A 144,179-nucleotide genomic window follows, 5' to 3' on the forward strand; every position below is an offset into this window, starting at 1 on the left:
TCTCCCCTCCCAGATCAAGCCTCAGAAGCCATGCAGAGAAGAGACTCAAGACTTGACTGTGGCAGAAGCAAGATTAATGGGGAGCAACTGGGCAGCTCTTCCTTCCAGGACCCTGACTCTGGTTAATCTGAAGATGGCACATCTGCTAACTATGCTGCCACGGATGTCTGTGCTGTCTCTGTTAGCAGATTTCATCAGCTAATAAAAATGTCATGAATGTAGACAGTGAAATGAGTTCACAAACTACATGGGGGATTATTTAGGCCATAAGGACAACAATCCAAAAAATAAATAAATAAATAAACACATGTAAAACAAAGTGACAAGAAAACCAAGCCAAAACAAGAAACAGAAAAAAAAAAAAAAAAAAAAAAAAAAAAAAAACCTAAAAGAAACACAGCAATGTGGTAACGCCCGGAAGTCCTAAGAGCACAGGGGGCAATCATCCCGTGTCCACGGCTTGTGAATGGACACACAATCTAGTGAGACACTGGGAGATGTGTTCGAGGAAAGGCAAGAGTTCACACTTCTGCTGGAATGGTGTGGCCTGAAACTGCTGCAGTCATTTTGTTACCACAGAGTAAAATCACGAAACATGACTCAGGCAACCACAGAGTAGAAACCGAGGCTCCAGCCATACTGTCAAGGCTGAATGGACAGCTAGAGGAAAGTCTGGTCCTGTTTTGCAATGTGGATCAAAGCTTACCTGACGCCTGTGGACTTCTCAGAAACATTAAGGAGCCCTCGAGGATACATAACTCTCTGTGAAGATGAATTCTAAATTGTAAAGCGAACTGTCTAGTCTGTCATTGTGAATATTTCCACAGTGTTTGAGAGCACAAGAGTCCAAATCCCAGTGTCTGTAAAAACTGTGTTCCTCCTCTGAGAGCCACTACTTTGTCAGTCTCCAAGGAAGCTATTCCATTATTGGAAGAGTTACTTTCCAATACTGCACAGAAGTGAACATTGTTATTGACATCCTGATGGCCTTTTAACGTTTTATTTTATTCCTTATGATTACATGTGTGTCCATGTTATGTGTGTTTATGGTGTGTGTGTTTGTGTGTGTGTATGGGTGTGTATGGTGTGTGGGTGTACATGCCCTTGTACACTCGTACAGAAGCCAGAGCTGTCCTACTCCACCACCTTCTACTTTATTCCTTTGAGACAAGTTCTCACTCACTGAACTTGGAGCTAGGCTGGCACCCAGCCAGTCCCAGTGATCATCCTGTGTCTGTGTCACCCGCACTGGGGTTACAGGTGAGTAGGCAGCATGCCAGGCTGGATCTTCATGCTTACAGACAAGCTCCACTGAGCCATCTCCCTGGTCCTGAGTCTGAAGATTTGGTATCTCAGGACACAGGGGATCTTTAGTGTTAACCAGTTAGTTGATAGATTTGACAGTCTTCAATACTTAGAATACTTCATATAAATAGGTAATGAAAAATGGCAGAAGTATGTATAGGCTTATTTAATAAAGCCAAAATGTATTCATCAAATTTTAAAATGAAACTCAAGTTAGTAACTCCAACCAACATCAGACATTCTAACCCAATCCAAAGATAAAGTTACTTAACTCATGCTGAGAAATGACAGTGGGAAAATCTTAAGTCTTTATTTTCCTAATGAAGCCATTGCTTTTGTAAGAGCAGAAAAGTCTGTGTGTGTTCAGTAAGAGCAATGCCTTGCTCCTGGGCTTGGTCCAAAGCAGGGACAGCAGCATTTCATTTTCCAGATAGTCTCAGCTCTCTCCGCATGGTCCACTGAGCTAGTTGGACTTTGTAAATGGTATCTCAGCACCCTCAGAGGCCACAGTGGAAGCCCGCAGTTCACCCAGGGGCATTTTTCTGTACTCTGACCAGTACAGTCTCAAGATCAAATTCAAGAAGGGAACTGGATCTAATTTTAGCACAGAGAATTTTGTAGCTGTCTGTAATTCACCCAGGAGAGCACGAGCATATGACTGAGGCGGAGAAAACCTGAACTATACAAGCAAGAGTGCTCCCAAAATGTTGCTTTTGCTTTCTTTGCTGTGGTGTGACATCAATATCGTCATTATTCGCTTATTTATATATTGTGTATGTGTAATACACTTTTACTCCCTTGAGGAAAATACAGATGTTTTCGTTACACCTCTATCAGTGCTGGTACATAATTGATGGTAAACGTTTACTGAGGAAATGAGCAGACAAATTGAAATAATTAGCTACTCCCTAATTCCTGGAATTCATGTTCCCCGAATAGCCTATTGCTTGATGTTATGTCATTCTCCAGATGCAGATCTGAAGAAAAGTTTGATTGAATGTGAAATATTATTCCTTATGAACTTTTTATTTTTTTTGTGACAGACCTTCCTTTTATCATAAGGATAAAGTGGAAATTTATACTTATCTATAGTAGTTGAATCCTAAATGAAAAAAAAAAAGTCAAGGATGTTCACAAATAATAGTCATAAATTTATATACTAAGAATAAACATTGGGTACAGTCCAAGGAAAGGGAAAATTGTTAGGAACTAGGCTGATAAGGCAAATATGGCCGAAGATCAAGGGAACTGAAGATCCTAATGAGAGTATTGTTAAAATGACTGATTAAAAGTTTCTTATTACTTAAGAACAGGTAGGAAATAACTGTTAAGCTCGAGAACAAAGTCTCAACCTCATCCTGAAGACAAAGTGCAGATTCCGTGGGAGTGAGCACATAAGCTTACAGATGTAGGTGGCTAAAGGTACTGAGAAGGAAACACACCCCCAAGCTTAGGAGATAGAGTCATTTCTTTAGATGACTGGGCTGAAGGCGTGACTTTACCTGTGGGCTGCTTGCATATAAAATGAAGCTAAATGATCACTGGGAAGGGATGAGAAATGGTGAGCTCAGAGCACCCACTGAATTATCAACAGGGATGCTGAACTCAGTGGATGAAATGTAGGTACCTGACCCACTACAAGACTGACACAGAGTTTCAGGAACCTTATAGGACACAGACAGGGAATTGTGTATGTATCCTGATCGGGAACAGATTTAGGCAGACAGAGTAGGTAAAGTTTGTCTTCAACATTTGTCACCTTCATCCTATAGCATGTGTCACTGGGCTTGTTCACTTGTCCCACACACAGATGGAAGGCAGGGCATGTGATACTCCTCTGCCCAGTCTTCTTCCTGTCTGCCCTTCCACAAACCGATACTTACTATCTACCGTGTTTAGAACCAATAAGATGTTACAACTGGAAAAAAAAAGTGTACTTGCAATGTTAGAGGAGATTTCTAGTGATAAATTCTTATCCAGAAAGTGGTTTTTTCCAGACTAATATTCTACAGAGGGGTCTGGAAAATCAAGCAACTCCCACAGAGTGGGTACTTCCTTCCTAATGTCTTCTAGTTCCGGAAGTTCTTCATCCAACATTGATTGTCAAAGTAGGTTTTTTTTTTTTTCATGTTTGTGTGTGCCTTTGTGAGTTTATGTGCATCAAGAAAATGCCGGTGTCTTTGGAGGTCAGAAGTGGATTCTTAGATTCCCTGGAATTGAACCTTTGTTGGCTGTGAGCCACCTGGTACAGGTGCTAGGAATTGAACCTGGGTCCTCCATAAAAGCATCAAATGTTCTAATTGCTGAGCCACCTCTCCAGCCCCTTTGCTTAGGATTTTAATCACTCTCACAAAATGTGAGTTGCTTAGTGCCAAGGTCTGAGCTGAGCAGATACAGACAAATAAAGTAGTCATGTATGTGAGACAGGCAGCATTTGACCTCTGAATTCTCCAGCCATGGGCCAAGGCAGGTGAACGTATTGTAAGACACTGACCCCCTTCTACATACAACCACCTCAGATAAACAGAATTTTAAATAAATGCTGTAATGCAGAAAGGTCTGGGGAGGAATGGCAACAGGGGACATTCAAGAGACCCTGATATCTAATATATCTAATGACTACGTACCAAGTGCCAAACCCTCTCCGTGTTTTAAATAATTTCATTCTTGTAACTTAGTAGATCAGAACCTTTCTCTTCATTTTGCAGATGAAGAAACTCAAGACTTTTCCAAGGTCACGGAAGTGGGAAGTAACGACACTAGAATTTGCATTTATACAGTGGGCGGCAGCCATTCTAGAGACCCACTATGCATCGCCACAAAGCACTTTGGTAAGATCTTCAATTGAACAAAGGCCCCTAGAAGTCTTTTCACTCTGGTCTATCTGGTCACGCCCTGAAGGTTAGCAGGCCGCAGGGCGAGAGCTGAGCGCATCCTTAGTTGAAGCAAATCAATCTTAAGTGTGTCGAGACTCTAGGCCAGGTCCTTTGTAAGGATCTTCTCAAACTATCAGATTCAGAGTTGGGGGTATTAGCAGCAGAGGGAAGGAGGGGGGCAGAGAGCAAGACTGCAGTTTGATCTATTTTATCGCATCCGAATTGTCAACATAACAAAGAACTTTAAAATTACTAATGTATGGGTATGTTTTGCTCCAAATAGCATTATGGCAGCCTATTTTCTTCCAAAAGTCCCTCGCCTTCTCCCTTTTCAGTCATTTCTTCATTTTTTTAACCTTTTAAAAAGTTTTCGAGAATTTTATACAATATATTTTTACCACATTCTTTTGCTTCCCCCAACTTCTCCCACACACCCCTCCAGTCTTCCAGCTTCCTGTTCTTTCTCTCCTTTAGAGCAAATCAAAACAAAAGGTAGATGCTGGGAATGAGATAATCAGTTTTCTTCAATGGAGTTACCCCATTACAGCAATCACACTCCGGGACTGGCTCCATGCTCAGTAAAAGTTAACAAATGCAAAGTGGAGTGTTTCTTTACAGATACACACCCCCTTTAAGCTTCTCATTTTGCTTGGGGGAGGAGGTGACTGTACACAACACACACACACACACACACACACACACACACACACACGCACACGCATTGCAGCCTTAAGGTCATTTTCCAACCAAGGGAAGGGTGGTAGATTACAATGAAATAGGTTTTTCCTTGGTATTTCTAATCACAGATCAGGAGGCGCAAACCGCAAAAAGACACGTTTCTTGGCAGCTCACCAGCTCACAGATCAACCAATCACACCCAAACTCATTTACTAACAACAAAAAAATTGCAGAGGCTTAAGCCCAGGACTGAAGCAGTCACTATGGGCGAGTGCAGTCAGGGCCACTAAGCCCTGCCCCGTCCCCAGGGAGCTCCCTTGCCTCCAGTGTCCCAAGAGCCTCCTGGCGGTCTCCGGAGGCTTGCAGGCCCTCGGGGAAGATGGGGAGGCAGCCGAGGTCCAGGGAGAGGAATCGCCGGAATCACCGGAGGCACCTGGGTTCCTGTCTACCACCCATTACCCTAGGGAAAATGGAACCTTCCGTTCCGGCCACCCACCCAGGAGTGGGGAAGCCTTCGATCTAGTCTAGGAGAGGCAACCAAGCTCAGCCTCCGGAATCCCGGACGCCGGGAGCCGCGTTACGGGAATCGCAGAGGCCTGCAGTCCCGCCCCTTCGTCTCCAGCAACCGTGAGCCAATGGCCGCACGCTCCGAGACTGACCAGAGCCAATGAACTCCCGGTCTCCCGCTCCTGGGGGCGGGGCCATAGGGCGGAGCTAGGAGAGCCCGGGTCAGCGGCGGACGAAGGGTGGCGTGTGCGGTCAGGAGGCCAGAGCTGTGAGCGATCCAGGCGGAGGGGCCAGCGGTGTGAGCCGAGATCCGCGGAGCTGAGGGACGCTCAAGAGCGGCGAGGCTCACGGCCCGAAGGTGAGGAGAACAGGGCCGGGGCGCGGGAGGGCGCGGGCTGCCTGGCACGGCCGCCACCTGGCACCCGGGGCCCAGCGGGCCGAGCTGGACCGGCGCCGAGCGCACGCCCCGTGCTGGTTGGGCCGGCCTGGGAATCCCCGCATTCCTTCCCTCCCCGTTCCCGGCTCCGACTTCCCTGACGTTGTCACCCGCCTTCTCCAGCCGCGTTCCTGACGCACAGTTCCGGAGCCCCCGCCCCAGAGTCCCCTCGGGATCGCGCGTCCTGGGTGACCGTGTCCCGCGTTCTTTCCGTTCCCGTGCCGTGTCCACTGAACCAACTCTGGACATGTCCCCATAAAGTGTGGTCTTCAGCGTCCTCTGAAATACCACCGTCCCTGCTCTTGGTATTTCTTAATCCAGAGCTAAATTTTCGCCCAGACATCGTAACGTTTCGGCGTTCATGAAAGTTCAGTGTTTATAATTATTAACGTTCCCTTTGGTCCGTACCCTTCCTAATAAATCCCGCATGTGTGCCTTTACATCCGGAGAGCAAGCCCATCTGTCTTTAAATTTTCACCTCCTCTCCTAAGCGTAAACGCGACACCTCACCCCCAGCTAGCTCTTTCTTGGATGAACAACGTTTAAGTTCAGAACTCCAAACAAAAATAATATCAAAGGCTTGGCCCACTTCTGTTCTTGTCATTTTTCCATTAAGAGAAAACTCATTTGGGCTTAATTTGTATAGTTATTGGACATTCCAGCAGCTGTACTGCTTCAAAGTCGTCAGTTAATGCTGGAATGTCAGGGCGAATCTTGTGAAAGATTAAGCTGTTTGGTCTGGTCTGTGGTGTAAACAAACTGTTTTAGACCCTGTGAGTGATTGCCAGCTTCCAGTTGGAACGCTCTTAATTTGAAATTACTGACTCATTATCAGGGGATGGTCGCCATCGTCTTAATTTTCCAAGTTTGTGTTTATATTTATCATTGAGAATTATTTTTGAACTATAATCTGGAATGCTATATTTAGAGAACTAATCTGATAGTTGGTTAAATTCTTTTTTTCACGGGTTTCTTTTGGGGTGAAAATTGTGTCCATTTGCTTCTAGTCCCAAGTGAAAGAGGAAAAGGAAAAAAAAAAAAAAACAAGGGAAAATGTTGGATAAGAGTAAACTTTATAGCAGAATTTTGTCTTATTGGCCTAGGTAGGTGGTTTAGAATATTAGAAATACTGCTACCAGCTAATTTAATGCAACATTCTTATGTAACTGGACATTTTGTTTTATTTTATTTATGACTTTGTGTTTTCATTTTAAAATAATTTTTCCTAAGAGAATGGGACATTTCCGTTCAGTACTAGGATGAATACTGATTATTATATAACTATGAAGCAGATGTCACAATTCTACCTTTTAGTAAAGGAACCAGGCTCAAAACGCATATGACTCCAAAGTGCTCACAAACGGTTGTGCTGATGGATTTCTTACAGAAAATTCATTACCATAATTCGGTCTGGGGTGTATTGCCCACAGCCCTGCAGTAGCAGCAGGGAGGGGTTTTCCCTAGAAGTGACCTCAGCCCTCATGTGGGTGCACATCACCTGGCCCTGCCTGGCACATTTGTACCTTGTCTGCTAAGGAAACAGGAAGTTCTTAAAGCTGTCTCCTTGGCTTTGCTTGCAAAGGTGGCTTGATCACAGGTGAGGTTTCTGTTGAGATTCTTTTAGCAAACACCCAGCCTGCTCTGGAATTCATAAAAGATCCCTGAGGTAGCATCTAGGTTTTTCAAAGTTTACAAAATGGGGCAAACAAACTGTTGTGTGAGGCATTACTGGGATCCAGAATAGTTTCAATTAAAACAACGAGTGATGCAGAAAGTGCCGTGGGCGTTTAAGGATTGGAATTGAAATGTTCAGTGGGGTCCCAGAGGTCAGCCTTGAGACCTGGATATGGTTTGGATAGAGGGGAGACTAGCAAGCTTGCCCTCCGAGATGTAGATTAGAGAGGCTAGAATGGAGAACTTGGAACAGAGTAAAGGACTGCCGTGTGCTGTTCCCACAATATATTCAGTTTACTAACTACTACTTAGGCAACTTTGTCGGTCACTGTTGGAACATTCGGTTTATGTTTACGTGCTCTTCAGAGCCTTATTACAGTAGGTTTTATTAGCTTTTTTTATACATAAGGAAACAAGTTATCATCGAATTCTGTATTCATACATAGATTCCTGAGTTCAGTCTGAACCCCTAACCGTAGCATGTTGCTTTTTCATACTGTCTATATGAGCGGCAGAGTAAAGTGATTATACCAGATCTTTTAAAACTCATGTTTAAGCTGAGAATGTAGCCAGTAGTAGAGTGCTTGCCTGGCGCGTGCCAGGCCCTGGGTTCAACCTTCAGCACTGCATACATGCACATATTCTGTCAGTAGCACTTACCTACGTGCCTATAAGTACATACCAACTGTTCTTTCGGTTGTGTCCTAAATGCGTCAAGATCCTCAGCATGTGAAGTTGGGTAACTACTGTGCTACGTTTTGAATCCTTTTAGGGAACGCTGGAAGTGCAAGCAAACTATGGTGCTTGTACAAGCACACGCTCGAGGTGTGCTAGAGGAGGTCTGCACGTTTGCTGTAACTTGAGCTTATGTCTAAGTGTGGCCGGCACAGAAAGGACGAGAGTTAAGACCAAATGCTGAGGCCGTGCAAAGTGAGCAGCCTAAATATTTGCTTTGCAGTTAGAAAACTAAAAGAACAATTTTAGCATACTTAGAATAAAAAGCCAGATTGCTTGTAATTCTCTCCCAGAGTATAGCATGATCGTTTGAGAGAAAGACACCTTTTATTTATGTTGTGTGCTGGGGGTCGAACCTTGGGAGGGGGGCCTTTCCACATGGTAAGCAAGTGCTCTATACCCCAGTCTATTATTGATATTTTAAAATAAAACTCAATATCAGGGAGCAGTTGGAGAGGGCATGTGGATGAAACCAGTTCTTAGATTCTCTGATAGCTGAAATATTTGGCATCATCGTTCAGCCTTTGAAAAGCTTTTGAGGAAGAGTGACAACTTTTAAACCATGCTTCTGAACGCTGCTCTGGGAGGAAGGGAGCAGGGAGCGCAGCCCTGTGCTAGCATTTGGTCCAGGAGTCCCGGAGGAGGTTGTGGTAGAGGAGGGGCTGAGAGCTATTGTAAGTGCTGGGGTGAGGTTCAGTCCATAGAGACAGATGAGAAGCCTGGATAAGATTTGTAACAGAAAAGTCAAGTTATAAGGTAAGAGAACAGACTTTACTGACTCAGGCAACTGATAATGATGAGTTGTTTATAGATGTGTGTGGGGAATAGATTTCTGTGATTTAAAAAAATTGATGTGTTAATACAGTGTGCCTGTATGTATATCTGAGCGTGTGCATAGGTGTTTTTTGGGGGAGATTTATTAAATTGATTTGCGTAAGAGGCAGAATGTCTAAGATGATACATAACTAGAATTGAAGATTCAAGCCAGAATCCTAGAAATATGGTTTAAAGGTAAGGTAATAGTTGAAGTTACATGTCTTCACAGTAAGTATTTGAAAAGAAAAGTAGATCCTGAGTACTTTATCTTTGGGGAAATTAATGGCTAGGAGATAAAAGCTATTGGAGAATAAAGAAAAGTATACAGAAGGAGAAAGAAGAGAACCACCTACATTGTATACATTTAAACCAGAAGGTCTGAGACTTTGGCAAGTAGTGATGGTGGTGGAAGACTTCAGAACCACTCGGGATGTGTCACCCAGCCTTGCGCTGTATCTGTTAGTGTCCAGTGAAACTCTAGACGGCTGCTTTAAAGTGGCCTGTACTCAGTCCGGAGCAAGACCTTACATTCCCTTTGGTAAAACAAATGAGTTGCCTCCCAACTTTCAGATTCTCTTTAGTAGTCACGCTCACTCTGTTTGAAGGAAGAGTAGATTAATCATTTCTTGTGAAAGGTGGCTTGTGGACTGGCGTCTTCTGCACTATTCTTGTTTGGATGTTCTGCCTTATTTTACACACATCCTCTGCAGCTGCAACCTCTAGTGCTAGCTGAGCTCATGCGAGCTTTGTTTCAAATGGCACAGTGGTGGCTTTCCCATTGGTGGTCTTCAGCCATACCCACACTGTTTCCTCATTCTCAGAACACTTACTTTGACTTATGGCTAAGAGCTCTTGAGCCCTGACTTGGAAATTCTCTGTTCCCAAAGCATTCTGCATGTATTTTACCTGTTAGCTTTGGGCTCCCTGTAAGCAAGAACTGTTAGCTTCAATTGCACTTGCAACATTTTATTTCTGAAGTGTGGTGAGAATGTGGATCTTTATCAGAGTACTCATAAAGCTCTCATTTGACTAAAAATAAGCAAGATATTTGTAAAAGACATTTGCCCTCCAAGGTCATAACCGTTTCATGTTTTTGGGTATGTATATGATCTGACTTTTGCACTTACTTATTAACTCTAGACTATATTTGTATAAAAATGTCTTTTTACATTTTTGCTCATAGGACCTGTTGTCCCAAAACATATCTTTGAATAATGATAAATTTTTTATCAGATTTTGTTCTGTATGTTCTCTTCATGTTGCCAAAGCCAGCCGCCAAGTCTTTCCCTTTACAACTTTATTTTAAAAATAGAGATACATGTACAGGTTATTAAAAGCATTTTAACATAAAACTATATGAATGTATTTTTGTCAGTACTTGAGTTTTTTAAAGGTTTGATAGTAGTAGGCATTGAAATCTTACTATTTACAATGAACATAAAGTACATGTAAAACAAAACGTAACATAGAAATAGTCAAAGTTTTCTTGGTGTGTAAAGATTAAACATAATGATCTTTGAATACCAAAAGTTGCCACAAGGCTATCTTCTTAGCTCTTGAGTTATTAATGATTTAAGGTCTAGGCGTGCCCCATTCTGAGAGGGTGCTATACACTTATTGTTTTGTTTGTTTTTTATTCTAAGAAGGACCGAGGCTTCCACTTTTTGCTCTCTCTCTTTCTCTCTCTCTCTTGAGTTTCATATGGTCTGTGAGTTGTTTCTGGGGCTAGTGTCCAATTATCAGTCACTGCATATCATGTCTGTTCTTTTGTGTTTGGGTTACCTCATTAGCTGCCAAGTCTTAAGAACTGATTTTTCTTTCTGAGCCACCAGCTTAGGGGTGTGCATGACTAGCTTATAAATTCTTTATTATTTATCCAGTTTATGTTTGTTTGTTTGTTTGTGGTACTGGGGATAAAAACAGAGTTATACACGTGAGGGTTGCTGTATCCATTAAACTACATCCATTCCTATTAGCAATTATGTATACTTGAGTTTATTTTATTTCATGTTGTTGACATGTCTATTCTTCTGTGCCCATGCATGTTTTAATTATGTTTATAGTATGTTTGAATGCTGGTACACTAAATCCTTTTTGTTGTTGAAAATTGGCTCTTAGTCTCTAATTTTTAATGTGTAGAGTTCAGTAATAAACTACTTTGCTCTTTGGTTAAAGCTATGTTGTGTTTCTGTATTATGAAATTCTTGTGTAGTTCAGACTAGATTGTTCCTACTCTGCTTTGATGCTATTATGAGCAATATTTTTTCTGTTACATTTCTTAGTTGGTTATTACTGATGTGCTCTGGAGTGCTGGTTTGTAAATAATCATTTGTTTAAATATTACATTGAATGTTTAGGAGTCCTGATAGTTTGACATGTTATTTGACATTGTAGCAGGTACATATTTCAAAATTGTTGAAAACTATTTATTGCAACAGTGAGAAAGCCATATAAAAATAAGCAGATAAATGGGAACAGGTAAACTACAGCCCACTCATTTTTTTTAAGTAAAGTATGTTCAAAACTGTCAAACTTAATAATAATGAAACAAGTATAATTAAAAATTAGAATAGTCAAATGTCATATCACTCAGGAAGCTCTGTAGCTAAACATGACACCTACCACAGAGCCCAGCCATTTTATCCCAAGAATTCACTTCTCAGAATTACAGCATATGTCCACACAGACTCTGCATTAGTTAATTTGCAGTATTATAGTTATGCACACATGTGAATCATGTTTCTTTATCTTATGAGCATATCATATGCTAAGTATGGATCTGAATTCTAGAGACAGGTCAAGAGCACAGAAAACTGCCTCCTTTGCTTACAGTCTGTTTGGGTAGTACTTAGGACTAATGTAACAAAGTACCATAGATTAGGTGGTTTAAATTACAGAAATGATCCTGTTTGTTGGTGGCCTATGCTTTTGTACTAGGGCAGGGGCAATCTACTGCTTGCCATGAAAAAGATAGGATAGGAAGATAGATAGATAGATAGATAGATAGATAGATAGATAGATAGATAGATAGATAGATAGGAAGATAGATAGATAGATAGATAGGAAGATAGATAGATGATTGATAGATAGATAGATAGATAGATGATAGATAGATAGGAAGATAGATGATAGATAGATAGATAGATAGATGATAGATAGATAGATAGATAGGAAGATAGATAGATAGATAGGAAGATAGATAGATGATAGATAGATAGATAGATAGGAAGATAGATGATAGATAGATAGATAGATAGATAGATAGATGATATAGATAGATAGATAGATAGGTGATATAGATAGATAGATAGATAGATGATAGATGATAGATAGATAGATGATATAGATAGATAGATAGATAGATAATATAGATAGATAGATAGATAGATGATAGATAGATAGATGATATAGATAGATAGATAGATGATAGATAGATAGATAGATGATAGATAGATAGATAGATAGACAGATAGATATAAATAAATCCTTTTGCTCCAGAAGTCCTTCTGGTAAGAATCCTTTGGCACTTCCTAGCCTCTAATAGTAGCCACATGTTGCCTTTTCTTTTTCTTTAGCTTGTAACTGCAATCACTCCGGTCTCTGCCTTCAATCATAGGGCATTTTTCTGTGTCTCACTTATAAAAGTCATACTGTTCTGTTGTACCCTGCTCCTCTAGTGTATCGTTGCTAATTACATCAGCAATGGTCCTGTTTCCAAAGAGGGTCATAGGACTTGAGTGAATCTTTTGCAGGGGACACAGTTCAACTTTGAACAAACAGTGAGCAAAATAAGAAAATTATAATGGCATTTTAGAATGGGAGTTGGCAAACAATGGCCTGCAGACCAAATCTGGCTTGCAGACTGACTAGTTTTGTAAAGAAAGAAGTTTAAACGTTTATTTGGTCCATTACGTAAACTATTTGCCAATCTTTTATAGATGTCTCAATGTTATGAAGGAGAAAATAAAAAACAGGAGGGTAGGGTAGTAGAGGCAGTTTAGAGAGGCCATGAAAGACTACTGTGGGAAAGAGCTTAGAGAGTTCAAGTCTGGACTATTCCATGAAGAACACAACTGGCAGCACTCATCACTGTGGGCTTTGGAAAGTAAGGAACGTATACGCTCTTACACATGCAGCTATAAAGTTGTAGGTGTAGAATTTTGTAGACTACCAACACTTTCACCAACCATTTTCCTTGGCAATATAGAGACTTTACATGCCACCCCCTCCCTGTTTATCACTTGAAATTTAAGGTTAAGAATTCAATTCCTTGTTACTAGTTCATGTTAATGATCTAACATGTAGAAAGCGGCAATACAGGATTCAACACTTTGCCTAAATTTTGAGTGATTTCAAAAAAAAACAGCTGTCACTGCTTGTGCTAGAATGCAGCTTGGTGCTGCGCATAGTGGAGCAGTGGGGTCAGCAATTTTAACTCCTGCCAGTAGATCAGCCTGCTCAGGACCTGTTACCATTTCCTTCAGCGCTACATAGACGTCTAGAGGATTGAACTGGGAGCAGGGACCTTAATGTTTCCAAGTAAGTCAGCGGTTCTCAACCTTCTAATGCTTTAATACTGTTCCCCATGTACTGGCGACCCCCAACCATAAAATTCTTTTCATGTTACTTCATAACTGTAATTTTGCTTCTGTTTGAATTGTCATGTAAACATCTGTGTTTTCTGATGGTGTTAGGTTGACCCCTGTGAAAGGGTCATTAAACCCCCAAAACAGTCATAACCCACAGGTTGAGAACCACTGTATTAAACATAACTCTCGGCACTAAATGGTCCCTAAGGCTTGAGGCAGAAAGATTACTTGAATTTAGTAGTTAATGGCCAGCCAGGACAATATAGCAAAAGCTTGTGTCAAGCAAGGCATAGCAATAAACACTGCTGGGTTATTGAATACCTTCCCCCAAGCATTTGGGATTATTTTATTCTGAACTTTGTATCTCTAACATGTGCTACTTGGTGTGAAGGATCTCAAGAGCACATGTCCAGGTGAACCCAGGAGTTCAGGAAGGACTAGGAATGAATATGACCAAAATACATTGTATACACGCGTGAAGTTCTCAGAGACTAGTAAAGAAGACATGTATGGCACTGTTATCAAAGTCAGCTTCTGAACAAGGCTCTTCTGTCTTCACAGGAAGAACCGGTAGAAGGATCATGCCATCTAGAGGCAGCAGACTTGTTTCAGATTCATGCCTTATCATTCCTTAATTTTGTGTGTTGGGTAAGTAGTTTGTATTCTCTGAAGTTTTATTTTCCTTTTGTAAAAGTCCAGTAGATAATTCTTGCCCTACCTGTCTGCTTCCCAAGGATACTGGGAGTCATATCTCATGTGACAGCAGTCTAACATAAAACAGCCCAGTGTCTGTTAGCATGAACCGGGAAAGAACAGAGGGCAGATAATTGTAAAGTAAATTAACATAGCTGAGGACAGTACTTTGCAAATGCATTCAGAGTAACACGTTCTGTAAAAGATCACACGGATTCCTACCCAGCTCCCCGGTGAACATGATTTTGCTTTATTTCTGAGATAAAAGGCATATTTTGCTTTATTTCTACAGTTATAATAGTCACCTTGCCATAGTAACAGTTTATACTAGTATCTTCCTATAATAATAACAGTATTATACTAATACTGCAATCCTCATTCATTCATTCATTCTACCCATGGGTTAAATTTTAAGAATGGAAATAAATGTCATAGTATAGGCAATAAAAATATTTAAAGTGGCACCGTTATTAAGTATTAATCAGGAACAATTAGGCTGCTTTCCCCCTCCACTTAGAACAGCCATGGACTGAAGAAACAAACAGATGCAGTAACTGCACGTTTGTTCCGAGTTTTCAAGCAAGTCATTCAGTCTGTGTGATGAGCATAACTCAAGGAAACTTGTGACACACCATTCAGCAGAAACTTGTTTCTACTGTTGGCTCACCATATCTGAGGACTTACCAATAGAGAAGAGCCACTCGGTTCTGAAATAAGCCTTTCTTGCATCTTCAGTTGCTAGGCATGCTTTAGCTTTTTAAAAGCTTCCTAGAAAGCCAAGTTCAAGGAAGTCACTGTGTGCAGTGCTTTTGCAATATATGCATATTCTGCAAGAGGCGTGCAGTGAGAGCCACTTAATACACCTTTAATTGGAATGTTTACTCTCAACAGAGTCAAATGGAAAATGTAACAGAATCCTGCTCTTTTAAAAACCAAGTCACAAATAAGTCATTTGTATAGAATGGGACATAGATGTTTTTGTACTTTGATGTCTGATGTCAGACACTTTAGTAGATGTTCCTTCCTCATATCTCAGTGACAGTTTTTAAAACTAGGAAGTAATACTTTCTAGTCATTACAGGGAAAGGCATTTCCGGTTCCCATGGCACTGCTCAGTCACAAGCCCAGCTGCCCTAATTCCGTATGGCATGTGAGAGTTAACCATGCCCTGCATGCTTGTACATTCTTCTTGGTAATTGCTATAGCCCAGTTCCTCTGGTTGCTTCTCATCAACTTCTTGTCAGTTTAGCATCTAAGCTGTGGAGCTGTCTTGCGCATCCATGAAACATTCCTATGTGTCTACCCTTTGGAAGACATTAGCACATGTTTCTTTCAGCATATGCACACTGCTGTATCTGTATAATGTTGTTTGGTTATAATTAAGATTTAATGTATAAACACCAAAAAAAATCTGTGGGTCATGGTTTTTGCAAGAATGTCTTATTTGCAAGAATGCTGACTGCCACACCCTTACTGACATTTCAAGGATGTTGAAATACTGTTTCACTTAGGAAGGCTTGCTCATGGTTTTGAAAGATAGCTGGAATGGCCCCCTCCAGAGTAAAAGGCAGGCATGCTTCCTGCACACTTTAAGGTGTGGGTTCCGAGGTCTGATCTTTGTGTCCTGTAAGATAACTCGCTGCCTGCAGATATCCCCTGACTTCACTGCAAGCTGTGGGATGAGCTGGTAGTTAGCAAAAAAAAGCTGTTGCTACTTTGTTGCTGCTGTTCAGAGTCCTGTCTTGTTTCTAACTCAAGTCTCACAATGCTTTGCTGGTATTCATGAAACTTCTGCATATTAGACAAACTAAGTCATAGCAATTAGCAAGAAGAATGTGTAATTAGATAACAGTAGTCCTGGGACTACTTAAAGGCCAATCTTGTTTTTTCTTTTTGTTTTATGTAAAATTATATATACAAGTAACTGTGGGATGGAGGACTTCAGACATTGGTGCAGCTGTAACTTTAGTAAACATAGAAAAATATTCCTTTTCTGTATTCATATAGGTATTTTACCACCTTCCAGAAAATAGCTACACAATAGAAATAAGCCTGTGTTTTAGCCTGTGGAAGAGAATAGGTTTTTACATTGTGTCTGTTACAGGAGCAATCCCTGCAAGATGTCTGCACTAAGGATCTGGCTAATGCAAGCTTTGCTTGTTTTCCTCATCACTGAATCTAGAGGTAAGGTTCACCAAACGTTTCAACTCTACAAATTAGACTTTCATATTTATGTATTATAGAATTAGGTTTATGTTTAGTAATTATATAACTATGTATATGCATTCTTTCTGCAGTCATTGAAAGACATGTCTTTAGTACAAATATGCCTGCTAATTCATTTTACATTATTTGAGTTTCATCAATACTAAATGCTAATTAGCTATATTTCAATAATGTTGAGGTTGGGGGACATGCAAAATGTGCTTTTGAATAAAGGAATGAGAGAAAAATCTGTTAATTCATAGTCCTTTTTTCTCGATTACCTGAAAGTCACCAAGCAGTGTGATTGCTTACCAGAATGATGTGGTGGGAGCTTGAGACCTGCTGGTCTACAGTGAAGTGAATGAAGACATTTAAGATTTACATTTAGAGAGGTTAACAAAATTATGTGTATGTGGGTTTTCTTCTCTACATGTATACCTATTCGTACACTGCCTGCATGCCTGGTGCCTGGGGAGGCCGGATGAGTATATGGAATCCCCTGGGACTGGAGGTACAGATTGTGAGTTGCTGTGGGGAAGCTGGGAATCGAACTCCAGTCCTCTGCAAGATCACCAAGTGCTCGTAACCACTGAGCCATCTCTCCAGCCCTTAGAAAACTTGTAACAGTTTGACATAGTCATGGCAACCGAGCATATGCCAATGAAGTCAGCAAACAAAAGCACAGATCTGTGGCAGGTCGGAAGAACACACCTGACCTCTGTAGTTTGAAAAGCACCTCTTTTGATCGGCTCCCTTCACACGAGTGACAGAAGGTTTTATGTTAAACTGAAGCCCAAATAGAATGAATAAGAGCCTAGAAACTCTCTAGTAAGCATTGACCAGAAAGCAAATCATCCTTAAACTGGAGCTTGAGGGGGGGAGGTGGAAGGACTACAAGGATTTGGCCCAGATAAGTGGACGGGGAGGTAGAGAAATAAGAGTAAGAAGTAGTAAGTTTGAGCAAAGCATGCTGACTTGTATATGTAGTCTTAGCACTTGGAAAACTAAGACAGGAGGATTATAAATTCAAGGTCAGTATGGGTTACATACCAAGACCTTATATCATTACTTTGAAAATACATACCAGACCAACATCGTTTGGTACCGAGACCAGACAATACTAACATGCAAGCAATGTGCTGATATTGTGATAGACATAGCTGCAGAAATTCTTGATAAAATGCTAGGAATGACATTAACAGCACATTAAGGGCTGGAGAGATGGCTCAGTGGTTAAGAGCACTGACTGCTCTTCCAGAGGTCCTGAGTTCAAATCCCAGAAACCACATGGTAGCTCACAACCATCTGTTTTGGGATCTGATGCCCTCTTCTGGTGTGTCTGAAGACAGCTACAGTATATTCAAATAAATAAAATAAACAAATCTTCTTTTAAAAAGCACATTAAAAAGATTATTTAATGTGATTAAATGCATTCATTACAGAGGTGCAAGGACTGTTCACTATATACAGAGAGTAAAAGAGATTGACAGCACTAACAGATAGATAGCAGATAGACAGATAAAAACCCTGTGGTCACCTTAGTAGATACACTTGATAATGTCATGTATCATTCATAACCAAGTATATGTTCATAACCAAAAATAATAAGTTAGGTATAGGAAGAATGTTTCTGTCCAATAAAAGTTTTACACACACACACACACACACACACACACACACACACATACATGTCCATAGCTAATGTGCTAAATAGAAACTGGAAGCATTTTCTCTAAGATCTTGTTCAAGGTAGAGGTGCTATTTTCACTGCCTTTATTTCTAACCACCTCTGTTAAAAATGATACTTGAAGACTAGCCAGAGCAGCCAGTCAGACAAAAGAAGGAATACAAATGGCATCTAGGTTAGAGAAGAAGATATCAGGTTTTCTCACTGTGGATTACATGATCTTATTTATCAGAAACTCCAAAGAGTCTACAAAAGAACCAGAACTAATCAATGAATTCAGAAAAGTTGCTGAATGCAGAATTAACATGTATACGTCAGTGGCATTTTCATATGGTAATAGTAAATTATCTGAAAAAGCAATCGTATTTATAGTAGCTCCAAAAATAAATATAAGTAAATTTAGTCAGAGTTGTAATATCTGTAAAATATAAACTTAAAATCAAATGAAAAAAAATCATTGAAAGGACACAAAACATGGACAGACAATCCATGTATGTGAATTAAAAGAAATGGTTATCGTTAAATTTTCTGTACTTTTCAAAGTAGTTACAGGATTAGGAAAAAACTTCCTCAAATTTATATGGAACTATAAACACCCAAATACCCCCAAAGAATCTTGAGCAAAATAAATAAAAATGGAAACATTATACTATGTAACTTTAATTAAAACAGCACAGTGTGCCCTGCCCCTCGCCTGGCCAGCGTGGGAAAAGCTGGCTCTGAGGGGTGAGTGCTTCTCCTGGGCAGCACAGTTTAGCAGATGTGCAGAGCCAGCTGCCCAGGACATGAGCACTAGAGAGCTGTCTTCATTCCTTGCCAGCTACACACTGAAGAAATCTGGCTCTGCTCCTCTCTAGGCCACCACAGCTGGCCCTGCCCCTTACCTGGGCATCACAGTTGAGCTGACCCTGGTGTCATGGGTGCAGGAGAGCTCAGATTCTACCCAGGCCCAGATACAGGGCATTGTATTGGCCCACCCCAACATCTACCCCATCTATGAAGTGTGTAAAGGGGTCAGCCCTTGTAGATCCAAAGCTACAGGATCTCCGTGACCCAGAACAACAGTAGAATATCTGAGAGAAGTCCAGGTTGAGGACCCAGGATTGATAAAGTAGCAGAAGCCAGAGGCCTCAAACCAGACCGATGAGTCATAGCAAAGAACTTATGCAAGTATAGGTGTGTGGGCAAAGGGGTGTACTGTGGGACACCCCAACATTCATGGTGAGAGGTTTGGTTTTCTTAATGTTTTCTTTGGTTGTGGAGGTTGCAAGGGCAGATATGAGGGATGAGGAGGTGAATAAGACTGAGGTACTGTATAATGGGGAATTCACAGTGAATCAATGAAAAGGTTAAAGAAAATACCCAGCATGGTGTGGGCATAAAATCAGAGCAGTGAAAAAGACTAGAGCATAGAAGTAAATGTATAGTCACCAATCTTTGCCAGGGGCGCTAAGATACCAGAGGAAATGCAGTCTCTTCAGATCGAGATGTGGGGTAATCCAGTTCTTCCTCTTTCTACAGTTTGAAAAACCAACCCACAACAGATAAAGGCTTATTTTTTATTTAAATATCTATCTATCTATCTTATCTATCTATCTATCTATCTCTATCTATCTATCTATCTATCTATCTATCTATCTATCTATCTATCTATCTATCTATCTATCTATCTATGAGACACGGTTTCACTGTGTAGCTCTCCCTGCCTGGGAACCTGCTATATAGACCAGATTGGCCTTGAATTCAGAGATCTGCCAGCCTATGCTTCTCAAGTGCTGGGGGTAAAGGCTTGTGTAAAAGCATGTGCACTGTGCCTGACTAGATTAAAGACTTTAAATATAAATCACTGGGATTAATTATAGGGGAAATGCTTTAGGATACTGGATGGAACAGGTGGGCGTTTCTCACTAGGATCCGAGAGCATTAGTAGGAATGAGACACAGGCAGACAAACTAGAGTGCAGGACACTTTTAGGTTCTGTTGAGAAAGAAAATCAACCAAGTAGTAAAATTTCAAATCCTACACCTGATAAGGAATTAATATTGATTTTGTGAGGAATTCTGTAGATTGTTGTCTTTATGCAGATGAAGGCAGGTACAAAATAAAACGAGGCCTGTCATTGGATGAGAACAAAGGGTAGGCAGGAGTTGTAAATATTAAATGAAGGGGCACAACCTGTTCCCGCTTCTTACTGCTCAGCACTGCCCTCTCTGACCCAGTGGTCACTTCCGTGCTAGTTCCAGCACTGTGGGGCCATAGGGAACTTGCACTCATTTATCTCAGTGGCTCTACGCTGGCCCCAGGGTACTCTCTGTCCCGAGAGCTGTTCCAAACTGGCACCCCACCACATCCCACCACTGCACTGTCTCTTAAACTCAATTAAGTTACTACATGAAATAAAACATCACACAATAACCTCTGATCCAATTGATATGATATAATTTTCTCATCTAGACAGCACAGAATCCTGTACACACCCATCCCTTAAAAATATCTATAACAACCCATATCCATGCGCAAAGAATGTTCACGTCTGCCTCCGTGTTGCTCCCAGCTCCTCCTCCCAGCTCTCGAGCCTCCCTCTCTTTCTAAAACTTTGTTCCTGCCCATCTTTCCTTCTTGTCCAATGACAGACCTCGTTTTATCTTATACGTGCCTTTCTGCACAAAGACATCTTACAGGTGGGAACAGAGTTTTAGAAAGGGAAGAGAAGACAGAGGAGAGAGACAAGGTGGAGGATAAAGATGAACCATCTTTGCATGGCTCTGCAGAGTCACAGGTAGTTATGAATATCTTATGAGGGATGGATTATTATAGGACAGTTTGTCTTAACTAGGTAGGTGGATTATATTATATCAATTGGATCAGAGTTTATTGTGTGGTGTTTTCCTTCATGTGGTGACTTAGCTGAGTTCAAGAGAAAGGTGTGGTGGCAGGATGCACCAAGCCCACATGGAATTGGGATGTGTGGGGCTGGTGTGTCAGTGACTCGCCAAGGGAACTACAAGAGGGTAGGCGCCACTGGGACGAGGGGCAGTTACAGAGAATGTGAGCAGAGTTCCCAACTAACAGAGACAGCCAGGAGAGGACGGTTAATGGGGAGGAGAGACCGCTGGGGTCAGAGAGTACCTGGGGGCAGTGTGGCATGGTGCCATGCTGAAACCCGTCACTGCCCAATTAAATATTTACCACAACAGAATTAACTCAGTAGCAAAATACAAATAATGTTTAAAGAATAGTAGACCTAGGTAAACATTTCTCAAGAGAAGTCATGCAAACGGCTAAGAAGTCCATGGAAACAGAGTCAGCACTAATCATCAGGGAAGTGCCAACCAGAATCACAGTAAGGAATGACTCAGTTCAACTTCAGGAAGGTAGGATCTGGGTCACACTGTGCAAGCCTTTGGGAAACAGATGAGCGTTGGTGTCCAGTCAGGAGCCCAGCCCATGCAAAGGTGCCGCCTGAATTTAGAATGGGTCTTCCTGCTTAATTAGCCCAATCTAAACCCACCCTGGGGGCATGCCTGCAAGTTTATCTCCTAGGTGAGTCTGAATCCTGTTATATTGACAAATTGGTATAAACTGTTTACACATGATTCTGCATTCTCTATTTTCTATTATTTGGTAAATAATAGAAAAGAAATTAAATCAGTGTGTCAGAATGAGACCTGCTTTCCCATTACAGCACTATTTACAATAGCCAAGAAATACATAAGTGGATAAGGGAAATGAGCGTGTGTTCAAAATACTATTCCCTCTTAAGAAATGGTGAAATCCTGTCACTTGGGACAATGTAAATACAATTGAAGACATGTCAAATGAAATTAGCCAGACATTAAAAGACAAATATCATATAATCTCACTGGTGAAATCTAAAAGACAAAATTGATTTCATAAAAAGTTGAGACTAGAAGTAGCTCTCAGAAGCTTGGGATGCCGACTGAGGGAACAGGGAAAGGATGCTCACTGATACTCAGTTGTACTAAGATAGAAGAAAACAGGCTCTGGTGTTCCTCTACACAGCAAACCTACTAAGTGATGAACGTCTTTCCAAAAAAGCAAACAAAAGCAATCGAAACTGCACTGTACGCGTATCTTACAGGATATTCAAAGCAGCCAAAGTTAGAGCTGAGGTTGCCATCAGCAGTGGAGTCTGTACAGTTCAACTGAATATTTGTTTTTGTTCCTGTCTTATTCTTGTTTTCCCTTTGTCTTTAAATAGAAAGTTTTATTCCATATATTGATGGATAAAATTAATACATGTATTGCTAAAACCAGTCTAATTGTTTTCCCAGAAAAGTATACCCCCTACACTGTTAAAGCAACTTATTTGCACATACTGTCTTTCTGGTTTGAGTTACTGTCTTGTGGAGTCTGAATTTTGATATATGGGCAGTATGTCCATTCTCTGTTCTGTCATCCTAGCCCCCAACGGCTCTCAGGGCTGGAGAGCAAGGCAGCCTGCCTGTTCTGTGGGGTTTAGGTGGGCCATCTGAGCGAAGGGGCAGATGGGTGATAGGCAGGGCTGTGTTGTGCTGGAAGCAGTCTTTTCTGAGGAAAATCAGAATATTTGACCATCTTGTACAGTATTCAGACCACAATTTTTTCAGGCTTAAATTTTCTTCAGAGAGTTACTGTAGTGAATTTGCATAGTCTACACTGAGTGTTTCTATCCAGATACCATTTTGTACTGGAAATACTGTCTTTGGGATGTTTGTCTTGTTCCTGTCATGGTGGCAGGGATTGAAGACACAGCACCACACAGCTAGGCAAGCTCAGCAAGGTCCGCTGTTCTTTTTCAGGTCAACTTGTGGAACCATGTGGTTATATCTACCCTGAATTTCCAGTTGTCCAGCGAGGCTCTAACTTCACCGCCGTTTGTGTGCTAAAGGAAAAGTGTCTGCAACATTACTACGTGAATGCCAGTTACATTGTGTGGAAGATAAACCGTGATGCTGTTCCCAAGGAGCAGGTCACTGTCATCAACAGAACGACATCCAGTGTCACCTTCACAAACATGGTCCTCCAGAACGTCCAACTCACCTGCAATATCCTGTCATTTGGGCAGCTTGAGCAGAATGTGTATGGAATCACCATACTTTCAGGCTGTAAGATTTGTGTCTTTTTCTCAATTTTGTCAGACTCTTTGAACTATATACATTTTTTAATTTGTTTGTTTTTTTAAAAGATTGTTTTTATTTATTTTATGCATGTGAGTATACTGTCGCTGTCATCAGACAAACAGAAGAGGGCTTGGATCCCATTACAGATGGTTGTGAGCCACCATGTGGTGCTGGGAATTGAACTCAGGACCTCTGGAAGAACAGTCAGTGCTCTTAACTACTGAGCCATCTCTCCAGCCTTTGAACTACATTTGTGATGGTTTCTTCTGTCCTTCCCAAGGACAGTCACTGGTTCAGTAGTTTTTGGATGTACTTATTTTATAAAAAAATTATATTTAGAAGCAGTGTGTATGTTTTTATCATTATACACAAACCCAAAAGAGCAACAGAGGTGTCATTTCTATGTTAAAAGACAAACATTTATCAGATTCTCAAAAAATGCTTTGACCTGAGACTTTCTGTGCCTTCAAGGGTGTTACTGTTCTGCAGTGTGTGTCTGTTGATAGCAACTTTTTCTGTCTCCCCATTACTGAGAAAAGGCTTAAGTCAAACAGGCTCCTGAGTGAAGAAAATGGAGAAATACTAAAAAGAAGTTTTGGATTTGAAGTGAGCAAGGAGACATATATGGGAGAGTGTGGGGCAGGAGGAAAGGAAGGAAAAATGATGTAATCATAATATTTAAAAAATTATTCTTTAAAAAGTACAAACGGTGGAGCCAGTGATCCAGACCTCTGGTGGTCAGCTAGGAGTCACACAGGGTCAGCATTTGCTTTTCTGCCAATCCTACAGAGAGTGGGGACCACCATTCACAGCCAGGTAGGTGGGAAGTGCCCGTCATTCCAGCGTCTGGGATGTGGAGCAGAAGGCCCAGAGTTTGAGGCCAGCTTAGGCTACACAGGAAAACACGTTTCGAAATACAAAAGTACAGTAAAGTGTATGTGAATCATTTTTGCTCCTTTAACTACCGTTTAGTACTAATTACTAATTTTAGAACACTTAATGGAGACATTACTGAAAATGTATCTGGTTATAAGTTAAAATATATTTTTATATAGGAAATTAAAATGAAAGCAATTAAAGACAGTTACACTAAAAATATTCATAATGACCTAAAAATTATTTAAGAGTTGGAAGAAAAATTAACATCCAATTCTCACTCTGCTTATCTCTTTATTTTGGGTTCATTTATCTAATTGAAGTGGGTCTTAGGTATTATATAAATTAGATAACACTTGTCTGTATAAGGTTTTTTATTTAACTTATATGTTTGTTTCCTTATAGTTCCTCCAGATATACCTACAAATTTGAGTTGCATCGTGAACGAGGGGAAGACTATGCAGTGTCAGTGGGACCCAGGAAGGGAGACATACCTTGAAACAAACTACACTCTGAAGTCGGAGTGGTAAGTCACACACATGCCCTCTGCTGGCTTGTCGGACACTGTGGCGGGGACTCTCATTGCGTTGGTAACAATGTAACGATACTGACAGTAGAATTATATATTCTTCATGGGTGTGCTCAGCAGTGTTAGCAGAGAGCAGTGTGCACACTTACCCCATGCTGCCTTCAGGAGAAGCAGCCACGCTCTGTCCGTAGGAATTCTGTACCAAGCTCTAAGTGATGACTTCCAAGCACATCCACATGCTGTTTGCCTTAGTCGGTGTTCCCTTACTGTGAAGACACACCATACCACGCCAGCTCACGTAAAGGAAAGCAGTTCTTCAGGCCTGGTTTACAGCTTCAGTCCGCTGTTGGCAAGGTGGGAGCAGGGCAGCACACAGACAGACATCACAGACAGACATGGTGCTGGAGGAGCTGAGAGTTCTACATCCGGATCAGCAGGCAGCAGGAAGAGGGAGAAAGACACTGGGCATGGCTCGAGCGTTTGAAACCCCAGACACTTTCAGCTAGTATTAGTTTCCTCATTTCTCTCATAAAATGCATTCTTACTAAGATGTTTTTGAACTGAAATTTAAAAAATATTTTAAACCATCCCTATCTTTTCAATTGATAAATTCTTCTCTTTCTTAAATGACAGATTCTACTTGCTTCTGTTTCCCTTCCATGCAGTTCAGTTACTTCTTGGATATTGTGTAACATCCTCTCATTCCTTTATTTCCTGAAAATTGTTAGGTTTATATATTTGGTCAAATTTGGGTTGGATTTCTTTTTCTGAAAATTTTACTCAGGGATGGCGCGTGGGATGGCGTGTGGGATGGCATGCGGGATGGCGTGCTCCTCCACCAACAGTGTTATCCTCCCCCCAAGGATTAAGTTCAGGTTGGGGAGATGGTTGTCAATAGAGTGCTCTCTGCATAAGCATCAGGCTCTTAGCTCGGATCAATAAACCCACACAAACCTTTCCTCATTCAATTGACTAGTACATCTACAATTATATTTAATAGTAGTGCTTTCTTTAAAAACAGAAATGGGAGGCTGGAGAGATGGCTCAGCGGTTAAGAGCACTGACTGCTCTTCCAGAGGGCCCGAGTTCAAATCCCAGCAACCACATGGTGGCTCGCAACCATCTATAATGGGATCCGATTTCCTCTTCTGGTGTGTCTGAAGACAGCCACAGTGTACTTACATACATAAAATAAATATATCTTAAAAATATGGAAATAATATTGTAGGTATAAATCAAATACAGTTTTTATATGGGATCTGTCTTTGGTTAGCAACATTTCATTGCAGTTGTTACTGCATCAGTCTGGGTCATAGCCAACTCTTTCCCGGTAACTTTCTTCACCTTTCTATTTTCAAATCTATTTTTAATGGCTGGTTCTTCCAATTTTATGTTTAGGGCAACGGAGAAGTTTCCTGACTGTCAAAGTAAACATGGCACCTCATGCACAGTCAGCTACACTCCCATCTATTTTGTCAACATCGAAGTCTGGGTGGAGGCAGAGAATGCCCTGGGGAAGGTCGTCTCAGAGTCAATCAACTTTGACCCCGTGGATAAAGGTACTTAGATGCTTGAATATGAGACTTTATCAAACCACTCTATGGTTTGTATATTATTTTTCAGACTTTGATTAACGTAAAAATTAGTACAGTGATTTTTATAAAGGTTTTAATAATATTAAATGTAATTTGGAAATAGAAAAATAGCTGTCATTTAACCCTACTCATGCTGTTTGTATTGTTTTATTTTTGAGACTGGTCTTATGTTGCCCAGGCTGGCTTTACATTGGCCTAGTGTCTGAGGCCAGCACTGAACTCCTGATCCTCCTGCCTTCCCACTTAGAATGCTACCGTTTCATTATTTATCTAATTTCCAGGATCACATACCACTGCCGTTACAGTGACTGCCTTGTTTTATTTTTATTTTCTTTTTAAAATGTAATTTGTTAAAAATTTTAGTATGTTTCAATGTCAGCATCTGAAAATTAACAAATACTGAACAGACTGGGGAAAGTTTCTATAGAATCTTTCTATTACATAGGAGACATCATTTCCAGAGAGATTTCATTTGGTAAGAATAGTCTTATAAAGCAGATCATCATGTTTTTGACTTGTAGCATATGAAATTATAAAAGTTAAAGCATGACTAACTTTAGGACTTCTTTTATTCTTCAGTGAAACCCAGTCCACCACATAATTTATCAGTGACCAACTCAGAAGAATTATCCAGCATATTAAAGCTAACATGGGTCAATTCAGGTTTGGACGGTATTTTAAGGCTGAAGTCGGACATCCAATATAGGACCAAAGATGCCTCAACTTGGATTCAGGTAAATCAAAAGTTGCTGTTTATTTGTTTGCTTGCCTACTTTGTTTGTTTTGAACACTAATAGGAAAACTCGCTGTTGCAGTAAATATTAGTGATAAAATAGCTTGTCTCTTTATCGGCCCCTGCAGTCTTACTCCGTGGATGCTGCTTTTAGTATGGAGCCTTGGGCAGGGACTCTGTCACTCGGTCCATGACGCCCCCTTCCCTTCCCAGGCGGTTCACTCCGCCTGCCCTACTGCCACACCATTGTCTTCTTTCCTCCGCCGCCCATCACAAACATCACTTTAAAGCCTGGTAACTTCTCAAATAGGTTTATGTAATAGATTCTCAATCCACAAACCCTCTACACAATACAATTATATCCAATAGACAAAGATACAAACTGCCCTTCCATATGAGATAAAGACCTATAGAATCCCTTTAAATACTTCTGTCTACCTATGTCCGATTATAGCCATCAGGATCTAAGTCTGCTTTCCCCAGCTCCATCTTGATTTCTCTTTTTCTCAATCTCCATTCCTCTTCCATTTTCCACGTATCACCTTAACATAAATCTACAACTCACCTGTTTTCTCAATGTTTCTGATAATGGGAAACATTTCATTTGACAGACAGACATAGAGATAGAAAAACAGTGCTTTTAAGGACACCAAACGGGGTGATAGGAGGAGCATGCAGGAAAAGCATGGACGTGGATAAGGGGATTTTAAGCATGAAATAGAACATGTATTGGCATACATAGTTCAGACAGCTTTGCTGCAGTGGGATAAAACCTGCTAGCTGCTTTCAGAAATGGAATCTTGCTGGAACATGCTTGTTGTCTTTACTTAGGGGCTGGAGTAACAGATTTTCTAGTCCCCAGCTCAAGGTTCTTACTCCCTAGCCCTTCACAGAGGCTTTGCCAGCTTTAAAGTCCAGGAAGCTGTAGTGAGGACTGCAAGGCTGGAAGGGCAGGTGGTGGCCCACGCTCTCAGCAGAGGAGACAGGCTCTCAGCTTCACACAGTGCAGTCGGGCTTAGTTAGAACGTGCTACCTGCTCTGTCTTCGATGGGCTAGTCCTCCTGCCTGATACTACAAGCATGAGTCATCCCTTTCACGTTCCAGTCCTGTGTACGGCAGGTCTCATAGCAAAAGGAAAGAGTAGGTGGGTGGAGCCTATAGATTGCCATATTTTTACCTTTGTCTTTTTCTCCAGTGGTTGAATTCATTAATCTTGCATTAAGTTGATTTCTAAAACTGTTCCCACTTTAGGGACCTTCTATATCAGAGGTGTTGATGGTATCGTTCAATTTGCTTTATTCTCAGGTCCCGCTTGAAGATACAGTGTCTCCCCGAACTTCGTTCACTGTTCAGGACCTTAAGCCTTTTACAGAGTACGTGTTTAGGATCCGATCCATTAAGGAGAACGGGAAGGGCTACTGGAGTGACTGGAGCGAGGAGGCAAGTGGGACCACGTACGAAGACAGTAAGTAAACGTTCGGAGAGGACAGTATTGCCAGACTTTAAAGATACGGCCCTCACTGCTGTACATGTGGTTATGTTCGTCAAGCTGTGCTGTTTTATTATTTTAAGGGCATCACAAAAAACTTAATGTGTATTATGATAGTATATGTGTATTTGATACCTAATTAGGTTATATTATATTACTATGAAAGGGTATTTTAAATGTTATTTAAAAATCACTTGATTAGCTTTGTTCAAGGAAACATAGTCCCAAGATGCCCCTAACTAGAGAATTGTACCCTAACTCATTAAATTCACTGTCAGCAGGCTGTGGGAGTACATGCTTTAGTCCTAGCATTGGGAAGGCAGGGGCCAGAGGGTCTCTGTGAGTTTGAGTTCTAACCTAACCAGGACTACAGAGTGAGACCTGTCTCAAAACTGAAATAAAACACTGTCAAAATGTTAGTTTTTTTTTTTTTTTTCTACCAGGATTTAATAAGCCCTTGGCAAGGGGCAGATTAGAGTTAGGGTTGGTTTGCTGTAAGTCACTTTTTTCATCACTGACTAAATTATAATTACACACACAACGCGGAGTATAAATGCTCAGAATGCTGTGGAGTCTAAGGACGGGTCCTGGGTCTGGAGACGCAGTGGTGAGTGAGAGCGCTCTTGCTCTTCGGAGTTCAATCCCATTTCAGAGGCTCTGACTCTCTCCTGGCTTCCATGGTACTGCGTACATACGGTGCATAGACATTCAGGTAAAACACTCACACACATAACAGTAAACATCTGGAAAAGGACCCTCCTTGCAAAGCGCTGGCGTGTCTGATCTGTGTAGCTACCAGCAGTCATCCTGTGGTGTAGAGTCTTCTCTTCTACCAGTCTTGTGCAGCAGCTTCAGCTTTACAAACAAACCGCCTGCGTTCAACCATCTTGCCAGAGGTTTAGGTCACTGTGAACTAAGAATGTCAAAGGCAGCGATGTCCCTCCTATAAGACTTTTCTCGCTCTCATGAGCACTGTACAAAGCAGCCTTACTGTGGCCAGCTTGAGAATGCTCAGTTCAATAACTGGGCTCCTTTGGCTCAACTAGGGATAGTTTGTTTTTGTGGGGGAGGGGAAGGATGGGAAATTTGTGCTTTGTAATACAAGCTGGCCTCAGACTCTCCGCAGTCCTCCTGTCTCAGCAGGTCAAGTGTTAGGATGATACGTGAGTCACTATGCCCAGCTGTTGATTGGGAATTCTTAAAGAGGGTCTTTAGAGGTTTACGGGTCCACTTGTACAAGTTCATGAAACACCTCAGAATGTAGGCCAAATGTGGTTAGGTGTGCATTCAGCACTCTCTAGAGCCATCTTAAAAGCCATTAGATTAAATTTTTCTTTAGTCTACACTGTGAAGCTTCTAGATGCTGTTTGAGTAAAGAGGTGTCTCTGGTTTACTTCTGTGTACTTCCGTGTTCTTTCTTCCGTTTGAGTGCAGAACCACAGTAGTGTGGTGTGTGAGATCTCAGAGTCCAGCACCAGCAGCTTCTCAAACGGCTTCCTGCCAGCCTGCCCTCCCTCTCTCTTCCCTGTGTTCTGTCTCTTTCTCACAACCAGCACATCACCGACTTTCATTCAAATACTGTTTGCTTTACGAACTACAGTATTTGCAGGTATTCTTAGCAAAGCTCTGGAAATCAGAACTTACAGGAGTTTTGTTTTGTTGTTTGAAATGGGTTCTCCTGTAGCCCACACTCAGACACATGTCATGATCTTCTACCTCCACATCTCCAGTGCTAAGGTGATGAGGCCCATGCTTACCTACCTCCTAGAAGAATGTGTTAATATAGTTACTCACTCCTCAGCTTCAGTTCTGCTGACCCTGTTTGTATTTACTCACAGTCTAAAAAAAGTAAATGATAATTTTCAGAAATAGACAACCTATAAATTTTAACTTTGATAAATTTTTATTATTATCCATTATTTAGTATCATCCATTGTTGTTAATTTACTACTGTACCTAATTTATAAGTTAAACTTTAGCATGAGTAATGTTTACAGGAAAAGCAATGATATAAAATGTTCATTACTCTTCAGAGTTCCCTCTGTTCACGTGGACTCATAGAACACATGCATACAGATGGGGTGCTGGGGTCAGGGGAGGGGGCTGCATTAGTGTGTGTGACTGGGTTCTAGTGATCGGAGCTGTCTTTATATTATGGCCATATAGCCAGAGACCAAACGTACACCAACATATATGTTTCCAATTTCATCTTTAACAAAAAGTAATACAAAATTCAGGTTCATATTTTAATCATTGTTGGAAGAAAATCTTTTAAGATTTTATTCTTTCTTGTCAATTGTACTACATGAATGCATACATGCACACACTCACAAACCTCACCTTTTAAAAATCAGTATTATTAACTGATTGTTTAAACTTATGGCATCTTCTTGAAATAACAGTTATTTGAGAAATTGAGATTGGAGCATCACAACTTCAGCCTGGCCAATCACAGAATCCCATTTATGTTCTTTTCTTTTTAAGATTTATTTACTTTATTTATATGAGTACACTGTAGCTGTCTGCAGACACACCTGAAGAGTGCAGATGGTTGTGAGTCACCATGTGGTTGTTGGGATTTGAACTCAGGACCTCTGGAAGAGCAGTCAGTGCTCTTAACCGCTGAGCCATCTCTCCAGCCTCCCATTTCTGTTTTTAAAGAAAGCACTACTATTAAAAATAATTGTAGATATTACTAGTCAATAGAATGAGGAAAGATTTGCATAAATATAAGTAGTGGGTTTGTTGACCATGAAGAAGCAATTAGAGCAAACAGGAGGACTGGAGAGAAGGTTGCTGTCCTGGATGAGTACAGTGAAGAACCCAACCAGAAGCATGCAAACACAAGAAACACATAGTGGTGCCTTCTTGTCCACTTGTGCATGGCTTACATCTCTGCAGATTTAATTATAATCTACAGCAAGCTCCGGGCACAGGCCTGTGATCCCAGCTGTTCAGAAAGCCCAGGCATGAGAATCATTTGAGCCTAGAAGTTCCGTCCTGCTCTGGGTACATAGCAAAATCCCTGTTTTGCTTTATTTATAGGTGTGTGTGTGTGTGTGTGTGTGTGTGTGTGTGTGTGTGTGTGTGTGTGTGTGTGTGTGTGGTGATTTAAATTCTCAGCTGTCACCCTGACTAAAGACAGACCCGAGTATGTTGTACTGCAGTGGGCCTGCTGTTGTAAAGAGGAATGCTGTGTGTCTGAAGGGCAAGACCATTAAGAACAGAAAGAATTACTTCAGAATTTTACTGTATTGTTTAGATAAAAAGCATTTTATTTTATGAAGTTTGTTTTTTTTTTTTAGGACCCTCCAAATCACCAAGTTTCTGGTATAAGATAAATCCATCCCATATGCAGGAATATAGATCTGCACGGCTCATATGGAAGGTAAAAAAAAAAAAAAATGAAAAGATTTATACTCTTATATGAACTTGAATGTTATTTTAAGTTTAACTTTTTAACATTTAGAATTTCATTCTATTCATCTGTATTTTCTCCAGACATTTAATAATGTTACTGTATAGAAACACAAAGCCTTATAAAGCTACTAAAAAAGCCACCCTAGTTTGTAAACTCAGCTGATCCCTCATTTTGGCTTTAGCACAGTTCATAGAAGGGAAATCTCTGTAAGACAAGACCGTGTTCTAAACGTCTCTGAAGTCACTGGGGAACCTCCTAGGGAACTGAGCAGCTGGAGCGAGCAGAACTCGGGCCAGTGAGGCCACACCTTACCCGGACACATCACACTGCAAAGGCAGAGAGAGAGAGATGCCAAAGCACAAACCGTACAGACCAACATCTGAGAGCCTTGCAGAGACAGAGCTAGACCACACTGCAGGCCTGGTTCGGTGGATGGCTTTATCTTCCTATTTATTTGTTTGTTTGTCTTTATTCTTCCTTAGTGAGTGGTACTAAATTTGAAATGAGCTCAGGCCAAAGAGGCAGCTCAGCTGTTATGAGCACGGGCCACTCTCCCACAGTATCGGAGTTTGGTTTTTAGCACCCACATGGTGGCCTGCAGCTGTCTGTAGCTCAGTTCCCAGGATCTAGCTCTTCTGACCTCCAGGCTTGCACGCAGTACACTGATAGACATGTAGGCAAAACACTAATAGACATAAAAATACATCCTTTTTAAAAAAGAAGTTTGCCTTTTCCTTCCAATTAAATATTTATAGATTTGCCATACTGGCAGAATTTGTAGACATGAAAAGCTGATCATTCAAGATTCATGAAATAATTTTTGGTAAACTTTTATTATAGGCATTACCTCTTTCTGAAGCCAATGGGAAAATCTTGGATTATGAAGTGATTCTTACACAGTCAAAGTCAATTTCACAAACCTACACAGTTAATGGTACAGAGCTGATTGTAAACCTCACCAATAATCGCTATGTGGCATCTGTAGCAGCAAGAAATATGGTTGGCAAATCAGCTGCAGCCATCCTCACCATCCCCAGCTCCCACTTCAAAGGTGCGTATTTAAATACTTCAAACCTTTGGACACAACTAAAATATTGAAATATCAGACTTGTCGATGTTGACTGATTCCCCCCCCCCCCCCCCCCGCATTAAATCCTTTTTGTTAAAGCTTCTCATCCTGTAGAGGATCTTAAAGCATTTCCAAAAGATAATCTGCTCTGGGTAGAATGGACACCTCCGTCTAAACCTGTGAACAAGTACATCCTGGAGTGGTGTGTGCTGTCCGAGAACTCACCCTGCATCCCAGACTGGCAGCAAGAAGATGCCACTGTGAATCGGACCTACTTAAGAGGTACACCTACCTCAGCACTTAGTAGATGTGTCCCTCCGACCCCAGGGGACAGTGTCCTTGCCATGCGTCCTGTCTTTGTTGTCTGTTGTCTAGGCATTGGGAGCCGCTGGCAGCCTCACCTGTGACTAGATGTGTGACTTAGCAAGTTATGCTTTACCTCTTAGCTTCTCTGAACCACAGGGTCTCCGAATGGAGAGAAGGGCCAGCACTCTCCTAAAAAATACTAAAATACAAATTAAAAGCCTTGTATCACTCTATTAACAAAGGCCACTTACAGAACTGGACTGAGAATCTCGTCCAGCCCTTACTGCCACTTGTTTATTACGTGTACTCAACTCATTTTACTCTTATCATCCGACGTGACACAGCTCCTGAGGTGAACTCCGTAGGGCCGTTGAGTTTACTCTTACCATCCGACGTGACACAGCTCCTGAGGTGAACTCCGTAGGGCCGTTGAGTTTACTCTTATCATCCCGATGTGACACAGCTCCTGAGGTGAACTCCGTAGGGCCGTTGAGTTTACTCTTATCATCCCGACGTGACACAGCTCCTGAGGTGAACTCCGTAGGGCTGTTGAGTTCAGGTTCTAACACAGAGTGGCGATGCAGATGCCGCTTACCACTGCATGGTTGTAAAGTCATCAAGAGTGTTAAAGAAAACAAAACTGTTCCGTGTGTGTTTAATCCATAAAGAAGGTAATCATTAGGGTTTGACTGTCGCTAGAGAGCCTGCCCTACGCTAAGCAGGGGTGGGTCTTACCAAGCTGCTGTTCAATCTTGTTAAACCTAGATGTCTCCTTTATTGGCCTTACCAGATAAGATCTTGGGGCTGGGGAGCAGGCAGCCTAGGAGATTAAGGAGTATATGGACAGCTATTAAGACAAAGATCTCAAGGCCCAGTGTCCTGAAAGCGTCATTATTAGAGCAGAATTTAGAAATGGCTTACTTTTTAAAATCACAGATATCAAGAAAAAGTAAAATGGCTCTTCTTAGGAAGACAAAAGCACATATAAGTTTATGAATGTTAGTGAAGGAAGTAAAGACCCATAGTGAAGGTATAAACAATCTTAAGAACCACCTTGTTTGCTGGTACATCCAATACATATTTTATAAAAGACCACTTTAACAAATTCCTAAATCATACTTCAGTTGTCTGATAAAACTTCCTTGATAATTTGGGAGGATTAGAAATAAACAAAGAACCGTATTTAAGATATTTTCTTTTAAAACCGAGCAGGAAGCAGGCTTTGACTCTCCTTTTTCCACCTGCTCTCACTTCCCACAGCTCTGCGTTATGCTCTGCCCTTGATCTCAGCGTTGCATCTTGACAGGTCCTAAAAACACTAGTTAAAATCCTGGGAAACATTTAACTGGGGCTGGCGTCTGTCATCCTGGTGGCACACAGGTCACATGGTGCTGGAGGAGCTGAGAGTTCTACATCCGGATCAGCAGGCAGCGGGAAGAGACCAAGTCCCACACTCAGCATGGCTCGAACATATAAGACCTCAAAGCCTGCTCCCACAGTGACATACCCACTTCAACAAGGTCACTCCTCCTAATAGTGCTTCTCTCTGTGGGCCTATGGGCACCATTTTCTTTCAAACCACCCAAATACCAAAGTTGTCCTGAATAATCTGAAGGGTTTTACTAATCCTGAACATAAAGGCATTTACTATTCCTATTATAAATATAAATGTAAACACTTTATACTTCCCAGTTCACTGTCCTGACACTGAAAGCAGCCTTGTGGTTTTTATTACCTAGATAGCTCACTGTAGCCTCGAACTCACAGTGTAGCCCAGGCTAGCTTCCAGGTCAGTATGTTCCTTCCACCTCCGCTCTCTGAACAGTAGGGTTACACAGCCCACATTTTAATGTATTAAGTTTATGTTTGCTATTCAAAAGATTATTTTATGTGTAAAACCACAGTTTTTCAAAAAAACTAAAACGAAGTGGTGACATAATAATGAGGTAAAAGTCTCATTTGGGGAATTGCTTTCTCTGCTCTTCTTGTAGGGAGTCTACTGGAGAGCAAGTGCTATCTAATCACTGTAACCCCAGTCTTCACAGCTGGGCCTGGAAGCCCCGAGTCCATGAAGGCTTACCTCAAACAGGCAGGTAGGTCCACCTTTGCTTACTTTGAAAAATGCTGTTTTGTTTTTTAGAGATTTATTTACTTAATGTATATGAGTACACTGTAGCTGTCTTCAGACACACCAGAAGAGGGCACTAAGATCCCACTGCAGATGGTTGTAAGCCACCATGTGGTTGCTGGGAATTGAACTCAGGACCTCTGGAAGAGCAGTCAGTGCTCTTAACCACTGAGCCATCTCTTTAGCTGAAAAATGCTTTTAACATTTTCCAAACATTCATCACTTTTAAATAATCCTATATGGACGGTGGTGGCGAATGCCTTTAATCCCAGTGCTGGGGACGCAGGGGCAGGTGGATCTCTGTGAGGTCTACAGTGTGTATTCCAGAATAGCCAGGGCTACACTGAGAAACCTTATCTTGAGAAACAAACAAAAAAGCATCCTCATTATGTTCGATAATTGTATCATTAAGGACCCTTTACTGACTAGTGTTAATTCCTAAACTCAGGATTCTCAGTTCGCAAATATGTTTATTTTCTTACAGCTCCTTCTAAAGGACCGACTGTTCGGACAAAGAAAGTGGGGAAAAATGAAGCTGTCTTAGAGTGGGACCAACTTCCTGTCGATGTCCAGAATGGATTTATTAGAAACTACTCCATATCTTATAGAACCAGTGTTGGAAAAGAAATGGGTAATAAAATTGTACTAACTACTAAGAATGTATTACTAAAGCTTTTTCTTAAGTTTTTAAATACTTGTTTCTCACATAATGTGTTTGATAGTGTATAGACAGCATCCTTAGCAGACATCTGCAAATGCCTCATGTGTTTATGATGATACTTTTAAAGTATTGCATTATAGGTGTCTTACTCAGGGTTTTACTGCTGTGAACAGACACCATGACCAAGGCAGCTCTTATAAAGACGACATTTGATTGGGTTGGCTCACAGGTTCAGAGGTTTAGTCCATTATCATCAAAGCAGGAACATGGCAGCATCCAGGAAGGCATGGTGCAGGAGGAGCTGAGAGTTCTACATCTTCATCTGAAGGCTGCTGGTGGAAGACTGACCCCCAGGCAGTTAGGATGAGGGTCTTAAAGCCCACACCCACAGTGACACACCTACTCCAACAAGGCCATACCTCCTAATAGTGCCACTCCCTGGGCCAAGCATGTCCCAACCATCACTAGTAGTATTGTGGCTCAGCAGGGAAAGGCTTGGCCGTTAACCTTATGACCTCAGTTCAAGCCCTGGGTCTCACATGGTGTAGGAGGAAGCAAGTTATGAATTGATTCCCAAAAGTTCTCCTCTGACCTTCATACACACACACACACACACACACACACACACACGCACACGCGCACACACACACACACACGCACACACACACACACACACACACACACGCCCATGAGAGAGAGAATCATATACAGAGTAAATAAATGTGACTTTACAAAGATTTTAAACTTTGAATATATATTGTTTTGTCCTTAAAGAATTTTAATTTCAGTTATAAATGCTTGCTGGAAAAGTGTTTTTAATACTTCACAATGGCAATTATAGGACGGATAAGTCAAAAACACTGGTTAAAGGAACTGTTGTTTCTCTTCCAGTTGTGCATGTGGATTCTTCACACACAGAATACACACTGTCCTCTTTGAGTAGTGATACGTTGTACATGGTCAGAATGGCAGCGTACACGGATGAAGGTGGGAAAGATGGGCCGGAATTCACTTTTACAACACCAAAGTTTGGTAAGAAATCGTGAAGCTTTATGTTTGAAGTTTAATTTGACTAGCAATGGATTTACTGTGCTAAAATTGTTGTTTTAAAGTGCACTGGGGATGGAGGCAGCTCAGAGGCAGAGCACATACCAGCATCCCCAGCTTGGCTAGGGCTGGGTAGCTGTCACAGATGGGGTGTGTACTTTAAGATGGTAACGCTAGCTTATGTGGTATAGGTTGCTGATGTATATGAACTCCTGTCCTTTTGGCTCCTGCTAAACTGGTGGCTGAATTCACCTGCGCAGTAGATCTCTGCTAACTGACCTCCCTTCATAGGTTCCTTTTTCAGAGTGGTTTATGGAGTTCTCCATCTTTCCTTCAGATGCCCTTCTTCAGACAGGTTTCGTGAGAAACTAGTCTAGCTCATTCACTTTCCTGCTGAAATCAGTTTCCAGCCCTTCCACTCCTGGGGAAGCTGCCCAGTGTTGGATGTAAATGATGACTATTCACTGAGAAAGACAGGGCAAAGTAGAAGGAGTGATGTCCTGTCCAGGGCTGGATTTGAGCTTCACCTTTCTTTCCTTCTTTCTTTCTTTCTTTCTTTCTTTCTTTCTTTCTTTTTTTTTCTTTCTTCCTTCCTTCCTTCTTTCCTTCCTTCCTTCCTTTCTTTCTTTTTCATTTTTTATTGAATATTCTCTGTATCATTCCCTTTCCCTCCACTCCCATCCCCCCTCCCTTGCTTTCATGAAGACGCTCCCTCTCCCATCCACCCTCTTCCATCTCAGCACCTTGACATTCCCCTACACTGGAAAAACGAGCCTCCACTGAACCAAAAGCCTCTCCTCCCATTAATGCCAGATAATGCTGTCCTCTGCTACATATGCAACTGGAGCCATGGGTCTCTCCATGTGTTGGTGTTTTAAGCCCTGGGAGTTTTGGACGGTTTGCTTGGTTGATAATGATGTTCTTCCCCTGGGATTGCAAACCCTTTCAGCTCCTTCAGACCTTTCTCTAGCTCTTACATTAGGGTTCCCATGTTCAGTCTGATGGTTAGCTGCAAGCATCCTCATCGGTATCAGTATGGCTCTGGCAGAGCCTCTGAGGAGGCATCCATATCAGGCTCCTGCCAGTAAGCATTTCTTGGCATTTGGGGTGGATCCCCAGGTGAGGCAGTCAGTGGAGAACCCAGATGTCCTTCAACAGAGGAAGGAATACAGAAAATGTGGTACATTTACACAATGGAGTACTACTCAGCTATTAAAAACAATGACTTCATGAAATTCTTAGGCAAATGGATGGAACTTGAAGCTATCATCTTGAGTGAGGAAACCCAGTCACAAAAGAACACACATAGTATGTACTCACTGCTAAACTGATACTAGCCCCAAAACCTTGAAATACCCAAGAAACAATTCATAGACTTTATGAAGCTCAAAAAGAAGAAAGACCAGAATACTTCAGTCCTTCTTAGGAAGGAGAACAAAACATTCACCTTTCTTTCTAATCTTCAGCATAAAGTGTGCTGGCTCACTGGGGTCCCTGGTTCCTACAGTCCTGCTTTTGTTCTGCTTGGATTATACTTTCACATGTCTGTGTCCCATTTCTTTATGTGCCTTATGTGTTAGACTTCTTACACGGCTTCACTATCCCCTCTTTCCTTTTAAAACCCTCCAACTATTTCCAAAACCCAGAAATGTAGGTGTAATTGCAGTGAGTGTCTTTACATTCTTCTTTACATAGTGGAGGAGGCTGGGCTTGCATGCACCTCTTTCCCCTTTGGAATAAGCCTGCCTTTGGCCTCAGGCTCATCACTCCCTCTGCCCTGAACAGTCATCCTTTACATCATCCTTTACATCATCCTTTACATCATCCTCTATGTCATCCTTTACATCATCCTTTACATCATCCTCTATGTCATCCTTTACTTCATCCTCTACATCTTCCTCTACATTATCCTTTACATCATCCTTTACATCATCCTCTACATCATCCTCTACATCATCCTCTATGTCATCCTTTACTTCATCCTCTACATCATCCTCTACATTATCCTTTACATCATCCTCTATATCATCCTCTATATCATCCTCTACATCATCCTTTACATCATCTTCTATTCATCCTTTATGTCATCCTTTACACCATCCTTTACGTCATCATCTACGTCATTCTTTATATCATCCTTTACATCATCCTCTATGTCATCCTTTACGTCATCCTTTACGACATCCTTTACATCATTCTCTACGTCATCCTTTACGCCATCCTTTACATCATCCTCTACATCATCCTCTACATCATCCTTTTTGTCTTCCTTTACATCATCCTCTACGTCATCCTCTATGTCATCCTTTACATCATCCTCTTTGTCATCCTCTACATCATCCTTTACATCAACCTCTATGTCATCCTTTAAGTCATCCTTTATGCCATCCTTTACATCATCCTCTTTGTCATCCTCTACATCATCCTCTACATCATCCTTTACATCATCCTCTATGTCATCCTTTAAGTCATCCTTTACATCATCCTCTATGTCATTCTTTACATCATCCTCTATGTCATCCTTTACATCATCCTCTACGTCATCCTTTAAGTCATCCTTTATGCCATCCTTTACATCATCCTCTTTGTCATCCTCTACATCATCCTTTACATCATCCTCTACGTCATCCTTTAAGTCATCCTCTATGCCATCCTTTACATCATCCTCTACGTCATCCTTTACATCATCCTTTATATCATCCTCTATGTCATCCTTTACATCATCCTTTACATCATCCTCTATGTCATCCTTTACATCATCCTCTATGTCATCCTCTACATCATCTTTTACGTCATCCTCTACGTCATCCTTTAAGTCATCCTTTATGCCATCCTTTACATCATCCTCTACATCATCCTTTACATCATCCTCTATGTCATCCTTTATATCATCCTCTACATCATCCTTTACATCATCCTCTATGTCATCCTTTAAGTCATCCTTTATGCCATCCTTTATATCATCCTCTACATCATCCTTTACATCATCCTCTATGTCATCCTTTACATCATCCTACATCATCCTTTACATCATCCTTTTCGTCATCCTCTACCTTTTTGCCTGGCTATTTGTTCTGTAGCTTCTGTGACAACTTATAGTACAATCTTTTTTGAATCATTGTAGGTTTTTTTTTTAATTCCATTGAAACTATATTTGTAATTCCATAATGGCCCAGGGTTATATTGGTTAGTAAAGTCCATGTTCATTGATGAATGTAAAGATAATGTAGAAATGTGATTACATAAAATCCTGATCTTTCCTACAAGGGAAAATCAATGTAGTTTCTAGAATGAGCCCACATGATGACATGCTAGGAGAGCTGTAACAGTTAATACCTAGAACAAACACTAAAAACTATAGTAAAACTTCAAAAGTATTTTCCTAGTTACAAAAGTCATATTTACTATAGGATCATAAAGAGGAATGTAAATTTTTTCAAATTCCATTCTCAAATATAATCTAGCAATACCTCTTTCTCTAGTTGTCACCTATATGAGTTTCCATTAGAGCATCCCCAAATGGCATGCGAGTCTTGCACCAAAGACTTTAGCTCAGTTGAAGAAATACTACCAAAAGCAAATAAACTAATTGAATCGGTAAACAATACAAGTTTGAAGCCATGGCGGAGGCCATTTTTCCTTTAAAGAAGGCTTTGGTAGAGACAGACCTGCAGTTAGGTGCAGGAAATAAGGCACAGAAGGCGTCTTAGAGAGCAGCACGCACAGGGACTAGGACAGGCACAGGAGAGACACAGGACTTGGCTCGGCAGCAGTTTTGAGAGCTGCTGTACCTCAGTCTGTCAGCCTCGGCATGCAAGCACTGACACTTGAGGGAGGACAATGGTACATGTCTAACATACTGGAGCAGGGGGATCACAAGTTAAAGCTAGCCTGGGCTGCCTGTGGAGTCTCCATCAATGGTTTATTCCCAAGCATCGGTCTGATTTCCACTGGCCTTCATGGGTAGAGTGATAGGGGATATGTGTGATAGAAATAGAAAGCTAAGCAAACACTGTATTTCTTAAGGCTTCCTCTCATATTTTTCCTATAAAAGAGTAATGAAAAGGAGTTGTCTCCGTGATTGGGTGTAAGGTTAGCATAGACCAGACCCAGTTCAGTCCTTGGCACCAGAGGCAAAGAGCAGGTAGGAGTGGGAGGAGTTAACTAGAAACAGCCACGGGGGATCATTTTCACACATTTCTGACAGTTCTCTCAGTGACGCGTTTGTGTACATCCTGTTTTAAAAGCATGTAGAGGTTCGTATGGTATTTGGAATTTCAGATTTATTTGCATCTTGAAATATCTTATTTGTGTTTGAGACAGTGTCTCTAGGGAAACAGCCCAGGCTAAGTCTGTCCTCAAATCCCCACATCTGCTTCCCTCCTGCATACTTGAGAATGTTGGGGAGCAACTGTGTCCAGCCTGCTGCTCATTAGGTGAATTGCCACCTCCGGCCTCGCCAGCATCTCCTTGAACTCTTGGCCTACAGCAGACGCTTCATTACTTGACGACTACGTCCAGTCACGTTTTTTTTTTTTTTTCAAGCTGAACATGTTTTTATTTTTCCCTGCCAATGTGTGTTTTTATGTTTATTATACACCGAGGTATGCAGTGCAAGGACAAATGCCTGAGATTAACCCAAGGACAGAGAGAGGAAGAAAAGCTACCTCAAGACCTGAAAACCACAAGGGTGGGCAATAGGAATGTATATTTTGTCAGCAATCTGCCACTCGGGCACTTGGAAGGCAGACAGGGAAGCTAACAGGCTCCACAGTGACTCCAGGCCATCTGGGTGCACACAGGGCACTGTCTACACAAACAAGGAAAAAATCAAGTGGTATCATTGAAGACGATAATGCTTTGTCCTCTTTTTCTCTGTATTAACAGTTATTTCTTATTGTGCCCTTTGGTTTTTTTTAGCTCAAGGAGAAATAGAAGCCATAGTTGTACCCGTGTGCTTAGCTTTCCTGCTGACAACGCTGCTGGGAGTCTTGTTCTGCTTTAATAAACGAGACCTGTAAGTAGCCCTTTCCCGGGTAGTGTTTAAGTGTTTCGTTTACAGCTGAGCTCTGGTTGTGCACAATGCTTACACCACTCCACACTCATCCCCACTCCTACACAGCACCCTTGTTGGTCTTTAGTTCGCCGTTTCTTTCTGCCCCACATGAAGCAGCCTGTTCTCAGGTGTAGCTTTGTCTGTTCTAGAAGTTCACGTGCCTGGAATCAAGCGGCTTGCAGACCTCTCACATTTAGCCATGTAGGAGCTCATTTCTGCCATTGCTTATGTTAATTTTTTTCCCTTTGTGCTACTGAGTCATGATCTGTGGTGTGGGTATATAAGAGAGTCCACGGGTTTCTAATTCTTGCCTGCTGTTTTATAAAACATCTATGAATATTCCACATTCCAAGCTCTGTTGGTACGTGTTTTCATGTAACTTTATCAGAAGCCACTAGAAAGAAACATGCATGCAGCTCCGTGTCAGAGCACTCACATGACAGGTGCAAGGCTGGAGGTTCCATTTCCAGCCCCATAAGAAAAGAAGAAACAGTCCTAGGCCTCCCACGGTCTCAACCATTTGCAAGTGTCCCACCTTCATTAGCACTTGGTGCTGAGGCGTTCCTTAAGTTGTTCTTTGTTCCCAAGACTGAGCAGGAGTGTAACTTACGTTTTCACTTCTGTCCCGACTCCATGGTCCTATTCATGAATCACCTGGTTTGTTCGGTTATCTATTAAAGCTGTTCATCCAGTTTTAAATTGATGAGGTTTGGGGTTTTGTTGTTTTTGTTTTTTTGTTTGTTTTGTTTTGCTATATTGAGTTGTAAATATTCTTTTTGTTGGGAAACAAATGTTTTTCTCAAATACATGTTTTGTAAATTTTGTCCCAGTTTCTGTATTTTGTTTCCTTAATTATGACTTTGGGGAAGCAGAAGTTTTTAATTTTGAAGTTCCTTTTCCCAGGCTTCTCCTCTGGTCCTTGCATTTTGAAGCCTCTTTAAGAAATCTGTTTAACCCAGGGTCACATGTTTTCTTCTAGACGTTTAGTAGTTTTAGCTCTAACATCTGTAATCCATTGTGAGTTAATTTGACATGATACCCACCAGAGTCTAGTTTCTGCCTCCCACCAATCTAGTTCTGTTGACGTTGAAAACAGCTTCTTTTCAGCTCTCATTTTTGTTTTCCTGAACTGTGTGTGTTCTTTTTCAGTTTTTGATATTTTGAGATTAGGTTTTACTTAGCCATATTGGTCCTGAGCACCTGTTGTTGCTGCTTCTGCCTCCCAAGTATTGAGTTTGCAACATGAGTGTGCAACTGCTCTCTCCTGGAGCACCAGTCAGCTCCGTGATGTCCTGTGTTTGGGAAATCACAAGTTTATCATATTTTTTGGTGTTAGATACCACTTTTATCCAGTTTTACACTGGGCACTTTTAGCTGAAAATTAAATGTCTTTGTATTGTTACATGTGTTCTACATGTACCTTGCTTCTTTTCTTTTCAGAATTAAAAAGCACATCTGGCCTAATGTTCCAGATCCTTCAAAGAGTCATATTGCCCAGTGGTCACCCCACACCCCACCAAGGGTAAGATACCGTCTTCTTACTGTTTCTAACGCACAGGCTCATGTATTAGGATTCATTGATAGAGTTTAGCCAAAAGCTATTTAGACCGAGTGAAAGGAAAATAGGATGTGAATGGCAGTTGTCAAAGTCAGAAGTAATTCTCTTCATCCTTGCACTGCTGTTGTAGTGTGTTTGTGCACACAGACCTCACACTGCGCAGTGCACACACAAATACTGTTCGAAATGGAAACTGAGGATCTGTAACTGGATATTAAGCCCTGGCTCTTATCTGCCATCCTCGGGCAGATGAGTTCTGAGAACTGTCCTAGACACTTCACACTTAACAGACCCTAGAGGGGACAGTCTCCCTATTACCCTAATAATCCTGAACTGAACACATTTTACCTGTAACTTTGTATAGTTTATAAAACCTCGGTTATGCAAGTTTGAGTTCTTAATGTTTCCAAGGCCTTTTCTTATCTGTTTAGTTCTGTGCTGCCTACTGTAGATATGAAATGTTCAGTACGATTCATAGCCTACCGTGTTATTCATTTGGAAACTGGGAATACAGCCTGACCCAGACGCCTTGGTTTATCTGTTTTCTCTGCGTTCAGCTGGCTACTAAAACTCCTTGGGATGTATGGCTCTCACCCTGAGAGTCACTAAGACGTTTCGAAGATGCACAAGCCCTTAGATTTCTCTATTTAACAAGCCTGTAATATAGGGCTCAGGGTGATGGCTCCGTGGTTTGAAAAGCTGAAATGTGCCCAGAGTAATCGTTCATTTTTCTCTTTCCAGCACAACTTTAACTCCAAAGATCAAATGTACTCAGATGGCAATTTCACTGACGTAAGCGTTGTGGAAATAGAAGCAAACAACAAAAAGCCATGTCCAGATGACCTGAAATCCTTGGACCTGTTCAGGAAGGAGAAAATCAGTACTGAAGGACACAGCAGTGGCATCGGGGGGTCCTCCTGCATGTCCTCTTCCCGGCCCAGCATCTCCAGCACCGAGGAAAACGAGTCTGCGCAGAGCACCGCGAGCACTGTGCAGTACTCCACCGTGGTGCACAGCGGATACAGGCACCAGGTCCCGTCCGTGCAGGTGTTCTCCAGGTCTGAGTCCACCCAGCCCCTGCTGGACTCCGAGGAGCGGCCGGAAGACCTGCAGCTGGTGGACGGCGTGGACAGCGGTGATGAGATCTTGCCTAGGCAACAGTACTTCAAGCAAAACTGCAGTCAGCCTGAAGCCAGTCCAGAGATCGCACATTTTGAAAGGTCAAACCAGGTGTGTTCGGGCAGCGAGGAGGATTTCGTCAGACGGAAACAGCAGCAGGCCTCAGATCACATTTCACAGCCCTGTGGATCCGAGCAGCGGAGGCTGTTCCAGGAAGGCTCTGCAGCCGATGCTCTTGGCACAGGGACTCCCTCGGGTGAACAGATGGAGAGATTTGACTCTGTTGGAATGGAGACAGCCATCGATGAAGACATTTCCAAAAGTTACTTGCCACAGACTGTAAGACAAGGTGGCTACGTGCCACAGTGAAGGACTGGCTCCTGTAGATCTTGGGCAGAACCTGCAAAGTAAAGCTGGGACACTCGTGACTTCAGACGGAGGCAATCTTCACTCCCTGAAGACAGCATCACCTTTAAGGACAGAGTTCCAGCTGGGCCGTCTCCACTCCAGAGCATCTGGGATTCTCCTTCAAGCACTACATGAACTGACTTTGCCCTCCGAGTCTGAGGACTCTCCTGTCTCAGGATGTTTGCACTGTTGAAAACAAAGTGTCTGAGTCTGGAAAGCTTTTGTTTTGAATGAGCCACGGCATTGGTCAGCTGCTGTGCTGGTTTTGAAGAGGCTGATCATCCAGATGCCGGGAGCACAGATCTAACCCCTCCTCAGCCAACAGCATCGTTTGAAGGTGCCATGGGCAGACTGTCCAGAGCGGAAGGTGGTGCTTCATTTCTGGGTCTGTTATTAGACAATATTGGCTGCTCCTTGCCAGTTATTACTGAAGAAAAGGATGAACTTTAAAGATGAATAACACAGAAGCATCCATTTTCTTATGTCACCTAAAACCTCACAAATATCTGCTTATTCTTGATAACATTTTTCAAAGTCAATTTCACCAGGTTGGCCCCTAACTCACAGAGAGCTGTCTGCCTCGGCCTTCGGAGTCCTGGGGTCAAAGGCGTGCACCACACCGCTAGACTTAAAAACTTGCTGTTTGTAAAGGCTTACATTGTTGACATTTTTCTGAACACAGATAAACACACCAGGGACAGATGATTCCGGAGGTTGGTTGAGGAAGCACTTTATCCAGAATGCCTTCAACTTTAAATTACTCTAATTGACTCCACAGTGTTTTTATTTTCAAGAATGGCAAGGTGTTTACTGAAGGGTGGCATTTCCCAGAGCCTCAGGCAGTCCCAGAACACGGCAGCCACCACCACAGTGGCAGAAGTCCTCCTGCAGAGCTGGTGAAGCTGTATGGGTTTCGTTAGTTCGAACCCACAGCCTTGTTCATGCTAGACACGCTCTACCACTGAGCTCCTAGTCTACACATCTCACGTTATTTAGGCTCAAGTGATCCTCCTGGCCCAGCTTCCTGGGTGTCTGGGACTTTGGGTGTGTGCTGCCACACACCCCACCAGGTGGTTTTAATATCTGCCATTTATGAGGTGGAACTTTACACATGATTTAGGACTATCTAAAACCTATTCCTTCTAGTTGCTTTATTAAGGAATAGCCCAGGCATCCAGTGTTTAGCCCTAAAGCCATTAATGTATTTGTGCCTAACTTGTCTGTGTGACATGGAAGGGGGGGGTTAAGGTAGCCACTGGGTAGACAGGGGTTGGCTGAGCGCCTTTAGTGGCTCACAGGACAAGGATGAAAGTTTGAGAACATGTCACTTAGATCATTTCTAGCGGTCACCACACAGCAGCTGAGGAGGAGCTTATTTGGATGCGGTTTTACCTTTGGCTTTCAGAAGGTTGTGTCTATTCTACTTGCTGATGTGTTATCATTTATATTTTTATACTGGGTAATCCTTTTCTGAGTTCTTTCACATGTATAATCCCGGTGAGACAGTACATGCTTTGCTCCAAGAGATTCAGTTGCCTTCTTGGCAAAGCCAGCCTGGGATTGCTAAAACGCCAGACTTGAAGGTTGGTGGTGAAAGTCGGGACAGGCAGGTCAGGTCAGGGTCAGAGAGACAGAAGTCACACTACAAGCTTGCACCATCACCATTCAAGTTGGATATCAAAGCCTGGTCCTGTCAGGACTGAGCTTTCTATGTTTATATCTGCCAGAAATTAACACCTGCTAAATTTCTCACTTTCTCACTGTAAGCAGTCTACTTACATGACTGTATTCATGGTTAGCTATAAGCTTCCTCATATCTAATAGTGGTGCTGTGACCATCGTAGTGTGAAGTCTTTCCTGGGGTAGGACAGTTGCTCAGTGTGAGTTCAGGAATGAACATAGAGGTCATTAAGGGGAGGACCTCATGGAAGCAAGTCTGCATGTTAAATCCCCATACGGGAAGTTCTGCAGAGGGCCAGCAGAGCGCGCGCACTGTATGCACATCCATTCAGATGGGGAATGGATCACCGCTCTTTGTTTAAGAGAGAAACAGTCTTAAACTCATCCTAAGTACAGACTCTGCCGCAGCATGGCTAAGGATGATCTGGATGCACGTAACCTGTACCTTAGGTAGGCAGAGAAGCTAAGCTTCTTTATGTAAAACCAGTCAAATAAAGCTACTTCTGCACGTGTTCTTTTATTCTTTTGTGTGTAAAATGTAGTTTAAGGCACATCAGAAAACAGCCTGTCTTCTGGCTAACACTAGTTCACTGTTTCTAATGCAGTTGCCTCTTTAGGTAGGATTCGTAGAAAAAGGAAGGTTTAATGCTGAATCGATCTTACAAAACAGAGTGTCCATCTTTTACTCGATCAAACACAAAATCTTAGTCCTTTGAAAAGCATTAGTCAGTCCTCAGGGTCATAGAGAAGCAGAACTAGGAAAAGTGCAGCTCGCCCCCTGCACCCACCCCTCCTGTCTACATTTTATTCAGTCTGTGTACGGTTCCTATCTACTGTTCCTGTCTATAGTTCATTCAGTCTGTGTACGGTTCCTGTCTACTGTTCCTGTCTACAGTTTATTCAGTCTGTGCACGGTTCCTGTCCACTGTTCATGTCTATGGTTCATTCAGTCTCTGCACAGTCCCTGAACTGTGTCCATCAGCTCATCCAGGATGTAAGGTTTTTGATTTTCTGGTATTTTGGTTTTTTAAGACAGGGTTTCTCTGTGTGGCTGTGGCTGTCCTGGATCTGCCTGCCTGGTGAGCCACCACTGTCTGCTGAGATCAGAGTTCTTATTGTGAACTTAAAGGGTTAAAGAGGTAGAAGGGCTTATGGGACTGCAGCTTTTGATTTTTTTTTTCCTCAACCCTAATTTTAATAACGGTTCCTAAATGCTTTAACCTTCCTTCTAGCCCACCAGCCACCAGAGGGAGTAGGAAAGAGGTTATTAAGATACAGGAGAAGTGGACCTGTTTAGAAATGGTTCTTTGGAGCAAATCCTGTCTGCATTGTCAGGAAATGAGTTCAGTTCACAGGTCAGCAATGGCCTGCGAGTCAATCCACTTGCAGACACTTCTAGGACACCAGCAGTCCAGTTGAGTAGTGACAGGATAGCAGCAGCGGTGGTACAACCTAGCAGGAACGGCCAGACCTCAGCCTCTGCACAAGTCAGCAGGAAGAAGCAGGAGAGGTTCTCAGCTGTGCCTCTCTCAGTGAAACGAAGATATGCAAGCAAGCCAAGCCCATCGCTGTCTGTTGAGTCCCATATATCATGTGTCCGTGGGTCTGGTCTCACCTCAAGTCTTGCCTCAGTGTGTGAGTCTGTGTCAGCTGACATCACTCTGCCAATCCAGCCCAGCCCAAGTCCGAGGAAGCTGCAAGAACCTGACAGGTTTTTGGTGTGTTTCTCTCTATGGAGTCCTGACCAATAGAGCTCAACAACACATGTGAAGCAAACCAGTACATTCACATGCTTGCTTTAGCAAAACACCAATTCAACACAACTGACTTTCCAAAGAGCCCTTAGGTTTCCACATCGTGGGACACTATCAAAGCTGTTAAAAGTAGAACTTCTAATGTGCCATTAGACATCACATACCATTTCTAAAGCTGTCCTTTTTCTTGTCTACCCACATCTTTAGTAAACTATGGCATAAACTTAGACCTACCTAACAATCATAGGATTCCTCAGTGTTTGCTATAGACCTATGTTAACCAAATAGAACAAGCCAGGAGACTTTAGCCTATTGAGTTCATTCTTCCGTTTCAGGTTACTGAGTTTCTTTTAAAAGCAAGTTTAAAACACAACTTCTGTTTAGTAAAGTTTTTAATGAGATGAGTAGAATCAATAAGCTGCAAAAAAAAAAAAAAAAAAATAGTAAAGGCCAGTTACTAAGAACAACCTCTTGGGCCAGCTTTCGGCTGTAGGTACTTATTGCTGGATCACTTTGCCCAGGTAAGATCACATTATTTTAAATGTGCCTTTCTATGAGTTAGAAAACACACAGCCATCCAATGGCAAACTATAAATAATTCAGACACAAAGTTTTTCTCAAGCCAGATGTATTATCTCTCAGGTTCCTGGTTTCTCTTCCTGTCACGTGCAGGCTAGCATATGCTCACTCCGTGAACGATACAGAGGTGGCGGCTCCGGGTGTTACTCGTTCTGACTTTCTCAGGCCTTTTTGCCGCCTGTAAGCTCCCACAGAGAGTTTTTGTTTTTGATTAACCGGTTGCCAACACCGATGAGGGGTCGGGATGAAAAACGCACCAGGTTGTTTCTTAGTCCTGGGATCGCCAGCTTAGTCTGGTAACTACAGACTGCAAATGCTGTTACATAAATAGAAAAATATGATGCGTCAGACATAAAGGGATAAGACAGGTGTTTGGAAACTCTGTGGCCTTAATGTTTGTGTAATATACTCTAAAGCAAGTGCACCTTGCTGCCCAGGGTGGCAGTGGGCATTGGGCATCGAGTATGGCTCCTCCTCATGCCTTTGCTCTTAGCTGTGCTCTGAGCTCTGTACCGTTCTCTCAACTTTGCCTACTGTGTTAGCGCCCCCCAGTGCCCATTCAGCTTCATGTGGGAAGCGTGTGCGTGCGTTACGTCTAGTCTGTTGCATGTGCTGAGTGTAACCAAAGCTATCGTTTTTTCTGTTGACCCTGTCATAAATGTCTTACTATATCAGCTCTGATCCTTTTAAATAAATTTGAGAAAGAAACTGTTGTCTTTTCTGTCTGAGGTCACCACCGTCCAGGTGTCATCAAATATGGTGTTTTAACATGTACTGGTGTTGGCTAACACAGGTCTTGGTATAGATGATATTTTATCAGGGTTTAATGACTTGTTAAATGCTCTTTTAACATGGAATAGGAGTTAGAACAAACTTGTACACGGTGTTGGCCCCGATAACAGAAGACATGACAATAGCCTACAGTTTGCAGATTTACTATATAAATTCTGGAATTCCAGTATCTTCCCTCCCAGTTCATGGTCCCCTTATGTATTTGCTCAGGGACCAAATATAGAGGCGCTGCGCCACCTTGTGGCCAGTCTGGGTCTGTGCTGTCCATGTTTGTCTTGCCAATGAAGCTAAGTCTGCTAGGGTAGATAAAGGCACCAGCTACCAAGGTCCTGTCTAAACATGATGGATTATACCTACAAACTAGTTAAGGATTGAATCTCACCCCTTCGAATCTATAGTGAGGTTTATACAAAACATTCACTTTGAAATATTTAAGTCGCATATCCACTACAGGTTGTAGAAGCCCAGCTTGCCTTCTAATGTACCAGCTGATTGCACTGTGTGCACGGATAAAAGTCCTTCCTGCTTTCAAAAACATGATCATCCTGTTTCCCTAGAGGGAAATGGCTATCTTACTGGGGATTGTACAGCTTCCTACTGCTTGTTTTTTCTTAAAGGGATATACACAAATTCTTCCATAAGCTACACGTGCTCTTCCATACACCGGGCTCAGTGTGGGCGTTTGGGTTGGGTCGTCACCACAGGAGAGTGGAAGGTGTTCTAGGTTCTCCAATGTATTTACTCTGAGAGGAACCTTTCATCCTCTGAAGGATAAATAGACCCAAGGAGCTGAGGAACCATTTGGGAATGTTTCTTTGGTCTGGACAACGGTTGAAGGGGGCTGAGAGCAATAGAAAAATGGGACAGCAAAGACGTTAGGCATGACTGACCAGTCAGACCAAGACTCCTGAGAAAGAAAGGCAACCAGCTTGGGGGTGGGGGCTGTAAACACTGAAACAGCTTACACCGCTAGCCCTGTGTCTGGGTCCAGGAAACCCAGCCTCCGCCCTAGGGCAGCACCCAGGAATGTCTTAGTGTCAGGGCCTATGTCAAAGCCAACAAGGCCATCTATAAGGGATGAAGGGGGTGGAGCTAGCTGCAGGGACCCGTATGTACCCCAGCCTGGGTGTCTTTACTCACCCTTGATGGCAAGGATCTGAGAATAGTCCACTTCCTCTCAGGGAAATTATAGTCACATAGACACACATCCCCCAGTGACAGTTACACACCACGCAAGCCTCACCTCTCTCCCAATTAGTCATCCAAACACCACATGCACACCTCTCCCAAGGCTGTAGGTCTCCTCCAAGGTTCTTCTGGGTCCCTCTAACCTGAACAATCCTGTCTCCACTCTGGATGCTGTCAGGGAAAGTGACACCGAGGAGTGTGAGGGAGCAGGAAAAATGTGTTCCCAGTAACAACTGCTCCACGCTTTCCCGAGTTCAACCCTTTTTAGTCAGAGACCCACCCCGAAGCTAAAAACAGTGCAAAGCCATACTTAGAAAGCGTTGGGGCGTTGGAAGGTCAGCAGGCTTGGTACAACCTTTTAGACGCTCACCCCACTTGAGATGGCTAAATAAATAAAGCTGCTGTTGTTCACAGAGCACTTGCTGTGTGCTGAGCCAGCCTGCACTGTCAACACTGCTTTGCAGCTCAGTCACAGGGGTGATGCTGTCTCCCGGCTCTACAGGTTAAAATAAACAAGGCTTAAGAAGTCATCAAGCCCTGAGTGAGCGGGCAGCACGTCTGAGGCTCATAAATGCATTATCTCAACACCCTTGCTCCAAGTTACTATGTTCGGCCTTCAAAACTGCAGAATGGGCCACTCCAGAGCCGAGGACAAGGATTGGTGAGCTCATGTGAAAAAGCTCTGTGTGAATGCGCTTAGTTGGGTCTGGCAGCCCCCCACCTCCCATCCCCACCCCACCCCACCCCACCCATGCTCTTGTTCTCCGTAACAGAGTTGAAAAGCTGCTGGAGCTTGCATACCCCGTGGGCATGGTCTCAGCAATGGCTGAGCAATTTAAGAGTGTGGAAGTCCAGCCCATGGCCTGGGGTGGATTGTTCCAAGGAGCAGTCTCAGAGGCGTCCACGGGTTGAGCAGGAGCTGCCCTGCTCAGGGCTCTTCCGGTCCCACCGAGCTTCTCCTGCTCCCTAAGTTCCGCCTAGAGCAGGCCCTTCATCACTGAACCTATATTTGTATCCGGATTTGTTTCTGGGGAACTTAAGAGACCATTCCTGACCTCGATTCTGTAAAAAGAGAAAAGAAACAGAAAAAAGCAGCCGTCCAAACTGTGAAAGGGTAGGCGCAGTCCTCTATTTGCAATGACAGTGGCCAGGCGAGCGAAGGAGGGGCCCAGGTAATGGTTACTTGATGTCACTTGGAATCATCCAAAGTGACAAACTCACTGAACCTCTCAGTTCACCCAACTTCCAGGGTGCATGAAATGCCTGTCTAGGTAACACATATTAACACCTGCTGAGCCACAGGCTCCAGGAAAACCGTCTAGATCCCAGCAGGCTGGCAGCTAACTTTCCTGCTTCTACCGACCGGATACAGCTGAGCCCTCCCACCTAAAACCACCTGCCTCCAAGGGAATCTCTCTCTCTCTCTCTCCCTCTCTCTCCCTCCCTCCCTCCCTCCCTCCCTCCCTCCCTCCCTCCCTCCCTCCCTCCCTCCCTCCCTCCCTCCTCTCTCTCTCTCTCTCTCTCTCTCTCTCTCTCTCTCTCTCTCTCTCTCTCTCTCCCCCCCACACACACACACACACACCACTTTTCTTCATAGACTATGTTTAAGGGATGCTGGCCACCAAAGTGAATTCTGACTAACCGACTTGGGTGTGTCTGTTTTAACACTCTGCTCTCATCTGTGCAGCTGGCACGAGAGGCCATTTCCAAAGCTGTCATGTTTTTCAGGGATCTGTAAAAATATACTCAATGTGAATAAAACAGTTACTGCCAGGAAGCCAAGAAAAATTATGAACTTGAAATAAAAGGGTGTTTCATTAAATGTGCAATAAAGCATAATGTCAGCATCATTCTCTTGGAATTTAAAGAAATGCTATTCATTTATAAAACATTTACAGATGTGATTAGAATTGGTGGATATTTTGTTCGATTAACAGGAGCCCTAAGCCAGTTTGGTGGTACATACCTGTAATCAGAGAATGTTGGACACAAAAGTCAGAGGCTAGCAGGTTCATAGTGAGTTCAACAACATGAACTGTCTCCAAAAAAAAAAAAAAAAAAAAAAAAAGTTTTAACAGAGAGTGATTCCTAAGAAGTCATAAACCCTTTCAAATTTCTCTAGTTAGAGTCTTGCCCAGTGTTTTCAAAAAACAATATATTAAAAAAATTTTTAAATGTCATCTGTGTGTCTTTCTTAATCAGAACCATGGTGGTCCTTGTTATGGCACTGGAAGATGTAATACATTTAAAACATTTTTTCCAACACACACTAAAGTGCTTCTGAGAATACTACAAGTTAGAATGATCTCTTATACATAGCTCAAGCGGTGGAATCATCACTATCACTTTTTATGAATTTTATTTACAGTAAAATCAGAGCTCCTAAGAAAACTAGGGAATGGTAGATAATATAGGGTATTTGCTCAGATATGAAGGAAGAAATTACACAGTATCTCACAGAAACCAAAAGCAAAATGGAAAATTGATCTTAGTAATTTTATGAGAAGATCATGATTTTAAAATATAATACATGTATGCATTTTCTCTTTTTAATCATAAAGCTTATTCATTGACAAGTTAAAAAAAAAAACACACATCCAAAAGATATGTTGTCTGAAGGCTCTGTAGAGCCCTGGCTGTCCTGTAACTCTGTGACAATCAGGCTGTCCTCAAACTCACAGAGATCCACCTGCCTCTGTCTGCTAAGTTCTAATATTAAAGTTGTGCACCATCAAGCCCAGTAAACTCTGTTTTGATCATATATGAACCCCTGAGGCTCAGGACAGCTCTCAGAGGACCCATCTTCATTTATTTTTTTAAAGATTATTAATTTTATTTATAGGAGTACACTGTAACTGTTTGCAGACACACCAGAAGAGGGCATCAGCTCCCATTACAGATGGTTGTGAGCCTCCATGTGGTTTCTGGGAATTGAACTCAGGACCTCTTGAAGAGAAGTCAGTGCTCTTTACCACCGAGCCATCTCTCCAGCCTGAGGAGCCACCTTTAAAACATGCTACACCAGCTTCACCCATTTTCACTGAACAGTAAGCTATAACTCATTTCAACCAAAGTCCCGATGGACAGGCCAGCAGCCAATCAGAATTCACTCTATTCTCCAGTGGTTAATAGAAGAGACACTCATGTGACATCTGAGGAGACTGTGACACTCTCAAATGAAGACAAAGATGGACACTGAAAACTGTATAGATAGCTTGTCTTGCTTCATCCACGGCCTTGTGCTCCTGTGTCCCCCAAGGAGAAAACTCATCTTGAGATGAGACAGACAGACAATCAAATTGCTCCCCACATTCGCCTGGTCAGTGGTAAGAACAGATTACAAGGAGCCTCAGTCACACAGCAAAGCAGTTTGACAACATGTTTCACGAATTTTCCTGGGGAGTCTGTGTATATCCACCCCAAAGGAGGCAACAAGAGACCAGAGAAACTATTCCACTCAGTTCCAGTGGAATGAATTCATGAGTTTAATTGTGATTTACACCATCATGGTGAGGAGGGAGTTACAGAAACACAGACAACTTACTTACAGGCAACAATAACCAGATGTGAAGGTTTCGTGTGGACAACCCCAGAGATCTGACTTCAAGAGCACAAGAGCTATGTCATGTTCAGGGGACAGAGCTTCATAACACTCCAACTGTCCCTCCCCGCTAGGGATTATCATTTCCCCAGCTGTGGGTGTTGCCTCGGCTGACAGCAAACACTGTAGAACAAGCCTTCAATTTAATCTGAAAGGAACTGGTTGCACCCATAATAACTATGCCACGATTACACTTGGGACATGCTGCCTGGCATGCTAGTAGAATGCCGTGCTTCACCATAGCTGGGCAGAACCATTGGCAACCATTGCCTTCCAGAAGCCTAGATCTAACATATTGTCACTACTAATGGCAGCCAATAGGAAAGGACAGAAAGGCTCTGGGCTGACACCACAGATCCTGACTCTCATTGGTTACCCCAGCTGATGCGAGGGTCCCAAGCTGAAAAATCTCTACCTCTAATACACTTTCTTTCCCACTCACTTTGGGAAAGGAACGATAATTGCACACCCTTGAGACGAGCTTAGTTCTTTATACCACTCTCCACATTCATCCGCTGATGCCTGCCGTTCCTGCTGTTCCAGGAGCCAAGCACACTTGACCCCAGAGCTACCCAAGGCCTGATGCTCTAGACCTGGTAAGTCCACAATGCAATGTGAGGTCACCAGTCACCCTCTGTGGTCTTTACCTGTAGGCATCCTTGGCCATCTTCTAGGGAAGTTGCTTGAACCATTTCAAGCCCATGTGATCTCCCTCTAAAGTAGTCTTGGCATCTCTCACTCCCTCCTCCCCTTTGCCCCTTTCCTTGTCTGGTACCAAACTCACATAGTTACTGTGAATAAGCATGCAAAATCCACTGGACTCCATGAACCTGCCTTTTTCCCCATTCATCACATTAGCCAGGTGTTGGGGATTGGTTCTAATGACTTAATAGGAATCTGCTTGTCCAAACCCTGAAGGTCATTATCCCCAATTATGTTTTGATCAATCAATAAAGAGCCAACAGCCAATGGCTGTGTGGAAAGAGAGGGGCAGAACCTTTAGATTTGTGCAGTCCAGGAATTGGGAAAAAGGAAGACAGAGGGTCACCATGACTTGGGGGAGAAGGATCGTATGTAAGAGCTGCTGGAAAGAAAGCCAACCAGCCCCGTAAGAATTCAAGTAAGTGGCCACTGGCCACTTTTTTCCCCGATTGGGCCTGGGGGGAAGGTTTAGGAGTGCCCAGCCTTTGAGTTAGTCATAGCATGTCAAAAATTAACCAGTGTGTGTGTGTGTGTGTGTGTGTGTGTGTGTGTTTCATTCTCAAATCCAGTTTGCTCCTGGGCAGGTGGAAGCATGCAACCCAGCAGGAGCCAGAGTGGTTTAGCCCATTACCACTATAGCTGAGTCTTGCCTCTGGCATACTGTTCAGCTTTTATGGGGTTAGTGACTATCTGTAACTTAGGTACATACTGCTATGTAGCTCCATGCCTCAGGTACCACAGAACTTGCTCAAAGGACTGTCCTAGGTTCATCCCCTTAGCTTTCCTAGCCAAGAACTTGAGAGAGGTTTCCAAGAACACTCAGGAGGCAGGAACCCCTTGTTCCACTAGCTTGTGTACAAGTTTTCTGTATTAGGTTTTGTTGTTCTTATTGTTTCTGGTTTTAATTTGGGGATGGGGAAGACCAATGAGTCTCTCTCTTCTAGAAATGAGAAGGAAATATTGTTCTAGGTCTCAGAGCAATTGCCCTTGGGTGGAGCATGCCCCCCCCACACACCCTACCCCTGATGAAGAGATAAAAGGATGTCCCATGGAGCTAGTCCAGGAGATGTCCTGACTCGTCAGCTAGGAAGCTGTTGCCAAGCTTGTGTAGAAATCAACAGCCAGCAAGTCCCTCATTTTTCCTGGAACTCCTTTATATTTCCTGGAGGACAAGACAGCCTGGTGGATAAACATATCTCGGAAGGAGCTGGACAAACCCCTTAATGTGCTGATACATAGAGAAATGTGCAGCCTCGGGTCTAAGTAAATTGTTGATTTTGAAGGGATGGTTGTATTACTGCGGGTGTATTCTTTGAGCTGTTTCCTCCGAAAGCAGTTCTGAAGCACAGAAAGTGGAGACTTCCATGTGTCTAGCCATGGTTGTCATGCACCCCAACAGGGTTGAAGGCTTATCTCTGCAAAATAAAACCACAGACATCCTGCTGGGCCTGTGACCTGGTTGGTCTAGGGGGTTTTAGTGGCCTAGGTCTTCTAGGTAGGGTGCCAACAATAAGACAAACGCTAAGCCTCCAGTTGCATGCAGGTACAACAGCTTTATGCCACTTTGAGAAAGCAGAGGGACCTAGCCCTGATGATGTTGCAGAGAGAGGAAGGAGAACACATTCCAGGAGCCACAGAAGGATGACACATTCGAGAAGCTAGGAAAGGCCAGGATGCTTTTTCACAATGGAGCACAGCTTTAACTTTGACCCAGAGAGACCCAACCTGCACAACTCTAAAGGAATTAATTTATGTGGTTTAATTAAATTTATAAAAATGTACTACAGTAATGAAATGGCTCAGCAGATTAAGAGCTTGCTGTGCAGGCCTGGCTTCCTCTAAGCCCCAGTAAAGAAGAAAAAACAGAAAAGACTGTACAAAGTTGCCTGCTGAATTCCACATATGTGCTGTGATACCCACACCCACCTACACACAGTAGGCACACGCATACATAATAACAGTAGGCTTTATTCCCCCACAGGATACTCTTGGACTTAACTGAAAGCTCATTGCTTGAGTCAATAATTTAGAAGACACTTCACTCCTCGTGTGAAGCCATCCGCTTTACCAGCAAATGTAAAAGGATTGAGAGGCTGCAGCAGGTGGCTCCAGAGCTCACAGAGCCATCTGGGGAGAAAGCAGTTCTGAACTCAGGAAGAGGAATGAGGAGGCTCTGTGAAGTCTCTGAAGGCCAGGACTGTCACAGGATCTGTAAAGGGGACCTAAAGACTGGTGAGACAGGTTTTTCCAAAAAATGGTGAGCATTAGGTATTGTGGAGGGGAGGGTAAACCTAGTTCCAGTGACTCTAAGTGTCAAAGTCAGGGGAAAAAGAAAACAGGGAGGAAAACTCAGGAGAGGAGCTGAGGGCTGGACATATTAAGAGTTTGTTCTGGACACATTCATTCCCAGGACAGATTTCTAGGGAGCAGCTAAAAATGATTGTGCTGAGCTCAGTGGGAAAGAGAGTGTGTACCTGGAGATTGGGGTGGGGGCGAGGCTAGGGACACAGATACTGCCAAAGCCCAGATGTGGAAGATGGAGGTCCTGGTCCATGATCTGTTCATTGGGGCTGAGATCTCAAGGATCAAGGACAGGTCTGCCAAGGGAAGACAGAGAGCCAGAGTGATTAGGATCATTCGAGAGAATTACAGAGAGGTAAGGATTGGGGGCTGGGAAGGAGTAGAAAGTGGAATAGAAGAGGAATGGAAGACATGTGTGGAACTTGATCTAACCAGCATGCAAAAGGTCCATCCTTCTACCCGATTTCCTCTGCTCTATCCTGTCAGACGCTCACAAAATTGACATTGCCATAGGACAGCCATCCTGAGCCTGTCTTAAACTGGGTCTTTTCCCACCGTCCTTGTGCTGTGAGCGCAGGCATGGCCCTTCTGCTTCGTCACCTACCTGACAGCAGCATTGCCTGAGTCAGCTGCTTCTAAAACAGCCCAGCATCCTGGGAGGCACATAGGGGAAGGGAGGTCTACATCAAAAGGAGAGCTTCTAGAGTAGTCATTCTCAATCTGTGGGTCATGACCCCTTTCACAAATGACCCTTTCATGGGGGTCAATATCAGAAATCCTGAAAATTACATATCTACATTATGATTCATTAGAAGTAGCAAAATTATAGTTATGGAGTAGTAATGAATAAAATTTAATGGTTGGGGTCACCACAACATGAGCTGTATTAAAGGGTCCCAGCATTAGGAAGGGTTGAGGACCACTGGTTTTAGGAACCACCCCATGAATCAGAATCAGTCTCTCTCTCTCTCTCTCTCTCTCTCTCTCTCTCTCTCTCTCTCTCTCTCTCTCACCAAGTTTCTTCCTCCTTCCCTCTTCCTCTTTCTTCCTAATAAGACTTTCTTAGAAATTGCACAGAAGCATATTTCTATGGATACAATATGAGATGATCGGACAGTGTAATTAGCATTATCATCACCTCAAAATTCCCCCTACTATACAAAAGCAGTCAGTCAGAGGCCTGAGTTTCAACTCACCACTTCCAAGCCACACAACCCAGGCCACACCCCTGAACCTCTCAGAGATGTTTGGCATCTCTAACAATAATGCTTTGTGTCTCACAATAAGAGACTGAGCAGATTCCCAGAGAGAGGCTCAAAACCCCAGCACAGAGTCTCACAAAAAAAAAAAAAAAAAAAAAAAAAAAAAAAAAAAAAATTGCCATAACGTTAGCTTTTATTACAAAGTAATGAGAGAGTGTAGCCAGAGTTTATAGTGGGTTTGCTGTGTGTGGTGCCCTTGGAAAATGGCTGGATATTTGTCTACTATTTGGACATTTGCTTTCTATTCCACTACAAAGTTCCAGCAAAGATTCTTTCTCTACAAAAAAAAAAAAAAAAAAAAAAAAAAAAAAAAACCAAAACAAAAAACAAGACCAGAGCCACCGCAACAGGACTGTAGAGAATGGACTAAGACACAAAGCTCTCTGGCTGTACAAACATTCTTGATGGTCTCTGCATGGGACTCATGGGTTCCATGAGAGAAATTCAGCCAAGCCACATTCATTCTAGACTTAATCACCTCCTTCAGCATCTTCACAGACCGGGAAGCAGGGCCAATGGTACAAATGATGCCAGTGTGGCGGGCCGTGATAGGTGCAGAGTCAATGTCCAGGCGGCGCACGTGTTCCAGGAAGGTGTCAGCCATGGCTGCGTGGAGCTGCTGGGTGTGAATGAGGGACACGAAGGGGCCTGAGATCCAGACTGGATTCATCAAGGGCAGAGGCACTGCAGAGATGGAGCTGAAGAAGGGAGCCACTCTGAAGATCACCCTGGACAGTGCCTACATGGAGAAGTGTGACGAGAACATCCTGTGGCTGGACTACAAGAACATCTGCTGGGTGGTGGAGGCGGGCAGCAAGATGATGGGCTCATCTCACGGCAGGTGAAGGAGAAAGGTGCTGACCACCTGGCGACAGAGGTGGAGAAAGGTGGCTCCCTGGGCAGCAAGAAGGGCGTGATGCAGATGTCTGTGGAAGTCCAGGATTTGTGCTCCTGCTGACTGTAAGGACAGGGAAGCTACTTCTGCGGTGGTATCAATGACTGCAGACGCCGAGCTGAGAAAGAGGGACACGGAAGGCTTCTGTGATACCCCTACCCCGCCCCGACCTGACAGCTTAGGCAGAAAGCCATGGAAGAGAACTCTTAAAATTGTGGTAAGGTTGCTCAAGGGTAGCTCTCCACAATGGGTGGATTCTGGTGGGGAAGTGTTGCTGTAAATACTAAAAAAGATGGTTTGTCTTTTTATCAGTCCCCGAGGTCTCACTCCGTGGATGTCGCTCTAGTGTGGAGCCGAGCACGCGGACTGTCACTCAGTCCAAAGCCTACACTCTCCATGAGATTCCCTTCCCAGGCTGCTCACTCTGCCTGCCCTTCAGTTTCTGTCTCGGGTTGTCTCTTTACCCCACCGCCTGGCACAAACATTACTCCAGGGCCTGACAGCTTTTCATGCAGGTTTGTATATTACATTCCCAATCCACAAACCCTCTATACCATAAGATTACATCAAATAGACAAAGATACAACTGGCCTTCTATATGAGATAAAAGACCTATAAAATCCCTTTAAAATATTCATATCTTCCTATCACCGATTGCGGCCGCCAGAATCCATGTCTGCTTTCTCCAGCTCCATCTTGATCTTTCCCCTCAATACCTGCTTCTGTTCTGTTTTCCTACCTTTTTCCCACCTACCTCTCCACTGTCCAATCATGTACCACCTTAACATAAATCTACAGGGAAGGACTCACTTTTCTTTAAGGGACTGGCCACTGGGAATCTGACCATGCTCCAGTGAGCACATAGATGCCATTTGGACTTTTGTTTCCTTTTGGGTGGGGGTGGGGGGATGGGAAGGGTGGGAGGAAGCAGGGCGGTCACAACGGTGGGGAGGCAGACCTTGGAAACGCGATGGGGTGTATGATGTGAGATTCCCAAATAATCAATAAAGACATTATGTTGGGGGCTGGGAATGAAGTAGTTGAAACCCAAGGAGTACAGAATATTATAAAGGTGGTTTTATATGATGGTCAAAATACAAATTTGTTGACAATAAAGAACCTGGAAAGCTCCTCCCATGCAATAGCAACTTTTTTCATCCTCACCCTGCACCACACAACTCCCATCCATGTCATATATTACCAAACACATAATAAACCTGTGGAGAAGTAAACATGCCGTCTCAGGCCTGCTCTGGGTGTGTGTGTGTGTGTGTGTGTGTGTGTGATTTTTGTTTTTTCTTTTGTTTGTTTTGTTTGTTTTTGTAGCTGCAGTCATTTGGAACTCTGTGTTGGTTCTGGTTTACATATTTTTATTTCCGCTTTAGGACAGTTCTCTCCCATCTCACCCCCATCCGCACATTGGCTGAATTTGGGAAAGATCCCATGTCTAAAAGTGAAATTGGTAGCATATGCATCCAACCTCCTCTGGAGGAGCCTGGGAGGCTCCTAAGTTCTTCCTCCACATCCCTCCCAGCAGGTCACGGCAGGCACCTTGGTCAGGACAGGGGCAGCTGTGGCCTCTGGGTTAGCGCTTCCAACGTGGACCTCAGTGCAGCCTCTAATATCCTCTGCTAGGCTTCGTTCTCAGATCCCACATGAGAGTGCAGGGCACCAACACTCCCGAACGACTGATTGTGGCTGGCAACATTCACATCAAAGACCTAAGAAGGATGAAATCAAGCATGCAGAAGGGAACAGCCAAATGTCAGTGGGAAAGCACAAACTATCCCTCAGACATCTCAGCTAACACTGAAAGTCACTGTAGCCTTCTGAACTTGTATCAGGCAAGACATGGATCACAAAACCTGCAGCAAATTCAATTTTGTAATCATCCCCATGTAGATATGACAAAGGTAAGAAAAATATTTTGAACGAAGATGTTTATCATAGTCACATTATACAAAGAAGGTGTTCAGCACAACGCTGTTGATTAAAGCAGTGTCTTACAGACCATAGCATGCAAGCATGTGGAGACCTGTCATCCTTAGCTGTGAGGCTGGCTGCACATTGTAGGCAGAGTTCGGCATTGCTGGCTGCTGCCCACTAGATGCCAGTAGCAGCCCTCCTAGCCATGACATCTAAAGCAACTCCAGGTATTGCTCCTCTGTCTGCCTCTGGAGGGAGAGTGAACCCTGCTTGAGAACATCCAGTTCAGGTGACAACCAGCTACTAACTCTCCACAGGGCTGGGCAGGAAACAGGAAAGGATAAGCCTGGGGAACTTTGAATGTGTGTCCTCCTTCTACAGAAGGCAGGCACTCAGCCAGAAACCCAGAAAGTGTGTGTGTGTGTGTGTGTGTGTGTCTGTCTGTCTGTCTGTCTGTCTGTCTGTCTGTCTGTGTGTGGTCTCTGTTTCCCCCAAACCCCCCCCCCCAGTGTTCAAGGACTTTAGATTCCAAAGCCTCATCATGTCTTTTGAGGCTCTGCTAGCTCTGCTGACCACTCTGGGATGAGGTTCCCTGAGCTGGAGATGTGAGAATACCCTTGGTTGTCTCTCCTCAGGCCAAGACAGCAAAGGACAGAGATAATTTTGCGAAGTGGTACATCTTACCAGGCCTTGCTCAGTGTGGCTGGGAAGAGGCCCTTTTAGGGTCTACTTGGTAAGCTCTCCTGGGCTCCAAGCTAGTGTGGAGGTCAGTGTCTGAACCTTCTCCTGCCAGGCATAGCACAAGACAGGGAATGGCCTACAAAGCAAGCTAACCTGCTACCTAGCCCACAGTCCATGCCGGTGTCTTACTGGAGATTTCTGGAATTTTTTGATTTACCAGCAATATATAATAAACTTGGGGTGAGTGGGATGGGTCCCTGGGTTCAATCCTCAATGTTGAAAAAATAAAAAGTTTGTGATTTAGAGTCCCAGAAAGGACATTGCTGAAGACCCTGAGACCATGCAAGGACTGAGGAGCCTGGCACACCCTTAGGAATCCTCCTGGCCTCTGCAGAAAGGAAGAGTAGAGACCAGGTTCCTGCCAGAGGCAAGTGCCAACGAAACAGCTGCCCTGGACCCTGGGGGTGACGGCCAGGACAACTTGGTTCCTGGGGATAAGATCTGACATGTCCTCCTGGGGGTCCTTTAAGCTCGGAAGCTGGGCCTTTCTCCTGAAGCCATCATTTCAAGGGGCCTCTGTGAAAGCGCACAGAAGAAAGTGACTTCCTTTTCCCTGTAAGGCACTCCAGTCTTCCAGGCATAAGTCCGCATCTGTGGCACCACTTTCCAGGCAGCTCAGCAGCAAACTCAGCGGGATGGGGCCAAAGGAGGCCTCAAACTGAACAGGGCAGGGTCAAAGGAGACTTCTGGATGTCTCAGTGTCTTCGCTAGGGAAGAGATCCATTCAGTCCCAAGGGTTTTCACACTACAGCAGCACTTAGATTTCTCCCTTGCTGTGCTCTGGAATATTTTCATGCACAAGAAACTCCCTGGTGGTCACTGAATTTTTCAGATATAGATTCTGAACTCGCTCTTCACAGGGAGGCTCCAGGCCTGGACTCTGGCTGTCAGGCAGAGATCGGTTGTCAAGTTCTGAGTATGACTCTTCCACCATTGCCGGACTCAGGCTATAGGAGTCTTCAGGAGCAACCTCAGTTAAAACTGAGAGTTCCTTAAAACTTCTCCCTGGGGGACAGTCAGCTCTGGATGGGGAGGTTACATACTCATTCGCTTCTCCTAAAATGTTCCCCTGACCCTGTCCAGCTTCCTCTGTCGAAACTATTTCCAGAAAATTCTCAAAGTTCACTACCAGCTTGTCAATGAGGTCATCGGGAATAGGACATGGTTTTAGGACCCTGTCTTCCGTGTTCCCAGAGTTTTCAGTCTTCTTCATATTTGACTTCTACAAAAGAGGAAAGGGAACACCCCAGGGGTCATGTAAGGAATGCAAATGACTGAGCTGAATCATTGTATTTGGGACACAGAAGCCCTGCCCCTAACATAGCCCCTGCATCCCTCCCTGGTTTAGACAGTGACCAGCTACTTCCTCAAGAGCTTGGCAACAGTGACCCACATCCAAAGGACCAGCAGCACCCAGTGACCCATAATCCTTTTAGAGAACTCCCAGCCATCTTCCACACCACATTTACAAAACTCCAGGTGAGATGAGAAAATCCAGAAAGGCAAAAGGCACCACCAGAAGATCTAAGGCGGCCTCACAACAGGGCAGGGTTCTCTGTCACCTTTGTCTCCTGCCGATCCGGCCCAGTGCCTGGTGTACAGTCTGCAGTTAAATATAGCCGACTATCCTGCAGACTATGCAAAGCATGTCTCTTCAACTTAATAAACAGGAGAGCAAAAAGGCCAATGTAACAGAAGCAAAGGAAAGGAGGGAGCAAAACCAGAGCTCGTTATTACAAAAATGTCCGTGTATTTTTTTTTTTTTTAAATTCTAAGTTAAAGAAAAAGACTAATGTTTTAAATTCTTGCATTGAGCCAACCTGGGGAAGGACTTTTAATACTAAGGATCTCAGAGCTACATTTGACGGGGTTGATTTCCACTTACGGGGGAAGTCATATGTTAGACATTTTTCAAGATTCCTATTTAAAAATATCCGTAATCACTTCTTGGCCTTTTGGATAAGATCAAGTGTAGAAACATCCTTAAATAGAGGAGTTCTACTTGAAAAAAAAATCGGGAAACCCTACTGCTAATTAAACAATAACACCTGCCATTGGAGAGACCCAATTCAAAGATGCCTTTGGCTTGCCATTTCCCCAGTACTGCTGTGTTTCTGAGCAGCCCCCAGACTAATTTGCTCTTGACTGCCTTTTAAATGAACTCAGAGGTGGTAGTCAGGCCCTCTTGTTCCCCATCAAAAAGTCAAACTGTGGAGCAGTTCTTTCATGGTATCCTTACAAGATCACTTCTATAAGGGATACCTCAGGCCCTGAGGAGCATCTTTCCTCCAGTCCAGAGTACAAGATGGAAGTCCCAATAGGAAAACTGATTCCATCTGCCCATTCAGCTGTTTCCTAGGTCTTCCAAACTTTCAGTTCTTTCTTTGTGAGCCTTGAGGAAAGCCTTTCCCATTCCCATCCATCTGGTATACCTCCTCCAGCCAGTCTGCACAATTTCCTGGACAAAACCCAGCAATGTGTACCTTGAAATTATCTCCGAGCCATGTGGCTAAACTACTTTCAGCAGGGTTGGGAACATCAGGACAACACAGATGAGTCAATTGGCTGTTAAAAGATGAGATTTTTAAGAGAGGGGGTGAGTCCAGGACATGGTCCATGCATAGTGTGTGGCTGAGCTAAGGGCAAGGTTTATTAAAGGCAACAGTATGACTCCTTACTCAAGAAGGGTCTGATTGGTTTGAATGAGAATGGCCCCTACAGGCTGACATGTTTGAATCCCCAGTTGGTGGAACTGTTTGGGAAGGATTAGGAGGTGTGGCCTTGTAGGAAGAGGTATATCACTAGGAGAAGGCCTGGAGGTTTCAAAAGCCCACCCATTCCTAGTTAGCTCTCTGTCTCATGGCTGTGTCTCAGAGTGGGCTCTCAACTACTGCTCCATAGCCAAGATAGCCTTCTTGCTGACATGTTCCCTACCATAATGGTCACGGATAGACTCTAACCCTCTGAAACTGTAAACCTCAAATAAAAACTTTATAAATTACCTTGATCATAATGTCTTATCACAACAATAGAAAATACCCAAGACAGAAGGCAACTACCCAGCTTTCTATTAAATAAGAGTAAGTGTACACACTCTTCACTGACGGGAAGTAGGACGTAGTTGTCTATGGGACAACACAAATGGATATGCTTCCCCCACATAATTATATGCTTAACTTTCTTTCTCTATCACCCCCATATCTCTACCCTGGTCCTGATGTTGAAAACTACATTACTTTTGGCAAATGTATTCTCAGGAGCAGTTGATGCACTAACTACCCACACTTCTGCATAGTGTTCCCAAAGTATGCTCCCAAACTTCAACACCAGTGTATCCCACTAATCAAAATACACATTCCTAGTCTTTATCCCAGAACTCTGAGTCAGAAAACCCTTGGGGCAGGATCCAGTTCTGACATGTGTCTAGATTGAAGATGGTTACTTAAGAATACAATGTACAAAAAAAAGTCTGTGCTGTGACTTGGCTGCAGAATATTGATGGTGATTGAGGTCGACATTAGTCACAAATGAAGCCCAGCTGCTGGGCAGAGAAGGCTCACAAGGACCAGGGTAGAATGTCCTATCAAGGAGAAACACTGAGACAGCCTAAGGCTCACTGCAGGGAGAAATACAAAATGCTGAAGACAAACATCTTTCCCCACACTGGCAAGAGCAAGCAGGACAAATATACCTGCAGCCAGCCACCCAACTCTGCATCACAAAAAACAGACATGTGCTCTCGTCCAGTTGGCTAGCACCCAGGCTCTTTTCCACTCCAACCTTACATGATAGACTTTGTCAGACAGAGCCTATGGGGCAGGTAGTATTCCCTTGGCCTCAGAAGAATCTAGACTTGGTGTACAGACCTGCACAAATAAGTCGGAATCGTCACGAGTCTATGAGTGTGGCCTTTAGTCATTCCCGCACACATGGACCAAATGAATGAATGAGCAGCCCTCCCTCTCCTGGGGTGGAGTTCCCTCTCACACCACCAGCCACAATGGCACCCACTGCTTTCTGTGGCAAATTTTAAAGACATTCACTGTCAATTATGCACTCACTTTGGCTTTCTGAGACCAAAAGTCACTGTTTTGATGCTAAGTAGAAGAAGGCCTCCTCCAATTAGAGATGTTAGAAGGACAATTTCAAAGACACCTTTGTGATAAAGAAAACAAAATACTATTGTCAGTAAAGTTCCCCAACTCTTTGACAAAAATCAAATATTAACTTTTTCTTTTAGCTTTTTTTTTTCTTTAGCAATGTTTCTCATTAATATCCTATTTAAATCCAATTTATTTCTAATGAAATCACTGGGATTTTGATTCTCTTTTTAGCTGTCTTCTCTATATATAACATGATAGATATTAATATATTTTCTTTTGTATTATTATATTTTTCTTATACAGAATAATGGGTTTCATTGACATCTCCAAATATTATATGTTATGTACTGATAGATCTTGAGTTTGCCAGGATCATCTTCCAACTTCATTCAGTACTTACTAGCATAACTATTAGCCAGACATTATTCTGAGAAATAAGACAAACAAGTAAGCAAAGAAATCAGATCCTTAATCACATGGTTCATATATCCTGGGGTAGAAAAACTCACATGATAAACTTTGACAGGTAATCTTTGACTTGTCGATTTGCCTAGACTAAGAGATACCTACAGAACAGTAAATACATGCATGCTATTGTATGTTTGTGAGGGTGAGTCCAAAAGACTGACATGGGAGAACACTTAGGGGAGAGTCTACCCTGAATGTAGGCAGTACTATCTGATAGGTCGGCAGTACCCCCAGATGGGCGGGCAGTATCATCTGATAGGCTGGTACTACCATCTGATAGGTTAGCAGTACCATCTGATAAGCTGACAGACTGTTCTAACTTGTGCAGGCATGCGGTGCACATAAGCTCACTCAGACACACACATACAAATAATAATAATAATAATAATAATAGTCTTTCAAAAAAAAAAAAGAGAGAGAGAATGGGTGGCAGAGGACCCCGGAGAGAAGTAGAATAGTCTTTAATCTACAGACCACGGAGAGAACTTCTAGGTTCCAACACAGGGTTGTGCCTTAAATTTGATCCTGGGTGAAATTTTCATAATTTCACTTGTATCCAGTGTTCTGAAGCTATAGCATGATGTTAAAGGATAATTTTAGAAGTAGTATCAAAAATAATTCCAAGAAGGCATTGTTAGCCTTCAGAACAGAGCATGCTTTCTGTGTAAAGCCAGATATTCTGCTCAAAGTTTCCAGAACCACCGTCTACTTCATTTTTCAGGAACATAAATAACCAGAGGCTTTTGAGATGCATCAAGAAGACATTTTTTGGCCTATAGTAGTTATTGCAAAACTTTTCAGTGTTGCTTGAATTTTGATTGATTGATTGAAATAGGGTTTCTCTGTATAGCCCTGGCTGTCCTAGAATTCACTTTGTAGACCAGGCTGGCTTTCCTCTTCTTTTTCCTTTGTTTATTACACATCCTCAGCTCTCCTACCAAATGTCTTCCTTAACCAACCACCAAATAGAACTATTATATTTCACATCATTTGTTATCTCTATCAAATGTTCTTGTTTTCCATGTTTTCAATGTAAAAGCTGATAAGTTGAATACACATGCCTTTTTGTAAACAAACCAAAACCTCACCACAGATGGTAACATTAAGTCTCTTGTCAGTGACCTTGGATCAACCAATCTTTTCTTTCCAAGGTTCTATTGCACAACTCTTGACATTTAGACACTGGTGTGAGCTCAAGCAACAGCCTTTGATGTGACTGAGGCTGAAGTTGTTGTTCGCTTCATCCTAAGATTATTTAAGGCTGCCCATCAGGAAATAGCAACATGACCAGTCTGTCTCACTTTGCCAGCTCCTCAGTAATTCCTCATTGCTTACCTTTCTGGGAGGCAAGTAAGCCAGAAGAGAGCAGGAGGCTTCTCACTTGGCTGCTGTTGGCTTTCCTTGCTCCTGAGAAATGCCATTGCCAACCTAAGGTAAACTTCAGAAGAGGCCTAGAGCTAATACTCACTGATTGATGATGTCTTGAAGTTTATTTTCTCCCCATTGGTACCTCCAACTCTGGTGCTGGCCATGACCCAAACAGTGTAAAAGGTCCTTCGTGTCAAAGACTCCAGGTCATACTGCAGGGCAAGGGGATTAACAGTCTTGGCTGAAAGAAAAAAAAAAATAGAAGCAAAATAGTACAGCAAGTCAAACTGAAGATGTGCATTGGCATTGACCCAGGGTTCCCTGACCTGTACTTCTAGCTTCCCAACTTCTGCTTAAAGAAAGTCCATCAAGATGGATCAATGATGTAAACATAAGAGCTAAAAGTATCAAACTCTTCAAAAACCCAAATAACCAAACCACAACTTTGAATCGTGAGTACTTAAAAAAAAATACAATACCCTAAGCACAAGCAACTGCATAAAACAATATTAAACTGAACTTCCTTAAAGTTAAGACGCTGCTGTTCATCAAAAGACAGTATCAGGCATGAAATAACTGTCTACAAAATTGAAGAAAGTGTTTGTAAGTTATATATTAGATAAGGAGTTTTTACGCACAATACAAGGAACTTATAACCCAAGACTACAAAGACAATCTACTGTGAAAGTGGGTAAAGAACTGACAAGGCATTGCTCTGAAGAAGGCATGCAAGTAGCCAACAGCCACACAAGAGTGCTTGGTATCATTCGTGACTACGGTGCAAAAGGTTTCTGAGATACCCCTTGGAACACACGATGTAAGACTGGCCTATTTTATTTTGCAGGACACCCAAAACCTTGTGCATGCTAGGGACATGCTTGGGCTCTGAACTTCCCCCTCAGCCATGATTGCTTCATTGAAATTGTCTGAATAGATAATCTATAGGCACAGTCTGGTAGCTGGCAGAGGCCATGGGAGGAGGGGACAGGGAGTCACTGATTAAAGGAACACAGAGCTTCCACGCGAACAGGGAGATGAAAGAAGTGGTGATTACACAATTCGATAAATGTTCTTAAGACCTCTGAACTATATACCTTCAAATATTTAGTTCTGAATATTCAAATATTCATATTATATATACTATAATGTACTCAAAAAGAAAGTGCCATGGACAATGGGTGGTAGAACTTATGCTTTGAGAGCTCTGCACCAAGACAGGTGCCATCAAACAAGGTCTGTCCCTGCATATGAACCCACTCCTTAAGATGGGCAGATCCTGCCCAAAAGAATGGTCAGAAAAGTCCAAGGGGACCCACCCATTCTGTGACTGAGCAGGAGAGATTACAACTCCTCCCAGTCCTCCTTGGGACTCCTTTAAACCTTTTAAACTCATGAGGTGGTGCCCCTGACTCCATTTTCAGAGAGGTACAAAGCAGCTGAGTATCTGGATAAGTGTGCAGGTCACAGCACTGGGAGCCACCTCTGTGTCAGGTCTATTCACATCATCTAGGGGGAACGAGCAGAGGGGTGGGTTGAGTTTGTTCAGCTTGGCTGTGTGCATACTTACAGAATTCTTTTCCACCTTCAGCTTGGTAAAATATAGTGTAATTGCTGATAAATCCATTTCTAACACTCTTGGGAAGCTCTTCCCATATAATCATGGCTGTCTTCAAACCAATGTTCTCCACCCTGGTCTCAGGACCTCTTGATGGAGCTTCAGAGGACAGGGAGAATAAAAAATAAATAAACAACAAGGCTGAATCATACTCCAGAAGATCAACCCCTGCCCTGGAGTTCAGGCAAAAACCACAATGCTGGGTTTGGGATAAGGAAGTTGAATGGGGAAGTAAGGAGTAAACTTGTTTGTAGAGATTGCTTTTTTCCTCCTAGTCAGGCATCTTATTTAAGATGATGAGGAATTTCAAAGCCTCAAGAAAATGTACTTTTCTGTAGGTCCCCCATTCCAATTAGCACCCAGCTTTCATTCCTGTCTCTAAAGTGTAGCTATGATCAGTTGGAGACTAACTTCCCTGGCCTACCTTTACACAACAGAAGACAGTTTCCAGTGCTGAATCTAGAGGATGCTCATTTCCAAAAAGATAAAGTCTGAGTAATGTATCTTGATTATTGTCTCATAAAAAGTCACCTGGAAGGATGCAAGATAGCCCAATGGAAGGCACTTGCCATGAAAGCATAAGGTCATTTAAAAAGCTGGCCATGGTGGCCTCTGTTGTAAGATCAGAGCTGAAGAGGTGGAGACAGGTGGACCTCTGGGGTTGCTGGCTAGCCAATGGGCAGCTAGACTAATGAGCAAGCCCCAGGTCCCTGGGAGGAATCTCAAAACATAAACAAGGTGAACGGCTTCTGAGAAATGACAATTAAAGTTGACTTCAAGCTCTCATACATGCACCAAAACACCCATGACTAACATACACACACACACACACACACACACACACACACACACACACACACACACACGTATGTACTCCCAGAGAATCACTTTAACATGTGTATGATGAGTTTGATATGCTTCCTGAATTGACCTTAATTAATGTTCACTTTGGTGACAGCCTCAGTTGCTGTTTTGTTGTGACATTAGGCAAGCTTCAATTCCCCCATTGTAAAGCAAGAAGTGAGTAGACTTATTGAAATCTTTAAATTTAATGAGTCTATACTCTGGGCCCATGTGTGTCAAACACACACAACTGAAGATGAACATTAAGGTGTGGTAGAAATGAGCCTTGAAACAGCCCTACATCTGAACTTGTAAGAGCCCATTTCCTTCCCCCAAAGTTGGTCCACACATACCTTTTTCTTTGGCATAAGCTTGGATTGAATATGGCTCTCCTATTTGGTGTCCCAACACTGGATACACTGATATATTATAGCATGTGAAAGGCTGTAATTTATCTGGAGGAGAGAGAGTGGGAGAGAGAGCTGCATAAGTACACATAATGACAGAGTAGATAAAATGGAGGGCTGAGTTGTGGCCTAAGACTTACAAAAGACATCCTGTTTCTCTCTAATGCCTGCCCTTGTTCTAAGATGTCCTAACTCCCAGAACCAAACTGAGGACACTTTTAAGAAAATTACAGCTCCATCATGAGTGGAGGTCGGGAGTCCTTCCTCCATCAATGATTTTATCATGTGAATTGGGGGTATACTGAATAAAATGTAACCCTCCTGACAACAATATCTACTCAAATACCTTGAATTCTAGTTCTCTACCTGTCTGCATTCCTTTATAAGGTATTGTGTTTTGTTTTGGGAGACAACATCTCATGATATAGCCCAGGCTAGCCTTAAACTCAAGATCTTCCACTTGTCTCAGCCTCCTCCAGAGGGCTGGGAAGACAGACACATATCGACACCCAGGACTTCATCTCATAGATTCTATTAAGTGCTGGGCAACAGTAGAAATGATGAGACTTAAAGGCAAACTTAGCTTATGTCTTATATGGGAACTGAACTTACTAAGGATGGGGCTAGCTCTTAAGCAGGTCACTAGATCAGAAGGGAATTTCTGAAGTAGAACAAGTGGGACCCGAAATCTGGTGTTACCTCAAATAATCGGGGCTCTCTTCTGGTGGGTATTAAGATTGTGTTTCTTTTGGACATGACAGAACTACTGTATTCATGAATTCATAGCAGCTGTGCTTGCCCACACAAATCAAAGCGGTCAACAACCCAGCATGGAGTGGGAGGGGTATGAGAATGAGACCCACCTCTAACTGAGGCACTGTAATAGGCACTTGATGGGGGTAGGAGCTGAGGATCAGGTTTCTCTAAGGGTGTTTCCCCCACTCCCCAGGAGGCCAACCACTATAGTGGGTGCCCTACACCTATGCCTACATGGGCAGCACAGATTCCACTCAGTAGGTTATTTAAAAGCTAGAAATAAAGGGAGGGACAGAAAGTTGGGAAGGATGGGGAAAAATGGGGAGTAGATCCAAGAGCGGTACTTAGATATGGGAAAAATACATTGTCCATTCATATGAAATTATCAGACTCAATTAACATATGATTTTTCAAAGCCTTCTTTTTTTCTGTTAAATTATGATTAGCACTGGCAGCGTAGCTGGAAGACATTATTATTTCCTGTGTCTCCGTTGACATTTGTGGGTAAGATTAGGTTTGCTTCCCGCCTGGGCACAGGTTTTCTGTGCCAGCTCTGCCTGGGAAAGGCTGAGAGCCATGACAGTGCTCTACACAACCTTCAAGGCTGATTTAAATGAAACCAAATCCTGCACCAAGGGAGCCCGCAGGCTCTGAGCCAGCTACCTTGCTCAATGGTCCAGTTGGTGACCTGAGACACAGATTCCCAGCGGAGAGCAGGGAACTTCAGCTCAGCTGCTTCTGGGAGCCACTCCACTATCCAAGTGTCCACCTGAGGAATGGAACTCTGCCAGTTCACCACCAGCAGGGGCTCAGATATGTGGGCCTGCATGTCCTTGATGCACTGGAAGGCTGAGGAGAGGGGGAAAGGACTGGTTCACAAATCAATCCAAACGCACCGGCCCCACTGGCATCCTGTCATTGCCAAATGGCAAAGGGTCAAAGTTCAAGCTCTCCACTGGAGCTCTGAAAACTTCCCTTTGTCGTTGTTCCTTTCCCTTATCAAATATCTCTGATGGTTAAATGCTTTTGAAATCCCCTGAACTAACCAGATTCCTGAAAGTGAACTAGGATCTGGAGGGACATTGCACTGTCTCCAAGCAGGAGAAGAAACCTGTTCTCACACACACACATACATGCATACAATGCATGCATGCACATAAGCATGTACATATGCACACACATACATATGCACATATGCATGCACACATTTACACATACATGCACACACACATATTCTTACGCCTACTTAAAAAATAAGGTGGAGAACAATTGAAAAAACAACTGATGTCTGCCTCTGGCTTCTGTACACACATACCAATTAGTATGCACAGAACCACACACACACACACACACACACACACACACACACACACACACACACACACACACAAAGATAAGAAAGGAAGCAAGCAAGTGGTGGGGGGAGGAGAAGTAGAGAGGAAGAAATTGGAGATATTGGAGTTGCCCCAAGCCAGGGCCTAAAGCCTGAAGAAGTGTGGAAAGATTGAAGAGGATCCTCCTCTAGAGACTCTGGGGAGAGCGTGGTCCAGTGCACAACTTGCTTTCCTATACCTCTAACCTCCAGAACCACAGGACAGTGTGTTTCTGCTGTTTGGAACCACCCAGTTGGTGCAAGTTCACAGCAGTAGCTTTAGGACAGTAAGAGAGCACTCTTGCTTAATTAGCCTCTGGCCTGTATCCTCCACTTCCTCCTCTGGTTTCCTGGAGGCACCTTCATAGCCAGTGACTGGCAAGGACTCCTGCCCTGAAGACGAGTGAGCACATCCCAGACTTCGGAGACCAATTCTGGAGCTCTGAGACAGTGGGAAAACCAGATCTAAGTGCCAGGTATGCTGCAGGGGCTGAGAAGATCATGGGGAGGTCGGAAAGGAATCCAGAAACTATGAATCAGCCATGCAAGAGGGAAGGCCTGTCCTCATTAAGAAAGTGCTAAGAGAAACGTTTCTAAATCATCCTACTGAATAAACACTAATCACCATTCTTCATCAAGAACACCTTGGGCTCTTGCTCCTAAAGGACTCTGAAGAATAAAGATACATGATCAGCTCTGGAGGCAGGGAAGAGGTCTGACTGTGAACCTCAGTAATACCTTGTGACAGTCATGATGACAGCCACCCTAGATCTGGCTAGTACTGTTCTAAGGCCAGTTCAGTGTGAGCCCCAACTCTCTCCCTGATGCAGTCCCCACTACCCCTCAAGCCAACTCACCACACAACAACCTTTGCTTTTCCACATCCTGTACCATACCAGTCCTGCCTGTGACTGAAGACACATAAAATTCAAAAACTTTAAGAGTAGAGAGACCCTGAAAGGTTATTTCTGCCAGTCCTATACTTTAAAAATAATAACAGAGACAAAGAACCATTTTGGCTTGTAGAGTATCTGTGACCAGAAGTCCAAGTCACAGTATTGTGAGAATTTTGGTTTCTTAACCGCCCCCAACAGTTATGTATGTCTTTGCTTTGATCCCAGCTGTGGGTTATGGGACTGCTTCAGATCCATGCCACTGTGACTGTCTTGTGCTCTAGGAAAGGCATGATTCTTGCCAGCTGCAGATAGTCTATGTTTAGAATTCTGGGGACGGGAGAAGTCATAAATTCAAGAGCCCGAGAGGGCCTGTGGCAGCTTCTGCTCCCTCTGCGGCTGGTGGTTCCTGTCACTGCTTTTGCTATTGTTGGATTACTGGATGGTGGTTGGAGATATTCTGATGACAAAGATTGGACTTGCCCCAGGGAACTCAATACCCCTAATCAGTAGGAAATAGTCTAAAAAGGTCTATGTTCCCTTTGCCCTCTAACCTTCCTTCTCTCTGATCTAATGTTGGGGGGTGGAAAGGATTAGGGTGGAATAAGAGTCAGGAGGGTAGTGGGTATAAGAACTCAACAAACTACCCAAAAGCCTAGCTACACATCATGAGCACTAATTCTTAAGATAAGTGCATCATACCAGTTTAGTTTACGCAGAGCTGGGTTGGGGTTCCACTGGAAAAATCTTGTACAAATCCCAAAACTTTCCTGGGTCCTTCATCATGTAGAAGGTAGACCTAACAGAATCTGCCTCATGGGTCATTTTGTGAGCCAGGCCATCTTGTCATAATGCCTGACATAACCTAATGCACAACATGTGATGATCACGTTGACTCAATGCGATTTAAGCACCAACATCATTATTACTTAACTCTTTCCTACATGGTTCACTATAACAGAATGTTATACAGTCTCATTTTCTGTGATAAATTATGATAAATGCTAAGCAAATAAAGATATCAATCAGAGAGAACAGCTCCTTGATGTCTGTACGGGCTGCTATGTTATTTGATATTTAGAAAACAATTTTTTTAAAAAAAAAAAAAAAAGAAGAAACAAAACCCAGCAAACAAATAAAACTTTTGGGCTCATGATCAAATATCACTGGCCAATACAACCAGACTCATCAGGGAAGGGCAGAAAAAGAAGGAAACTCTAATTTGGGCAAGTAAGGGGTGAGGATGGAAAGGGTAAATCTGGGAGGAGTTAGGAGAAGGAGATGATGTGCTCAAAATGTATTGCATGACATTCTTAAGAATTAAGAGAAGTATTATTTTCTAAAAGGTACTGCCTTCATGGGGTATATATCCTCTTGAGGAGAAAAGTTGAGGGGAAGGGAGGGAGAAGAGGAGGGAGGGAAGAAGGAGGAGGAGAAAGAAGAAGAAGAAAGAAGAAGAAGGAAGAAGGAAGAAGAAGAAGAAGAAGAAGAAGAAGAAGAAGAAGAAGAAGAAGAAGAAGAAGAAGAAGAAGAAGAAGAAGAAGAAGAAGAAGATAATAATAATTAGGTTCAATTAACAAAGTAGAAGCCTGAGGATGAGAAGCTCTGTGAAGACAATAGTCTCATTTATTTGCAAGTTTTAAACACAACCCAAAGGTGAAGAGGCTGAGGACAAAGCTTGGTGAGTAAAGTGCTTGCTGCACAGCATGAGGTTTTCTATTCTAGCATCCACGTAAAAATTCAGGCATGGCGGCACATGCCTACAATCACAGCACTGGGAGGGAAACAGGAGGGCCCCAGGGAGCTTCCTGACAGGCAGTTTAGTCAGTTGGTGAGCTGTGTGGTCAGTGAGAGACCCTAACCTGAAAAATCAGATGGAGAGCAATAGAGGAGACATCCAATATCAAGCTCTGGGCTCCACAGTAGTACACACACACACACACACACACACACACACACACACACACACACGACACAGCATTTATACACATATACACATACAACATAGCACTCACACACAAAACACAGCACATGTACATATACACACAAGACACACATCACACAGCACTCATATTCACATACACACAACAGCACACACAACACAGCATATACACATGACATAGGACTCATATACGAATATACACAAGACAGCACTCATACACACCCATGACTCAGCACATACATGATATAGCATACACACACATGCATAACACACACAGAGAACACAGCACTCACACATGACACAGAACTCAAACACATACACATAACACAGTACTGACACACATACATGCATGATACAGCCAGCACACACACACACACACACACACACACACACACACACACACACACAGGACACAGCATTCACATTCACGCACAGTCCAAGAAGACTTTTTAATCCAAAACAGACAATAAGGCTTTGCCGCTGTGCCTGGGGTCAGTAATGCCCAATGTGTGGATTCAGCGGATGCCAGGTGTGGTTCCTAGCAGGACAAGGAACACTAAGCCATAGCGGGGACACAGGGGCACCTAGGGAAGGATACAGTTCAGGAGAGGACACAGTTTTGATAACACAGGTCTTGAATATGACTAATTTTTGTGATTCGACCATTTGGAGCAGAACCAACAGAAATAGCAAGCAGAACTTTGAGGCTTTGACTGAGCTATGTGACTGTCTTTAACTTCTCAGCACAGGCTTTGTTCCACAGGAACTGTAATTTGGGGTGGAGGGGCTTGTTGAGCAGATTCTGTTTCCCCACAACAGCCTAGAGAGCCACTGTTCCTCCCTCTTCAATCCGATTAAAGAGCAACAACTACCCCAAGGACAGAGACCACGCTTTCTCTGCCCAGATGTGGCTACACATTGAGAAAGAAGTACCTACTCTCCTCACGAACATCTGGGATCCTCAGGACGGCCTCTTGGGATTTGCCAAGAGAATTAAAAGAAGTCACGGACACAAAATGTGTCTGACCCATCAGAAACAGTTCATACTGCTGGGTAGTGATGTTGTTTATTTCTGTGAGGTTAGTGCTGTTTTCTGCAAAGTACTGTATGTTGTAGCCAAATGTTTTCTCCAAGACTGGGGCTCCTCTTGCCTTCTGTATCCAAAGAAAACAAAAGTTATTGCCAATACCAGAAAGAGAAAGGCACAGAGACAGTGATAAATGTAGAAATGGCATGTTAGCCATCAGATGCTAAACTACAAGCAGGTGATTATCTTTCCAACACAAATGATTGCTGTGGGGTGATGTTAACCCTTCGAGTGCCAGGAGAAATGATCTATATAACTTGAAATCAGTTCTTAATAGAAAGTCCAGTTTTGTGGGGCCAAGGTGGTATGAGCAAGCCACCTCTAACTTCATCTGTGTCTTTCCTTCTGTCATGTGTGGGCAGGGGTATAAAATCTAGAGTCAAGGCATTTCATTCTGGGCCAAAACCAAGTTCAAGAAGACATCAAAGGGGTAGCTGTGCCTTTAATGTTTGTTCCCATAGTTTCCCCGTAGAGGGACATTGCTTTGCCCTGGGGAAGAAGTCCAGCTAGGTAGTTCAGTTAAAAGGACCAAATTACTCAGGGCTTCCCTGCCAGTCCTCTAACAGGAAGCCCAAAGTGAAACCCCAGAAATCCTGACCCAGATTTCTTATTTCTAGTCTTGCCCTTAGACCCACTGGCCAGATGTTTAGTCTAGGAGTAAGCATGCTGAGTATTTCTTGGGAATTATGGGGGACTCCCGGGTTTTCGATATTTATGCTGACTACAAGCATTCACAGGACAGGAGTGGGCATGTGGTCAGATAGAGCTTTCACTCACTTTGACCCAGTGACATCCTAGTCCAGGAACTTCCTGTCACTGGCCAAATGAATAAAATACCTAATGCCTGAGGTCCTCCTGACGATTCCTTATCTCTCCCCTTTTTTCTTTTGCTGACATGTAGTTCATAGTTTTTTTTTTTAATTGCTGGATTTTATTATTTATTCACCTTCAGGGCTGGAAATCATTACCAATGCTAGGCAAGCACGCTGCCACTGAACTTATCACATTCAGTACCTAAATGTGCACAAGTCAGTGATTCTCAGGCCAGCCACAAAATCTCAATCCTTTACCACTGCCAAACTTTAGAGTCTTTTAGTACATACTTTGCTAAATAACTTGAATTTTTAGGTAACCTAGAAGAGTAGCAGGGCTGAACACCTTTAATTTCAGCACTAGGGAGGAGAGGCAGACAATCTGTGATTTTGAGGCTAGCCTGGTCTACAGAGTGAGTTCCAGGACAGCCAGGGGTACACAGAGAAACCCTGTCTCAAAACAAAATAAAACAAGTAGAAAACCATCGTCTCCTGAGGCATAGAGACAGAGGCAGGTGGGGAAGTTTGGTCACTCAATTCTCACTGCTGGACTCCTTCCCCAGCATAGCAAGACCTTGCAGGGTAGGCATCATGGTAAACATCATTGCTCACTTTCCTTCTGAAGCACACCCACAGAGCCATCTTTTTCCACAGTACCCAAGCCTAACTGATACTTCTTTATGTCCCTGGCTGTGCTTTCCTGTGTCCATGCCTCTGCAAACTAAGAGTGGCCCAAGGAGACAGACAAACAATGTCAGCCCTGAGATGATTGATTTTAGTATGCCACTTGGCAAGCCAGAGTGACATCTCCACTCAAAAAGACTTAAGTTATCAAACTTGAGCCAATAGATGATTTCTTAATAGTTCTGGGGACATACAATCGAGTCCCAACAGCGTCGACCTCTTTACCTTTCTTGTTCCCTTTGACTTCCAATTTTCTCTTCTGTTTCCTGTAAGTCTTCCTACAATTGCCTCTTTCCATTCCTGTTTACTTCTTTGCTCTCCTTTCCTATTTCTTCCCTTCCTCCCCTTCCTTCCTACCTTTCTTTCTTCCTTTCTTCCTTCCTTCCTTCCTCCTTTCTTTTCTCCTCTCTTCCTTCCTTCCTTCCTTCCTCCTTTCCTTTTTTCTTTCCTTCCTCCTTTCTTTCTTCCTTCCTTACTTCCTCTCTCTCTCTCTCTCTCTCTCTCTCTCTCTCTCTCTCTTTCTTTTTTCCCCCTCTTCCCCACATCAACTGCCATCTTCTCTTTTTCATGCCATGTGGCCACCTCCCCTGCCTTTGTACACCATGCTATCCTACTACTTAAAGGAACACACATATCAAATGTGTTGGTAATGGCAGATGACCTGACTCCCAGGGATGCTGGTGACCCCAGACAGTGCTCCTTGTGGGTATAAAAACCAAGCTGCAGAAACACACACTGGATTCTAGTGGATGACAACCAGAGGCAGCTTCCCCCAGAAGGCCACAAAGCATCCTGTAGTTACACTTGTTACTGCCCCAAATATTAATGAGCCAAATTAAGGGAAGTAGCCAGTGTGTAATGTGTACTTGAGCCATCTACAGGGTAACCTATGGGGAGCTTCTGACCTACACTACAACTAAGAGCTTTGAGGCAACCACAAAGCCCCATAGAAAGGGGAAGTTAGGAGATAAAACATCAAGGACCACAGTCTTGAGTAAAAGAGACCAAAGCTTCTGAGCCACAGGGTAGGTTTAAGTAAGACAGAGGGAGGTCACCTTCCACAGCAATAGCACCTTCCTGTCTCCGCTCACGGCTGCTGGCTCCAGAACTCTCCACAGGTCCAGGACATGTGGGACTGAAAGAACAAGGGGAAGCTCGTGACTGACAGAAGGGGGTGGCAGCAGCAGATGAATATTCGCTGGTACCCTGCCCTTGGCAAGGAGATGCTTGAGGGCACCAATGAGGCAGAGAGGAGAGGGAGCCGTGCAATGCCCAACAAGGTCTTCATTCTGTGGTTGAAGGACTGGAATCAACCATAGTTCCAAATAAAAGTGCATCAGTATGATGCTATAATAATAATATCAGGGTAGCAGCAAAATAGACCCCACTGGTATACACCCGGGCTCCTAAGGTTGGGTGCATTTGCAGCATCCTATACCCTCTGAGATCTGACACCTGTATACATTAGTACAACAGTCCTTACATCTGCAATCAGACACATACTAGTAGCATTACTGATGACCAATGGTGACAACAGCTAACTTCTATCCAGTACCACTCCACGAAGTGTTTTACCTGGATGAGCCCATTTAATTTCTACAGCCCTGTCATGGTGGGAATTTGACCTTACTGTCCTCATAGAAAAAGTAAGAAATTATCCAGTTATACAAGCTTTTAAGTAGTACAGCCAGGATTTAAATCTAAGTACATCTGTACCATATGGTTAGATATTTGAATACTTAAATACAGATAGCTAGTTCCAATCATCAATAGGTTGAAAAGAGAAAAAAAATGACACTTCAATTTGGCTTAGAACTTTTTAAATAATTTTAAGGTTTGAGAGTGTGTGAAGTAGATAACTAGCATTCCATTAAGAAATAGAAAATAGCTGGCTTGTGAGTTGGAAAACAAGAACGTAGGACTTTCTGCGTTTTAGGTCATCCACCCACACCCCCTTCTCAGATCCCAAAAAAGAATGAAGACAAACAAAGTCAAAAGAAATGTTCCACTCAGAGCCAGAGTTCTCGAGGTGATCCATTAGACTGATCTGTGTTAGTCAGCAGATGGCAGCTAGCTGAACTAGCAATCGGAAGAAATAATAACTTCTAGTGCTAACAGCAAAGAATGTTGGGGACAGTGACATGAGGACATCCTGGACTGAGAAGCAGGCACAGCTGGAGACTGACTTGTGCTAGCTCCAGGGGAAAAAATGATAGCCACAGCAAGATTTGGACAAGTTACAATCACACTCTGGGCGTTATTTAACCACTGAATTGCCTGGTGAAAGGTGTCACTGAGGAAGAGGGCCGAGGATGGGAGGTTCATTCTGGTGTTTTTACAGAGAGAGCTCAATGCAGTCACAGCGCTGACCATCCCAGCACCGTTTGTCCATTTCTTACTGTGCTGTTTTATACCTGCAGATATGCATATTGCTTAAGCAGTTAGAGAAGGTGTCTGTAGAATGCATACGATTTTAATCAGAATTTTTATTTCATTTATATTACCATCACCATGTGTCCGGTCTGCTCCTAACACTTTAGTGTGTGATTTGGATTTTCTGTGGTCTTTTCCCCATGTTACCAGACCATGGCATGTAAGAATCTCAGATGAGAAAGATTCTCAAATCTCTAACTGATATATGAAGCTACATCCATGAAGACAAAGTTACAGACTAAGTTGGAACACCTCAAGTGGAGAATACAAATTCAGATGGTATTAGACAGGCTCCTGAATCTAACCAAGAGATTGGATGTGACCAGTATTTGATACTTCCAAGTTGGTCTGCTGGAAACTCAATCAGGAGCAAGAAGAAATGAATTCATGGGCATATGAACATTGATTCCAGAGACCAGCTATGGGAGTTGGCTTTGCACAGCCCATTTCTTTCTTTCCTTCGCTGTCATTAAAAATAGGACCCATTTTCTTGTATTATTTCTACGTTAATGTACTTAGTAGCTGTGGGAAGCCACATTCGCCATTACAAGATGGCGCCGGAGCTGACTGGGCGTAGGCCCTGCAGCCGGTAAACAACCTAAAGTGCGCATGCGTTATCAGCTTGACACGCCACAGCTTGAGCCCGAGCATGCTAATTTGGGTCTGTAAATCACACCAATCAGAGAGAGACGTGTCCTGCCTAGGCCTATTTAAGCAGCACCAGTTTCTAGGCTCAGGGTTTTTTCCGCCTTTGCAATCAAACCCCGCAATAAACGTCTGCAGAAGAATCCTGTTGTGCGTCTTTCTTGCTGGCGAGACCGACGACTGCGAAAAGTGGTGCCGAAACCCAGGAACGGCCATCTCCGGCATACTCGAGGACCCCCTAAAGAACAGGGAGAATTCAGAACTGCATGACAAGGGAACAATAAGGTAAGTTCTGAGAGGTATGCCTCCATTTGGAATAGATGCCTTGTATGCAGCCCTTGTTATCGAAATTTGGTTTGTACAGTTAGTGAAAGAGGGGCAAAGAGTGTTGACGGATCTGCAGGAGAGCATGTCAGAAACAGCACGTGAGAAAGGGCTGGGAGCCCAAAAGAAACAGGTACCAAAAAATAAAATTAAACAGAAAGAAACAAAGAAGAAAAATGAAACCGAACCGCCCGACTGGGGCCGAGAAAAGAAATTCGAGCCGCTCTATCCGGACCTAGAACTGTTAGAGTTAGATGATTGGGAGGACTCCGAATTGACAGAGAACGAAGAGGAGGATTTAGAGGGCTATGAACCAGGTAATGGTCTCAGTGTTCCGCCGCCGCCTCCCTATCAAAAAGAGAACAGAAATGAGTGCCAATATTCGTTCTGTCCAGAATCTACTTGTAGAAAACTGAGACAGATGTTTCCAGTTTTTGGGGATGCTAATAATGCTAGGTACTACCAGCCAATAGAGCATAAACAGGTCAAAGAGTTGGCTGAGTCTGTGAGAACTTACGGTATTAATGCCTCATATACTCAAGCACAGGTTGAGTGGCTTTCTACCTTGGCAATGACACCAACAGACATTTATCACAAGGCATGTCTCTCTATGGGACAATATTTAGAATGGAAATCTATTTGGCATGATCTGTGCGCAGCGCAAGCCCGCGATAAAGCAGTGGCTGGACAGACAGCTTGGAATTTTGATATGCTTACTGGACAAGGACAATGGCCTAAGCCACCGGGCGAGGAAGTTCAGTGGAAGAATGTGTTAAATAACAAATGGGAAGGCCCGGATCCAGTGTTAATAAGATCCAGGGGAGCTGCTTGTGTTTTCCCACAGGGTGAAGACAATCCCGTCTGGGTTCCTGTGAGGCTGACTCTGACCATAAAAGTTGAAAACAATGCACAAGAAGATGTTGTTGCTTCTCCTGTTGCTCCTGCTGAATGAAGGGCTAAGTATTCCCTTATGGGCCATAGTGAAATCTTGGCCAGTGCCTGTTTCTATACATAGTAAATTTAAAGTGTTGCCATCATTTTTTCCCACTTCATGTGGACAAAATGTGCCTTGTCTGATACCAAATGGGGAAAGACCTCAACCATATACCTCTACTAATTTTTCCCTGAGTATAACTTTGTGTTTTACAACACAAAATTCAACCTTGCCGTGTTGGATTAAGAAAGGCTCCATATCTTATTGGAAAAACCCCTTAAAAGACTCAACTGCGGAGGCTATTGTGAGTGCACTCAGCCAGATACCACAGGGATCTACAGAGGGAAGTGGAGATCTGCCTTCAGGGCATCCGACATTAAATATTACCACATTGATTATGGTTTAAAAAGGGACTTATCCATCTGAACCTGGTCTCAATGCCAGTACAATTCTGTCCTCAAATGGAACTATATTACCCTTTTGTTATCTGATCCAAAATTTTCCCCCAGAATATACACCTTGTCAATCTCCTAAAAATCAGCTTTGGGAGATCATCCCTGGATTTGAATTTTCACCCCCTTTAGATGGAGCTTTGCATGATGAAGATAGCGATAGGACAGGTGTCGAGATGGCTTCGCCGTGGTTCCAATGGCTATTATCTAATGAAAGAGGAGCGTTTCCCTAATCTGTCCATTGGTGAGAGTGGGGTATTTAGGTCTCCCTATTATTGTGTGGGGCACAATGTATTTTTTGAGCTTTAGTAGGGTTTCTTTTATGAATATCAGTACTTTTGTATTTAGAGCATATATGTTAAGGATTGAGAGTTCCTCCTGACAAATTTCCCCTGTAACAAGTAAAAAGTGTCCTTCCTTATCTTTTTGATAACTTTTGGTTGAAAATCTACCTTATTCGATATTAGAATGGCGACTCCAGCTTCCTTCTTGGGGCCATTTGCTTGGAAGTTTTTTTCACACCCTTTTACTCTGAGATAGTGTCTGTCTTCGTCTCTGAGATGAGTTTCTTGTATGCAACAAATTGCTGGGTTTTGTTTATGTATCCAGTCTGATAGCCTATGTCTTTTTATTGGGGAATTGAGTCCATTTATGTTAACAGATATCAAGGAGTAGTGGTTGCTGTTTCCTGCTATTTTTGCTTTTGGAGGTTGAATGTGCCTGTATGTCTTTCTTCTTTTGGTTTTCTTGCTTAGGAGTTTTCTTGTTTTTATTAGGATGTAGTTCCCCTCGTTGTAATCGGTTTTCCACCTATAATTCGTTGTATAGTTGAGTTTGTTGTCAGATATTGTGTAAATTTAGTTTTGTCTTGGAATATCTTAGTCTCTCTATCTACGGTAATTGAGAGTTTTGCTGGGTATAGCAGCTTTGGCTGGCACCTGTGCTCTCTTAGGGTCTGCACGATGTCTGTCCAGGTTCTTCTAGCTTTCATAGTCTCTGTTGAGAAATCGGGTGTGATTCTGATTGGTCTTCCTTTATATGTTACATGGCCTTTTTCCCTTACTGCTTTTAATATTTTTTTCTTTTTACTTTGGGCACTTGGCGTTTTGACTATTATGTGTCGGGAGGAGTTTCTTTTCTGATCCAATCTATGTGGAGTTCGGTAGGCTTGTTTCATGGTCATCTCATTCTTAAGGGTAGGGAAGTTTCTTCTAAGATTTAGTTGAAGATATTTACTGTGCCTCTTAATTGATATTCTTCGCCCTCTTCTATTCCTATTATCCTTAGGTTTGGTATTCTCATTGTGTCCTGGATCTCCTGGACCACCTGCCACCAGGAACAGCAGTGAGCCAGTGGTGAGTCAGAGTGTGGTTCCCTGGTTCCCCCTCCTCACCCCAGCATGCTCCAGGGAACCAGTAACCCTGCATCGAGCTATTCCCAGCCAGACAACTAGGAGTGAGGAACCTCACTCAGACCACTCGCCACTAGGAACAGCAGTGAGCCAGCGGTGAGCCAGCAGTGATCCAGGGACACAAAACTGACAATAAGATGGCAAGAGGAAAGGGAAAGAACGTACCCCAGGGAAAAAAAGACAACCTGGCAACACCAGTACCCAGCTCTCCCATCACAGCAAACAGCACAATGCCATAAACACCAGAAAAAGAAGACACAGACCTAAAATCATACCTCAAGATGATGATAGAGATCCTTAAAGAAGAACGGCAGGAAAAGCATAAAGAATTAGAAGCTTTTAAAGGGGAAACAAGAAAAACACTCAAAGAACTCAAAGAACTAGAGGAAAACAGAACCAAAGAGATGAAGGAATGGAAGAAGGAATTTAAAATAGAAATTGACACAATAAATAAAACACTAAAAGAGATAACCCTAGAGGTAGAACACCTAAAAAAATCAGGAGTCACAGATGCAAGCATTTCCAATAGACTATAAGAGATGGAAGAGAGAATCTCGGGGGCCGAAGACAACATTGAAAACATAGACAAAACAGTCAGAGAAGATGCAAAAACCAAAAATCTCCTAACCCAAAATGATGTTAAGACAACATCTGAAGCATTGACTACTTTACAAAGAGTTGATGCACAATTGGCCTCAGATATCATATTGATTAATCAAAGGATTGACCTACTTCAACAACAGTTAGTTGACATGGTTCAGTTGAGCTGTGTGTCCTCTACACCCAATTTGTGTATTACTGTCATAAAATACATTAATGATTCTCGCTTTAGCAGCCAAAATATTTCAGATTACCTGAAGGGACAGTGGTCCATGGAATTAGAAGACCTGCAGCAGCAGCTACAGACACAGATCCTGACACTCAATAGCCCGTGCGTTGAGCTTATTACCCTTGGATACTTTGCCTCTTGGCTTACCTCTGCCTTTTCCTACTTTAAGGAGTGGGTAGGAGTTTTCCTGTTTGGTGCCCTAATATGCTGTGGGGGAGTGGTTTTGCTTTGGTTGTTGTGTAAGATCAGAGCCCAACAAAAACGTGACAAAGTCATCATTACGCAAGCACTTTGGGCTATGAATACCAGCGTCTCCTCAGAGTTCTGGTTATCTTTGCTAAAAGAATAGGACCGTGCTAATTGTCAGCTCTTGCACCCCAAGGGCTTCGCTGCCCAGTGCACTGGGATGAGTGGCGATTGCTCTCAGCAGTTAGCCCCTGCACAGCGCTGAGCTCTGCTCATTGCACGCGCTAGGGTAACCTGAGACTGGTCGATTTGTTTCCCGTCTTGATCTCCATGAGTTAAAGAGATTCAGGGATAGATCGATGGGATAGGGTACTAGCAATAAAATAAAAAAGGAGGAGATGTGGGAAGCCACATTCAACATTACAAGACTGCACAGGAGCTGACTGGGTGTAGGCCCTGCCGCTGGTAAACAACCTAAAGTGCGCATGCGTTATCAGCTTGATGTCATGCCACAGCTTGAGCCAGGAGCATGCTAATTTGGGTCTGTAAATCACACCAATCAGAGAGAGACATGTCCTGTCTAGGCCTATTTAAGCAGCAACAGTTTCTGGGCTCGGGGTTTTTTCACCTCTGCAATCAAACCCCACAATAAAGTCTGCAGAAGAATCCTGTTGTTGTGAGTCTTTCTTGCTAGCGAGACCGACAACCACGACAAGTAGCCATTTTAAGATTTAAGACGTATAGGATATATACGTCTTATCATAGGATGCCTTCCAAAGATATGATGCCATTTCCTTTAGAGTCTAAGAATCTCCTAAGAGTATGAGAGATGGAGTCCTATATCTCTGGGTAAACAAATCTGCTACAGTAACTTAGGCATCTGAGAAGTATAGCTCCTTCCTAGGGGCTTAGCAGATACCACTAATGTCTATAGAGAGGGGTCCTCAAGATACTTTAGGACCTGGTTTCCCAAGAATTCACAAATCCCAATCCCATGTGTCAAAGCCCACTAAGGTTAGACCCAGGAAGCTCTGTACCAGAACAAACAGAGAGGAATAGAAGGGAGTGGCTTGCCTTCCTCCATAGTCATTCTGGTTTCTTCTTTGCTCCACTTGCTCCAATATCTTGACTCACTGAACCTGAATCGTAGAGCCAGGACATATTTTGTGAAAGCCTGAAGTCCTGTGAGGTTGAAGACCCGTTCACAGTCCTCGAAATTGACTTCTGTCTGTAAAACAGAATGGACTCTAAGCAGCAATGGGGACAGCGTATACTACCTTTCTGCTTCTCGGCTTCAGCTGCAGTGTCTTCTTGCTGAGACAAGTCATACCCATGTTAAGTGTGGCTCACACCCTGAATCACCACCCTCCTCTCCATTGGCTAGTTGAAAGTTTGTGTGATAGAGACTTAGTGTCCACTACTCTGAGGGGTACAATGCAGAGCCCAAAGACCCAGGGGCTACCCAGTCTTTGGCTTAAACTCCAAGGTGATTCTGACACCCAGAAATCCGGCAAAATAAAGCAAAAACAAGCATGAAAAGCAGAGAGATTGTTGTCAGAAGAAGTTGCTAACCCTAAAACCGTAGTGTTCAACCTTCCTAACACTGTGACCCTTTAACAGAGTTCCTCATGCTGTGGTAATCTTCAACCATGAAGTTATTCTCAGTGGTACCTCATAACTGTAGTTTTGCTACCATTGTAAATCTTAATCTGATATATAGGATATCTGATGTGTAACCCACAAAGAGGTTGTTAACCGTGCTCTAAGTACAGGCAGCAGTCAGGAATGGGTAAGGAGAAAGCTCCAGCAGACTACTGGATGTTCTGTTCCTGGTTTGGGTGGGTTCTTACATCAATGTTGACGTAGAAACAATTTATTAGATGCAATGTATATTTTGTTCATGTCAGATATGCTATATATCTCATAAAAGATTTAAAAAATGTTTAAAGTGTCCAAGTAACAGTTTCTGGTGGTTGATACTATAATATACAAACTAGGTATAATAAAAAACTAAATTTCTAATTCTTCAGGGTGTCACTGTATTCAGAATAGAAAATGTGTATGGTAGAATATCCTCTCATGCTAAAAGGCACAAATAGAAAACGGGGAAGTAGGATAGTCACCATTACCATTTTTTTCTGTTTTCCATGTAAAACGTGAAAAATAAAACTCTGGATGAACAGAGGTTGTCACTAAGGCCCTTCCTTGGGTCCCGAGTAGAAATGCCATACTGGGATAACTTACCCATTGGCTACTGTTGACAGTCCTGAACCGAAGCGTGCACGATAAAGAAAACACATAAATCTCTTCATAGGGTTTCCATTGTATCTGGAACATTCTATTTGAAATTGGATTCACGCTTGAAATTATGGGTGGCTCAGTTTTTGCTGAAAAATAAAACAAGAACAAAAAGCAAACACAGTCTTCGTATTTACAGATACATGAGAAGATACTAATAGTGTCTGCACGGAGTTGAGAGCCAAGTAAGCCGAGAGAGCCGAAGACAGGCTGTACTCTGGTCCTCAGCACACAGAGGCATTAGCAAGGCAGTGAGAGAGAGTACCCTCTCCCAAGGCCTGTCCCAGTGGGAACAGCATAGCCAGCAGCAAGAGGACTGCTCCTGTGACAAATCAGTCCTTTACTCAATGGCACACATCATGACAATGGTGATGATGAAATCTTAAGCAAAACGTGGCTCACAGAATAAACTGAATTGTTTATGAAGAGACTTTGTAACCATCCAGCAGACTGTTTCTGCCTCTTTGGCCCCCTGTGATGAAGAACGGCCACCAGAAGATATTGCTCATTTCTCTGTACACTGTGGCCATCATAGTCCCAGATTTCTTTTCTTGAAGATATCTATTTTAGCTAAGCATGGTGGCTTACATTTAGAAACAGACAACTTGAGAGTCTGAGAGAAGTCTGAAACAACTTCTAGACGATGCAGAGCAAAAGCCAGGCTTACATAAAGAAACTCAAGTTTCTTTTAAAATTCTAAAGTAAAATTATATTTTAGTTTCAAAAAAAGTCACCAAGTTTCTCCTTAGGTCCCTGTATGGGAAGTTTGATTCTCGCCCATTGGTTACTGGCAGGTTATGGAACTTTTAAGAGGTGAGACCTAGGAGGAGGGCTAGAGGTTACTGGGCTTTTACCGCTAAAAAGGGCAATGGGCCCCTGACTCCTCTCTCTTTTATTTTGTTCTCCAACTATGAAGTAAACAGCTTTGAAGCAAAGAGAGCAGTCATATGCTGAAGCCTGTAAAACCATAAGTGAAAACAAATCTTCTCTTTATAAACCATCTAGATATGTGTAGAAAGAATCTCTTATAAGCATTACATATCAATTAAAAAGCCGATGTCCAAAGAGCTGAGGCAGGAAATGGGAGAGAGGATTCTGGGAAATAGTAAGAGTTGGAAGAAAGCCATAGGGTTAAAATGAGAGAGGAGACAGGGAGACGGACCCAGGACACAGATGTAAACTAACAAGAAGAGGAACTCAGAGATGCTGAGACACTGAGGAGGAGGAAGCAGGCAGGGACTGAAGAAGAGGTAAACAAGTAATAAACATAGAATAGATTAAATAGTTAAATATGTTAAGACCTAGTCAGAGAATGAGCCAAAATGTATGGTCTGGGTATTTCATAATTAATTAGTCTCAAAGTCATTGCTATTGGGAACTACATGGCCAGGGGGGAAAAATTAGACTCTTTTTTAAACAAATGTATTACAGTAACACAAAGCTGACTGACACAGTTAACACCATATGAAAAACTAGCCCAGGGGCTAGAGCCATGTCTCAGTGGTTAAGAGTGCACAGTGCTACTGTAGAGGACCCAAGCCCAGCTCTCAGCACCCACATCTGGAGGCTCAAAATCACCTTTAGCTCCAGCTGCAGGCGCATTCAACACCTCTGGCCTCCACAAGCATATGCATTGATGTGCATTTACCCCCACACATAATTAAAATTAATAAAAAGGCACCTTTTATAAACTGAGCTCAATGAGCCAGGCGTGGTTGCACTTGCTTATAACCCTACCATTTGAGAGGTAGAAGACATGAGAGTCAGGGGTTCAAATTTAGTCCTGCCTGTTTAGTGTAAGGCCAACCTGCCCCCAGACTAAGATCAGTCAGACAAAACAATTACTTAGCATGAACTATCAGAATGTAGTCATTTATAAACCTGAGAAGAAAACACAGAGATAATTAGGGTTGGGAGCGATTCTTTTCTTAGATGTGACACGTGAAGCACAAGCTGCAAGAGAGGAACAGATGCATTGATTCCGTCAAACTTATCTGTTTGTCTAAAGAGTCCCCATCAAGAGCTTTTAAAGATAATTCAAACAAAGGGTGTTAGGAGACTCTTCATCTCAGGGATGTTGGGCACCAATTATTGGTACAAATTTAAATTCAAACCTGCTAGGTCCCAAATAATTGAGACCGAGACTATTAGATTTATTCAACAAGCCTTTAAGGCACAGTAATGAGCAGATAGTAATCTATTCTAATCCTCAACCAAACCTGGGCTCTCTGCTCCATGTGTTCTCTTGGCTCCTGGATGCTCACCTCATGGCAAATCCTCTCTTTTTTCTTCCCTGGCTGGGATCAGAAGTCCTGCCCTATTCTCTCCTCTGCCCAATCTTTGGCTGATCAGTTTCTTATTGACCAGTCAGAGATAATCAGGGAGCAATGTTTACCCAACACTGAAACAGGAGATTCTTAGAATAAGTGTTACAATACCAGATCTGGATTAAAACCAGATCTGGGAGCACAGAAATCAGCATCTGAATAATAGATGATCTTTGCGAAGTACATATTAACATTTTGCCAACACTTCCCCCTTTTAGTCCAATAAAATGTCTTTTCTCTTACAATAACAAGCAATATATAATATTCCAAATATGAAGAAAACTTTAAAACACAACATAACTGGGAAGGGGAGGAATCAGTGTGGGGGTAGTCAAGAAAGGATAGTGGTAATAAATATAATCAAAATATATTTTATATGTATGTGAAAAGTCATGATGTAAGTCATTGTTAACTGTAATTAGTATAGCTGATAAAACACTTGTAAAAGACAATGAAAGCCAGGCAGTGGTGTTACACGCCTTTAATCCCAGCAGTGGGAGGCAGAGGCCAGCCTGGTCCAGAGAGTGACTTCCAAGGCTACACAGAGAAATCTAGCCTTGAAAAAAAAGAAAGCCACTTAAAAGGGACAAAACGTTTAAATGAGACAGTAGTCATCACAGATGCCATGGTGTGAATCAGGACCACAATGAGATACCACTTCATACTCACCGGGACAACTGCAGAAGGAGGAGCAAAATGTATCAAAGAAGATACAGGGAAATTGAAGCCTTTTTAGTCAGCCAGTGAGAATGGTAAATGGTACAATCACTTTGACAGAGTTTGGTAAAGCTACAAGAAGTTTAAGTTACCACACGACACAGCAATTGCAGCAGGTGTAGAGCTGAGGAAATTTAACATATTTTCAAGCAAAAGTTTATATTCATTATAATCAAAAAGAAGAAACAACCCTAATATATATTAGCTGACAAGGAAATAAACATAATGATATATCCATCCCACAGGCTACAATTCAACCTGAAAAATGGAGCAATACATGACAGACTTTGAATGCACCATAGAAGCCAGACTTTTTTCAGATTTTTTTCAAAAGGTCATTTATTATACAATTCCACTTATATAAAATGTTCCTAATAGAGAAATCCGTAGAGATAAGAGAAATAAAAATCGAACTTGCTAGATGTTAGAAGAAAAATGTAAATAAATGATTGAGGACTTGTTACTGGTAAGTGTGAAGTCTCCTGACCACACTGAACTTAATCCTAATTCCAAATTTAGTGGTGACATTTGCACAACTTTGTGCATATAATAAATCCACCAAACTGCATCCTTCAGTCTCTTGAATTTATAGTATATTAATTGGATTTAAATAAACCAGTTACTTTAAAGAACATGGTAAAAACTGACTTTTGAAAACAGTTTGAAAGACCACAATTGACGACACTTTTTTAAAAACAAGAGCTCCTCATTTTCTTTATGGGCAATGGTGGCATATTGGAGAGGCAGCCATGGTTATTTCTCTGAGAACCATTTATGTTATACACTGCAGAAGAGATTAGTGCTCAGCAAGATACCTCTTGTTTTCCCCTCATTTAATTAATTCCCTCCTTCCTCTCTCTTCTTTTTGCCCTTCCTTTCTCCCTTCCTCTCTTCCTCCTTCCTAATACTACATACCTATTGTTGGCCCTGTTGTGGTTAATATTATTTCTGTGTTTCTCTCCACCTTAGATTATTTAGGTTCCAAATAAAAGACACAAAGCCTTTATTTTTATCATAAGCCTTAAAGCACTCGAGCTGGGCAGATAACAACCTTTGCCAGTTTTCTACCTCCCTGTTAACAATCCCCGAGACACCTCTTGTCATGTTCCACCTGGGCTGCTTCTACTGGCTGGACCTCATGGCCCTGAGCTCACCATCCTCCTACACAAAGGCACCTTCTTCTGTCTTTTTCTTTTTCTCCACATGGTCTCTTCTCAGACCCTAAGCCTGGGAACCCAAAGCCCGACTACCTCTCTTCTGCCTAGCTACAGGATGTAAGCATCATTATTCAACCAATAGCTTTAAACTAAGGAACAAGGTTTGCACAACAAAAGCTGGCATACAGGAAAATTCATTTGTCTGGAAGCAACTATACCTTGCAATCCAGAATTTAGCATTACAATACATAGCAATGGACCAAACCTCCACAGGCCCCCAGTATGTATCTATTATCCCCCATAATGTCTGCATTTGAACCTAAAGATTCCTTTATTAGGGGAAGGAAGTTGGAAGAGCAATTACTCCAATGTCTCTACACAGATGCCATTAGCCACTTACCTATGGAGTTTAAATCCCAATACGTGATGTCAGATTTAACTTTACCATCTCCATTCTGCGCTTCTACTTCAACGCTGCACTTGTCTGGGGGTATTGCACAGGAAGAGGGAAAAGAATATGAAGCCTCTGTGGTGTTATCAGTGAAACTGCTTTTTCCATAGGAGCTTTAAAGGAAAAGGAATCCAACATGAGTTTGGGACAGAAAACAAAATCACACTTAGACGGGCTAATCAGCATTTGTGGCTTTTGCTCCAGGTTTCTCAGGGGGATTGTGTGGGGATCTGGTTCATCTGCCAAGGGTGCCTGTTTCCGGCCTACCTGAGATGCTGTGAGCCACACACCCTCTGGAAACCCCACAGAGCATATGATGGTGTGTTCCTACCATAAGAGAGAACAGATTGCCCAAAGTCCAGGTTACAACCAACCCTGTAGACTTCATGGCAATGCGTAAGAAGTAATCAACACATCGTTCAAGTTCCATATTAGAATCAGAATATTGAAGCCAGAGCCTTGAGGTTGTGTAGGTTGTCTGTCATGACTCACTTCAATCACAGCATTCCTTTAGCAGAGGCAGGCAGATTTCTGTGAGTTCAAAGCTAGCCTGCTTTACAGTGAGTTACAGGCCAGCAAGGGTTATACAGAGAAACCTTGTCTCCCCTCCTCCCTAAATTTAAAATGTCAGAGGATTTGCTAAATGAATTATTGCAAATGTAACTATTATTTTAAATGTCCATCTTCTAATTCAGGATACATATCATGCCTAGAATAATCACCATTTTATAAAAACATACTTATGTGATTTTTCAGAGATGCTTGGAAAGCTGTTCATTAAAAGGTTGTCTTTTGACAATACAATTAAAATTTTGTATGTTTCAAGCTGATTTTTTAAAATTATTTGTATACATTGTTTTAAAAAACTCTTTAAGATAGAGAGCTATGCGTACAGATAGATGGCAGATAAAGGATGGATTAGAGAGATGTCAGATGACAGCTAGGGGGTAGACAGATGTGACGCTGTGAATGAGAACACCTTCCCATAGGTTCCATAGGTTCCTATATATGTGCTTAATCCCCAGCTGATGAACCATTTGAAAAGGATTATGGAGATGTGTCACAGGGGGTGAGCTTTGAGAACCAGTGTATGTGTGTCTCTCCTCCTCTCTCACCCCCTCTCTTCCTTCTCCCCTTCCCTCTCCTGCTGCTGTACATACTGATCAGGATGTAAAGTACTCAGCTTATGAAAGGCCCCCACAGAGGGGAGACCCTCAGTCAAGTCTCCGGATTACACGACCCCCCAAGAACTCAGGAGAGACTGTCCTTGCTGAAATTGCATGAGGTTTTTTAATTGACCAGTGCACTGGGGTCGAGACTCATATCCCATGCAGGAGTAGAGGAGTCTGACCCCAAGTTGCTGGGAGAAAGGGGGTTTGAAAGGAAACAAACCACAACCCAGGGGTCGTGGGGGGGAGTACGTCATTGGAAAATACCAAAAATACCAGTGAAGAATCACAAGGGAAATACCTGGTTTCTCAAAATTGCCTATAAGGTGAAAATTACAAGTAAAGAAAACATCCGGTTTCTCAAGATTGTTTATGATGTGTTATTTAACTTTTATGTTTTTATGGTCAGTCAGTTCCTGAAACACTGAACCTGCTATCCTACTTTCTTGGTTCTACTCTATCTGCTAGGGGTCTTCTACTTTACCTGTTAGGAGGTCAGGATTTATCCTGGTCTTTCACTACTGCTCCAGTGCAATGACTGTGTGCTTCCTTCCCACCATGCTAAGAGGCTAACCCTCTGAAACTGGGAGCAAGCTCCCAGTTAAATTATTTCTTTTATAAGAGTTGCCTTGGCCATAGTGCCTATTCAGAGCAACAGAGTAATAAGACAAGAGATAATAAACAGGTAACCTATAACAGGTAATGACTGGTGATTGGTGGTGTGGATTGATGGAGTCTCTCAGGCTATTATTCTCACACCATTAACAGGAACCAGGTAGTGGGAGTCAGAACATGGTCCAGGAATGGATGCATATGAGGAGAATATGAGCACTTAAGAGACATTCCAAGGAAACAAGAGTCTTGTGACCTCAGTTTTCTCAAAACATAGAATTGTTCTTGGGACGTGTTTTCATGCTCCTCCCAAGCATAGCAGACAGGAGTGGGTTTACTTAAAACTACTCATTATTGCGTACAGTTATTATTCAATTAAATATTTAAACTAGCCTTTATGTGCTTGTATGGAACAACATCTTTTTGCCACATGTGGTTTGTTCTTGTGATTGTATAAAGCTTGAACTCATGAGACATTTACTCATGTGACCTTTCTCACCCTCAGAATATAAATGCTTTGATATATTTGTCTGAGTAAAGCTGGCGACTGCATGAGACTTTAATCCACCTCACCGGTCAGCTCCGTTCCCCCAGATGTCTGCCTCTAGAGCAGTGTCAGGTGGGCACAGCCATAGCTTATGTGGTTCTCAGGTTGTGGACATGGAGCAGAACCGAACAGGAGGCTCAGCTTGCAAGTTGCTGAAAGTGTGGGCGGTGACCGTCGCTAGTGCTGAGATTAATATTTGCAGGTATTCATGCCACAACCCTGGAACTACACCCTTTCTCCTCTTTTCCACACTTCCATATCTCTTTGAAGTCTCGACTTAAAATCTGCCCATCTCTTCTCTCTTCCCCAGGGTAAGGATTTATTTTTTTCTTCTTTTATAAATGTAAAGTAGATCTTGAGTGCCCACCTGTGTGAACCCACACAGACAGATAGACAGACACAGACAGAGGGACACATAGCACCCCCACCAACAACCTTGTGATAGTTGAGCTTTCTACTTGAAATTGAAAAAAAGTTCATCTCACAATAGTCTCCAGCCTGAATACTTTTGTTTTTAGAGGAACACAAATGGACAGTTTCATCAGCTTTCTTAGAAAAAAAAATTAAAACTTGAATATACTAAAACACTTGGCTTACGACTAGAAGTGTAACTTTTAAATGATAAGCATTTTATTCTAATGAAAATGTAATCAAAAGGGATGCTTAAGGTGGTAAAGAAAAGTCAGTGACTTCTGAACTGAAATAGTCCCATCAGGCTGAGGCAAGTCCTCTTAGCTCTAGGCCACAGCCACACTATATCTGGATCCATGAAAAAATAAAAGCAAACAGAGGTATAGCTCTTTCTAGAAAGAAAAGGAATAAGACCAAATATGGTAAATGAAGACTTTCCCAACATGCTCCTAACTGGAGACCACTCTTAGCCACTCTGGCATCTCTCATGGCAGACCACCATATGGTCTAGAGTCATCCCTCTTCAGACTCCCTCCCGTCAGGATGTCTACAAGAAACTGGTATGCCACCAAGCCACTTTACGGATGTAGCTGTCACCCACGAGTTATTGAGAAATGTCATCCTTCCCAAGTTATGTGACTCAGGGGTGAATCAGAAGCCCCATCTTCACACTTACTAAGTCAGCCTCACAGTGTAGCTGGTGTCATTTGTTTCCTTCTCCGGACTCCAAGTGCAAGTCAGACTTCTGTCAAAGTAAAAGATGCAGGAAATGTTCTCTGGCTTAGTTGGCAGATCTAGGGAAAAGTCACAGAATTACAACTTTAGAGCACAAGAGCCATTGCTAGCACTCCACACTTTACCAAATCGCATTTGCTAGGTAGAGTAGATCCTCCTACCCAGTGGCTCTCCCCCTCCCTAATACTGCAGTCCTTTAGTGCAGTTCCTCATATTGTGGTGACCCTCAACCATAAAATGATTTTTGCTGGAGCTTCCCAACTGTTAAGAACTGTAATGTACACATCTGGTATGCAGGCTGTCTGAAGCCACCCTTGTGAAAGGAGGCGCAACTCACAGGCTGAGAACTACTGCTCTGACCAGACTCAGGAAAGGTCTGTACTTCAGTTACTCCCTTTGAAGAGATATCTACCTTAAAAAATACATTTTACAATCCTAATAAAAATAAACACGTAGAGCCAGGCAGTGGTGGTACATACTTTTAATTCCAGCACTCAGGAGGCAGAGGCAGGCAGATCTCTGAATTTGAAGCCAGCCTGGTTCCAGGACAGCGAGGGCTACACAGAGAAACCCTGTCTCAAAAAACAAAACACCACCACCACCACCACCAACAATAAAAACCCACTTAGAAGCAAAACTGATTTAAAGTAAACATTAGATTTTGTGAACTACTAAGCAAGGTATCAAATGGACCACTCGGAACAACGGGACTGTAGATATAAATGTGAGAAAAATTTAAAATTTCCATCTACACTACACCTTTGTGGATGATATTTGTACGTCTGCGGCAGGTGTTCCTGGAAGTTCCCTACAGCACAGGAAAAAACAAACAGTATCTCATCCAGAACAAAGGTCTAGTGCCCTTAGGAGTCCCTAAATAGAATTTACATATTAATGAGCAGTAGTGGGGATGAATTACATTGTATGAGGAAAATTCTGAGTGCCTGTGAACAAAACTCCAAGAAAACAAGAATCTTGTGACCTCGGTTTCTTCAAAGCATGGACTTGTTCTTGGAGTGAGTTTTCATGCTCCTCCTAGGTGTGGTGGATGGGCTGGGCTTACTCCAGATTATTCGTTTCAGTTGGTTGTTGATTAATTTTTATATGTCTCTATGGAAAAGCATGTTTGTACCACATGTGGCCTGTCCTTGTGACTGGACACTTTACTCAGGTGACTCTTCTTAACCCTCAGAGTATAAATTGTCTGATGCTCAGAATAAAGTCGGCTACTACATGAGGCTTCAGTCCACCTTAGTTATTGGCTCTGCTCTCTAGGTCCTATGTCCTCTACAGAGGTGAAATTACATCTTAATTTTTCACTGACTTATGTACAACTTGATTTCTTCATGAGTGCAGTCAAACTGTAGAAACAGAATCATTACCTTTGACTTTTAAACATTATTAATTTTTATATTTTATTTTGGTTATAGATAACATGAGATATAAAATACAATGTTACAACTTCTAGGTTAAGGTAGTGATTAGATCTGCTTATTTTGGGGCATAAATTAACCATTAGATATTACTATTTAGAATAAATGTCATAAATTTTCTTTTTTGAAAATTTGATTTCTAATATGTATAGATTTTTTGGTAATCTTAGATTGTGTTGCTTTGGGTGTTTTGGTTTTTTTTTTGCATCATTATATTATTTTTAGAAGTAGGTTCATCAGCTGTATCAGGTAATGATGGATTTCTAATACGTACACAAATGTAAGAGCTGAGGGAAAATTTATACTAAGAGCAATGTTCAGCTGATTAACTCCCACTAATGTTTTTTGAATGTTTGACTAGGTAATAGTCTTTAAGAGAAGGGTTATTTCAGAGGGGAAATCAACTTAAGTCACAATCACATATTAAATCAAAGCTTTAATGCTTCCTAGAAAGGAAGTCCCTATCTGACAAGAAATAGAAAAGGGTGGGTTGGGGAGAAGACTCTATGAGTAGGGGTAAGAATGCTTTCAACAGAAGCCTGAGAACCTGGTTCAGCTCTCCAGCTGACATTAGAAGCGATGCAAGGCCTGTAAACCAGCACTGTGTGGGGAGGAGGATTGCTGGGCCCTGCTGGCCACCAGCCTAGCTCAGGGTCTCACAATGAGACCTGAAGGGAACAAGGCAGACAGTGAAAAAGCAGGACACCCAATATTCTCTTCTGACCTTGGGCTGAGCACATGTGCCTGTCCAAGCACACACCACTCCCCCTCAATCTCCCCCTCGCCCCCCCCCCATACACATAATACACATATGTGCTCAAAGGAGAGGAGGGAGGGGGAAAGGAGGAAGAGGCATTTGGTGGTGGTAGCAACTCATCCCTTCTAGCAAGGACAACTGAAGAGAAGGAGATTGGAATGAAAAGAGGGCATAGTAAGATAAACACGCAAATGAGCCCTGGCCAGCTCTCTGGGCTCTTTTACAGGGCTCAGCATGAAAAGGTGGAGAAGTCTAGAAGAAGCTAGATTTCAATACTCAGCACCAACTTTAGCAAGGCATCTTCATCCTGAGTGGCAGAGGGAAGGACTAGAGCAACCCTTCAGGGGGACTGCCTATAGGTGTGTGTAGCATCCCGGAATTCAGAATCTTTCTTGTGCTACAGGATTGGGGTGGGCTGAGGGTAGATCTATAAGGTTAAAGTAGGTTGAGGATTAGGATGAAGGCATGTATACACTGAGGGACTTCCAGACCACAGGCACACAACTTGCTGTAGATACAAACATGTTACCCCAATGCTCAGCTAAAGCCAGCTGGCCCACAGTGACTAACAGAGGGGAGCCTGGGAAATGCCAGATGGCCTAGAGAAGACCAGTGGAATGAAAGGACTCATCCCCACAGACACTAGGGTTAGAAAAATCCAGCTCTAGTGCTCAGACAGCATCAGAAGAGAGAGCAAGGGAATAGCAGGAATTTTGGAAGTGGAAGTTTGTGCCCCAGAAAGACTGAGTTAACTCTAAGTCTCTGGAAACCAGAAAAAGTGTGAAGGGGGTAATGAATGCCCTTTAAGGCTCTTAAACTCCTCCTGTTTCTGTATTCCTGCCTGACTTTTCTTCCAGTCATCAGGGGACTCGGTTTCTAGCTTAAACATAGGAACCAGAGGTGTTCTGCTCCTCTGTAATACCTGAGCAATGCTATCTGTAAAGGCTCTGGGATGAGTGACTTTCATTCCTTTTGTTTAGATTTTAGCATCTATGGTTTTCAAAGGGCTCTAGATACAAACGCCTATATACGTACTCATATGTATATATTTGTAATCTAATGTGTACATTGTCCACCTGCACAAAGGAGTCGCTGAACAGTGGGGACAGCCAGATACCTCCACATTGGTCTTCCTCTGACTCCCTCCCTCAAATCTACCACTTAGCAGTTCAGCAAGAAACCATGACAGAGACGGTGACTTGCAAGTTCAGATGCATACCCAGACCAAAATGAACTGAACTTGACCTAAGTAACAGGACATGTTACATGGAGATTAGAAGGTGCAGAATTAACACATTCCACAAAGGGCCCACACAACCTAAGACGGCCCTGGGGAGTCCTTGGGACAGCAGGCAGAATGTCAACAGCCTGAATATTTCCCAAATGTCACAGGGAAAATCTCATAGAAGATGAATTAAAGGTCATTCAAATATTCCCAAGAGGAATGACTCATTTGCTGACTGACTCACTCTCTATCTCCAGGACTCAAAGAGAACAGCAGTATATTTATGTGTGTGCATGTGTGTCTGCTGCATGCGGTGTGTGTAGTGTGTGTTATTCGGGGTTTATGAGAGTATATAGAATTCGCGCATGCTGTATGTGTGGTGTTTCTGTGCTGAGGCATGCTGTACATTATGCTCTGGTGTGTAAATGTGTGCATCTCTAGCCTACATGGTCTGGGGAGATGGCTCAGTCAACAATATGTCTGCCATGCCACACAAGCATTTTTGGATCCCAGAACCCACAAAAAAAGGACTGAGTATGACAGTATGCCTCTAACTCCAGCCAGAGTATGAGTGGATAGACAGAGAAAGGCAGACCTTGAAGCTCACTGCACACCCAGCCTAATCATCAAGATCCAGATCCAATGGAAGAACTTGTTTCAAAAAATAGAAAAGGAGCTTCGCATGACCCTTGGGCCTCTGCACACATGTAGATGCACCCACATGCTGATTAGCAAGAACACATGCCACACACAAGTATGAAATAGTAACCACAGTAATCTAGGCAGTAAGTTACTAACATAAAGACATACATAGGCCAACGAGACATCCATGGCCTGGGAGATAGTTCACTCAAAAACTCTCCTTAAAATTTTCTGATCTGTGTAAATCCAAAGCCCAACATGGTGGCACATACCACCATGTGGATGTAGATCCTCAGATTTCACAGACGAGCCAAGCCCAGCCTATGTGGTAAATCCCAAGCCAGTGAGAAACCTTGTCTTTAAAAATCTTAAAAGTACATGGTGGCTGGTGACAAAGATTTCCAGACTCACATGCACTACACACACACACACACACACACACACACACACACACACAGTGGAATAATAGAGGCAAAGAAAGATGAATATTACACAGTCTCATTTGTGTACTTTTAAAAGCTGACCTCATACAAGAAGGTACTAGAAGTGTGGGTGGTTAGAGGGGAGGAAGAATAGAAAGATACTCATTAAAGGATATATAATTATAGCTAAATAGAAGTACTTCTGAAATGTCAGAAACATACAAGTGGATAGGGCCAGACCAGAAAAGACATTAGTAGTTGCCTGGGGGTGGCAGGGAGGAGGATAGCTGAGGAAGCAGGAGAGAAAAGGAAAATGACAGCTAATGGTTATAGTTTCTTTTTGGGACGAAGAAAATGTTTTAAAACTCACTATAGAATTTTCTAAAGATTTGTATTTATGTGTACCTGTACTGGGGCATGTACATGAAAGTGGTAGCACCTACAGTTGGGGAGTGGGGCAGAGCAGGACTTGGGTTCCCCTGGGACCGGGTTCCTGGTTGTTTGTAAGCTGCTATGAGCTGAACAATGGTCCTTTGCAAGAGAGCAAACATTTTTGACTGCTGAGCCATTACCTCTCTAGCCCAAAAACTGGATATAGGTCACACTACATAGGTCACATTACATAGCTCACGCTACTGAACAAACCAAGAGCCTCCGGATTGTAATGTTTTCAACAGAACTGTCATATGTGTGAATTTTTATCTCATTAAAGCCAGCTTTCAAAGACAAAGAAGCAGCTTTTGTTAACATGTATTAAAATCCACAAGCAGAAAGAATCACACGTAGTTTCCAGAAATAAAAATGTCATGAGGTGTCAGGAGAAAAGAAAATGGCTCCAAAAGTTATCTTCCACTCAACCAAGGCTGGTTGCCTGAGGCTGCCTTTGTTCAGGGCTTGTTGCTTGCTGTACACAGACATCTGATATGGGTACCACAGAAAGATAGATTAGATGTTCTTCAGTATCAGCAGCTCTTCTTCCTGAACACTCAGGCAGACCCTTTAAGATTGGCAATGGCCAAGGGGCATTCCTTGACCATTTGACATGCAAGAAACAATTGATGATAAATTACATCTCCCCACCTTTCATTATTCAGCCCGCAGTGTTTTTTTATCTTAATTTTTAACATAGGTTGTGATAAACTAAATTGCTTTTAGGTTAACAAGGTTTAGATGTGATGAACCCTTTGACATTGGTACAAGAAACTGTCATGTACAAAGTTTATTCTTGCGACCCACATAATTGAGTTACAAAAACAACTGGAAAACCTATCTCATAAAGTAAGCTTATGAATTTGTGCTGGGTTTGCTTATAGCTCTCCTTGGGCTGTCTACCCTTTTGATGTTGTGGCATGACATTATGATCTGGAAATATGTTGGATCTCTTATAGCTGTCCAGAACCGTATGGACGTATCTGAATGAGCTTGATCTTTATGAGGTCGTTGCCTCCTTTAAGAACGTTACAGAACATCTCTCCAAATGTACATGTATAAAAGTATTTCTATTGTTGGCACACACATGCACACTTGTACTGGCCTGGATTCTGCTGTTCATCTGTGGATATTCAGAATCCCTTTGTTCTAAAGTTAAAAATTCTTCTCCAAAAGCATATGAACTACATGATCCACGAAAGTCTAACCTACCTGCCAGGCTGAATTCGAAGAGTAGAGGGAATACCCACAGTGCCAAGGTCCACATTGTTCCAGAATTCACACCCAGAGGCTGGAGAGAGAGTTCAAAATGTCATCAGTCAAGTGAAAGGCTGCTTTCTGTCTTTCTTTAACAACACTACTTCATTGACAGATTCTAGGCATTTGGGTAGGAAGGAGCTTCATTTCCACCCACCCCACCCCATTCCATTCTACCCCACCCTACCTCACCCCATTTCATCCCACCCTACCCCACCTCACCTCATCCCACCTTATCCTACCCCATCATACACCACCCATCTCATGCCACCCCATCCTACCTCACCCCATCCCATTCCACCCCACCCTACTCCATCCCACCCTACCTCATCCCATCCCACCCCACCCCATCCCGATGGCTGTCTGTCACAACACAGATCTTCTATTATCAACCCAGTCCCCAGTTTAAAGATGTGCACTGACAATGAGTTTATCTTTTGTCCACAATGCACACCACTCACAATGCACACTCAAAGCAAACTACCACCAAGAACAGGGCTGAGGCAGGCAGAATGTACTATGAACCTGCATAGATCTGACTGAACCCTGGGCCAAATGAAATAACCCAGGCCTCCCAGAAACGCTGCTCTATTTCATGTCTCCAAACTGTGTTTGCATACCAGGGCCCCTTCCCATTATAAAATTATAATGTGATATTTTGGTTTTGTACCTAGATCTTGGCTCATAACTCCTTCCCCAAGGCAGGCTGTAAAAACTAACAATTCTCTTTCTTGACATGAGTCATAGAAACTCACAGCAGCAATTCTCCTGTCTCAGCCATTATAAGTGCTAGGATTCCAGGCATGAATTACCATACCAGCTTCTCCTGCCTTTCTATCTTGCTAGTAGGCATGAACCCTCTGATCTACCTGTCCTCCTCCTGCAGGATCAACAGTCATAAAACACTTGTCATAGTGGAGGGAGCCCACTCCACTTCCTAGAGGAAGAAAGTCTTTATACACAGACTTGCTAGGTTTCCCCACCCAACCTACTAGCAATTAAGCCTATATAATGAGAAAAACCCAAAGGACATAGTCCTAAGAGCTCTCAGCCAGATGAGCATGTAGAGACTTCTGGAGGGTTTTAAGAGCTCCTCCCTTCTACCCTACACCTTCTCCTATGCATCTCTTTATCTGTGTACTTTTATTATGTTTTAATAAATAACCTGATAAGATTGCTGTAGTGTTAAATAAATTTAAATAAAAGGATTGGGGCAACATGCCATACTATTGCCAGCTACTCTCTGGCCCCTGTGGTCTTGTTACCTCCATGGCCAGCCCCATATAGAGACCGCCTATCTTGAGGCTCTCTTGCTGCAGACTCTGTTCACAATCCCCACTATCTACCCCCTGTGGTTATAGTCACAATTCCCAGTAACCCAGTAAAATCAAAACTCGAGAGGCTTGTAAATTTATCAAACAGATTTATATCAGTAAATTCTCACCCAACAAAACTTCCACTCGATAAACTCGGAGTTAATTGATATTGATATAAACTACCCACTTTGATAAGATATATTGTCCTGTACTAATCCATCCCTTACATATACCTATACCTGTGGCCACATGGGTCTGGGTCATCTTTCTTTTCCTCCATCTTCCTTCCTTCTCTTGTCTCTCCTATCCTGCCCTCAGAAACTCTCAGCCCGCCCTTCTTTTCTACTGTCCAATCACAGGCTCTAACCTTGTCTTTTACCTGCCCTCACCTGCTAACAACAGCAATCTACAGCCTGCTCCTCTGAGTTCAGGGAACCATTCAAGCCAATTAGCCAAACCCAAAGAGGAAGCCGTAATGACAATAGTTTATAGTCAGTTGGTCAAAAGCACAAATAAATCCACCCAAAGCTTGGAACTAGCAGACACATGTTCAGGGAGCCAGTCTTCGGGTTTGTGCCTCCAACCTGGGGGCTGTGATATATCTGGGAACATGGTATCAGAGCTGGATTGCATTAGAGGACATCTATCTGGCATCTAGTGCTTCAGAAGCAACCGTTTGCTATGTGAGGACTCCCCACCCATCTGCTATTAGAAGTTTCTGTGATGACTGTGGTGTAAGAGCAGAAGAAATCAAGACATTTTGCTTTGCCTACTACATCCTTATCCCCAGAAAATTAATCATTTTCCTAGACTCCTTTCAGAGCCATTCTATACTGCTGCCCTCCCTGAACACCCACGGAACATTCCTTTAAGCCTCACCCACGGAGCTGCCTCGGTGGTGCTTAGCATCATACCTTCTGCCTTCCCCTCATTCTGGTAGCTTCGTGAGAATGAAGCCCATTCAGTCCAGTGCCTGCTACATGGTGGGCATGTTTATGTAGTACTGCTTATGTAGCATAGCTGCTAATAAGGAATAAAATTAATGCTAGCTCTGGGCTAGGAGAACCTAAAGTCTCATAACTCATAAACTCATAAAATATAACTCTTCCCAGGAAAAAGTAAACAATGCTGCATTTTCCTGTGACAGATCATGGGATGTGTGGCAAGGGGAGGCTTTTAGACAAAAGAAATGATGCAGATTTCTGGAGAAAGCTACAAGGATAAAAGTCTCTTATGTGTCAGCCAACCAAAGTGCCTACTAAGTGAAAATATTAGGTAATGAAGCAGCAAGAGACCTGGATCTACAGAGATAAAAATGGTGAGGGGTGGTGACTGCCTGTAATCCCAGCATCAGGAGGCTGAGGCCCAAGTCCAGTCGTGACTTCAGCAACATCCTACCCATCATCCCAAGTCTGAGGACAGGGAAGGGCTGGCTAGCTGGTTAGAGAACAGCAATGGCAAAGCCTCACGTTACTCTGAGGAACATCTTCACTCAACATGTAGCCTCTTGGATATAAATGAGTATTGAACATCAAGGGGAATCTTTATTTTCTCAAGGAAGAATAAATATATCTTTAAACATTCATCACATGGACCAGGAAGATGGATTAGTGGGTAAAGACATCTGGTGCCAAGTGTAACAACTCAAGTTCAATCCCCAGGTCCTGCATCTCAGATAAGGAGAATTAACTCCTACATGTTGTTCTCTGACTTCCACAGGTACACATACAGGCACCAGTGTGCATGTGCACACACACACACACACACACACACACACACACACATACACAAATTAAAGTTATTTAACAAGATAAAAATAAAAAACTCAAAAAGAGGCAAAAAATGTAATCATTGCATAATAATGTAATGTTTCTCATCTGTTTCTCATTGTTAGAAATTTATATTAATCTGATTCCAGTTTTAGGAGAAAACATGTCATTTAACCTTCGCTCCTACTTACATGTTGAAAAGCATTGTTGGAATTGGAAGGAGGTCCAGATATGGAAATTCTATAAAAACAGATGCTACTAGCCCAATAATTGAATCAACTAATATCTATAAAAAAGCTAAAACTGTTGACAATAAGTTATTTTTCATGTTTAAATCTATGACTACTTCATGTTAAATAAAATGTTAACATACGGTATCTAAAATCGATCCTCACTTCATTCCTTTATTCTGAGGACACTTACCTGTTACTTGTGAAAGTTTAAAAGGAAGCTTAGGACAGTCCCCAGCGCTCTCCCATCTGGAAGCACAGCTGGAGGAGTCACAGTGAGGAGAGTGACTTTCTAGAAACAGATAGCTGCAGCTGGATTTCGTGGATTCGTTCAGCATTGGGCACCGAGTACAGAACTGGCTAGCTCTGACTTCCAAGAGCAGGCCTGTGGCTCCTTAATAAGGAACAAAGATAGAGAGGGCAGCCAGACTAGTTTGGTTTTTTTCCAAGTTACCAATGAGTGAGCTGCTATTACTGATGACTATCAGGCTGTAATTCTTCCAGGGAGTTTGAGGACAAAATGAGTAAAGTCTTGGGTCTCCTTGTAGAGTTAGAGAATGAACTGTGACCTTAAATATCCCATGGTGATCATAATTGTGCAGGGAAGACACAGAGTAAGTAAAAAGAGATGAGAAGTAAAGACTGTAGAAATCCAATCAATGCCCTCAGGATGGGACCCTTATTCTAGTATATGTTTGTCTTCCAGGGACTTTTCAGTGAAAAACCTTGTCTCAAGGGAGACAGCGATAGAACAGGATGCCAAGGGACCTTCACATGCTCTCATGGGCAGGAATGATCACACATACACACACACACACACACACACACACACACACACACACACACACACAAGGGGGGGTAGTGGGGGGGAGGGAGATGGAGACAGAGAGACAGACAGAGAGAAGTTTACTGGAGGGAAATTACAAAATGTTCTGTCACCAGAGTGATAGATTCTAACAGGGCACCCACAAGACCATACCACAGCCTTGGGAAAGTGCCTCAAAGCCATGTCTCCTTTCCAAGGTGCTAAGAATCAGAAGTTTTGTTTTGGTTACAGATTTGGCAGAAGGGGAAGCTCAGGGCGAGGGATCTGGGACTTTCTGTCTTAAACAGACCATTCCTCATGGGTCTCTTTGAAGCTTAAATGAGGTGAAAGTCATAGGAAAGGACAAAGATTCTGCTGTGCTCCCAGGGAGAACCATCAACATCCCCTGATCCTGGGTCAACAGCCTCCACTCTGGGACGGAGCAGCTTGGTAGTAACGGGTCTTCATAGAAAGAACACGTCTGAGAAACTGGATTTCTCACCCACAGGAAAATCATCTGAACGGAGTATCTGGTAGAGGCCCAGAGTTTCCCAACAGTTCAATGAATGTCATTGTGGACTCTTAGTGCCCTCGGTGATGCCATGACTCCACCTTAAACTCACTGATGACACCACCAAGGATGTAACCCTATGGCAGCCGCCATCAGGGACGAGGAAACAACCCAAACAATTACTGCTGGCTATAAGAGTGTCCAGGATGAAGTAAGAGAAGAAAAGTAGGAAAGTCTCCTGCCTGTTGTCTCTGCCTTCCTACATCTTGTTCATACCACAAAGTGAAGGACTACAAGGAGCCACTGTTCTCCCTAGCACTCCTCCATTCCATACACTTGGCATTTCAAATCTCAGTCAAGGTTGGCTCCTAGATGCTGAATTTTGCCCAATTCCATTTTTACTTTCTTCCATTCAGTGAATTGTTCACAATGTATTCAACTGTTGTCAGCTGACGTTAGTCTTGGAAGTAGAGTAAAACTAACAAGTAAGTCTATTAGTCTGTGAGATTCTGAGGGACTGAGTGTCTTAGTCATGACCTGCACAAAACATCATGACTAAGAAGCAAGTTGTGGAGGAAAGAGTTTATTCAGCTTACATTCCACATTGCTGTTCATCATCAAAGGAAGTCAGGACTGGAACTCAAGCAGGTCAGGAAGCAGAAGCTGATTCAGAGACCATGGAGGGATGGTACTTACTGACTTGCTTCCCTTGACTTGATCAGCTTGCTTTCTTATAGAACCCAGGTCTACCAACCCAGGTAGTCTTGCTTCCTTTGGCTTGATCAGCTTTCTTTCTTATAGAACCCAGGACAGTCCCACCCACAATGAGCTGGGCCCTCCGCCCTTGATCACTAGTTGAGAAAGTGCCTTACAGCTGGATCTCATGGAGGCATTTCCTCAAGGGAAACTTTTTTTTTTTCCTGTTAATTCCAGCTTGTGTCGAGTTAACAGAAAACCAGCCAGTACACTGAGTGAGTCCAGGCAGCCTGTTTGATGGCTTCAGCATCCACAGTCTTTAAAAGCAACCCAGCCCAGTAGTGTTGACTACAGTACTGAGTACAGTACCTCAGAATCCCTCACAGGCTCTGGTGTATAGTTTTTTCTTCTTTTGCTTAAAGAAAGGGGACCTCTGTTGTCATTCTCCTTTGTTGCTGTGTGGATATGTTCATGTGCACATACATGAGCATGTATGTAGAGACCAACACTCAACAGATAAGTCAATCTTTTAAAATAATTATGTTTGAATATTTTGCCCACATATATGTCAATATATCACATACACACTTGATACCTGCAGAAGCTACAAATGGGCATCAGATGGCCTGGGACTGGCCATCTAAGCCATCTCTCCAGTCCCCTCATTTTCTTAAATGATGGTTTGGATTCCAAAATAATAATAATGGTCTCATCTTTAAACAGCACTTACACAGGTATTTTTATCCAGGTCTTCGATGTAAAGAAGGTAGATATGTTTATATTTGTATTTCATATTTACTTAAATTTTTAAAGTCATGTAAACTATGTTTTATCTATTATATTTTAGGTTAAGTTATATTAAATTTATAATTTCATAAATCAAGCTCAAATACTTGCAATTTAAACTTGATAGATAATGGTCCCCATAGTTTTTTACATAAGGATATGGAATGCTTACTAGGATAAAGCTAAGAGACGTCACATATCTACCTCAGTCTCAAAGTGAGTAAGCCCATTTGGCTAGTAAGCTGCTTCCAAGGAAGAACATTCTAAATGGCCAGAAACTAGACTAGCAAGAACACAGCCACAGTGTCACAGAAGGGACCTACTGGGTGCTAATTTCATTGTATTAATTGCCTCCAAATCCCTTTAGAGTTGGTCTTACCTCCACTTCATAGATAAGCAAATTGAGCATCAGAGATAGTCTGTGAGCATTTCAAAAATCACTGTTTGTGAGGGACAAAAATCAATCCAAGCTCCTGAGTACAGGCTCTCAATTACAGCTCTGGGTAGCTCTAAACTAGAGCCATAAGGTAGCTCTCAGTGATTGATTCTCCCTCATTTCCACTGCTTCAAAACTCTACTACCCACATGAATTTCACTCCAGTTAACTCTGCTCTGGTTTTCTCTAGTCTATACTTTAACTCTATTCTGTTCAGAAAATGCCACCACCTTCTCATTCTCCATCCCAAGGATTTCTCACCATAACTTTTGAAAAATATGACTTGCCAAAAGAGTATACTCTATCAGAGGAATAGCTCATACGATGGGGTTCTGACAGATAATTTCAGCAAGCAAACACAGTAGGAAAAGGAGAATCCAATTATCAACAAATGAGTCCTCATACTCACCTTCATGACTAGGTGGCACCCCACAATGACCAGCTGGTTCAAAAGATCCTCTTGGAAACCAATGCTATGCACAAGCCAGGATGCAGGTGATAGGTACTTTATCCTCAGGGAGATGTGTGCTTCCTGTGTTTATCTGAGAGCTTTCCCTTAAATCCAGCCCAACCCAGGGTGGCACTCACCCACTTAGGCTGAGAAATGAGTTGCATTTACTGTAACTGCACAATTAAATAAATAATCATCTGCTTCTGTTACACCACTCAACTTTAAAGGAAGTGTCATCTGAGAGGCCATAAGCAACTCAAGAAAATTACTCAGTTTTCAAGTTTATATTCGGGAAGTCCTGATAAATGTGGCAATAGAGATGAAGTGTTGGGAGTATCTTCAACTCGAGAAAAAGAAATATACAACCATGACAATCCTATGTAATCCAGGAAGGAACCAGGGGAAAGAGATACAGTTGTTAAATCTGAAAACAGGTTTATAATTTTTATTTCTATTTAAACTGAACAGTGCAGAATCTCAGCTTAGTTATGAACACAAATGCTGAAAACTAATAGTTTATGATTCTCTTGCTATGTGTTGGGGTTAGACTAATAGCTTTAATTTTTTCACTTGATCTTCATAATAATTCTGTGAAATTGACAGTATTCCCACTGCACAGGTGAAGACGTTAATTAAAAACAGCTGATGTGGAGCTGTTCTGGTTAGTTTAAGTCAACCTGACACAAGCTCATCTGAGAAAACTTCAATGGAGAAATGCCTCTCTAAGGTCTGGATGCAGGCAAACCTGTAGGGCATTTTCTTAATTAGTGATTGATGGGGGAAGACCCAGCCTATTGTGGGTGGGTCCATCCCTGGAGCAGTGGTCTCAGATACTATAAAAAAGTAGGTTGAGCAAGCCTGTTAGGAGCAATCCAGTAAGCAGCACCCCTCCATGGCTCTGTATCAGCTCCTGCCTCTAAGTCCCTGCCCTAGCTTCCCTCAACAGACTGTGACTCAGGATGTGTAGAACAAATAGACCCTTTCCTCCATAAGTTGCTTTTGGTCATCGTATTTAGTACAACAGTAGAAAATAACTAATATAGGTGCCCGGAGCTAAACTAAGGCCACCGGATGTCATTTCCTATACACCAAGATCAAATGAGATGATTTGGGGGACTCCTTTGCATAACACACCTTTGCAACCTTTTGTTACTGGCTGATGAAATCATTGACACAGAAAAATAGTAAGACCAGAGAAGAGGTTGTGGCACAACAGGAAAGAAACCCAGCCTAAGATTTAAGACAAATTTTGTTTGCCACACCGGTGTTTGTTTATTTTAAACCCATTCCCCACATTCTTTAGGTAATCTACTATTTGGAAGAAATTGACAGAAACATAGAGGAGAAATGGACTAGTTTACATAGTAAACATAAATACAAAATATTTACAGGGTTGTTAGAGTGAGCTACACAGGAAAGCTAAATAGTAGAAAATACGAAGTATTTCTTTATACAACCAATAATTTTCTCCAATACACACACACACACACACACACACTTCCTGCCTAGAAGTGTGTATCAAAGGTAATTCTACTTAAGGCATGGCTAATTGAAGATACCCTCCTTCACTCTCTCAAGAAACTATAAAACAAAACAAAAGAAAAAGCAATATAAATGAGAAAGGAGAAAATAGCAAATGAGAGATGATTTTTTTGAAAGTTGGATTTACGGGGAAGTCAATATAAATGAAGAGGAAAAAGGAGGGACAGATAACACTAATGACGTTTGATAAAGCTTCAGGGAAGCACACTGTTTTATACCTAAAATTATACATAACATAAATACACATGTAAATGAAACTCTATCATTTGGGCTGACAGTGTTCCTTATAAGAGCAATATACTAGTTAATATACTAATAGACTATAGCTGGTATTTGCTACTTTGTGGGCTCTTCTTTTTCCCACCCGTTATCTCTCTGAGTTCACCCACATCACTACATAGAAGGATAGAGAGAGAGAAAGAGAGAGAGAGAGAGAGAGAGAGAGAGAGAGAGAGAGAGAGAGAGAGAGAGAGAGAGAGGGACCTGAATCTAATTTCTTTCCTTTTGTTTTTTCTTTGAGCATGCCTACTAACAAACCACAGCTCCCCTGCCTATGGGGCCCTAGCATTATACCCTTTGAAAAGTCCCCAGAATGCCAAATGTCACACCAAGAAGAAACTATCTGCAGCTGACAAAACCACATCTCTACTAGAACAAGAGGCAAATTACTGTCAGCTGCAGCAGACAGCCTGAAGCAACCCCATATCCCTACACCTAGGATTAAAACAAAAACATACTCTTATAATATTTCTGTGGTTTTTTTAAAGGAATCCAAATTTCCAAAAGTCTTACTATAAACCTTTAATTGTTGTTGGTCAGGGAAGTTCAGGTGACTCCCAAAATAATATAGGCTTTAGCTGTTACCCTTAGTTGCCTCTCAGAGGTTGAAGGTTAAGTTCCTATAGTTGAAGACAGTGCACAGTTTGGATGCAGAACTCAAATTTTATCTGACTCTAATGTGATGGCCTACTTTCTGTGGTCTAGGTGTAATAATGGCAGAAAATGCAGCACTGTGCAAGTTGCCAAGAGAGAGAAGGAATCAACAGTTTGATACCAATGAATTGTAACAATGGCCAGTGGCAAGATGTCCCTAAGGATGCAATAGCTTGGAGTAACGAATAACAGTTATCTAGTGGGACTTCCGGCCCACCCAACTGGATGGAAATCATATGTGGCAGTAGAAACCTACCTAGGATTAAATAAATAAATCTTAGAAGAGAACCTACTACTACCACCACTTTAATAGACCAGCATAACTCCTAATTACTTTCTAAAACTTACCCTTATATCCACAGACAAGTGACGCTCCCACCCCTCAGTGAAGACCATTACAGAAAATTACAACAGGTTATAATGCCCCGATCAACAGACTATGTGGAGCCCCCTTACAACAGTTGTATGTTGACAACAACCCTAAGGCTCAGGTAACATCCCAAAAGAGGCGGGAGAAAGAGCCAGAGGATCAGGAAGTCTGATTTGAGATTGTGTCTCCTAGAAATGACAGGAAATGACAACCTTGACCCATTAACAAAGTCTGAGTAAACAAGACCTGAACAGAATACCAACAGACATACTAACAAAGAAGGAAGACATTCCACAGGGTGCAGCCCCCAGACCAAGAACTATCCTGATTGCTGAGAGGCAGTCTCTCCCAGGTGTGAGCACCCTCATTGACTGGAGTCAGCAGGCTGTACGTATGTATTTATTTCATATGTAACATAATAAAAATGAGACCATCAATTGGGGGCATGGATGGAGTTTCAGAGAAGAGATTATGAGAAGGGTTGGAGGGAGGACAGGGAGGAGGAGAAAGGTCAAGCAATTGCATTTTAACTAAAAATTTAAATATGTTTCCAAAAAAGTGGAAAGTAAAAAAAGAAATGGTAAAGAAGAAAGCTGAGACCTAAAGGTATCTAAGGAAGGCCAGTAGGAAATAAGCAAGATTAGGCTACAGAATCATACATAGCTCAGGAATTTGAGATACCAGTTGGTCCAACTGAACTTCATTTTTTAAAAAATGGCTTTTATTTCAAAACCTGCCTACCTACTAACATTTGTTTGTAAATTTGCAAATGCATATAGTATTTTGGTCATCTGTGGGTATGCATTCAGTATCGGAAAACTAAGTCACTTGATACACACATTCTCAGTTAAGGCCAAACAAGACAACAGGCAGCTTCTTCTGTCCGGGTAGACAAGCATTCCTTCCACGGTCCATTTAGCAGCACCTTTTCCCTTTTGTTTTCTTTACCAATTTTTTATTTACTGACTATACTGTTTTGAATGACCACACGAATAGTTTTGAGTGCTGCTACCATTTGCAAGTCTATGGGATGTGCCTTATGAAACAAATAGCTGTTAGCCAAAGATTCACCCAGGTGTGAATTCCAGTGTTTAGCTGTGACTTGAGTTCAATGTTGAAAAATCAACAATACACTACAAATAAGATATTTTTAAGGGCAACACACCCAAAACTAGGTTTTGCACATGGAGATATCATGTGAGAACTAATATCATTCCTGGAATTGAAGAACATTCGTTTGTAGATTGAAAGGTCTCACTGCCCCTAGCATACATAGTCAGTAAAAACTAGTCTGCCCTCAAATACAAAACAGAGCAAAAGTCCAGAGGAACCCAGCCCTGTATTTCCCATACGGAAAATAGTTTGGTATTTGCAAATTCAGTGTAAATACACTAAAAAGTGACTTTAGAGCACAAAACCATCAGAAATAGCAATTGGTTTTTTGGGGGGAAAATGCAGATATAAATTATTGGTTGAAAATATGCAGAAAAAATTATACTACTAGAATTTTTCCAACTCCACAAAGCTGAGTTGACTCAATTTCCCCTAGCATACCTGCACAAAAATAAGTGAAAAGAGATGCATTGCATAACACAAAGCATTTTTAGTTATGAAGTTATTACAGAAGCCCTCAGGAAAATAATTTTAAAAACCATACCTATAAAATAAGCACAGAACAGCCTCAATTTCCCAGACTGACTGTATTGAAAGACCCCACTGTTCCCAGTATAACCTATAACCTATGACAATACATGTACCCTCAAGAACAAAAGAGTGATATTAGGTATCAAAGATAAACGGAAAAAAAGAAGAAGAAGAAGAAGAAGAAGAAGAAACCTCTTAAGTCAGCCATGAGGATGGTTTTCAATGGCAAAGTAAGAAGCTAGGAAGCAATGGAGAAATGTTTTCTCTACAGTGACTTCTCATCTGAAGGGTAAAGACATTTTCAAACATGAAAGGTTTACAAAAATATTTTAACCAAAACAATTTTGTTGAAGATGTTATAGATGAATATGCCAAAGGAAAAATAGGAAGGCTTTTCCTGGTAGGAGAAGAAAATCCTGAGAATGGTGAGCAAGGGAAATCCCAAAGGATATGAGATCAACTAGAAATCATCTTTACCAGACATGCGGGAGGCCCTGGGCCCAAATAGAAACGGCTCAAACACACAAGGAAGAAAAGGAAAGAAAGAAAGAAAGAAAGAAAGAAAGAAAGAAAGAAAGAAAGAAAGAAAGAAAGAAAGAAAGAAAGAAAGAAAGAAAGAAAGAAAGAAAGAAAAAACAGATACTGAAACTGGAAAAAGCTGATCTGTTAGAAGGCTTGGAGAAGGATTAGTGAGTGTAACAGTAAAGCCAATGGAATGTCTCAGTGCACAAAGGCACTTGGCTTGCAAGCCTGAAAACCTGAGACCCACATGATAGAAGGAGGCAATCAGTTCCCACAAGCCATCTTCCGACGGGACACACATGTACCCACGCATGCACTAGGAATTTTAAATACATATAACTTAAAAATAAAAACATAGTAAAGTGTGGGGAATTATCATTCCAAGGAAAAGAAAAACTATATAAATGTATTTTTGCAGTTTATTGTGTAGCTCAGGTATGAACAACTACATCGTGATCACAGTTAAAACACCGATAGACTCAAGCAAAAATTGTGAGGTAACTATACTCCAAGAAAGGTATTATGGGGGAGGGGGGCTGTGCATAGGAATTAACAAGGGAGTTCTTTTTATTCCAATGATGTTTTATTAAAATTTTATTTATTATTTAACAATTCGATACATGTATAAGATGTTATTTCACTCATTTTTCACTATTGGGAGCTAAGTTATTATAATTAAAAATATAATAATTGTCTGAAACCCCAAAATTTACAATACTGGGTATGAAGAGGAGACATGCTTCTCATTCCAGCACCTGGCAGGCTGAGGAAGATCCTGAGTTCAAAGCTAACCTGTGCTGTCCAGTGGGATCTTATCTGAGTGTAGCTGAGTGACTGAGGACCTGTGTGCCTCAGGACGCTTAAGGATGTGAGTCCAATCTCCACCACAAAACTGAAGTGATGGTGTTTCAGGGGAAAGTCTGGGAATGAATGGCTGACCTAACAATGTCAGTCTCAATCTGATAACCCATGTCCAGCCAGGAGGGACAAGTGGAACTAGTTTATTGGGTAACTAAAGAATTTAGAAGGATCTTTGGTTTATTTCTTTTGTTTCTCTTGTCCCTTGTTTATTGGCTTTGAAAGGAGGAAGTCAGAGACTAGCAGTTAAGTGACAATTGGCAGTTTCCTATGAAATGGTCCATGAATTGGAGGTGCCAGTGATGCAGGGATTCCACTTTTATACATCAACTCAAACAGAATCAACGGAGCCTTCTGGAGACAAACTCTCAAGGATAACTATCATGGGGTGTTTAATAACAAAACAACCCGAACACGAGTTGGAGAGACGGATCAGAAGCTAAGAATACATGGCTGCTCTTCCGGAGCACCTGGGCTTGGCTCCCAGAAACCACTTCAGGCTCACACTGCCTGTAATTCCAGCTGCAGGGTATCTGGGCCCTTCCTCCTGCCTCCTCCAGCACCTCCTAACACATAGTGAAGCATATATACACCCAGGTATGCGTACAACATCCCAGTCCCATGACACACACGATAATATATCTGTTTTTAAAAATAAAATATGTAATTAAAAAAAAGAGCTCCTTGGACCTCCTTGGCTTGATTGGTAACCTGGAATTGTGAGCCTGAAAGAAACCCTTTGACCTCAAAGTTGGTTTTTGTAATGGTATTTTATCAGAGCAAGGGAAATGAGACTAATACAGCAAGAAGCAATCACCAGGGTTAAAATATTGCCTTTTAATTTTACCTATAAGTAGGTATCCATTCAATTGCTGCCTTTGTCTTCTCCCAAGCCTGCCTGAAAATGTCATGCTTCAGCCAGGAGACTTACAACAAGAATGAGCAAAGTGTAGTTTTAATGCTGGTCCCATTTACCAAGGAGCCCATTTACACAATATCCTGTGGAATCAAATGTTTCTTCAACCATAGACCACAAACCACTAGTCTGTTCTCTAGTATGAGGGAATTAAACACCCAACAAGAACCATACCAAGCACCTCTCCTCCGGCCACTCTACCTGTAAATGATGTGTCCCCAACACTCGTCGGGAGTGGAACCTTTATCATACTTGAGTATGGATGGCAAGAAAGTTGAAGTTTATCTGAGACTTCGGAGACATCCATATTTTAAACAAGAATGTTATAATCCCAACACATTTCCTGAGGCTAGAATGAAGCTGGGTCCCAAGAAAACCAAGATGGTCTTCAGAGGAATCAGGCCTCCAGGCAGCTGCTAAAGTAGCAATCAGGAGAGTGGTGTCCTGGAAATTCTAACTCCTCAGGGGTCCACATTTGCAGCCAGGAGAAGAATTCTATGAGAGCTGCAGCCAAGGTCTGTGAATCCTTGTCCTCTTCCCTCTTCTGTGAGGCCTTTCTGCCACAAGCCGCTGGACTCAGATGGTGTTGTCCATGGCAGGCAGCGCCCCGCAGGTAGGAAAGACTGGGTTCACCTGCAATTTCATTCTGGTCTGACCTGGGTTCCACACATTCCCCAAAGGATGAATTTTCTCATCCTGCTACCAGCCTGTATTATCCTGGAACCAAGAGGGGAAGATAATTTGCTATGTCCTGAATGTGTTCACAGCAACAAGATCATAAGGAACTTTAAAATTAAAAGCTGTACGAAGAAAAATGCCCTACACCCAAATATGCCGTCTTAGACAATATCGGAGTTTTACTCTGATCTGAAGGGAATGGAAGCAAAGATAAACATCTGTGATCCCTATAATGGCTAAAAACCCTGGACGTCAGTCTTCAGAAGCCCCTCCTCTTGTCTGTTCCAGCAGAGTGGAGAATCCGAAGACAAATCAGCATCCATCAAACACCCTGCTGAAGCTAAAAAAAAAAAAAAAAAAAAAAAAAAAAAAAAAGGTACTGCTTTTGAAAATGGTGGAGGGGAGAATGTTACATGTCAGATGGTGTATTAAAACCAAGATATATAAAGAGCTACAACTACACACCAAAAACTCCAAATAACCCAAACAATAAATGGGTTAATGAGTAATTATCTAAACAAGAGATACCAATGGTCACTAAATACTGGAAAACATTAACATCTGTAGTCATCAGGAAAATGTAAATTAGGTCTGTGTCTCAGAGTTCATCTCCCTCTGCTCAGAACAGCTATCATCAAGAAAACAAATGACAACTGCTGACCAGGATATGGCGAAAGAGAAACCTTTCTCACCGCTGGGTGAAATAGAAATGTGTGCAGCCACTGTGAGAAAGCAGTACAGTTGTTCTTTCAGAAACTGACAATAGAATCATCAGCGACCCGCCACACCCCAAATCAGCACTTCACAGAGATAACCACACGTCCAGTTTTCTGGCTATACTGTTCACAACAGACTGGACTATATGACCATCGACAAACACGAGTGGAGGAAGAAAATGGGAAGCATAGTCACAAAGTAAAGTTCTGTGTCCATAAAGAAGAAAAGGAGACCAGTATAACATCTGCCGGAAGGTGGATGTCACTGGAAGTCATTATGTTAATCAAAATAAGCCAGACTCGGAAAGACAAATGCCACGTGGTATTGCTCATACTCAGAACCTATATTGAAAAAGTGTGTGTGTGTGAGAGAGAGAGAAAGAGACCGGGGGTGGGGGGGGAGAGACAGACAGAGACAGAGAGGGGAAAAGAGAGACAGAAACAGAGAGACACAGAGACAGAGAATCAGAAAGATGACCAGGAGAGTTGGAAAATAGAGCGGGCAATGTGACTGTGACGGGAGGGAGAAAGAGGAGTGCTGCTAGGGAAGAGGCCTGGAGAACAACAGTGCTGAGGGAATGAGTGGGAACGAGGTGTACAAACACATACATGAAGATACTATGACAAAACCCAAACTCTGTTAGGTAACCAAAAACATTAATTAAAAAAGCCAATCAGCTAAATCCTGCATGCACATCCCTCTCTAGGGTCCAGTCTGACAGATCTGCCCCCAGACTGCAGGCCTGGACCAGCATGTGCATCCTGTATACCAGCCCAGTCACTCTGTCCACTGACTTCATTCCAACCAGAGCCACCCCAGCCTCCAGGCCCAATCTCCTGATACAGCCTCTGTTCCGCCCCAGCCTGCTGTGCCCATGCCAGACACAGGACTAACAAACAACTGCAAATATACAGACAATATGATCAATCAAGCCAGTGTCTCTTCTCCATAACCTACCAGTTCTGTGGTAATGCTTGTCAAAGAGAACTACCTAGATGAGCCCCAGGATACACAATTCAAAAGAACAATCACAAACTTTATCAAAGAGTTCAAGGGATTTAGAGAAGACACAAACAGCTCGTTGAAGTAAAGACAAAGAACTTGAGAACAAGCACACAGGGATGCCTCAGACACCACAAAGACAGGCTGTTGGGCGTGGTGACGGGCGACCCACAGCTATCTAATGATTTAAGAAGAAGCTGAAACTCAAGCTGAAAAGAAGCCAGAATAGGAAAGCCAGGTGACTGACTGGAAACTGAAAGGAAACCCTTGCAGAAGGCAGAGCACCACTAACTCAAAGATAAAAATAAACAGTGTAACAAAATTTAAAAACAAAAGAAAAGAATATATAGAGAATGTGGGACACCATGAACAGACCAAACCTTCAAATCATACACATAGAACAAATGTGACTTCCACGTGCTTCAGGATCAGGCTGGAAAGAGGCGTAGGCCTTTCAACCTCGCTCTGTGCTGCCGACTATCCTCACTTCCTGACTCCCTGGATTCTAACCCAGACCTCCCAGGAGAGAGGGGCAATCTTTCTTCTCAGTGTGTCAAGGTCCCAATGAGCCTCAGCCCTCCTCTGTCTCTGCATGGAAGTGATGGCGGAGAGTCATGTAGGGAACCAAGGAATAGGCGGAGGCCCACAAAGCCCTCTCTGAAGGGTTAGACCTGGAGGTAACCCCACTCCTCCACGGACCTCTGCCTCAGCCTAGCAATCACCAAGCAACCCCACATGACAGTAGCTCAATCACTTCACAGACTGCAGTACAGTAGAGGGAGGAGAATTCTAAGGTCTTAAGATCATAGAAGAAAACTTCTTCAATCTAAGAAAACACATACCAACACAGAAACAGGAAGCACACAGAACACCAAATGGACAAGACCAGAAAAGAATACCTTCTTAGAATATCATAGTTAAAATACAAAGTATATAGAGCAAAGAGAGTGTATTAAAAGCTGCAAGAGAAAAATAAATAAATGTCATACACAAAGAAAATTTGCACACTGCCGTAAGGACTCTGCAGCCTGCCCTCAGAGAACTGAGTACCCATGTAAGACTCAGAAGTGTCTCCCCACTGAGCTCACAGGTAAGCCCACGCTCTCTCTCCACTGATTGTCTGGGGAGGACCTCCAGGAACTCTCAGGGCACGGGGATCAAGGTGCAGTCTGGGATTGAACTGGTCCAGCCTCCATCTCACCCCAGAGACACAGTCAGATCAAGCACATGTTGTAAGACCCCGAGGAGCCTTAGCTCAGGAGCGCAACCCACAGAGCACAATTAGAGGATAGACCGCTGTAATAACAAGAGGTTTTTATTCCATGTACATGAGGTTGCTCATCCTCGCAGGGAGAGTCAACTTCAAACTCAAAAATCATACATCTTTTATACCTTTTTTGTGACAGGGGTGAACTACTATTTTACCATTGGTCAGTAGTATACTTTTCAGAAAGAGGAAAGGAAGGGGGGAGGAAAGGGGGAAAAACTTTGGCAGTAAGGTTGTTAACAATTTACATTCTCCTTAGAAATCAGTACAGGGAGGGGTAGGGGAGCTGTTCCTAAAGCGGTCATTTTTTGTTTTTTGTTTTTTGTTTTTTTTTGTTTTTTTTTTTTTTTGTCTTAACTCAGCTTGGTCAGTATAGTCTGATCTGTCCATAAAAACTTTGTTTTTACAATTTCAGAACCTTGTTTATATATTTTAAAACTTTGAGGGGTTTTGTCCTTGTTTTGTTTTTCAGAATTGGGTGATCAGAGCATGAGTTAACTATGACATGTGTCAGGACCCTATCTGGGGCTTTCTAGAGGGCCAGGTGGCTATCAGTCAGTGTATTCTGTGTTTTTTTTTCCTGAGAATTACTCTGGGCCATTGTTTTTATTTGTCAGGCACAGGTGGGTTCTCATAGCCTTGGGATGACTGGAATGTTTCTGAGTCTGACTTTAACCATTTCTGTGTCTTTAGGGTCTCACATTCGAAGAATGGGGTGTTTTGGAAAAGTCTCAGAACCCCTAAAAACTTTTTTTTACATCACACACTGCCATCAGGATTCACAGCCTGACCTGAGAGAACTGAGTACCCAGGGGATACACAGGAGCGCTCTCTCCACTGAGCTCACAGGCCTCCACCTGCACCCAGAGCTAGAGCAGGCCATTGCCATCAGAACTCACAGCCTGCCCATAGAGAGCTGAACACTCAGAACCAATCTTCCTCTAGAGCCCACAGCCCACAGACACATAAGAAAGACAAGCTCCATTCAGAGACAGCAAGATCAACTAACATCGAAGATAAGACGATGGCAAGAGGCAAGGGCAAGAATCTAAGCAACAGAAACCAAGACAACCTGGCAACATCAGAACCCAGCTCTCCCACCATAGCAAGCAGTGTTTATCCCAAAATACCAGAAAAACAAGATTTGGACTTGAAATTGTGCTTCATGCTGATTATAGAGAGCCTCAAGAAGCACATAAATAACTCCCTTAAAGAAATACAGAAGAGCACAGAAAAACAAGTACAAGCCCTTAGAGAAACACAGGAAAACACAAGTAAACAGATGAAGGAATTGAACAAAACCATTCAGGATCTAAGAATGGAAGTAGAAACAATAAAGAAAACACAAAGAGAGAAAACTCTGGAGATAGAAAACCTAGGAAAGAGGTCAGGAGTCATAGACACAAGCATCACCAACAGAATACAAGAGATGGAAGAATCTCAGGGGCAGAAGATACTATAGAAAACATTGACAGAACAGTCAGAGAAAATGTAAAAACAAAAAGCTCTTAACCCAAAACAGCCAGGAAATCCAGGACACAATGAAAAGACCAAACCTAAGGATAATAGGGGTATGAAAAAGCAAAGACTTCCAACTGGAAGGCCCAGTAAATATCTTCAACAAAATTATAGAAGAAAACTTCCCTAACCTAAAAAAAGACATAACCATGAACATACAAGAAGCCTACAGAACTCCAGATAGATTAGACCAGAAAAGAAATTCCTCCTGACACGTAATAGTCAAAATACCAAATATTCAACACAAAGAAAGTATACTAAAAGCAGTAAGGAAAAAAAGGATAAGTAACATATAAAGGCAGATTGATCAGAATCACACCAAACATCTCAACAGAAACTATGAAAGCTAGAAGATCATGGAGAGATATCATACAGAACTTAAGAGAACACAAATGCTAGACCAGGTTACTATATCCAGCAAAACTCAGTTACTACAGATGGAGAAACCAAGATATTCCTGGACAAAACAAATTTACACATTATCTGTCCACAAATTTATCCCTACAAAGTATAAGAGATGAAAAACTCCAACACAAGGAGGGAAACTACACCCTAAGAAAAGCAAGAAAATAATCTTCTTGCATTAAAACCAAAAGAAGAAAAGCACACAAACATAATTCCACCTTTAACAACAAAAGTAACAGGTAACAACAATCATTATTCCTTAATATTTCTTAACATCAATGGACTCAACTCCCCCAATAAAAGGACATAGACTATCAGGCTGAATAAGTAAACAAGACCCAGCATTTTGCTGCATATAGGAAACTTATCTCAGCAACAAAGTGATACTACTTCAGAGTAAAAGGCTGGGGGGAAAATTCCAAGTAAATGGTCCCAAGAGCAAGCTGGAGTAGTTATCCTAATCTCGAATAGAGTTTCAATCAAAAGTCACCCAAAAGATAAGGAAGGACACCTCTTACTCATCAAGGGTAAAATCTATCAAGATGAACTCTCAATCCTGAATATCTATGCTCCAAATACAAGAGCACCCACATTCACAAAAGAAACCCTACTAAAGCTCAAAGCATATATGACACCATACACAATAGTAGTGGGAGACTGCAACACCACATTCTCATCAATGGACAGATAATGGAAGTAGAAACTGAACAGAGACACAGTGAAACTAACAGAAGTTATGAACCAAATGGATTTAACAGACATCTATAGAATATTTCATCCTAAAACAAAAGGATATACCTTCTTCTCAGCACCTCATGGCACCATCTCCAAAACTGACTATATAGTCGGTCATAAAACAGGCCTCAACAGATACAAGAAGATCAAAATAATCCCATGTATACTATCAATCACCATGAACTAAGACTGGCCTTCAATAACAACAACAACAAAAGCCCACATACACATGCAAGCTGAACAATGCTCTACTCAATGATAGCTTGGTCAAAGAAGAAATAACGAGAGAAATCAAAGACTTTTTAGAATGTAATGAAAATGAAAGCACAACATACCCAAACTTATGTGACACAATAAAAGCAGTACTGAGAGGAAAACTCATAGCTCTGAGTGCCTCCAAAAAGTCACTGGTGAGAGCATACACTAACAGCTTGACAACACACTTGCAAGCTCTAGAACAAAAAGAAGCAGATAAACCCAAGAGAAGTAGACAGCAGGAAATAATCAAACTCAGAGCAGAAATCACCCAAATAGAAACAAAAAGAACTACACAAAGAATCAACAAAACCAGAAGCCAGTTCTTTGAGAAAAATCAACAAGATTGATAAACCCTTAGCCAGACTAATGAGAGGGTGCAGAGAGAGTATCCAAATTAGCAAAATCAGAAATAAAAGAGGAGATATAACAACAGAAACTGAGGAATTTTTTTTTTTTGTTTTAGATCCTACTACAAAAGCCTATACTCAACAAAACTGAAAAAAATCTAGAGGAAATGGACAAATTTTTACACAGCTATCAAGTACCAAAGTTAAATCAGGATCAGACAAACCATCTAAATAGCCCCATAATCCCTAAAGAAGCAGTCATCAAAAGCCTCCCCCGAAGGAAAAAAAAAAAAAAAAAAAACCCAGGACCAGATGGATTTAGTGCTGAATTCTATCAGACATTTATCAAAGACCTAATACCAATACTCTCGAAACTGTTCCACAAATTAGAAAGAGGAAACACTATACAACTCATTCTTTGAAGCCAAAATTATGCTCATTCCTAAACCACACAAAGACCTGACAAAGAAAGAGAACATCAGACCAATTTCCTTCATAAATATTGATGCAAAAATACTCAATAAAATTCTTGCAAACTGAATCCAAGAACATATCAAGACAATCAGTCACCATGATCAAGTAGGATTCATTCCAGGGATACAATGATGGTTCAATATATGGAAATCTATCAATGTAAACCACTATATAAACAAACTAAAACAAAACAAAACAAAACAAAACACACACACACACACATGATTATCTCTTTTGATTCTGAGAAAGCACTTGACAAAATTCAACACCCCTTGGAAAGATCAAGATCAAGGCCCATACTTAAATATAGTAAAAGCAATATACAGCAAACCAGTAGCCAACATCAAACTAAATGGTGAGAAACTTGAAGCAATCCCACTAAAACCAGGGACTAGACAAGGCTGTCCACTCCCTCCCTACCTATTCAATACTATACTTGAAGTACTAGACAGAGCAATAAGACAACAAAAAGAGGTCAAAGGGATACAAATTGGAAAGGAAGAACTCAAAATACCACTAATTGCAGATAATATGATAGTATACTTAAGTGACCCCAAAAGTTCCACCAGAGAATTTCTACAGCTGATAAACAACTTCAGCAACGTGGCTGGATATAAAATTTACTCGAACAAATCAGTAGCTTTCTTCTACTCAAAAGATAAACAGGCTGAGAAAAAAATTAGTGAATTGACACTCTTCACAATAGTCACAAAGAATATAAAATACTATGGTGTGACCCTAACCAAGAAAGTGTGGGATCTGTATGACAAGAACTTCAAATCTCTGAAGAAGGAAATTGAAGAAGACCTCAGAAGATGGAAATATCTTCCATGCTCATAAATTGGAAGAACCAACATAGTAAAAGTCGCCATCTTGCCTAAAGCAATCTACAGGTTCAATACAACCCAAATCCAAATTCTAACTCAATTCTTCATAGAGTTAGAAAGAGCAACTTGCAAATTCACTTGGAATAATAAAAAACCCAGGATAGCAAAAACCATTCTCAATAAAAAAATCTTCTGCGGGAATCACCATCTCTGACCTCAAACTGTATTGCAGATCAATAAAAACTGCATGGTTTGGTAAAGAGACAGACAGGTAGATCAATGGAATAGAATTGAAGACCCAAAATGAACCTACACACCTATGGTCACTTGATCTTTGACAAAGTAGCTAAAAACATTCAATGGAAAAAGGACAGCCTCTTCAGCAAATGGTGCTGGTCCAACTGGCAGTCAGCATGCAGAAGAATGCAAATCAATTCCTTCTTATCTCCTTGTACAAAGCTCAAGTCCAAGTATATCAAAGACCTCCATATAAAACCAGGTACACTGAAACTAATAGAACAAAAAGTGGGGACAAGCTTAGAACACATAGGCACAGGGGAGATTTTCCTGAACAGAACGCCAATGGCTTGTGCTCTAAGATCAGGAATCGACAAATGGGACCTCATGAAATACAAAGCTTCTGTAAGGCAAAGGACAGTGTCAAAAGGACAAAACAGCAACCAACAGATTGGAAAAAGATCTTTACCAATTCTACATCTGATAGAGGGCTAGTATTCAATATATATAAAAAACTCAAGAAGTTAAACTCTAGAGAATCAAATAATCCTATTTTTAAAAATGGGGTACAGAGCTAAACAAAGAATTCCCAACTGAGGAATATATTGAATGGCTGAGAAGTTCAACATCTCTAGTCATCAGGGAAATGCAAATCAAAACAACCCTGAGATTTCACCTCATATCAGTTTAGAATGGCTAAGATCAAAAACTTAGGTGACAGCAGATGCTGGCAAGGATGCGGAGAAAGAGAAATACTCCATAGAGGTTGTTGGTGTTTTAAGCTGGTACAAGCACTCTGGAAATCACTCTGGTGGTTCCTCAGAAAATTGGACATAGTACTACCTGAGGACCCAGCTATACTACTCCAGGGCATATACCCAAAAGAAGCTCCAACATCTAACAAAGACACATATTCCACCATGTTCATAGCAGCCTTATTTATAATAGCCAGAAGCTGGAAAGAACCCAGATGTCCTTCAGCAGAGGAATGGATACAGAAATTGTGGTATATTTACACAATGGAGTACTATTCAGCTATTAAAAACAACTTCATGAAATTCCTAGGCAAATGGATGGAAGTTGAAGCTATCATCCTGAGTGGAGTAACCCAGTCACAAAAGCACACTCATGGTATGTACTCACTGATAAGTGGATACTAGCCTCCCCCCCCCCAAAACCTTGGAATACCCAAGAAACATTCACAGAACTTATAAAACTCAAAGAGAAGGAAGGCCAGAAGGTGGATGCTTCAGTTCTTAGAAGGGAGAATAAAACACTCATGGGAGGAACTAATGGGGCAAATAGAGGGGCAGGGATTAGAGAAAAGATCATGCAGAGACAGCCTCACCTGGGAATCCATCCCATATGCAGCCACTAAACCCAAGCACTATTGCTGATTCCAGGAAGTGCTTACTGGCAGCAGCCAGATATGGATGCCTCCTCAGAGGCTCTGCCATACTCATACTGTACAGAAGAGGATGCTTGCAGCTGACCATCGGACTGAACATGGGGACCCCAGTGAAGGAGCTAGAGAAAGGACCAAGGAGCAGAAAGGGTCTGCAGCTCCATGGGAAGAACAAAATGATCAACTAACAAAACCACCACAGCTCACAGGGACTAAAACACCAACCAATGAGTTTACATGGAGAGACCCATGGCCCCAGGTACATATGCAGCAGAGGATGGCATTTTCTGGCATCAATGGGAGGAGAGGCCTTTGGTCCAGCAAAGGGTCCTTTTCCCAGTGAAGGGGAATGCCAAGGTGCTGAGGTGGGAGAGGGTGGTTGGGAAGGGCAGCACTTTCATGGAGGCTGTGAGAGGGGAGAGGTAATGGGATTGTGGGAAAGGGATAACATCTGAAATTTAAATGCAGATAATATCCAATAAAAAATAATTTAAAAAAGAAAAGAAAATTCACCAGAATAATAGTTGATTTCTCAATGAAAGCTTTGAAAGCCAGAATAGCCTGTAACAATGCATTCTAAGTTGAAAGACCATGAAAACCAGTCTAGACTAATATACCCGTGGTTGAAGAAGAAAGAAAATTTTCTTAACTAAACAGTCTTAAGTAAAAATTATATCTAACAAACAAATCCTAAAGAAAATATAAAAAGTAATATTTTGGGCTGAAGAGAAGAATGAGCAGAGCCTAGAGACTGAGTCAGAATACAAGGTCATATTTACTAAAACACAAAATACCACTGAAGCCACAAACAATTCCACCAAAAATCAGCAACTTGATTACTGAAATTAACACACAAACATTTCAATAATAACTTTAAACTTAATAGCCTCTCTTTTCCAATCAAAAGGTTGACTGGATGGATCAAGAAGCAAACCCCATCTATGTGTTGCCTGTAAAACATGCATTTTGGCTTTAAAGATAGATGCTACCTTTAGTAAAAGAATAGACAAACATACTCCAAGAAAATGGGATCAGGAAGTAGCAGGTTTCCCTATCCCAATACATGACAAAACAGACTTCAGACTAAAACTGTAGACGGGACAGCTCATTCTTAACAAAGAAACAGTTATCTGAAGAGAGAATACTTTATAAATATATATGCACCAAACTCTGATAGAACCAATTTCATTAAAAATGTACTACTAGATTTAAAGATACAGATTAATATTAACACATTGTTACTGGGGATTTCAATACCACACCTTCTCCAACAGACAGGCTATCAAGACAAAAAGTAAACATCAGAATTCATTGACACCATATACACCAAATGGGCTTAACAATCATCTACAGAACACTCCACCTTAAGGCCAAAGAATACACTTTCTACTCAGCAAAACACTGAAGCTTCACTAAAATGGGACACAAAACAAATCTTTACAAATTCAAAAAGTCTGAAATAATACCGCAGATTATTCTGATTGCAATGTAGTAAAACTTAAAATCGCCAGCAAATAAATCTCTAGTAAATACACAAACTCATAGAGATTAAGCAATATATTACCAAATGGATCAATGAAAAAAATCAAGAAATTTTTTTAAAATCCTGGAACTATAAACAAAAAGGAGAGCACAACAAAACCTCCAAGGCAGATACATCAAACACTGTCCTGCAAGAGAAATTTACAGCAATAAAGAAATCAGAGAACGCAAAGAAATTACTCACCAAATTCAAACCAGTTGATGGTAAGAAATAATAAAAATCAGAGCAGAAATTAGTGAAACAGAAACACTACAAAGAGTTAACCAATCAAAAAGCCTGGTTCTCCGAGAAGAGCAGGATTGACAGACCCTTGGCCCAACCAACCAACAGGATCACAAATGAACAGGAAAACATAACAGGCACCAAACAAATTTAGAATATTATCAGCAAATACTTTAAAAACCTGTACTCCATTAAGTTGGAAAACCTAAAATAAATGGATGAATTTCTAGATTCCGTCAAACTGTAAAATTAAACCAAGAAGAAAAGTCAACAGCCCAAATAGACCCATAACGAATGAGGAGGTTGAGCTATCATAAAAGCCTCCAGCTACACATGGTCCAGGCCCAGATGGAGCAGCATTCTACCTTCTGTTCCAAAGAAGTCCTGCAGTGAATACTTTTTAAACTAACACACACATACACACACACACACACACACACACACACACAGAGAGAGAGAGAGAGAGAGAGAGAGAGAGAGAGAGAGAGAGAGAGAGAGAGAGGACATTCCAAAACTCCTATAAAGTCAGTATTACTTTAATTCCAAATCCAGGTAAAGACAGTGCATAAAGAGAAAACTATAGGCTGACATCTCCGATGATCACAGACTCAAATGTGCTTAATAAAATACTTGCAAACAAAATGCATGCACACATCAAAAGAAAGAAAATCTAGCATTACCAAGTTGGCTTTATTCCTGAAATGCAAGGATGGTTCAGTATACACAAGTCAATAAATATAATAAACTATATATATGGACTTTTAAAATCACAGGATCTTTTCAACAAATGCAAAAAACGCCCTTGATAAAATCCAACATGACTTGATAAAAGTCCTAGAGAATACAGGGCAAGAGGGAATATACGTCCACATAATAAAAGCTGTATATGAGAAACTCACAGCTTACATTATCAAAATGGAGAAAAGTCTGAAGGCATCCACTGAAACTAGGAACAAGATAGGAGTATTACCTATCCCTGCTTCTTTTTAATATTGTACTTGATGTACTAGCTGGAGTAATAAGGCAAGAGAAGGAAATTAAGGAATAAAATTTAAAAAAGAAGACATCAAACTATCCCTATTTGCAGATGCTATGATATATATTAGAGACCCTCAAAAATTCTACCATAAAACTAGAAACAATAAGAAAATTCAGCAAAGTAGAAGGATGCAGAATCAACTTACACTAATCAATAGCTTTTCTATTTGAACAACAAATATTCAGAAAGAGATATGGACACATTCCCATTTGCAATAGCTTCAAAGGAAAAAAAAGTATCTCGTATTAAACCTAACCAAGGAAGCAGAAAACCTCTACAATGAGGACATTAACTTCTGAGGAAAAAGACAGACACTAGACAATGGAAAGACATCAGTGCTAATGGATTGGCAGAATTAATATTGTGAAAATAGCCATTTTACCAAAAGCTACTGACAGGTTCAATGTGATCCCAATCAGAATCCCCATCTCACTCTTCACAGAAATATAAAAAAAACTGCCCTAAAATCCACATGGAACCACAGAAGATTGCAGGTAGGTGAAACAATTCTGATCAACAAGACCAATGCTGAAGGATGGCCATTCCAGATCTTAAGATATGTAACAGAGCCATGATCACAGAAACAGGGCACTGGCACAAAACAGATGTGTAGACCATGGAACAGCATGGAAGCATGAAAACTCATAACTTCAGCCATGTGGTACTGATGAATATGCCAAAATACACTAGAGAGAAGAATCACCCTTCACCAATGGTGCTGGGGAAACTGAATGCACACATGAAGAGTTAGACTTGTATCCATCAATTTTCACAAAATCCCAAATGAACCAAAGACCTGAATCTGAAACCCGGGCCATTAGAAGTGCTAGAGGAACACACAGGCAGTGCCCTACACTGTAGAGAACTAGGAGAGGACTTTCTGACTAGGACTTAATTTACCCAAGAACTAAGGCCAACAAGTGGGACCTCATAAAACGAAGAAGATTCTGCACAGCTGAAGAAACTAATTGGGAGAAGAGGAAGCCCATATAATATCTTTCCCAGATACACATGACAGGGGTTAATACACAAAATATATAAAGAACTACCTTTAATCCCAGCACTTGGGAGGCAGAGACAGGCAGAAATCTGAATTCCAAGCCAGCCTGTTCTACAGAGTGAGTTTCAGGACAGCAAAGGCTACAAAGAGAAATTCTGTCTCAAAAACCAAACCAAAACAAAACAAAACAAAAAAAACCAACCAAACAAACAAAAAACATTTTTAAAGTTCCTATCAATAGGAAATGCAAACCAAAACAACTTTGAGATTTCATTCACCCCAGTCAGAATGGCAAAGTCAACAGGACAATGGACAACACATGCTGGAGGGTTTGGGGAAAGGAAAGCACTCATTTACTTTGAGTGGGACTGCACACTGGTGCAGCCACTATGGAAATCAACAGAGAGAATTAAAAAGCTAATTTCTCACAATAACATCCTCAGACTAAGCCAGCTAAAGGGATTACCTAAAAAGATATTTGGAATTTTTAAACACTGATCGGTTTAATAGCCTTGGAATGTACCTGTTTTCTCCTGACACTTGGATGCTCATTGTTTCCTTAAATACATCCTGGCTTGTTTTTTAAACTTGTCATTAACTTATGTATTCATACCTCTTACAGCCATCACCTCCAAGTACTTATTTTCAAGAAGCAACTATCCGGTTTAAGGCCTTGGGAGTTTATCAGGCTGATCACAGAAGGCAATTATGGCTCCACCAACTCAGAACAGAACAGCTGCAGCAAGGTGTAATTCCACTACAACAAAGCAGTGCAAATCAGGCTCTTTGTGGGGCTTCTGAAACTTTCTTTAAATACAACAGAATGACACAGTTGTAAGTCCTGGCCAGGGAGTACAAATGGATCCCATTACCTTATCATGCCAAGCATAATGTATTATCACAATTTCCTGGAAACCCTTCAGGCGTTTTAAGCCTTTGCCTCATTAATTACTCATACAAATGTTTCCTTAAAAACAGAGTGGAAAAGTTATCTGCTCTTTCCCATAATTATGCATGTCTCACTAGTACAAAATGTTTTTTTCTACATTATCATGACAGAAAAGAAACTACAGAGAACCCTGGACACAGACACAAGACCCTCATGTCTTTCACTTTTATTCGTAGTGAGAGCCACAGTTAACACAAAGGCATCAAGAGCTTGGCTACCAGTGATTCTTGGGTTGTGCTGGAACTGCCTCAGTTCTGCTCGAAGGCACTGTCCCCCTTGCCAACCTTGCTTTCTCCCCTCCCTTTCACAGGCACCGATGAACATGCTATATCCAAAGGTAAAGCAAGCATGTGGAATTCCCACCTTGAAGAGGTCTGTGCTCCTGTATCAGGCTCTGCAGGAATATTTGTTGAATAGATGTAGTTGTATCCTGCAAATTGCATGGCAATCTTTCATATTCAAATTTATGCATTTCTGTAGCTGTGGTTCTCAACTTTTAAAAACTGTTCTTTTTTTCCCTCAAGGTCTGATTATTTGTTACTCTTAAAGGCTCTTATGTTTGACTGGATTCAGACTTAGAAGCTCTCAGTGAGGACAGCTGAGGTCACTTGGCCATCTCTTCCTGGACATTTTCCTTTGGCTTCCTCATTTTGATCAACCTAAAAAATCAGACTTGGGCTGGAGAGATGGCTCAGTGTTAACAGCACTGACTGCTCTTCCAGAGGTCCCGGGTTCAATTCCCAGCAACTACATGGTGGCTCACAACCATCTGTAATGAAATCTGATGCCCTCTTCTGGTGTGTTTGAAATCAGTTACAGTGTACTTCTATACATAAAATACATAAATCTTTTTTAAAAAATAACTCATTTCCTCTGAAAAGGTGACTCCATCTAGATGACAACTTCTGACACTAAAAATCATGTCAATCCTCTATGTATCACATGAGAGAAAAATTTGGCCTAACACTGTATGAAATGCAGTCTTTTGGGTTACTGATTTCGCACAAATGGATCCTTGCTTTCAGTCACTTTGCAACCTTCCATTCCTCCTTGTTAATCTTTTACATGCAGGATATGTCCAGTGTAACTGTGCCATCTAGCTCTTCTTGGGTCTCTTTTATGGTTTAAAGTCTTGATATTACTGCCTTGAAATTCTGATTTTGGTTTGGTTTTTTTGAGACAGAGTCTCAAGACCTGGTTAGCCTAGAACTCAAAGATTCCAGAGTACTGAAATTAAAGGCATGTGCCACCAAGCCCAGCTACCTTGAAATTCTTAATCATTTTTTGGACAAAGGGTCCTACATTTTCTTTTGCATGATGCTCTTACCTATATGTCTGCTTCTTATTGAAGACAAGTAGAAACATCTAAGTTCTTCCCCTGAATGCACTTACCATTTGTCCTAGAGTTTGCATTGCTGTGAAGAAACACCATGACCGAGGCAACTCTTATAAAGGACAACATTTAAATGGGGTTCAGAGGTTCAGTCATTATCCCAATGGGAAGCATAGCAGCATGCAGGCAGACATGGTGCTGGAGAAGGAGCTGATGGTTCTACATCTTGATCTGAAGGCAGCAAAGAGAAGACTCTTCTGCAGGCAGCCAGGAGGAGGTTCTCTCTTCCCCACTTGGTAGAGCTTGAGCTCAAAGGAGACCTCGAAGCCCACCCTCACAGTGACACGCTTTCTCCAATAAGGCCACACCTCCTAATAGTGCCACTTCCCATGGGACAATCATCACACCATTCATATTTATAACTCTTACTGAAATTGTGATCTCTAGGTTAAAGGCTTCCCTCTCTGGCCACAACCTTTCTCTATTGCTTTCTCTCCTGGCACACAGGACTGGAACTGTACCAACAACCCTGAGTTGAACTTAGCTTAAGTACCAAGAGAATTTTGGCACAATCAACCTGAAACTATTCACTGTGCATGCATGAATAAAATTTGTGCAATAGCACCACACAGCCCTTCTCAGCAAGGACTCAGGTTCTCAGCAGAAGGTAATACGCATTTATTATCTGATCTACGTGGTGTCGTAGGGGGGCCTCCAGAGTACTGGCTCTAAAGTAGGTACCACAGTGTCTCCCACAAACATTCATGTGGGAAAGGTCTGGCAGTGTAGCGCTACAATGAAATAGTTGGTTTTAGGAGCTAGTGGAGAGTCTTGGGTGATTTCAGGAATGTTCTTAAAAGACAATTTAAGATTCTGGCTCCCTCCTCCCTTTCTCCCTCCATACCCATGAGCCAAATGGCATGGCTTTGCCACACATAGCCATAGTGTACTGTTTCACCATAAGCCTAAAAGAAAAAATGCCAATTGATAATAAACCAAAACTTCCAATAGCATAAGCACTAATAAATCCTTTCTCTTTATTGTTTCGAATATTTGCTGCAGTGATGGAAAGCTAAACAAGGGAAGATGTGGAAAGAAAAGCACATGCACGTATGTGTGTGCATGTGGAGACAGATGGATGTTGGCCATCTTCCTCATTTGTTCTCCACCTTATGGAGAGAAGGTCTCTTGCGGAAGCTCTCCAGGTCAGCTAGACTGGCTAGCCAGCAAGCCTCGGGATCCTGCTTCATTACAGGCTCACACCAACATGTTGACCATATCCATTTTTAATGGGGTTTTAATGTGGGCTCTCCATCACACTCAGCTCTTCATGATTGCGTAGCAAGCACCTTACCCACTGACTGATCTCCCTGGCTCCTTAGAATATTGTAACCACATGATTGAAACAGAGAAACTCTTCGTGTTAACAAATGTCATAAACTAGGTACCTATATACCTCAGGTGAAGTTCATTTATTTTAATTTCTGGTGAGGAGGCATGGACAGTGTATCATGTAGCCCAGACTGGCCTTGAACTTGCTATGGAGATGAAGGTGATCTTGAACTTTCGATCATCCAGCTTCCATCTTCCAAGTGCTGGTTTTTAAAGAATGCTCATTCTATACTGTGTTGAGTAATGAATACAGGTAATTTTTGAATGACAGATATTCTACCAAATCTACATCCCCAGTTCTAGTTAGTTGATTTCTTTGAGAAAGGGTCTAACTAGGTAACTAAGGCTGGCTTCAAATTCCTGAGCACTAGGATTCCAGGTGTAGACCATGATGCATGGGTTAAAAATTTAAAGGTAAAGTTAAATAATATGAACAGTGAGTGTCAGCTACATTTTGTCATCTGTGACAGGCTCTTTCTGTCTATTTCAGAACAGCCTGAAACCTGTCATGTAGACCAAGTTGGTCTCAATGTTATTGTTTTACATGTATCACTGTTTTTACTTGACATTATTTATGTACATGCAGTGCATGCCGAGGCTGGAAAAGGGCATTGGAACCCATGGAACTGGAGTTAACAGTTATGAGCCCTACATAAGAGTTCTGGGATCCAAATGGGGTCCTCTGAAAGCAAGTGTTCTCAACCACTGAACCACCTCTCCTGCTATGTTCAGTTTCCAGAAAGCCAAGATTACAGATACACACCACCAGATCACTCATTCCTAAAGTTTTGAGATATGGTTGCTTATATTAGTTCCCCTTTCTCCTTCTGTTTCCTCCAAGTTCTCCCATATACCCCTCCTTGCTCTAATTCATGACATCTTTTCATTGTTATGTGCACACATGCAAACACACACCCTACTCACAATTTGTATGTTACTCGTGTATGTTCTTAAAGCTGATCATTTGGTATTAGATAACATATTAGTATGCTCTTCCCTATAGAGATCTTCCACACAGCCATTACTTAGTTGCCTGTAGTTCTTTGTGTAGCCTTAATGGCTTTCCCTGTACATTGTAGAAAGTCTATTGGCCTCGAACTGCCCCAGAAACAACTCACAGACAGTGTGAAGTCCAAGAAAAAAACAAAAAACAAAAAAAGGATTCCCATGATTTATTGGAATGATTTATAATTCCAATAATTGTTTATACATTCGTTATATATGTATATTTGTAATGTATAATTATATGTATAATTGTCTATGCATTGATTTGAAAAAATACATTTTAACAATAAAAAAGTCTATTGGCATTGTCCTTGTTTAGTTCATATTTAGGCACGGTGATGAGACTTTGTGGGTCTAATGTATGACATTACTAGAACTCACAATCTTACAACAAACTCCCTGAACCCCTGGCTTTTAAAATCCTGCCCCTCACCAACACTCCCTGAGCCTTACGTGTAGGAGTGTTTTGTCATGTATCCACTGGGACCATGCTCCACTATTCTGCACCCAATACACTTATGTGGAGACAGTCTACTATTTGTTCCACATGTAATTTTTAAATCTGAAAAATATTTTGAGGAGAAACTTCTTACCACCAGTTAACATATATGAAGGAAAATCACTCCAACTCACAAAAGAATAAAATATGACCAAGACCAGTGTTTCAAAGCTGACCAAAAACAAAATGAAAACTTTAATTCATCTCATTAGTTACCAAAATTATGCTTCAATTACATATTACTGTAGTTTGTTTATAGTTTAACTACTTCTATTCTTATATTTACCTACAATAAGATATAGTTTATAAAAAGCATGTTATTGTAAACCTCACCCATTAAAACTTGGATTTCTCAAAGAAAACTAAAGTGAGGAATGGGCATCTGAACTAAGTTTTGCTAGTTCTTCATAATGAACACTCCCATGTTATTACTAACGCAATCTGTTAGTAACTGGACATTTTCATAAAACACAGCCAAGAATTTGAAACTGTGCAGGGCAGCAGATGATCTTGTGCTTGGAGAGATTCACAGCATTACCTCAGTAACATGGAGAGATAATTAAATAGTAAATAGACAAAGATTGCAAAAGCAATTAGCACTTCCATCGACAAGCTTGAACTGGGCAGAAGACAGAATCTGCAGATAAATCAACCCTTCATAATATCTGACAGCCAAAGAAAACAAAAATTTCAAAGATAATATTAACAGCTTGGCACAATAACCATATTTAAATGTTTTAAGATGTTTTCCCCTTGATACCTTGTCCACTGAGGTAATTCTGAAGGCTTAATTAGTACTCCATTTTTCCACTCTTCCCTATTATAAACAAGACACTAAGACGTCTCAGTTATTTTGCCTTATGTGTCTTCTTTAGAAACTGTTCTATTACATTTGAAACTATGGAATCACATTTAACAGAGAGCAAAGTGATGGATCATGTCTGGATCCAATTAAGACTGTAATGTCTTTTTCCCACTCTTGTCCTCTGCTTTGATGACATCAATTGCTATGTTACAAGCTACTCTGTGTGAGGTACACATGGCAAGAAACACCAAGCAGACTTTGGTCAATAGCTCCTAAGAAACGGATAGAATCATAAACATTTGAGAGGGGCTGCAGGCAGACCCTTGATTGGACATGCCTTGATTATATTATAGCTGATATCTTGCATTGTAAGAACATAAAACCCCAGAAGTAGTTAAGCCTTGTCCATATTTCTAACCTACACAAAGATTAAGTTAACAAATGTTTTATGTCACCCAGTTTAGGAGTAATTATATTCCAAGAGGTAACTCAAGCAAAATTCAAGGAAATAGAAAACAGAACACACATACTTGTAATTGAGGCCAGTTGTTAGTAGGCGTGCACAAAAATAAAATAACCCATGGCTAAAAAAATGTTAGAAGAAATACATGAATAGTAAAGCCATAATTAAAAGAAGCTCCATCTCAGAGAGTCCTAACTCTAAGCCCCTTGTTGAATCTATTGCAGATACTACTTTACCGGACTAATGTTCCATGATTTGGTCTATAAGTCTTTTGCTAAGAAAGGAAATGAGGATGTGTCTCAGTTACATGGTACTTGCATGACATATGCAAAACCCTGAGATCAGCCCACAATATCACAGTAGTAGTAGTTAGTAGTAGTAGTAATAGGACTCTGGTTTTCTTCACTACTCATTTGGTTATGGTATTCAAAACTACATCAACAGCAAATTTGCCATTTTCTCATTTGGACTAAATACCTGACAGAAACAAATAAAAGGCAGGGATTTGTTCTGCCTCAGTTTTAGGGGCCAACAATCCATCATCAGGGCAGAGGAAGGCATGGTTGCTGGTGGCCCTTTATACCTTAGCAGCTCAGGTTGGAAATGGGGTTAGGCTGTGTTTTAGGGTTTCTATTCCTGCACAAAACATCATGACCAGGAAACAAGTTGGGGAGGAAAGGGTTTATTCAGCTTACATTGTCCACATTGCTGTTCATCACCAAAGGAAGTCAGGACTGGAACTCAAGCAGGTCAGGAAGCAGAAGCTGATGCAGAGCCCATGGAGGGATGTTACTGGCTTGCTTAGCTTTATTATAGAACCCAGGGATAGTACCACACACAAGAAGCCCTCCCTGCTTGATCACTAGTTGAGAAAAATGCCTTACAGCTGGATCTCATGGAAGCATTTCTTTAAGGGAGGCTCCTTTCTCTGTGATAAGTCCAGCTTGTGTCAAGCTGACACATAAAACCAGCCAGTACAGGCTGCAATTCTCAAAATATGTCTTCCAGTCATGCCTTCTGTATCAAAGGTTCTACAGCACCCCCAAAACATTTTCACAACTTGAGAACAAAGTGAACACATCGCCCAGTGGGGGACATTTCTCAATCTGTAATAGTGAATGGCAGTGTAGAGAGACACCATCAAAATGTCATTAAGAATAGAACTTCAGTTCTTGTTCCTGGATGGGTTTGGGTAAAATGGCTTTGGTAGAGTCCTGAAGATGCTCACAAGAACATTCTAGTTTTAATTCATCTGTTTTGCACAGGAAAGAATTTGGAACATCTTATGGCACACCTGACAAAAGGTCCAGTGATCTATTTCATGTGTGAATTTTAAAATAAAGTAGAAAATTTCACATAAAAACATTAAAAATATGATCATATCACATTTCTCAGATTCCCTTCAACATATGCCTCTCCTATTTTCGTCTTTTTAAAAATGTCATTAAGGTGTCCTAGGTGGGGCAGTCAGTCTCTGGATGGCCTTGCCCTCAGTCTCTGCTCTACTATTTGTCCCTGTATTTCCTTTAGACATGAGCAATTCTGGGTTAATATTTTGGAGATGGGTGGGTGGTCCCATCCCTCAACGGGGGGAGGGCATTCCTAACCTCTGGATATGGTGTTGACAGGTTCTCCCTCCCCTTTCTGGGTTGTTTCAACTAATGTCATCCCTGTGGGGTCCTGCTTTCCTGGCATCTGGGACTTCCTGGTTTCTGCTGACAGGAGCCTGATACAGCTGTCTCCTGAGGGGCTTTTCCAGATCCTGACCAGTACAGATGCAGATGCTGGAAGCCAACCATCGGACTGATTACAGGGACCCCAATGAAGGAGTTAGCAGAAGGACTGAAGAAACTGAGGGGCCTTGTCTGCCATCAATGGGAGGGGAGGCTCTTGGTCCTGTGAAGGCTTGATGCCCCAGTGTAGAGGAATGCCAGGGCTGTGAGGCAGGAATCAGGAGGGAGAACCCTCATAGAAGCAGGGTAAGAGGGAGGGAGGGCATAGGGGGTTTGCATTAGGGAAACTGGGAAAGAAGATAACATTTGAATAGTAAATAAATAACCAATTAAAATGTCATTAAGTTCAATTAATGTTCCCCATATACATAGGTGTAGGTTCACACATTAGGCAACCCACCAGTCACAATATCCCCCCCAAAAGATTCTTTCTCACCCAGCAACTCTCAATTGCCAATAAACTCCTTAGTAATGAATGAGGCCTTGAGAGCTCCCCCTCCACCTGTGTTGGTTCTTTTGACTGCTGGATTTTATGTAAATCCATAACATAATCCCAGCTGCTATCTTGTGCATATCCAGAAGGAAGCTCTCCTCCCTATGCTCCTTTCCTGGGAATAAGCAAAACAAATGAATGGCAATTTTCACTTAAGTTTTGCCACCTTTTCCCAAAATTCCTAGGCAAGATTTTAAGGTATGCCCAGAGTGTGGATAATCTCAGTAAGGTGAAAAAGGAGACTTTAAGGCCTAAATGTTGAGGTTTTATGATAGAGCTTGGCTGTTGACTGAGGCTCTTTATTGACTATAAACCCAGAACTTCACACACGCCAGGCCAGGTGCTCTGCACTGTTCTACATTGCAGCACACACAATACATTTAGTAAGTTGTTTCCTGTATTGTTAATGTTCACTTGTGCTTGATCTGTGGGAGTCCTAAGACAGCTCGTGAGTCAGTTCTCTCCTTCTGCCATATGGGGCCCAGGAATCAAACTCAGAATCAGGCATGGCAGCAAGCCCTTACCCACGGAGCCACCTCAACCAGCCATTTCCTGTACTTGTATGGTCACTTTCCAATTCTTCGTTGTTGTTTTGAGACAGGGTTTCTCTCTGCAGTCCTGGCTGACCTGAAACTCACTTTACTGACTGGCCTCAATCTCAAAGATCCACCTGCCTCTGCCTCCCAAGTGCTGGCATAAAAGGCATGCAGCCTGGGCATTTTTCAACTCTTAAAGCATATTCAGGCTGAAGAAAGCAAGAAAGAAGAGGTTCTTCTTTAAGATCCTCTTAACAATCTACAAATTCCTTAGTATCTGAAGCAAATCAAAAAGTCTGTCCTGGAATAGAACGATAGTTGAAGAAAGTGCCTGGATCACAGCATTGAGGATCAAGTTTGGATCCTAGAACCTACATAAAACCCAGGTGTGATGGCTTACTTTGGCAACCCCAGTGCCAGGAATGGAAGGGAACAGACAGTTGAATCCCTGCTCACTGGCCAACCAGTCTAGTTACTCAGTGAGCTCTTCATTCAGCAAGGTCCAGTCTAAGAAAACTAGGGCATTAGTAAGATACCCAATTGTCTACTTTTAGCCTCTATACTAGTGTGTGCACACTCAGCCTCTTTCCCGTCTAATGTATGTACTTGTGCATCTTTGTTCTGACACGACTTAGTGTAGAAACCTAATGATTATCCTAGATAACACCATTATTTAATGGTATTTTCATTTAATCATCATTGCCAAGACTTCCAGTTGAGTCTCAACTTCCTGGACACATAGATAAGGCTGAGTTTTCAACATGGACTGTGACAGATGCATTTGCTCTTTCCTTGTCTAAGTCAGCAATCTAATACCCAACTCTATTAACCAAAGCACAAAGACTTAGAAGGCATGTGCACACAGAGAATAAAATGTCATAAAAATAAAAAATGAATTAACATACATAGGAACATAATTAGTACGGTCTGAAGTGGAAACATAGGTCAGATGGTGTTTTGTTGAGGTAGACACTTGGAGTGTTTTACTGAAGCAGACGCAGATGAGAGGATATTTTGCTAAGGCAGACATGTGAAAGAACATTTCACTGAAGCAAACACAGTCAGACAGATGTTTTACTAAAGCGAACAAGTGAAAGGACATGAATAATTGGATCAACTTACATTGCATTTATGAGCTGTTTTTCCTGACTCCATAGAGAAAAACTCTCCAAAGAACTTCTTGTGAGGTTCTGGTGATTTCTTGTCACTTCCGAGGACTCAGGCAGATTGGTAGAGGGATGTCAGCTGATGTATATACAAGGTGAGGCAAGACTGGTATGAGGATACACGGTATTTGGAGGAGTATAAATAGGACCTAGTGGACAGTGATGGGGCTTGCATAGTCAGCTTTGCTTCTTGGTGTCCTGTCTTTGTCTTTGCTCATCTCACTTCCTTGAGAGAGGCTCAGCAGAGAATTTCTTCTGGAGCCCCTGCTGGTCTTGCTCACTCCTGCTGACTAATGATTGGGCTCAAGCCTGGCTGTTTTTTTTTTTTTTTAATCGAACAACTTTATTTTAAAAAAACAAAGATAAATGTACATATTTTAAGCATTTTTGCATAAAAGTATACGAATACATTTTTGTCAGTGCTTGGTTTTTTTAAAGGTTTGATAGTGTCCATTAAGATCTAACTAGTTACAATGGGCATAAAGTACATGTAAAACAAGATGTATCCTGGAATTAAAAGTTTTCTTGGTATGTAAAGATTAAGCATAATGGTTTTTCATTTTCTTTTCTTTTTTTCTTTTCTTGAACTTCATATAGTCTGTGAGTTGTTTCTGGGGTGTTCTGAGCTTTCTGGGGTTAGTATCCAATTCTCAGTGACTGCATATTATGTCTGTTCTTTTGTGACTGGGTTACCTCACTCAGGGTGATATTCTCTAGATGCATCCATTTTCTTAAGAATTTCATAAAGTCATTGTTTCTGATAGCTGAGTGGTACTCCATTGTGTAAATATACCACAACTTTTGTATTCATTCATCTACTGAAGGACATCTGGGTTCTTTCCAGCTTCTGGATATTATAAATAGGACTGCTATGAACATTGTGGTGCATGTGTCTTTGTTGTATGTTGGAGCTTCTCTGGGGTATATGCCCAGAAGTAGAATGACTAGGTCTTCAGGTAGGACTATGTCCAATTTGCTGAGTAATCGCCAAACTGATTTCCAGAGTGGTACCAGTTTACAGTGGTACCAACTGCTGGGCTGTGCCACTGCCGCTGAGTCCTATTTGCTATCCTGACACTACCGAACTGGACTGCTGGTATATATTTGCTCCAAAGAACTATTTCTAAACAGGTCCACTTCCTCCGTATCCAAATACCCTTTCTTTTCCACTATCTCTCTGGTAGGTGGTGATCTAGAAAGGAGGTTAAAGCATATAAGAAGCCATATTAAAAGTAGGTCCTTGAAAAATTGAAGCCTACTAACTACAGTGGTCAAAGTCAGTTATTTCCTTCTATAGGGTTTCTACTGAATTCTACACAGATGAGAGAACTCAAGTCTGCATAACTCAACATGTTTATTCATAGTATACTGTGACAGACTATAGTTACTGAGACACAATTCCAAACAATGTAATTAATTTTAAGGTATTATATAAGTAATTTTGTTTATAAATTTAAAGTCAATTATTGGAATAAAAATTTCTTTTCAGATGACTGCTAACCCAGTCAAATACTTAGCTGACATGTATATTTAAGAGGCAAGTATCAGAACTCACAATATACTATTTACTTGCAAGAAAACAAAAGGGACTAGCCTGAGCTGATTAGCACTTCTGGATTATCATGAACAAATCTCCAATGGTGGAACATTCTGATGAAACAATCAATTAGGTATATAGTAGGATGCCAAGATAGCCAATTAAACAAGTTGTGTGTTAACTCAAGGGTAAATTAAATTACATTTATAATATAGACAAACAGTATAGTTGGAAATGTGGTCCCTGACTTCTCAAGAACTGTCTGCCTAACTTCAATAAAAAAGTTAATACATCATTACTAGAATAAAATAAAAACATTATACATGTGCACTGTCATTCAGCTATGATAGTCTTTATTCTTACATTAAGTCTGTCTCTCAAAACTTATGTGACTATATCATATGAAACATGTGGGAGGGGCCCAGTTATCGTCCTTTTACACAAGGTAACAGAGGCCAGGAGATAACAGATAGGCTGTTTCTTCTCTCTCCCCTCTCACTCCTGTACTCATGACAAAGTCAATGCTAAGACTACTCCAATTAGCTGCATAGGAAACCTCATGCTCACTTCACTGTATAGCAGTATCTGTGACATGTTAAGGTTCTTAATGTTAAAGTCCTATCTGTTAAGAATCTTTCAATCTCCCACATGAAAATCAAGTTGAAATAGTTCAGCCCAAGACTTTAGGGTAAGTGCATATGTTCAGAAAGAAGAAAACAGATTTTGTTCCTATACAGTGAATGGTAATTTCACAGAAATATAAGACTGCAACTAAGACAAACATTAACTACATAGACAAATGCTCCATGAAACCCCCCCCCCAATTGAAATAATAACGTACTGGTGCCCTGCTTGGATGACTTGTTCTTGTTAGCACCCCACATTCTAATCTTTGTGTACTACTTTCCTCTTACCAGAGTATTTCTTGTGGCATCATTTATCTCAGCAACAGAATCTGAATGTGCAGCTCTCAACTCTTCTAACAAAGACATGTTTGAGAAGTTGATAAATTGCCTGATTTCTACATAATGTTTTAGTCTATAATCTATAGCATTATAGGAACACAGAAACTCTCACCTGGATATGGGCTGCCCCTGGTTCCTGGCTGCAGGATTCCTTTTGGCTGCTCAGCTTGCTTCCTCAGGGCTCACCTGGCCAGCTTCTCCTTCTACCCCAAGAAGGCTGGGTCACCAGGTACAGAGTAGGAGGAGACCCTGGACAGGGCTGCCTCCAGCACTGCATTCTCCAAGAGCCAGGATAGCAGCACCTTCTCCAGACTAGCCGTGGCTCTGCAATAGTTCCAGCACAGGTAGCTAGATGCAAGCTGCCAACAGCCAGACGCAAGCAGCCAGCTACTAGGGCTGGACTTTCCTGGCCAAGCCTCACAGCTAGAGGCCTGGGAAACATGAAGTTCATTTTTACAAAACATACCAAGAGTAATTCAGTGAAGGATGGGAGAATCTTAAGGGTTCAAGCAAGAAAACTCTTCCCAGTTATGTTGCAATTCCCAGTTCGTGTCTTGAGAGTATATCAAACATTATCAGATCAAAAGGACAATACCAGTCCCTTGACAGGAAAGGTATTGACATGGGACAGACTGCTTAAACTTTAAATTCGGCCTCTGGCAATGCTTCTCTATACACTAAGTATGGAGCTCTAATTTTCAATGCTTATAAAAGTTTATCAAGGAGGCCTGGGTCTAAGTCCAGTGGTACAGAACTTACTTGGAATTTGCCAGGCTCTGATTGGATCCCCAGTAGAACACAAACACACACACACATACACACACACACACACACACACACACACACACACTACAAAAAACAAAAATGAGATATGCCTTCAACAGTGGCAATGAGCAGTAACTACAGAAACCATTCAAATATGGAGCTAAGAAAGGAGGCCCAGTAACCTCA

General features: G+C 42.0%; 2 protein-coding genes and 1 pseudogene across 3 annotated transcripts; 2 read left to right on the plus strand and 1 right to left on the minus strand.

The window, feature by feature from the left end:
* The first annotated feature begins 5,585 nt into the window (after positions 1 to 5,585).
* On the plus strand, positions 5,586 to 50,018 carry IL6ST (interleukin 6 cytokine family signal transducer). Its single transcript, XM_080933550.1, has 17 exons — positions 5,586 to 5,724; positions 14,178 to 14,264; positions 16,414 to 16,493; positions 23,004 to 23,309; positions 24,606 to 24,726; positions 26,128 to 26,288; positions 26,904 to 27,058; positions 28,363 to 28,522; positions 31,852 to 31,934; positions 32,808 to 33,018; positions 33,136 to 33,318; positions 35,334 to 35,435; positions 35,955 to 36,101; positions 37,023 to 37,163; positions 42,099 to 42,195; positions 43,675 to 43,756; positions 44,534 to 50,018. The coding sequence occupies exons 2-17, from the start codon at positions 14,233 to 14,235 to the stop codon at positions 45,278 to 45,280; spliced, it is 2,808 nt and encodes a 935-aa protein (XP_080789676.1). The 5' UTR covers positions 5,586 to 5,724; positions 14,178 to 14,232; the 3' UTR covers positions 45,281 to 50,018.
* A 13,479-nt stretch (positions 50,019 to 63,497) lies between these two features.
* Positions 63,498 to 102,903, minus strand: IL31RA (interleukin 31 receptor A; the record flags this gene model as incomplete). The annotated part of the gene is made up of 14 exons (XM_080933734.1): positions 63,498 to 63,962; positions 65,224 to 65,305; positions 66,802 to 66,895; positions 68,780 to 68,920; positions 70,247 to 70,393; positions 71,491 to 71,592; positions 72,964 to 73,149; positions 77,445 to 77,661; positions 80,146 to 80,225; positions 87,379 to 87,532; positions 88,549 to 88,691; positions 93,204 to 93,367; positions 96,670 to 96,787; positions 102,849 to 102,903. The coding sequence occupies 14 exons, from the start codon at positions 102,901 to 102,903 to the stop codon at positions 63,498 to 63,500; spliced, it is 2,148 nt and encodes a 715-aa protein (XP_080789860.1).
* A 4,760-nt stretch (positions 102,904 to 107,663) lies between these two features.
* LOC308433645 (developmental pluripotency-associated protein 2-like) lies at positions 107,664 to 117,521 on the plus strand (annotated as a pseudogene). Its single transcript has 3 exons — positions 107,664 to 107,749; positions 112,731 to 112,859; positions 116,742 to 117,521. The product of its transcript is annotated as a developmental pluripotency-associated protein 2-like (transcript).
* Positions 117,522 to 144,179: the final 26,658 nt, after the last annotated feature.

Source organism: Micromys minutus, assembly GCF_963924665.1.
Source record: "Micromys minutus genome assembly, chromosome: 20".
Lineage (NCBI taxonomy): Eukaryota > Metazoa > Chordata > Mammalia > Rodentia > Muridae > Micromys > Micromys minutus.

What these genes read in the sequence shown, in the direction of transcription:
- IL6ST (XM_080933550.1), top strand. Translation starts at nt 14,233, where the DNA reads ATGCCTTATCATTCCTTAATTTTGTGTGTTGG. An exon ending in TACACTCTGAAGTCGGAGTG is followed by an intron (nt 24,727 to 26,127) that starts GTAAGTCACACA and finishes TTTTATGTTTAG; the next exon opens with GGCAACGGAGAAGTTTCCTG. An exon ending in TTTTACAACACCAAAGTTTG is followed by an intron (nt 37,164 to 42,098) that starts GTAAGAAATCGT and finishes GGTTTTTTTTAG; the next exon opens with CTCAAGGAGAAATAGAAGCC.